Here is a 144,179-nt window from a genome sequence, read left to right as displayed (position 1 = left end):
GGAATTCTAGTATTTTGTCCGTAAAACACAAAAAAACGAGGAACGGTCATGGAAGGGCGGTGACTATGGTTCCTTAGATCAATTTGATGGCCCGAAAAAATTTTAGGCGATCCGGGTCCAGGGGGCCTGCCCACTGGGAAGGCGTGGGCTATAGCACATGAAAATATGGGAATCGGGCGGAATTCTAGTTTTTTGGCCGTGAAACGCAAAAAATTGAGGAACGGTCATGGCGGGGCGGTGACTACGGTTCCTTGGGTCTTACTTGATGGCCCGAAAAAATTTAAGGCGATCCGGTTCCGGAGGGGCCCGGCCCACAGGGAAAGCATGTGCTATAGAACACGAAAATATGGGAATCAGGCGGATTTCTAGTATTTTGCTATAAAATGCAAAATAAACGAGGAATGGTAATGGCAGGGCGGTGACTATGGTTCCTTAGGTCGTATTTGATGACCCGAAAAATTTTTAGGCGATCTGGGTCCGGGGGGCCTTGCCCACAGGGAAGGCATGGGCTATGGCACACGAAAATATGGGAATCAGGCGAAATTCTAGTTTTTTTGCCGTAAAACACAAAATAATGAGGAACGGTTATTGAAGGGTGGTGACTACGGTACCTTATGTTCAATTTGATGGCTCGAAAAAAATTTAGGTGATTCGGGTCCGGGGGGCCCTGCCCACTAGGAAGGCGTGGGCTATAGCACACGAAATATGGGAATCAGGCGGAATTCTAGTATTTTGGCCGTAAATGCAAAAATACTAGGAACTGTCATGGCGAGGTAGTGACTATGGTACCTTAGGTTCAATTTGATGGCCCTAAAATTTTTAGGCGATCCGGGTCTGGGGGGCCTTGCCCACTGGGAAGGTGTGGGCTATAGCACACAAAAATATGGGAATCAGTCGGAATTCTAGTTTTTTTTGGCGTAAAACGCAAATTAAACGAGGAACGGTCATGGCAGGGTGGTGACTATGATTACTTAGGTCGTATTCTATGGCCTGAAAATTTTTAAGGCGATCCGGGTCCGGGGGCCCGGGCCCACTTTGAAGGCGTGGGCTATAGCACACGAAAATATGGGTATTGGGCGAAATTCTAGTTCTTTGGCCGTAAAACGCAAAAAAATAAGGAACGGTCATGGCGCGGCAGTGACTATGGTTCCTTATGTCGTATTTGATGGCCCGAAAATATTTAAGGTGATTCGGGTCCGAAGGGGCCCGGCCCACTCGAAAAGCGGCACACGAAAATATGGTAATCGGGCAAAATTCTAGTTTTTTGGCCGTATAACGCAAAAACTGAAGAACGGTCATGGCAAGGGGTGACTACGGTTCCTTAGGTCGTATTTGATGGCCCGGAAAAATTTTAGGCGATTGGGGTCTGGGCCCTCTCGGAAGGCGTGGGCTGTAGCACACGAAAATTTAGGAATCGGGCGGAATTCTAGTTGTTTGGCCGTAAAACACAAAAAAATGAGGAAAGGTCATGGCGGGGCGGTGACTATGGCACCTTAGGTTCAATTTGATGGCCCGGAAAAATTTTAGGCGATCAGGGTCTGGGGGCCCTACCCACTGGGAAGGCGTGGTCTATAGCACACGAAAATATGGGAATCAGGCAGAATTTTAGTTTTTTGGCCGTAAAACGCAAACGAACGAGGAACGGTCATGGCGGGGCAGTGACTATGGTTCCTTAGGACGTATTCTATGCCCCAAAAAATGTTAAGGCGATCGGGTTTGGGGGGCCGGGCCCACTCGGAAGGCATGGGCTATAGCACACGAAAATATGAGAATAAGGCGAAATTCTATTTTTTGGTCGTAAAAGGCAAACAAAATGAGGAATGGTCATGTCGGGGCGGTAATGATGGTTCCTTAGGTCGTATTGCATGGACCGGAAAAGTTTTAGGCGATCGGGGTCCGAGGGGCCGGGGCCCACACAGAAAGCGTGGGCTATACCACACGAAAATATGGGAATCATGCGGAATTCTAGTTTTTTGGCCGTAAAACACAAAAAAAATGAGGAAAGATCATGGCGGGGCGGTGACTATGGTTCCATAGGTCCTATTTGATGGCCAGGAAAAATTTTAGGTGATCGGGGTCCGGGGTCCCTTGCCCACTAGGAAGGCGTGGGCTATAACACACGAAAATATGGGAATCTGGCGGAATTCAAGGATTTTGGCCGTAAAACGCAAAAAAACTAGGAACGGTCATGGCGGGGCGGTAACTATGGTTCCTTAGGTCGTATTTCATGGCCCGAAAATTTTTTAGGCGATTGGGGTCCGGGGGGCCCAGAACCACTAAAAAGGCGTGGGCTATAGCACACGAAAATATGGGAATCGTGCGGAATTCTAGTTTTTTGGCCGTAAAACGCAAATAAATGAGGAATGGTCATGGCAGGGCCTTGACTGTGGTACCTTAGGTCATATTCGATGGCCCAAAAATACTTTAGGGGACCGGGGTCCTGGGGGCCCGGGCCCACTCGGAAATCGTGGGCAATAGCACACGAAAATACGGGAATCGGGCAAAATTCTCATTTTTTTGGCCGTAAAACGCATAAAGATGAGGAACGGTCATGGCGATCCGGTTCCAGGGGCTGTAGCCCACGAAAATATGGGAATTGGGCGAATTCTATTTTTTGGCCGTAAACGCAAAAAAAAAAAAGGAACGGTCATGGCGGGGAGGTGACTATGCTTTCTTAGGTCGTATTTGGTAGCCCAAAATTTTTTTAGGCGATTGGGGTCCGAGGGGCCCTGCCCACTAGCAAGGCGTGGGCTATAGCACACGAATATATAGGAATCGGGCGGAATTCTAGTTTTTTTGCCATAAAATGCAAAACAACTTGGAACGGTCATGGCGGGGCGGTGACTATGGTTCCTTAGGTCCTATTTGATGGCCCGGAAAAATTTTAGGCGATCCGGGTCCGGATGGCCAGGGCCCACTCGGAAGGCATGGGCTATAGCACACAAAAATATGGGAATCAGACGAAATTCTAGTTTATTGGCCGTAAAACATAAGAAACGAGGAACAATCATGGCGGGGCGGTGAGTATGGTTCCTCAGGTCATATTTGAAGGCCCAAAAATTTTTAGGCGATCCGGGTATGGGGGGCCGGGCCCACACGGAAGGCGTGGGCTATAGCACATGAAAGTATAGGAATCGGGCGGAACTCTAGTTTTTTGGCCATAAAATGCAAGGAAACGAGGAACGGTCGTAGCGGAGCGGTGACTGTGGTACCTTAGGTCATATTTGATGGCCCGAAAAAATTTTAGGCGATCAGGGTTCGGGGGACCGGGCCCACTCAGAAGGCGTAGGCTATCGCACACGAAAATATAGGAATCTGGCAGAATTCTAGTTTTTTGGCCGTAAAACGCAAAATAACGAGGAAAGGTCATGGTGGGGCGGTGACTATGGTTCCTTAGGTCGTAGATTATGGCCCGAAAAATTTTTAGGCGATCCGGGACTGGGGGGTGGTCCCACTCGGAAGGCGTGGGCTATAGCACACGAAAATATGGGAATCGAGCGGAATTCTAGTTTGTTGGCCGCAAAACTACGAGGAACGGTCATGGTGGGGCAGTGACTATGGTTCCTTAGGTCGTATTCTATGTCCCGAAAAATTTTTAGGCGATCCGTGTCCGGGGGACTCGGGACCACTCGGGCGAAATTCTAGTTGTTTGGCCGTAAAACGCAAAACAAAAAGATGAACGGTCATGGAGGGGTGGTGACTATGGTTCCTTAGGTCGTATTTGATGGCCATGAAATATTTAAGGCAATTCGGGTCCGGAGGGGCCCGGCCCACTCGGAAGGAGGCACACGAAAATATGGTAATCGGGGGGAATTCTAGTTGTTTGGCCGTAAAATGCAAAAAACAAACAAGGAAAGGTCATGGAGGGGCGGTGACTATGGTTCCTTAGGTCGTATTAGGTGGCCCGAAAAAAGTTTAGGCGATCGGGGTCCGGGGGCCCTGCCTACTAGAAAGGCATGGGCTATAGCACATGAAAATATGGGAATCAGGCGGAATTCTAGTTTTTTGCCCGTAAAATGCAAAACAACTAGGAACGGTCATGGCAGGGTGGTAACTATGGTTACTTAGGTCGTATTTCATGGCCCATAAAATTTTTAGGCGATAGGGGTCCGGGGGGCCGGGTCCACTCAGAAGGCGTGGGCTATAGCACACGAAAATATGGGAATCGTGCGGAATTCTAGTGTTTTGGCCGTAAAAAGGAAACAAATGAGGAACGGTCATGGGGGGGCAGTGACCATAGTTCCTTAGGTCCTATTTGATGACTCGGAAAAATTTTAGGCGATCCGTGTCCGGAGGACCTTGCCCACTATGAAGGCGTGGGCTATAGCACACAAAAATATGGGAATCGGACGAAATTCAAGTGTTTTGGCCGTAAAACACACAAAAATGAGGAACGGTCATGGTGGGGCGATGACTATGGTTCCTTAGGTAGTATTTTATGGCCCGGAGAAATTTTAGGCGATCAGGGTCCGGGGGCCTGGGCCCACTCGGAAGGCATGGGCTATAGCACACGAAAATATGGGAATCGGGCAGAATTCTAGTTTTTTGGCAGTAAAACAAAAACAAATGAGTAACAGTCATGGCGGGGTGGTGACTATGGTTCCTTAGGTTGTTTTATATTGCCTGAAAAAAATTTAGGCTATCCGGGTCCGGGGGGCCCTGCCCACTGAGAAGGCGTGGGCTATAGCACACGGAAATATGGGAATCGAGAAGAATTCTAGTTTTTTGGCCGTAAAACACATAAAAATGAGGAACGATCATGGCGGGGCGGTGATTATGGTTCCTTAGGTCATATATGATGGTCCGAAAATTTTTAGGCGATCCGGGTCTGGGGGCCTGGCCCACACGGAAGGCGTGGGCTATAGCACATGAAAATATAGGAATCGGGCAGAATTCTAGTTTTTTTGCCGTAAAATGCAAGAACACGAGGAATGGTCATGGTGGGGCGGTGACTGTGGTACCTTAGGTCGTATTTGATGGCACGGAAAAATTTAAGGCGATCCGGGTCCGGGGGGCCCTGCCCACTATGAAGGCGTGGGATATAGCACACGAAAATATAGGAATTAGGCTGAATTCTAGTTTTTTGGCCGTAAAACGCAAAAAAAAGAGGAACGATCATGGCGGGGCGGTGACTATGGTTCCTTAGGTCGTATTTGATGGCCTAGAAAATATTTAGGCGATCCAGATCTTGGGGTCCGGGCACACTCGGAAGGCGTGGGCTATAGCACACGAAAATATGGGAATCAAGCGGAATTCTAATTTTTTGGCTGTAAAACACAAAAAAATGCTGAATGGTCATGGCGTGGCAGTGACTATGGTTCCTTAGGTCGTATTTGATGGCCCGAAAAAATTTAAAGCGATCCGGGTCCGGAGGGGCCTGGCCCACACGGAAGGAAGCACATGAAAATATGGTAATCGGGCAGAATTCTAGTTTTTTGGCCGTAAAACGCAAATAATCGAGGAACGGTCATGGCTGGGTGTTGACTATGGTTTCTTAGGTCGTATTTGATGGCCCGGAAAATTTTTAGGCAATCGGGGTCTGGGCCCACTCGGAAGGGGTGGGCAATAGCACACTAAAATATGAAAATCGGGAGGAATTCTAGTGTTTTGGCTGTATAATGCAATAACATGAGGAAAGGTCATGGAGGGGCGGTGACTATGGTTCCTTAGGTCGTATTTGATGGCCCAGAAAAATTTTAGGCGATCGGGGTCTGGCGGGTCTGGGCCCTCTCAGAAGAAGTGGGCTGTAGCACACGAAAATATGGGAATCGTGCGGAATTCTAGTTTTTTGGCCGTAAACGCAAAAAAACAAGGAAAGGTCATGGCGAGGCGGTGACTATGGTTCCTTAGGTCGTATTTGGTGGCCCAAAAAAATTTTAGGCGATCGGGGTCCGGGGGCCCTGTCCAATAGGAAGGCGTGGGCAATAGCACACGAAAATATGGGAATCGGGCAGAATTCAAGTTTTTAGCTGTTAAACGCAAAACAATGTAGAACGGTCATAGCAGGGTGATTCCTATAGTACCTTAGGTCATATTTGATGGCTCGAAAAAATTTTATGCGATCGGGGTCCGGGGGGCCCTGCCCACGGGGAAGGCGTGGGCTATAGCACACGAAAATATGGGAATCGGGCGGAATTCTAGTTTGTTTGGCCGTAAAATGCATAAAAACGAGGAACGGTCATGGCTGGGCGGTGACTACGGTTCCTTAGGTCGTATTCTATGGCCCGAAAATTTTTTAGGCGATCCAGGTCTGGGGGGCCGGGACCACTCGGAAGGCTTGGGCTATAGCACACGAAAATATGAGAATCCGGTGGAATTATAGTTTTTTTGCCGTAAAACGCAAACAAATGAAGAACGATCAAGGCGTGGCAATAACTATGGTTCCTTAGGTCGTATTTGATGGCCCGAAAAAGTTTTAGGCGATCGGAGTCCGGGCCCACTCGGAAGGGCTGGGCTATTATAGCACACTAAAATATGGAAATCGGGTGGAATTCTAGTTTTTTGGCAGTATAATGCAAAAACTGAGGAAAGGTCATGGCGGGTGGTGACTATGGTTCCTTTGGTCGTATTTGATGGCCAGGAAAAATTTTAGGCGATCGGGTCCGTCGGGTCTGGGCTCTTTCGAAAGGCGTGGGCTGTAGCACACAAAAATATGGGAATCGGGCGGGAATTCTAGTTTTTTGACCGTAAACGCAAAAAAACCAGGAAAGGTCATGGTGGGGCGGTGACTATGGTTCCTTAGGTCGTATTTGGTGGCCCGGAAAAATTTTAGGCGATCGGGGTCCGGGGGGCCCTGTCCACTTGGAAGGCGTGGGCTATCATAGCGGGGCGATGACTATGGTACCTTAGGTCGTATATGATGGCTCAAAAAAAGTTTAGGCGATCGATGTCCGGGGTGCCTGGGCCCACTCGGAGGCGGGGCAATAGCACACACAAATATGGGAATCGGGCGGAATTCTAGTGTTTTGGCCGTAAAACGCAAACAAACGAGGAACGTTCATGGTGGGGTAGTGACTATGGTTCCTTAGGTCGTATTTGATGTCCCTAAAATATTTAAAGCGATCCGGGTCCAGAGGGGCCCAGCCCACTCGGAAGGAGGCACACGAAAATATGTTAATTGGGCGTAAATATTATTTTTGGCTGAAAAACGAAACAAAACGAGGAAGGGTCATGACGGGGTGGTAAGTACTGTTCTTTAGGTCGTATTTGATGGCCCGAAATTGGTTTTAGACGATCCGAGTCTGGGGGCTCAGGCCCACTCGGAAGGCGTGGGCTATAGCATACGAAAATATGGGAAACAGGCGGAATTCTAGTTTTTTGGCTTTAAAACGCAAAACACTGATGTACGGTCATGGCGGGGCAGTGACGACGGTTCTTTAGGTCGTATTTGATGGCCCGAAAATTTTTTAGCCGATCCCGGTCAGGGGGCCGGGCCCACTCGAAAGGCGTGGGCTATAGCACATGAAAATATGGGAATCGGGCAGAATTCTATTTTTTTGGCCGTAAAATGCACAAAAATGAGGAACGGTCATAGCGGGGTGGTGACTATGGTTCATTAGGTCGTATTTGATGGCTCGGAAAAATTTAAGGCGATACGGGTCCGGGGGGGCCGACCTACTCGGAAGGAAGCACACGAAAATAAGGTAATCAGGCGAAATTCTAGTATTTTGGCCGTAAAACACAAAAAAATGAGTAAAGGTCATGGCGGGGTGCTTAATATGGTTCATTAGGTCGTATTTGATGGCCCAGAAAAATATTAGGCGATCGAGGTCCGGGCCCACTCGGAAGGGGTGGGCTATAGCATACTAAAAAATGGAAATCGGGCGAAATTCTATTTTTTTTGGCTTTATAACACAAAAAATGTGTAAAGGTCATGGCGGGGCGGTGACTATGGTTCCTTAGGTCGTATTTGTTGGCCCAGAAAAATTTTAGGCGATCGGGATCCGGCAGGTCTGAACCCTCTCGGAAGGCGTGGGCACAGCACACGAAAATATGGGAATCGGGCGGAATTCGAGTTTTTTGGCCGTAAACGCAAAAACATAAGTAAAGTTTATGGCGGGGCGGTGACTATGGTTCCTTAAGTAGTATTTGGTGGCCCGAAAAAATTTTAGGCGATCGGGGTCCGGGGGCTCTGTCCACTAGGAAGGCGTGGGCTATAGCACACGAAAGTATAAGAATCGGGCGGAAAACAAGTTTTTTGGCAGTAAAACACACAAAAAATGAGGAACGGTCATAGCGGGGCGATGACTATGGTACCTTAGGTCGTATTTAATGGCCTGGAAAAATTGTAGGCGATCGGGGTCCGGGGGCTCTGTCCACTAGGAAGGCAAGGGCTATAGCACACGAAAGTATAGGAATCGGGCGGAAAACAAGTTTTTTGGCAGTAAAACACACAAAAAATGAGGAACGGTCATAGCGGGGCGATGACTATGGTACCTTAGGTCGTATTTAATGGCCTGGAAAAATTTTAGGCGATCGGGGTCCGGGGGGCCTGAGCTCACTCGGAGGCATGGGCTATAGCACACAAAAATATGGGAATCGGGCGGAATTCTATTTTTTTGAGAGTAAAACGCAAACAAACGAGGAACGGTCATGGCGAGGCGGTGACTATAGTTACTTAGGTCATATTTGATGGACTGGAAAAATTTTAGGCCATCTGGGTCCGGGGTGCCCTGCCCACTGGGAAGGCGTGGGCTATAGCACACGAAAATATGTGAATCGGGCGGAATTCTAGTTTGTTTGGCCGTAAAACGCATAAAACGAGGAACTGTCATGGTGGGGTGGTGACTATGGTTCCTTATGTCATATTCTATGGCCCGAAAAATTTTAAGGCGATCCAAGTCCGGGGGCCCGGGCCCACTCGGAAGGCTTGGGCTATAGCACACGAAAATATGGGAAAAATGTGGAATTCTAGTTTTTTGGCCGTAAAATGCAAACAAACGAGGAACGGTCATGGAAGGGCGGTGACTATGGTTTCTTAGGTCGTATTTGATGGCTTGAAAAAATTTAAGGCGATCCGGGTCTGGAGGGGCCTGGCCCACTCGGAAGGGGGCAAACGAAAATTTGCTAATCTAGCGGAATTATAGTCTTTTGGCCGTAAAATGAAACAGAATGAGGAACGGTTATCGCGGGGAGGTGACTACGGTTTTTTAGGTCGTATTTGATGGCCCAAAAATATTTTAGGCGATCCGGGTCTGGGGTACGGGCCCACTCGGAAGGCGTGGGCTATTGCACACGAAAATATGGGAATCGGGCGAAATTCTAATTTTTTGGACGTAAACGCAAAAAAACAAGGAAAATTCATGGTGGGGGAGGTGACTATGCTTTCTTAGGTCGTATTTGGTGGCCATGGAAAAATTTTAGGAGATCGGGGTACGGGGGTCATAGCGGGGCGATAACTATGGTATGTTAGGTCGTATTTAATGTCCCGAAAATATTTTAGGCGATCGGGGCCCGGGGAGCCTGGGCCCACTCGGAAGGCATGGACTATAGCACATGAAAATATGGGAATCAGGCAGAATTATATTTTTTTGGCTGTAAAACGCAAAAAAACGAGGAACGGTCATGGCGGGACGGTGACTATGGTTCCGTAGGTTGTATTTGATGGCCCAAAAAAATGTTAGGCGATCCGGGTCCGGGGGGGAGGGGGTGCCCACTGTGATGGCGTGGGTTATAGCACATGAAAATATGGGAATCAGGCGGAATTCTCATTTTTTGGCCGTAAAATGCAAAAAACGAGGAACGGTCATGGCGGGGCGGTGACTATGGTACCTTAGGTCATATTTGATGGCCCGAAAAACTTTTAGGCGATTGAGGTCTGGGAGGCCCGTGCCCTCTCGGAATGTGTGGGCTATAGCACACGAAAATATGGGAAACGGGCGAAATTCTCATTTATTGGCTGTAATATGCAACCAAATGAGGAACGGTCATGGTGGGGTGGTGACTATGGTTCCTTAGGTCCTATTTGATGGCTCGAAAAAATTTTAGGCGATCCGGATCCGGGGGGCCCGGTCCCGTTCGGAAGGCGTGGGCTATAACACACGAAAATATGGGAATTAGGCAGAATTCTAGTTTTTTGGCCGTAAAATGCAAACCAATGAGGAACGGTCATAGCGGGGTGATGACTATGGTTCTTTAGGTCCTATTTGATGGCCCGGAAAAATTTTACGCAATCCGAGTCAGGGGGGACTGGCCCACTCGGAAGGCGTGGACTAAAGTACATGAAAATATGGGAATCGGGCGGAATTCTAGTTTTTTGGCCGTAAAATGCAAAAAATGAGGAACGATCATGGCGGGGTGGTGATTATGGTTCCTTAGGTCGTATTTGATGGCCCGAAAAATTTTTAGGCGATCCGGGTCTGGGGGGCCGGGACCACTCGGAAGGCGTGGGCTATAGCACACCAAAATATAGGAATCGGGCGGAATTCTAGTTTTTTGACCGTAAAACACAAGAAAACGAGGAATGGTCATGGCGAGGCGGTGACTATGGAAACTTAGGTCGTCTTTTATGGCACGGAAAAATGTTAAGCGATCGGGGTCTGGGACCACTCGGAAGGCATTGGCTATAACACACGAAAATATGGGAATCTAGCGGAATTCTAGTTTTTTTGCCGTAAAACGCAAAATAACGATGAAAGGTCATGGCGGGGCGGTGACTATTGTTCCTTAGGTCTTATTTGATGGCCCAGAAAAAAATTTTAAGCGATCCGGGTCCGGAGGGCCCGAGCCCACTCGAAAGGCGTGGACTTATAGCGCACGAAAATATGGGAATCAGGCGGAATTCTAGTTTTTTGGCCGTAAAACGCAAAAATATCAGGAACGATCATGGCATGGCGGTGACTATGGTTTCTTAGGTCGTATTTGATGGCCTAGAAAATTTTTAGGAGATACGGGTCTGGGGGGTCGGGCCCACTCGGAAGGCATGGGCTATAGCACATGAAAATATGGGAATCGGGCGGAATTATGGTTTTTTGGCCATAAAACGCAAAAAAGTGGAACGGTCATGGTGGGGTGGTGATTATGGTTCCTTAGGGTGTATTCTATGTCCCGAAAATATTTTAGGCGATCTAGGTACGGGGGGACCGGTACCACTCGGAATGCGTGGTCTATAGCACACGAAAATATGGGAATTAGGCGGAATTCTAGTTTTTTGGCCGTAAAACGCAAAATAAAAATAAAAATGAGGAACGGTCATGGTGGAGTTGTACTTATGGTTCCTTAGGTCATATTTCATGGCCCGGAAAACTTTTAGGCGATCGGGGTCCGGGGGGCCCGGGCCCACTCGGATGGCGTGGGCTATAGCATACGAAAATATGGAAATCGGGCGGAATTCTAGTTATTTGGTTGTAAAACTCAAACAAACGAGGAATGTTCATGGCGGGGCGGTGACTATGGTTCCTTAGGTTGTATTTGATGGCCCGGAAATATTTTGGGCGATCGGGTTCCGGGGGTCCGGGCGCACTCTGAAGGCGTGGGCAATTGCACACTAAAATATGGGAATCGGGCGGAATTCTAGTTTTTTGGCAGTATAACGCAAAAGAATGTGAAAAGATTATGGGGGGGTGGTGACTATGGTTCCTTAGGTCGTATTGGATAGCCCAGAATAATTTTAGGCGATCCGGGTTAGGGGGCCCTGCCCACTGGGAAGGCGTGGGCTATTGCACACGAAAATATAGGAATCGGGCAGAATTCTAGTTTTTTGGCCGTAAAACACAAAACCAACAAGGAACGGTCATGGTGGAGGGGTAACTATGGTACCTTAGGTCGAATTTGATGGCCCGAAAAAGTTTTAGGTGTTGTGGGTCCCGTGGTTCGGGCCCACTCGGAAGGCGTGGGCTATATAGCACACGAAAATATAAGAATCAGGCGGAATTCTACTTTTTGGCCATAAAACGCAAAAACACGAGGAACTGTCCTGGCAGGGTGGCGACTATGGTTCCTTAGGTGGTATTATATGGCCTGAAATATTTTTAGGCGATCGGGGTCCGGGGGGCTCTGGCCCACTCGGAAGGCATCGGCTATAGCACACGAAAATATGAAAATCGGGCAAAATTCTAGTTATTTGGCTGTAAAACGCAAACAAACGAGGAATGGTCATGGTGGGGCGGTGAATATGGTTCCTTAGGTCGTATTTGATGGCCCGAAAAAGATTTAGGTGATCGGGGTCCGGTGGTCCGGGCCTACTCTGAAGGCGTGGATAATTGCACACTAAAATATGGGAATCGGGCGGAATTCTAGTTTTTTGGCCGTATAACGCAAATGAATGAGGAAAGATTATGGCGGAGCGATAAGTATGGTTTCTTAGATCCTATTTGATGGCCCATAAATATTTTAAGCGATTCGGGTCAGGAGGGTCTGGGCCCACTCGGAAGGCATGGGCTATAACATACGAAAATATGGAAATCGGGCGGAATTCAAGTTATTTGATTGTAAAACGCAAACAAACGAGAAATGGCCATGGCGAGGTGGTGACTATGGTTCCTTAGGTCATATTTGATGGCCCGAAAAAATTTTAGGCGATCGGGTTCCGGGGGTCCCGGCGCACTCTGAAGACATGGGCAATTGCACACTAAAATATGGGAATCGAGCAGAATTCTAGTTTTTTGGTCGTATAACGCAAAAGAATGAGAAAAGATTATGGCGGGGCAGTGACTATGGTTTCTTAAGTCGTATTGGATGGCCCGGAAAAATTTTAGGTGATCCGGGTCACGGGGGCCCTGCCCACTGGGAAGGCGTGGGCTATTGCACATGAAAATATGGGAATGGGGCAGAATTCTAGTTTTTTGGCCGTAAAACGCAAAAACAACGAGGAACCGTCATGACGGAGGGGTAACTATGGTACCTTAGGTTGAATTTAATGGCCAAATTTTTTTTAGGCGATTTGGGTCCTGGGGGTCGTGCCCACTTGGAAGGCGTGGGCTATATAGCACACGAAAATATAGGAATCAGGTGGAATTCTACTTTTTGGCCATAAAATGCAAAAACACGAGTAACGGTCCTGGAAGGGCGGCGACTATGGTTCCTTAGGTCATATTATATGGCCCAGAAAAATTTTAAGCGATCGGGGTCCGGGGGACCGGGCCCACTCGGAAGGCGTTAGCTATAACACACGAAAATATGGGAATCTAGCGGAATTCTAGTTTTTTGGCCGTAAAACGCAAAATAACGAGGAAAGGTCATGGCAGGGCGATGAATATTGTTCCTTAGGTCTTATTTGATAGCCCAGAAAAATTATAGGTGATCCTGGTCCGGAGGGCCCGGGCCCACTCGGAAGGCGTGGACCTATAGCACACGAAAATATGGGAATCGGGCGGAAATCTAGTTTTTTGGCCGTAAAACGCAAAAAATGAGGAACGATCATTGCGGGACTGTGACTATGGTTTTTTAGGTCGTATTTAATGGCCTGGAAATTTTTTATGAGATCCGGGTCTGGGGGTTCGGGCCCACTCGGAAGGCGTGGGCTATAGCACACGAAAATATGGTAATCGGGTGGAATTATGGTTTTTTGGCTGTAAAACGTGAAAAAAAGTGGAACGGTCATGGTGGGGCGGTGATTATAGTTCCTTAGGTCGTATTCTATGGCACGAAAATATTTTATATGATCTGGGGGTCCCGGTACCACTCGGAATGCGTGGTCTATAGCACACGAAAATATGGGAATCAGGCAGAATTCTAGTTTTTTGGCCGTAAAACGCAAAAAACAAATGAAGAACAGTCATGGCGGGGCGGTACCTATTGTTCCTTAGGTTGTATTTCATGGCCCGAAAACCTTTTAGGCGATCGAGGTCCGGGGGGCCCGGGTCCACTCGGAAGGCATGGGCTATAAGCCTATAACACACGAAAATATGAGAATCAGGCGGAATTCTAATATTTTGGCCGTAAAATGCAAAACAAACGAGGAATGGTGATGGCGGGGCGGTGACTATGGTTCCTTAGGTCGTATTTGATGGCCCGAAAAAATTTTAGGCGATGTGGGTCTGGTGGGTCGGGCCCACTCGAAAGGCGTGGGCAATTGCACACGAAAATATGGGAATCGGGCGGAATTCTAGTTTTTTGGCAGTATAACGCAAAAACACGAGGAACGGTCCTGGAAGGGCGGCGACAATGATTCTTTAGGTCATATTATATGGCCCGAAAAATTTTTAGGCGGCGGGGTCCGGGGGGCTCGGGACCTGGCTGAATTCTAGTTTTTTGGCCGAAAATCTTAAAAAATGAGGAATGATCATGGCGGGGCAGTGACTATGGTTCCTTAGGTTGTATTTCATGGCCCGAAAAATTTTTAGGCGATCGGGTTCCGGGGGTCTGGGCGCACTCGGAAGGCGTGGGCAATTGCACACTAAAATATGGGAATCGGGCGGAATTCTAGTTTTTTGGCTGTATAACGCCAAAGACTGAGAAAAGATTATGGCGGGGCGGTGACTATGGTTCCTTAGGTCGTATTGGATGGCTCAAAAAATTTTTAGGCGATCCGAGTCAGGGGGCCCTGCCCACTGGGAAGGCATGGGCTATTGCACACGAAAATATGGGAATCGGGCATAATTCTAGTTGTTTGGCCGTAAAATGCAAAAACAACGAGGAATGGTCAGGGCGGAGGTGTAACTATGGTACCTTAGGTTTAATTTGATGGCCCGAAAATTTTTTAGGCGATCTGGGTCCGGGGGGTCGGGCCAACACGGAAGGCGTGGACTATATAGCACACGAAAATATAGGAATCGGGCGGAATTCTACTTTTTGGCCATAAAATGCAAAAACACAAGGAACAGTCCTGGCAGGGTAGCGACTATGGTTCCTTAGGTCATATTATATGGCCCGAAAAATTTTTAGGCAACCGGGGTCCGGAGGGCTCTGGCCCACTCGGAGGCGTCGGCTATAACACACAAAAATATGAAAATCGGGCGGAATTCTAGTTATTTTGTTGTAAAATGCAAACGAAGGAAGAATGGTCATGGTGGGGTGGTGAATATGGTTCCTTAGGTCGTATTTGATGGCCCAAAAAAGTTTTAGGTAATCGGGATCCAGGGGTCCGGGCCTACTCTGAAGGCGTGGGCAATTGCACACTAAAATATGTGAATCGGGCAGAATTCTAATTTTTTGGCTGTATAACGCAAACGAATGAGGAAAGATTATGGCGGGTTAATGAGTACGGTTCCTCAGGTCCTATTTGATGGACGGAAAAATTTTAAGCGATCCGGGTCAGGAGGGCCTGGGCCCACTCGGAAGGCATGGGCTATAGCATACGAACATATGGGAATCAGGCAGAATTCTAGTTTTTTTGCCCGAAAACGCAAAAATAATAAGGAAAGGTCATGGTGGGGCGGTGACTATGGTTCCTTAGGTCATATTTGGTTGACCGAAAAAATCTTAGGCGATCGGGATCCGGGGGGCCCCTACCCTCTTGGAAGGCGTGAGCTATAGCACACAAAAATATGGGAAGCGGGCAGAATTCTCGTATTTTGTTCGTAAAACGCAAAAAATGAAGAACGGTCATGGCGGGGCTGTGACTATGGTTCCTTAGGTCATAATATTTGGCCCAAAAATATTTGAGGAGATCCGGGTCCGGGGGGCCCGGGCCCACTCGGAAAGCATGGGCTATAGCACACGAAAATATGGCAATCGAGTGGAATTATAGTTTTTTGACCGTAAACTGCAAACAAACGAGGAATGGTCATGGCGGGGCGGTAACTATGGTTCCTTAGGTCGTATTTCATGGCCCGAAAAGTTTTTAGGCGATCGGGGTCCGGGGTCCGGGGCCCGGGCCCACTCGGAAGGCGTGGGCTATAGCACACGAAAGTATGGGAATCAGGTGAAATTCTATTTTTTTGCCGTAAAACGCAAAAAAATGAGGAATGGTCATGGCAGGGCAGTGACTATGGTTCCTTAGGTCGTATGGTTCCTTAGGTCGTATTTGATGGACCGAAAAATTTTAAGGCGATCCGGATCCGGAGGGGCCCGACCCACACGGAAGGCGGCACAAGAAAATATGGTAATGGGGCGGAATTCTAGTTGTTTTGGCCGTAAAACGCAAATAAACGAGGACTGTTCATGGCGGGGCGGTGACTATGGTTCCTTAGGTCGTATTTGATGGCCTGGAAAAATTTTAGGCGATCCGGGTCCGGAGGGCCAGGGCCCACTCGGAAGGCGTGGACTAGCACACGAAAATATGGGAATTGGGCGGAATTCGAGTTTTTTTACCGTAAAACGCAAAAAACAAGGAACGGTCATGGCGGGGCTGTGTCTATGGTTCCTTAGGTCGTATTTGATGGCCCGAAAAAATTTAAGGCGATCCAGATCTGGAGGGGCCCGACCCACTCGGAAGGCGGCAAAAGAAAATATGGTAATTAGGCAGAATTCTAATTATTTTGGCCGAAAAATGCAAAAAATGAGGAAAGGTCATGGCGGGGCAGTGACTATGGTTCCTTAGGTCGTATTTGACGGCCCGAAAATTTTTTAGGCGATCGGGGTCCGGGGGGCCCTGCCCACTAGGAAGGCGTGGGCTATAGCACACGAAAATGTTGTAATCGGGCAGAATTCTAGTTTTTTGGCCGTAAAACGCACAAAAACGAGGAATAGTCATGGCGGGGCGATGACTATGGAACCTTAGGTCGTATTTGATGCACCAGAAAAATTTTAGGCAATCGGGGTCCGGGGGGCCTGGGCCCACTCGGAAGGCATGGGCTATAGCACACGAAAATATGGGAATCAGGCGGAATTTTAGCTTTTTGGCCGTAAAACGCAAACAAACGAGGAACGGTCATGGCGGGGCGATGATTATGGTTCCTTAGGTCGTATTTGATGGCCCGGAAAAATTTAGGTGATCGGGGTCCGGGGGTCTGGGCCCACTCGGAAGGCGTGGGCTATTAGCACACTAAAATATGGGAATACCCCCGGACCCACTCGGAAGGCATGGGCTATAGCACACGAAAATATGGGAATCAGGCGGAATTTTAGCTTTTTGGTCGTAAAACGCAAACAAATGAGGAACGGTCATGGCGGGGCGATGATTATGGTTCCTTAGGTCGTATTGGATGTCCCGGAAACATGTTAGGCAATCGGGGTCCGGGGGGTCCGGGCCCACTGGTAATGCGTGGGCTGTAGCACACGAAAATATGGGAATCGAGCGAATTCTAGTTTTTTGTTCGTAACCGCAAAAAATGAGGAACTTTTATGGTGGGGCGGTGACTATTGTTCCTTAGGTCGTATTTGGTGGTCCAAAAAAGTTTTAGGAGATTAGAATCTGGGGGGGCCTGCCTACTAGGAAGGTGTGGGCTACAACACATGAAAATATGGGAATCGGGCAGAATTCTAGTTTTATGGCCGTAAAACGCACAAAAACGAGGAACAGTCATGGCGGGGCGATGACTATGGTACCTTAGGTCGTATTTGTTGGCCCGAAAAATTTTTAGGCGATCGAGGTCCGGGGGGTCCAGGCCCACTCGGAAGGCGTGGGCTATAGCACATGAAAATATGCGAATCGGGCGGAATTCTAGATTTTGGGCCGTCAAACGCATAAAAACGAGGAACGGTCATGGCGGGGCAGTGACTATGGTTCCTTAGGACATATTCTATGGCCCGAAAATTTTTAAGGTGATCCGGGTCCGGGGGGCCCGGGCACACTCGGAAGGCGTGGGCTATAGCACACGAAAATATGAGAATCGGGCGGAATTTTAGTTTTTTGGCCGTAAAACGCAAACAAATGAGAACCGGTCTTGGCGGGTCGGTGACTATGGTTCCTTAGGTCATATTTGATGGCCTGAAAATTTTTTGCGATCAGGGTCCGGGGGACCGGGCCCACTCGGAAGGCGTGGGCTATTAGCACACTAAAATATGGGAATCAGGCAGAATACTTATTTTTTAACTGCATAACGTAAACAAAATGAGGAAAGGTCTTGGCGGGGCGGTGACTATGGTTCCTTAGGTCGTATTTGATGGCCCGAAAAAATATTAGGCTATCGGAGTCTGGGAAGTTCTGGGCCCTCTCGGAAGGCGTGGGTTGTAGCACACAAAAATATGGGAATCGGGCGGAATTCCAGTGTTTTCGCCGTAAATGCAAAAAAATAAGGAAAGGTCATGGCGGGCGGTGACTATGGTTCTTTAGGTTGTATTTGGTGGCCCGCAAAATTTTTAGGAGATCGGGGTCCAAGGGGCCCTACCCACTTGGAAGGCGTGGGCTATAGCACACGAAAATATGGGAATCGGGCGGAATTCTAGTTCTTTGGTCGTAAAACGCATAAAAATGAGGAACGGTCATGGCGGGGCAGTGACTATGGTTCCTTAGGTCATTTTCTATGGCCCAAAATTTTTTAAGGTGATCCGGGCCCGGGCGCACTCGGAAGGCATGGACTATAGCACACGAAAATATGAGAATCAGGCGGAATTTTAGGTTTTTGGCCATAAAACGCAAACAAATGAGAAACGGTCATGGTAGGGCGGTGACTATGGTTCCTTAGGTCGTATTTGATGGCCTGAAAATTTTTTGGCGATTGGGGTCCGGGGGTCTGGGCCCACTCGGAAGGCGTGGGCTATTAGCACACTAAAATATGGGAATCTGGCGAAATTCTTGTTTTTTGGCTGTATAACGCAAATAAAATGAGGAAAGGTCTTGGCGGGGCGGTGACTATGGTTCCTTAGGTCGTATTTCATGGCCCGGAAAAATATTAGGCAATCGGAGTCCGGGGGTTTCTGGGCCCTCTCGGAAGGCGTGGGTTGTAGCACACAAAAATATGGGAATCGGGCGGAATTCAAGTTTTTTGGCCGTAAACGCAAAAAAATGAGAAAAGGTCATGGTGGGACGGTGACTATGGTTCTTTAGGTCATATTTGGTGGCCCGCAAAAAATTTAGGAGATTGGGGACCGAGGGGCCTTGCCCCTAAGAAGGCGTGGGCTATAGCACACGAAAATATTGGAATCATGTAAAATTCTAGTTCTTTGGCTGTAAAACTCAAAAAATGATGAAAGGTCATGGCGGGGCAGTGACTATGGTTCCTTAGGTCGTATTTGGTAGCCCAGAAAATTTTTAGGCGATCGGGGTCCGGGGGGACCTGCCCACTGGGATGGCGTGGGCTATAGCACACGAAAATATGGGAATCGGGCAGAATTCTAGTTTTTTGGCCGTAAAACGCACAAAAACGAGGAACGGTCATGGAGGTGCGATGACTATGGTACCTTAGGTCATATTTGATGGCTCAGAAAAATTTTAGGCAATCGGGGTCCGGGGGCCTAGGCCCACTCGGAAGGCATGGGCTATAGCACACGGAAATATGGGAATCGGGCGGATTTTTAGTTTTTTGGTCGTAAAATAGAAACAAAAGAGGAACGGTCATAGCGGGGCAGTGACTATGGTTCCTTAGGTCGTATTGTATGGCCAGAAAAATTTTAAGGCGATCCGGGCCTGGGGGCTCGGGCCCACTCGGAAGGCGTGGGCTATAGCACACAAAAATATGGGAATCGGGCAAAAGTTTGGTTTTTTGGCCGTAAAACGCAAACAAACGAGGAACGGTTATGGACGGGCGGTGACTATTGTTCTTTAGGTCGTATTTGGTGGCCCGAAAAATTTTTAGGAGATCGGGGTCCGATGGGCCCTGCCTACTAGGAAGGCGTGGGCTATAGCACAAGAAAATATGGGAATCAAGCAGAATTCTAGTATTTTGGCCGTAAAACGCACATAAATGAGGAACGGTCATGCGAGGCGATGAATATGGTACCTTAGGTCATATTTGATGGCTCGGAAAAATTTTAGGCGATCGAGGTCCGGGGGGTCCGGGCCCACTAGGAAGGCGTTGGCTATAGCACACGAAAATATGCGAATCGGGCGAAATTCTAGTTTTTTGGACGTAAAACGCACAAAAACGATGAACCGTCATGGCAGGGCAATGACTATAGTACCTTAGGTCATATGTGATGGCCCGAAAAAATTTTAGGCGATCGAGGTCCGGGGGGTCCGGGCCCACTCGGAAGGCGTTGGCTATATCACACGAAAATATGCGAATCGGGCGAAATTCTAGATTTTTGGCCGTAAAATGCATAAAAAAGAGGAACGGTCATGGAGGGGCGGTGACTATGGTTCATTAGGTCGTATTCTATGGCCTGAAAAATTTTGAGGTTATCCGGGTCCGGGGGACGGGCCCACTCGGAAGGCGTGGGCTATATCACACTAAAATATGGGAATCAGGCGAAATTTTAATTTTTTGGCCGTAAAACGCAAACAAACGAGAATCGTTCATGGAATCACGATGATTATTGTTCCTTAGGTCTTATTTGAAGGCCCGAAAAAATTTAAGCGATCGGCGTCCTGGGGTCCGGGCCCACACATAAGGCGTGGGTTATTAGCACACTAAAATATAGGAATCAAGCAGAATTCTTATTTTTTGGCTGTATAACGCAAACAAATGAGGAAAGTTCATGGCAGGGCAGTGACTATGGTTCCTTAGGTCGTATTTGATGGCCCAGAAAAATTTTAGGTGATTGGGGTCCGAGGGGTCCGGGCCCTCTCATAAGGCGTGGGCTGTAGCATGCGAAAATATGGGAATCGAGCGAAATTCTAGTTTTTTGTTCGTAAACACAAAAAACGAGGAAAGTTTATGGTGGGGTGGTGACTATGGTTCCTTAGGTCGTATTTGGTGGCCCGGAAAAATTTTAGAAGATCGGGGTCCAAGGGGCCCTGCTTACTCGGAAGGCGTGGGATATAGCACACGAAAATATGGGAATCGGGCGGAATTCTAGTTTTTTGGCCGTAAAACTCACAAAAACGAGGAACAGTCATGGCGGGGCGATGATATGGTACCTTAGGTCGTATTTGATGGTCCGAAAAAATTTTAGGTAATCGAGGTCTGGGGGGTCCGGGCCCACTCGAAAGGCGTTGGCTATAGCACACGAAAATATGCGAATCGGGCGGAATTCTAGATTTTTTGCCGTAAAACGCATGAAAATGAGGAACGGTCATGGCGGGCAGTGACTATGGTTCCTTAGGTCATATTCTATGGCTCGACAAATTTTATAGCTATCCGGGTCTGGGAGAGCCGATCCCACTCGAATGGCATGGGCTATAGCACAATAAAATAGGGGAATCGGGCGGAATTCTAGTTTTTTGGCCGTAAAACGCAAAAAACAAGGAAATGTCATGCCGCGTTCCGAGTGGATCGGGCCCCTCCAGACCTGGATCGCCTTAAATTTTTTCAGGCCATCAAATATGACCTAAGGAACCATAATCACCGCCCCGCCATGATCGTTCCTAGTTCTTTTGCTTTTTCCGGCCCAAAAACTAGAATTCCGCCCGATTCCCATATTTTCGTGTGCCGCCTTCCGAGTAGGCTGGGCCCCTCCGAACCCGGATCGCCTTAAATTTTTCCGGGCTATCAAATACGACCTAAGGAACCATAGTCACTGTTCCACCATGACCTTTCCCCATTTTTTTGCGTTTTACGGCCAAGAAACTAGAATTCCGCCCGATTCCCATATTTTCGTGTGCTATAGCCCATGCCTTCTGAGTGGGTCCGGGCCGCCCGGACTCGGATCGCCTAAATTTTTTTCGAGCCATCAAATATGACCTCAAGAACCATAGTCACTGCCTTGCCATGACCGTTCCTCATTCTTTTGCGTTTTATGGCAAAACACATAGAATTCCGCCCGATTCCCATATTTTCGTGTGCTATAGCCCACGCCTTCCGAGTGGGCCCGGGCCCCCCGGACCCTGATCGCCTAAAATGTTTCTAGGCCATCAAATATGGCCTAAGGAACCATGACCGTTGCTCATTTTTTTGCGTTTTACGGCCAAAAAACTAGCATTCAGCCCGATTACCATATTTTCATGTGATATAGCCCACGCCTTCCCAGTGGGCAGGGCCCCCCAAACCCGGATCGCCTAAAATTTTTTCGGGCCATCAAATACGATCTAAAGAACCATAGTCACCGCCTTGCCATGACCGTTTCTCATTTTATTGTGTTTTACGGCCAAAAAACTAGAATTCCGCCTGATTCTCATATTTTCGTGTGATATAGCCCACGCCTTCCCAGTGGGCAGGGCCCCCAAACTCGGATCGCCTAAAAATTTTCCGGGCCATCAAATATGACCTAAGGAACGATAGTCACTGCCCCACCATGACCTCTCCTCGTTTTTTGCATTTTACGGCCAAAAAACTAGAATTCCTCCCGATTTCCATATTTTCGTGTGCTATATAGCCCATGCCTTCCGAGTGGGCTCGGGGCCCCCGGACCATGATCGCCTAAAATTTTTCCTGGCCATCAAATACGACATAAGGAACCACAGTCACCGCCCTACCATGACCGTTCCTCGTTGTTTTGCGATTTACGGCCAAAAAACTACAATTCCGCCCGATTCCACTATTTTTGTGTGCTACAGCCCCCTCGGACCCCGGATCGCCTACAATTTTTCAGGGCCATCTAATACGACCTAAGGAACAATAGTAACTACCCCTCCATGACCGTTCCTCGTTTTGTTTTGCATTTTCCGACCAAAAAATTAGAATTCCGCCCGATTCCCATATTTTCGTGTGCTATGCCCACGCCTTCCGAGTGGGCGCGGGCCCCCGGACCTTGATCGCCTAAAAATTTCCCGGGCAATGAAATATGATCTAAGGAACCATAGTTACCGCTCCGCCATGATAGTTCCTCATTCTTTGCATTTTACGGCCAAAAAACTAGAATTCCGCCTGATTCCCATATTTTCGTGTGCTATAGCCCATGCCTTTCGAGTGGCCCGGCCCCCCCGGACTCGAATCGCCTAAAAATTTTTCGGGAAATCTATTACGATCTAAAGAACCATAGTTACCGACTCGCCATGACCGTTCCTGGTTTTTTTTGCATTTTACGGTAAAAAAACTAGAATTCCGCACAATTCCCATATTTTCGTGTGATATAGCCCACGCCTTCCCAGTGGACAGGGCCCCCCGAACCCGGATCGCCTAAAATATTTCCGGGCCATCGAATATGACCTAAGGAACCATAGTCACTGCCCCACCATGACCTCTCCTCTTTTCTTTTTGCATTTTACGACCAAAAAACTAGAATTCCGCCTGATGCCCATATTTTCGTGTGCTATAGCCCAAGCCTTCCCAGTGGGCAGGGCCCCCCGAAGCCGGATCGCCTAAAATTTTTCCGGGCCATCAAATATGACATAAGGAACCATAGTCACTGCCCTGGCATGACTTCTCCTCTTTTTTGCGTTTTACGGCCAAAAAACTAGAATTCCGCCTGATTCCCATATTTTCGTGTGCTATAGCCCACACCTTCTGAGTGGGTATGGGCCCCCAGGAACCGGATCCCCTAAAATATTTCCGCGCCATCAAATACGACCTAAGGAAACATAATCACCGCCCCGCCATGATCGTTCCTAGTTCTTTTGCTTTTTCCGGCCAAAAAACTAGAATTCCGCCTGATTCCTATATTTTCGTGTGCCGCATTCCCAGTAGGTCGGGACCCTCCGAACCCGGATCGCCTTAAATTTTTTTGGGCCATCAAATACAACCTAAGGAACCATAGTCACCATTCCACCATGACCTTTCCCCAGTTTTTTGTGTTTTACGGCCAAGAAACTAGAATTCCGCCCGATTCCCATATTTTCGTTTGCTATAGCCCATGCCTTACGAGTGGGTCCGGGCCGCCCGGACTCGGATCGCCTAAAAATTTTTCGGGCCATCAAATATGACCTAAAGAACCATATTCACCACCTTTCCATGATCGTTCCTCATTCTTTTGCATTTTACGGCAAAACACATAGAATTCCGCCCGATTCCCATATTTTCATGTGCTATAGCCCATGCCTTCCGAGTGGGCCCGTGCTCCCCGGACCCCGATCGCCTAAAATATTTCTAGGCATCAAATACGACCTAAGGAACCGTGACCGTTCCTCATTATTTTGCGTTTTACGGCCAAAAAACTAGAATTCATGCCGATTACCATATTTTCGTGTGCCGACTTCTGAGTAGGCCGGGCCCCTCAAGACCTGGATTGCCTTAAATTTTTCCGGTCCATAAAATACAACCTAAAGAACCATAGTCACCATCTTTCCATGACCGTTCCTCATTTTTTTGCATTTTACGGCCAAAAAACTAGAATTCCGCCTGTTTCCCATATTTTCATGTGATATGACCCACGCCTTCCCATTGGACAGGGCCCCCCGAACCCGGATCGCCTTTAATTTTTCCGTGCGATCAAATACCACCTAAGGAACAATAGTAATCGTCCCTCCATGACCGTTCCTCATTTTGTTTTGCATTTTCCGGTCAAAAAATTAGAATTCCGCCCGATTCCCATATTTTCGTGTGCTATGCCCACGCCTTCCGAGTGGGCGCGGGCCCCCGAACCTTGATCGCGTTAAAATTTGCCGGGCCATGAAATACGATCTAAGGAACCATAGTTACCGCTCCGCCATGATCGTTCCTCATTCTTTGCGTTTTACGGCCAAAAAACTTGAATTCCGCCTGATTCCCATATTTTCGTGTGCCATAGCCCACGCCTTTCGAGTGGGCCTGCCCCCCAGACTCGCATTGCCTAATATATTTTCGAGAAATCAAATACGATCTAAAGAACCATAGTTACCGACTCACCATGACCGTTCCTGGTTTTTTTGTTTTTTACGGCCAAAAAACTAGAATTCCGCGCGATTCCCATATTTTCGTGTGATATAGACCACGCCTTCCCAGTGGGCAGGGTCCCCCGAACCCGGATTCGCCTAAAAATTTTCCGAGCCATCAAATATGACCTAAGGAACCATAGTCACTACCCCGCCAAGACCTCTCCTCTTTTTTTTGCATTTTACGGCCAAAAAACTAGAATTCCGCCCGATTCCCATATTCTCGTTTGCTATAGCCCACGCCTTCCCAGTGGGTAGGGCCCCCCGAACCCCGATTTCCTAAAATTTTTTCGGACCATCAAATATGACATATGGAACCATAGTCACTGCCCCGCACGACTTCTCCTCTTTTTTTCATTTTACGGCCAAAAAAACTAGAATTACGCCTCATTCCCATATTTTCGTGTGCTATAGCCCACACCTTCTGAGTGGGTATGGGCCCCAGGAACCGGATCCCCTAAAATTTTTCCACGCCGTCAAATACAACCTAAGGAAACATAGTCACCGCCCCGCCATGATCGTTCCTAGTTCTTTTGCTTTTTCCGGCCAAAAAACTAGAATTCCGCCTAATTCCCATACTTTCGTATGCCGCCTTCCGAGTAGGTCGGGCCCCTCCGAACCCGGATCGCCTTAAATTTTTCCGGGCCATCAAATACAACCTAAGGAACCATAGTCACCATTCCACCATGACCTTTCCCCGTTTTTTTGCGTTTTACGGCCAAGAAACTAGAATTCCGCCCGATTCCCATATTTTCGTGTGCTATAGCCCATGCCTTCCGAGTGGGTCTGGGCCGCCCGGACTCGGATCGCCTAAAATTTTTTCGGGCCATCAAATATGACCTAAAGAACCATAGTCACTACCTGGCCATGACCGTTCCTCATTCTTTTGCGTTTTACGGCAAAACACATAGAATTCCGCCCGATTCCCATATTTTCATGTGCTATAGCCGACGCCTTCCGAGTGGGTCCGGGCCCCCTAGATCCCGATCGCCTAAAATGTTTCTAGGCTATCAAATAATACCTAAGGAACCATGACCGTTCCTCATTTTTTTGCATTTTACAGGCAAAAAACTAGAATTCAACCCGATTACCATATTTTCGTGTGCCCACCTTCTGAGTCGGCCGGCCCCCTCAAGATCCGGATTGCCTTAAATTTTTCAAGGCCATAAAATAAAACCTAAAAAATCATAATCACCGTCTTGCCATGACCCTTCCTCATTTTTTTGCATTTTAGGGACAAAAAACTAGAATTCTACCTGATTCCCATATTTTCTTGTGATATAGCCCACGCCTTCCCAGTGGGCAGGCCACCCCGAACCCGGATCGCCTAAAAGTTTTTCGGGCCATCCAATATCACCTACGGAATGATAGTCACTGCCCCGCCTTGACCTCTCCTCGTTGTTTTGCGTTTTACGGCCAAAAAACTAGAATTCCGCCCGATTCCCATATTTTCGTGTGCTATAGCCCACGCCTTCCGAGTGGGCCCGGGGCCCCCGGACCATGATCTCCTAAAATATTTTCGGGCCATCAAATACGACATAAGGAACCACAGTCACTGCCCCGCCATGACCGTTCCTCGTTGTTTTGCGTTTTACGGCCAAAAAACTACAATTCCGCCCGATTCCACTATTTTCGTGTGCTATAGCTTTCTCCTTCTGAGTGGCACGGGCCCCCCGGAACCGAATTTTCTACAATTTTTCCGGGGCATCAAATACAACCTAAGGAACAATAGTGACCGCCCCGCCATGACCGTTAGTCGTTTTGTTTTGCGTTTTCCGGCCAAAAAACTAGAATTCCGCTCGATTCCCATATTTTCGTGTGCTATGCCCATGCCTTCCGAGTGGGCGCAGGCCCCCGGACCCCAATCGCCTAAAAATTTGCCGGGCCATGAAATACGATCTAAGGAACCATAGTTACCGCTCTGCCATGATCGTTCCTCATTCTTTGCGTTTTATGGCCAAAGAACTTGAATTCCGCCAGATTCCCATATTTTCGTGTGCTATAGCCCACGCCTTTTGAGTGGGCTGGCCCCCCCAGACTCGGATCGCCTAAAATATTTTCGGAAAATCAAATACAATCTAAAGAACCATAGTCACCGCCTCTCCATGACCGTTCCTATTTGTTTTGCATTTTACGGCCAAAAAACTAGAATTCCGCGCGATTCCCATATTTTCGTATGATATAGCCCACGCCTTCCCAGTGGGCAGGGCCCCCGAACCCGGATCTCATAAAAATTTTCCGGGCCATCAAATATGACCTAAGGAACATAGTCACTGCCCCACCATGACCTCTCCTCTTTTTTTGCATTTTACAGCGAAAAAACTAGAATTCCGCCCGATTCCTATATTTTCGTGTGCTATAGCCCACGCCTTCCGAGTGGTCCCGGGACCACCGGACCTCGATCGCCTAAAATTTTCCAGGCCATCAAATACGACATAAGGAACCGTAGTCACCGCCCCGCCATGATCGTATCTCGTTGTTTTGCGTTTTACGGCCAAAAAACTAGAATTCAGCCCAATTACTATATTTTCATGTGGCGCGTTCCGAGTGGGTCGGGCCCCTCTAGACCTGGATCGCCTTAAATTTTTTGGGCCATAAAATACGACATAAGGAACCATAGTCAACGCCCCTCCATGACCGTTCCTTGTTTTTTTTGCTTTTTCCGGCCAAAATACTTAGAATTCTGCCAGATTCGCATATTTTTGTGTGTTATAGCCCACGCCTTCCGAGTGGGCACAGGCCCCCAGGAACCAGATCCCCTAAAACTTTTACGCGCCATCAAATATGACCTAAGGAACCATAGTCACCACCCCGCCATGATCGTTCCTAGTTCTTTTGCTTTTTTCGGCCAAAAAACTAGAATTCCGCCCGATTCCCATATTTTTGTGTGCCGCCTTCCGAGTAGGCCGGGCGCATCCGAACCCGGATCGCCTTAAATTTTTCTGGGCAATCAAATACAACCTAAGGAACCATAGTCACCATTCCACCATGACCTTTCCCCGTTTGTTTTGCGTTTTACGGCCAAGAAACTAGAATTCTGCCCGATTCCCATATTTTCGTGTGCTATACCCCATGCCTTCCGAGTGGGTCCGAGCCGCCCGGACTCGGATCGCCTAAAATATTTTTGGGCCATCAAATATGAACTAAAAATCATAGTCACTGCCTTGCCATGACCATTCCTCATTCTTTTGCGTTTTACGGCAAAACATATAGAATTTCGCCCGATTCCCATATTTTCATGTGCTATAGCCCATGCCTTCCGAGTGGGCCCAGGCCCCCAGAACCCCGATCGCCTAAAATGTTTCTAGGCCATCAAATACGACCTAAGGGACCATGACCGTTCCTCATTTTTTTGCGTTTTACGGCAAAAAACTAGAATTTAGCCCGATTACCATCTTTTCGTGTGCCGCCTTCTGAGTGGGCCCGGTCCCTCAAGACCTGGATTGCCTTAAATTTTTTTGTGCCATAAAATACAACCTAAAGAACCATAGTCACCATCTTGCCATGACCGTTCCTCGTTTTTTTTGCGTTTTACGGTCAAAAAACTAGAATTCCACCCGATTCACATATTTTCGTGTGATATAGCCCAAGCCTTCCCAGTGGGCTGGCCCCCCCGAACTCGGTTCGCCTAAAAATTTTTCGGGCCATCAAATATGACCTAAGGAACGATAGTCACTGCCTCGCCATGACCTCTCCTCGTGTTTTTGCGTTTTACGGCCAAAAAACTAGAATTCCTCTCGATTCCCATATTTTCGTGTGCTATAGCCCACGCCTTCCGAGTGGGCTCGGGGCCCCCGGACCATGATCGCCTAAAATTTTTCCGGGCCATCAAATACGACATAAGTAACCACAGTCACCGCCCTTCCACGACCGTTCCTCGTTGTTTTGCATGTTACGGCCAAAAAACTACAATTCCGCCCGATTCCACTATTTTCGTGTGCTATAGCCCACGCCTTCTGAGTGGGCATGGGCCCCCCCAGAACCGGATCGCCTACAATTTTTCAGGGCGATCAAATACGACCTAAGGAACAATAGTAACTGCCCCAACATGACCGTTCCTCGTTATGTTTTGCGTTTTCCGACCAAAAAATTAGAATTCCGCCCGATTCCCATATTTTCGTGTGTTATGCCCACGCCTTCCGAGTGGTCGCGGGCCCCCGGACCTTGATCGCCTAAAAATTTGCCGGGCCATGAAATATGATCTGAGGAACCATAGTTACCGCTCCGCCATGATCGTTCCTCATTCTTTGCATTTTATGGCCAAAAAACTTGAATTCTGCCTGATTGCCATATTTTCGTGTGCTATATAGCCCACGCCTTTCGAGTGGGCCGACCCCCCGGACTTGAATGGCCTAAAAAGTTTTCAAGAAAACAATTACGATCTAAAGAACCATAGTTTCCTACTCGCCATGACCGTTCCTTGTTTTTTTGTGTTTTACGGCCAAAAAAACTAGAATTTCATGCGATTCCCATATTATCGTGAGATATAGCCCACGCCTTCCCAGTGGGCAGGGCCCCCCGAACCCGGATCGTCTAAAATTTTTTTGGGCCATCAAATATGACCTAAGGAACCATAGTCACTGCCCCACCAGGACCTCTCCTCTCTTTTTTTGCGTTTTACGGCCAAAAAACTAGAATTCCGCCCGATTCCCATATTTTCGTGTGCTATAGTCCACACCTTCTGAGTGGGTATGGGCCCCCAGGAACCGGATCCCCTAAAATTTTTCTGTGCCATCAAATACGACCTAAGGAAACATAGTCACCACCCCTCCATGATCGTTCCTAGTTCTTTCGCTTTTTCCGGCCAAAAAACTAGAATTCCGCCTGATTCCCATATTTTCGTGTGCCGCATTCCGAGTAGGTCGGGCCCCTCCGAACCCGGATCACCTTAAATTTTTTCGGGCCATCAAATACTACCTAAGGAACCATAGTCACCATTCCACCATGACCTTTCCCTGTTTTATTGCGTTTTACGGCCAAGAAACTAGAATTCCACCCGATTCCCATATTTTCGTGTGCTATAGCCCATGCCTTATGAGTGGGTCCGGGCCGCCCGGATTCGGATCGCCTAAATTTTTTTCGGGCCATCTAATATGACCTAAAGAACCATAGTCACCGCCTTTCCATGACCGTTCCTCATTCTTTTGCCTTTTACGGCAAAACACATAGAATTCCGCCCGATTCCCATATTTTCAAGTGCTATAGCCAACGCCTTCCGAGTGGGCCCGGGCCCCATGGACACCGATCGCCTAAAATGTTTCTAGGCCATCAAATACGACCTAAGGAACCATGACCGTTCCTCATTTGTTTGGGTTTTACGGCCAAAAAACTAGAATTCAGCCTGATTCCCATATTTTCATGTGATATATCCCATGCCTTCCCAGTGGGAAGGGCCCCCCGAACCCGGATCGCCTAAAAAAATTTTGGGCCATCAAATACAATATAAATAACCATAGTCACCACCTCGCCATGATCGTTTCTCATTTTTTTGCGTTTTACGGTCATAAAACTAGATTTCCACCCGATTCCCATATTTCGTGTGATATAGCCCACGCCTTCCGAGTGGGCAGGGCCCCCCGAACCCGGATCACCTAAAATTTTTCCGGGCCATCATATATGACCTAAGGAACGATAGTCACTGCCCCTCCATGACCTCTCCTCGTTTTTTTGTGTTTTACGGCCAAAAAACTAGAATTTCGCCGGATTCCCATATTTTCGTGTGCTATAGCCCACGCCTTCCGAGTTGTCTCGGGGACCCCGGACCATGATCGCGTAAAAAAACTTTCCTGGCCATCAAATAGGACATAAGGAACCACAGTCACTGCCCTGCCATGACCGTTCCACGTTGTTTCGCATTTTACGGCCAAAAAACTACAATTCCGCCTGATTCCACTATTTTCGTGTGCTATAGCCCACGCCTTCTGAGTGAGCACGGGCCCCCCAGAACCGGATCGCCTATAATTTTTCTGAGCCATCAAATACGACCTAAGGAACAATAGTAACCGCCCCACCATGACCGTTCATCGTTTTATTTTGCGCTTTCTGGCCAAAAAACTAGAATTCCGCCCGATTCCCATATTTTCGTGTGCTATGCCCACGCCTTCCGAGTGGGCGAAGGCCCCTGGATCCCCATCGCCTAAAAATTTGCCGGGCAATGAAATACGATCTAAGGAACCATAGTTACTGCTCCGCCATGATCGTTCCTCATTCTTTGCGTTTTACGGCCAAAAAACTTGAATTCCGCCTGATTCCCATATTTTCGTGTGCTATAGCCCACACCTTTCGAGTGGGCCGGCCCCCCCGGACTCGGATCGCCTAAAAATTTTTTAGGCAATCAAATACGATCTAAAGAACCATAGTCACTGCCTCGCCATGACCGTTCCTATTTTTTGTTTTGCGTTTTACGGCCAATAAACTAGAATTCCGCGTGATTCTCATATTTTCGTGTGATATAGCTAACGCCTTCCCAGTGGGCAAGGCCCCCCGTACCCGGATCGCCTAAAATTTTTTCGGGCCATCAAATATGACCTTAGGAACCATATTCACTGCCCCGCCATGACCTCTACTCTTTTTTTGCGTTTTACGGCCAAAAAACTAGAATTCCCCCCGTTTCCCATATTTTCGTGTGCTATATAGCCCACGCCTTCCGAGTGGGCCTGGGGCCCCCAGACCCCGATCGCCTAAAATTTTTTGGGCCATCAAATACGACATAAGGAACCATAGTCACCGCCCCTCCATGACCGTTCCTCATTCTTTTTGATTTTTCCGACCAAAAAACTAGAATTCCGCCCGATTACCATATTTTCGTGTGTTATAGCCCACGCCTTCTGAGTGGGCACGGGCCCCCACGAACCGGATCCCCTAAAATTTTTCCGTGCCATCAAATACGATCTAAGGAACCATAGTCATCGCCCCACCATCATCGTTCCTAGTTCTTTTGCATTTTCCGGCCAAAAAACTAGAATTTCACCCGATTCCCATATTTTCGTGTGCCGCCTTCCGAGTAGGCCGGGCCCCTCCGAACCCTGATCGCCTTAAATTTTTTTGGTCCATCAAATACGACCTAAGAAACCATAATCACCTTTCCACCATGACCTTTCCTCGTTTGTTTGCGTTTTACGGCCAAGAAACTAGAATTCCGCCCGATTCCCATATTTTCATGTGCTATAGCCCATGCCTTCCGAGTGGGTCCGGGCCGCCCGGACTCGGATCGCCTAAAATATTTTCGGGCCATCAGATATGACCTAAAAAACCATAGTCACCACCTTTCCATGACTGTTCCTCATTCTTTTGCATTTTACCGCAAAACACATAGAATTCCGCCCGATTCTCATATTTTCGTGTGCTATAGCCCACGCCTTCCGAGTGGGCCCGGGGCCCCCGGACCCTGATCGCCTAAAATATTTCTAGGCCATCAAATACGACCTAAGTAACCATGACCGTTCCTCAATTTTTTGCATTTTACGGCCAACAAACTATAATTCAACCCGATTACCATATTTTTGTGTGCCGCCTTCTGAGTGGGCCGGGCCCCTCAAGACCCGGATTGCCTTAAATATTTCTGGGCAATAAAATAAAACCTAAAGAACCATAGTCACCATCTTGCCATGACCGTTCCTCATTTTTTTGCGTTTTACGGCCAAAAAACTAGAATTCCGCCTGATTCCCATATTTTCATGTGATATAGCCCACGCCTTCCTAGTGGGCAGTGCCCCCTGAACCCGTATAGCCTAAAAAAATTTCGGGCCATCAAATATGGCCCACTCAACCCGGATCACCTAAAATTTTTTCGGGCCATCAAATACGCCCCACTCAACCCGGATCGCCTAAAATTTTTTTGGGCCATCAAATACGATCTAAAGAACCATATTGACTGCCTCGCCATGACCGTTTCTCAATTTTTTCGCTTTACGGCCAAAAAACAAGAATTCTGCCCGATTCCCATATTTTCGTGTGATATAGCCCACGCCTTCCCAGTGGGCAGGGGCCCCGAACCCGTATCGCCTAAAATTTTTCCGGGCCATCAAATATGACCTAAGGAACGATACTCACTGCCCCACCATGACCTCTCCTCATTTTTTTGTGTTTTATGGCCAAAAATCTAGAATTTTGCCCGATTCCCATATTTTCGTGTGCTGTAGCCCTCGCCTTCCGAGTGGGCTCGGGGCCCCCGGACCATGATCGCCTAAAATTTTTCTGGGCCATCAAATACGACATAAGGAACCACAGTCACCGCCCCGCCATGACCGTTCCTCGTTGTTTTGCGTTTTATGGCCAAAAAACTAGAATTCAGCCCGATTACCATATTTTCGTGTGCTGCGTTCCGAATGGGTCGGGCCGCTCCAGACCTGGTTCACCTAAAAAAAATTTGGGCCATCAAATATGATATAAGGATCCATAGTCATTGCCCCTCCATGACCGTTCCTCGTTGTTTTTGCGTTTTACGGCCAAGAAATTAGAATTCCGCCCGATTCCCATATTTTCGTGTTCTATAGCCCACGCCTTCTGAGTGAGTAAGAGCCGGCCGAACCCGAATAGAATAAAAATTTTCCGGGCCATCAAATACGACCTAAGGAACCATAGTCACTGCACCGCCATGACCTCTCCTCGTTGTTTTGCGTTATACGGCCAAAAAACTAGAATTCCGCCTAATTCCTATATTTTCGTGTGCTATAGCCCACGCCTTCCGAGTGGGCACGGGCCCCCCAGTACCGGATCGCCTACAATTTTTTCGGGCCATCAAATACGACCTAAGGAACAATAGTCATTGCCCCGCCATGGCCGTTCCTCATTTTGTTTTGCGTTTTGCGGCCATAAAACTAGAATTCCGCCCGATTCCCATATTTTCGTGTGCTATGCCCACGCCATCCTAGTGGGCGCGGGCCCACGGACCACGATCGTCTAAGAATTTTCCGAGCCATGAAATACGATCTAAGGAACAATAGTTACTTCTCTGCCATGATCGATCTTTATTTTTTGCGTTTTACGGCCAAAAAACTTGAATTCATCCTGATTCCCATATTTTCGTGTGCTATAGCCCACGCCTTTCGAGTGGGTCGGCCCCCCCGGACTCGGATCGATTAAAAAATTTTCGGGCCATCAAATATGATCTAAAGAACCATATTCACCGCCTCGCCATGACCGTCCCTGGTTTTATTGCGTTCCCACATTTTCGTGTGATATAGCCCACGCCTTCCCAGTGGGCAGGGCTCCCCGAACCCGGATCACCTAAAAAATTTTCGGACCATCAAATATGACCTAAGGAACCATAGTCACTGCCCCGCCATGACCACTCCTCTTTTTTTGTGTTTTACGGCCAAAAAACTAGAAATTTGCCCGCTTACCATATTTTCGTGTGCCGCGTTCCGAGTGGGTCGGGGCCCTCCAGACCTGGATCGCCTTAAAATTTTTCGGGCCATCAAATACGACATAAGTAACCATAGTCACCTCTCCTCCATGACCGTTCCTTGTTCTTTTTTGCATTTTACGGCCAAGAAACTAGAATTCCGCACGATTCCCATATTTTTGTGTGCTCCATGCCTTTTGAGTGGGCCCGGGCCGCCGGACCCAAATAGCCTAAAATTTTTATGGGCCATCAAATACGACATAAGGAACCATAGCCACCGCCCCACCATGACTGTTCCTCGTTGTTTTGCGTTTTACGGCCAAAAAACTAGAATTCCGCCTGATTCCCATATTTTCGTGTGCTATAGCTCACGCCTTCCGAGTGGCCACGGGCCCCCAGGATTCGGATCCCCTAAAATTTTTTCGTGCCATCAAATATGAACTAAGGAACCATAGTCACTGCCCCGCCATAAACGTTCCTAGTTCTTTTGCTTTTTCCGGCAAAAAAACTATAATTCCGCCCGATTCCTATATTTTCGGGTGCTATGCCCACACATTCCGAGTGGGTACAGGTCCCCGAACCCCGATCGCCTAAAAATTTTTCGGGCCATGAAATACGATCTAAGGAACCATAGTTACAGCTCTGCCTTGATCGTTCCTCATTTTTTGCGTTTTACGGCCAAAAAACAAAAATTTCGCCCGATTCCCATATTTTCATGTGCTATAGTACACGCCTTCCGAGTGGGCCGGCCCCCCGGACTCGGATCGCCTAAAAATTTTTCGAGCCATCAAATACGACCTAAAGAACCATAGTCACCACCTCGTCATGACCGTTCCTCATTTATTTGCATTTTATGGCCAAAAATATGTAGAATTCCGCCTGATGCCCATATTTTCGTGTGCTATAGCACACGCCTTCCGTGTGGGCCCGGGCCTCCCTGACCCCGATTGCCTTAAATTTTTCCGGGCCAACGAATACGACCTAAGGAACCATAGTCACTGCCCCGCCTTGACCGTTCTTTTTGTTTTGCATTTTACGGCCAAGAAACTAGAATTCCGCCCGATTCCCATATTTTTGTGTGCTATATCCCATGCCTTCCGAGTGGGCCCGGGCCGCCCAGACTCGAATCGCCTAAAAATTTTCAGGCAATCAAATATAACCTAAAGAACCATAGTCACTGCCTTGCCATGACCATTCCTCATTTGTTTGCGTTTTACGGCCAAAAACCCAGAATTCCGCCCGATTCCCATATTTTCGTGTGCTTCCAAGTGGGCCCAGGCACCTCGGACCCCGATTGCCTAAAATTTTTCCGGACTATCAAATATGACCGAAGTAACCATATTCACTGCCCCAACCTGAGCGTTCCTCATTTTTTTGTGTTTTACGGCCAAAAAACTATAATTCAGCCCGATTAACATATTTTTGTGTGCCGCCTTCCGAGTGGGTGGGGCCCCTCCAGACCCGGATCGCCTTAAATTTTTTCGGGCCAACAAATACGACCTAAGTAACCATAGTCACCGTCCCTCGATGACCGTTCCTCGTTATTTTGCGTTTTATGGCCAAGAAACTAGAATTCCTCCCGATTCCCATATTTTCGTGTGCTATAGTCCAAGCCTTCTGAATGGGCCCGGGCCCCCCGGAACCGGATCGACTATAATTTTTTAGGGCCATCAAATATGACCTAAGGAACAATAGTCACCGCCTTGCCATGATTGTTCCTCATTTTTTTGCGTTTTCCGGCCAAAAAACTAGAATTCCGCCAAATTCTCATATTTTCGTGTGCTATGCCCACGCCTCTGAGTGGGCGCGGGCCCCGGACCCCGATCGCCTAAAAATTTTCCGAGCCATGAAATACGATCTAAGGAACCATAGTTACCTCTTCCCCATGATCGTTCCTCTTTTTTGCGTTTTACGGCCAGAAAACTAAAATTCCGCCCGATTCCTATATTTTCGGGTGCTATGCCCACACCTTCTGAGTGGGCGCAGGTTCCCGGACCCCGATCGCCTAAAAATTTTACGGGCCATGAAATACGATCTAAGGAACCATAGTTACAGCTCCGCCATGATCGTTCCTCATTTTTTGCATTTTACGGCCAAAAAACTCAAATTCCGCCCGATTCCCATATTTTCGTGTGCTATAGCACACGCCTTCCGAGTGGGCCAGCACCCCCGGACTCGGATCGCCTAAAATTTTTTTGGGCCTTCAAATACGACCTAAAGAACCATAGTCACCACCGCGTCATGACCATTCCTCATTTATTTGCATTTTATGGCCAAAAATATGTAGAATTCCGCCCGATGCCCATATTTTCATGTGCTATAGCACACGCCTTCCGTGTGGGCCCGGGCCTCCCTGACCCCGATTGCCTTAAATATTTCCAGGCCACCAAATACGACCTAAGGAACCATAGTCACCGCCCCGCCTTGACCGTTCCTTTTGTTTTGCGTTTTACGGCCAAGAAACTAGAATTCCGCCTGATTCTCATATATTCATGTGCTATAGCCCATGCCTTCCGGGTGGGTCTGGGCCGCCCTGACTTGAATCGCCTAAAAAATTTTCGGGCAATCAAATATAACCTAAAGAACCATAGTCACCGCCTTTGCATGACCATTCCTCATTTGTTTGCGTTTTACGGCCAAAAAACTAGAATTCCGCCCGATTCCCATATTTTCCTGTGCTTCCGAGTGGGCCCGGGCACCTCGGACCCCGATCGCCTAAAATTTTTATGGACCATCAAATACGACCTAAGGAACCATAGTCACCGCCCCAACATGACCGTTCCTCATTTTTTTGTGTTTTACGGCCAAAAAAATAGAATTCAGCCCGATTACCATATTTTTGTGTGCCGCCTTCCGAGTGGGTGGGGCCCCTCCAGACCCGGATCGCCTTAAATTTTTTCGGGCTAACAAATACGACCTATGTAACCATAGTCACCGTCCCTCCATGACTGTTCCTCGTTGTTTTGCGTTTTACGGCCAAGAAACTAGAATTTCGCCCGATTTTCATATTTTCGTGTGCTATAGCCCAAGCCTTCTGAATGGGCCTGGGCCCCCCGGAACCGGATCGCCTACAATTTTTTAGGGCCATCAAATACGACCTAAGGAACAATAGTCACCACCTCGCCATGACCGTTCCTTGTTTTTTTGCGTTTTCCGGCGAAAAAACTAGAATTCTGCCAAATTCTCATATTTTCGTGTGCTATGCCCACGCCACTGAGTGGGCGCGGGCCCCGGACCCCGATTGCCTAAAAATTTTCCGGGCCATGAAATACGATCTAAGGAACCATAGTCACCACTTCCCCATTATCGTTCCTCGGTTTTTGCATTTTACTGCCAAAAAACTAAAATTCCACCCGATTCCCATATTTTCGTGTGCTATAGTCCATGCCTTCTGAGTGGGCCGGCCCCTCCGGACTCGGATCGCCTAAATTTTTTTCGGTCCATCAAATACGACCTAAAGAACCATAGTCACCGCCTTGCCATGACCGTTCATGGTTTTTTTGCGTTTTACGGCCAAAAAACTAGAATTCCGCCCGATTCTGATATTTTCGTGATATATGGCCCACGCCTTCCCATTGGGCAGGGTCCCCGGACTGCGATCGCCTAAGGAACCATAATCACGGCCCCGCCATGACCTCACCTCATTGTTTTGCGTTATACGGACAAAAAACTAGAATTCCGCCCGATTCCCATATTTTCGTATAGCCCACGCCTTCTGAGTGGGCCCGGGCCCCCGGACTGCGATCGCCTAAAATTTTTACGGGCTATAAAATAATACCTAAGGAACCATAGTCCCCACTCCGCCATGACCGTTCCTTATCGTTTTGCGTTTTTACGACCAAGAAACTAGAATTCCGACCGATTCCCATATTTTCGTGTGATATATCCCACGCCTTCCCATTGGGCAAGGCCCCCCGCACCCGTATCGCCTAAAATTTTCCCGAGCCATCAAATACCACCTAAGGAACCATAGTCACTACACCTCCATGACCTCTCCTCATTTTTTTTGCTTTTTACGGCCATAAAACAAGAATTCCGCCTGATTCCCATATTTTCGTGTGCTATTGCCCACGCCTTCCGAGTGGGCCCGGGCCCCATAACCCCGATCGCCTTAAATTTTTCTAGGCCATCACATATGACCTAAGGAACCATATCACCGCTCCGCCATGACCGTTCCACATTTTTTTCCATTTTACGGCCAAGAAACTAGAATTCCGCCTTCCGAGTGGGTCCAGGCCGCCCGGACTCGGATCGCCTAAAATTTTTCCGGACCATCAAATATGACCTAAAGAACCATAGTCACCGCCTTGCCATGACCATTCCTCATTGTTTTGCATTTTACGGCCAAAAAACTATAATTTTGCCCGATTCCCATATTTTCGTGTGCTATAGCCCATGCTTTCCGAGTGGGCCCGGGCCCCTCAGACCCCGATCGCCTAAAAATTTTCCGGTCCATCAAATACGACCTAAGGAACCATAGTCACCGCCCCTCCATGTCCGTTCCTCATTTTTTTGCATTTTACGGCCAAAAAACTAGAATTCAGCCCGATTACCATATTTTCGTGTGCCGCCTTCTGAGTGGGGTCGGGCCCCTCAAGACCCGGATCGCCTTAAATTTTTTTGGGCCATCAAATATGACCTAAGGAACCATTGCCACCGCCCCGCCATGACCGTTCCTCGTTGTTTTGCATTTTTCGGCCAAAAAACTAGAATTCCGCCTGATTCCCATATTTTCGTGTGCTATGCCCACGCCGCTCCACCATGATCGTTCCTCATCTTCTGCATATTACGGCGAAAAAAATTAAAATTCCGCCCGATTCCCATATTTGCATGTGCTATAGCCCACATCTTTCGAGTGGGCCTGGCCCCCCAGACTAGGATCACCTAAAGTTTTTTTGGGCCAGAAAATAAGACCTAAAGAACCATAGTCACCTCCTCGCCATGACCGTTCCTCGTTTTTTTGCGTTTTACGGCCAAAAAACTAGAATTCTGCCTGATTATCATATTATCGTGTGCTATAGCCCATGCCTTCCGAGTGGGCAGGGCCCTCCCGACCCGGATCGCCTAAAAGTTTTCCAGACCATGAAATACGACCTAAGGAACCATAGTCATCGCCCCGCCATGAGCGTTCCTCGTTGTTTTGCGTCTTACGGCCAAGAAACTAGAATTCCGCCCGATTCCCATATTTTCGTGTGCTATAGCCCATGCCTTCCGAGTGGATCCGGGCCGCCCGAACTCGGATTGCCTAAATTTTTTTCAGGCCATCAAATATGATCTAAAGAACCGTAGTCACCGCCTTGCTATGACCATTCCTCATTGTTTTGCGTTTTACGGCCAAAAAATTAGAATTCCGCCTGATTCCCATTTTTCGTGTGCTATAGACCACGCCTTCCGAGTGGGCCCGGGCCCCTCGGATCCCTATCGCCTAAAATTTTTTCAGGCCATCAAATACGACTTAAAGAACCATAGTCACCGCCCCACCAAGACCTTTCCTCATTTGTTTGCATTTTATGACCAAAAAACTAGAATTCAGCCTGATTACCATATTTTCGTGTGCCGCCTTCCGAGTTGGCCGGGCCCCTCCAGACCTGGATTGCCTTAAATATTTCTAGACCCGCCATGATTGTTCCTCATTTTTTTGTGTTTTACGGCCAAGAAACTAGAATTCTGACCGATTCCCATATTTTCGTGTGCTATATCCCACGCACTCTGAATGGGCCCGGGCCGCCCAGACCCGAATAGCCTTAAATTTTTCTGGGCCATCAAATACGACCTAAGGAACCATAGCCACTTCCCCTCCATGACCGTTCCTCATTTTTTGCTTTTACGGCCAAAAAACTATAATTCCGCCCGATCCCCATATTTTCGGGTACTATTGCCCACGCCTTCCGAGTGGGCAAGGGCCCTCCGGAACCGGATCGCCTACAATTTTTCTGGGCTATCAAATATGACCTAAGGAACAATAGTCACCACCCCTCCATGACCGTTCCTCATTTTTTTGCGTTTTCCAACAAAAAACTAGAATTGCGCCTGATTTCCATATTTTCGTGTGATATATCATACGCCTTCTGAGTGAGCCCGGGCCGCCCGAACCCGAATAGCCATAAATTTTTATGGGCCATCAAATATGACTTAAAGAACCATAGCCACCGCCCGCCATGACCTTTCCTCGTTGTTTTACCTTTTACGGCCAAAAAAATAGAATTTCGCCCGATTCCCATATTTTCATGTGCTATAGCCCACGCCTTTCTAGTGGGCACAGGCCCCCCGGAACCGGATCGCCTACAATTTTTCAGGGCGATCAAATACGACCTAAGGAACTATAGACACCGCCCCGCCATAACCGTTCCTCTTGTTTTGCGTATTACGGACAAAAAACTAGAATTTCTCCCAATTCCCATATTTTCGTATGCTATAGCCCATGCCTTTCGAGTGGGCCGGCCCCCCCAGACTCTTATCGCCTAAAATTTTTTCGGGCCATCAAATACGACCTAAAGAACCATAGTTACTGCCTCACCATGACCGTTCCTCGTTTGTTTTGCGTTTTATGGCCAAACAACAAGAATTCCGCATGATTCTCATATGTTCGTGTGCTATAGCCCACGCCTTCCGAGGGGGCAGGTCCATCCGGACCCGGATCGCCTAAAAGTTTTCCAGTCCATGAAATACGACCTGAGGAACAATAGTCACCGCCTCGCCATGACCGTTCCTCTTTGTTTATGCGTTTTACGGCCAAAAAAATAGAATTCCGCCTGATTCCCATATTTTTGTGTGCTATAGCCCACGCCTTCCGAGTAGGCCCGGGCCCCCTGACCCCAATCGCCTAAACTTTTTCTGGGCCATCAAATTCAACCTAAAAAACCATAATCACCGCCCCGCCATGACCGTTCCTCATTGTTTTGCAGGTTACAACCAAGAAACTAGAATTACGCCTGATTCCTATATTTTCGTGTGTTTATAGCCCATGCCTTCCGAGTGGGTCGGGCCCCCTGGACTCTGATCCCCATAATTTTTTTTGGGCCATCAAATTCAACCGCAAAAACCATATTCACTGCCTCTCCATGACCGTTCCTCGTATTTTTGTATTTTACGGCCAAAAAACTAGAAATCCGCCCGATTCCCATATTTTCGTGTGCTATAGCCCAAGCCTTTCGAGTGGGCCGGGCCCCCCAGACTCGGATCGCCTAAAATCATTTTGGGCCATAAAATACAACTTAAAGAACCATCGTCACCACCTTGCCATGACCGTTCTTCATTTTTTTGCGTTTTACAGCCAAAAAACTAGAATTCCGCCCGATTCCCATATTTTTGTGTGCTATAGCCCACGCCTTCCGAGTGGGTTAGGCCCCCCGGACTCGGATGGACTAAAACTTTTTCGGGCCATCAAATACGACCTAAAGAACCATAGTCACCACCTCGTCATTACCGTTCCTCATGTTTTTGCATTTTACGGACAAAAAACTAGAATTCAATCTGATTACCATTTTTTCGTGTGCCACCTTCCGAGTGGGCACAGGCCCCCCCGGAATCGGATCGCCTACAATTCCCATATTTTTGGGTGCTATAGCCCACGCCTTCCGAGTTGGCCGGGCCCACCGTACTCGGATCGCCTAAAAAAATTTTGAGCCAGCAAAAATGACCTAAAGAACCATAGTCACCTCCCCTCCATGACCGTTCCTCATTTTTCTGCGTTTTACGGCCAAAAAATTAGAATTTCGCCCGATTCCCATATTTCGTGTCCTATAGCCCACGCCTTCCGAGTGGGCCCAGGCCCTCCGGACCCGGATCGCCTAACAATTTTCCTGGCCATCAAATAGGACCAAAGGAGCCATAGTCACCGCCCTGCCATGACCGTTCCTCATTTTTTTACGTTTTACGGCCAAAGAACTAGAATTCCACACGATTCCCATATTTTCGTGTGCTATAATACTCGCCTTCCTAGTGGGCAGGGCCTCCAGACCCTGATCGCCTAAAAATTTTTCGGGACATCAAATACGACCTAAAGCACCATAGTCACCGCGGCGCCATTACTGTTCCTCGTTATTTTTGTGTTTTACGACCAAAAAACTAGAATTCTGCCCGATTCCCATATTTTCGTGTGCTATAGCCCACGCCTACCGAATGGGCCAGGCCCCCCGGACTCGGATCACCTAAAAGTTTTTTGGGTCATCAAATATGATCTATAGAACCATAGTCACCACCTCGCCATGACCGTTCCGCGTAGTTTTGCGTTTTACGGCCAAAAAACTAGAATTCCGCTCGATTCCCATATTTTCGTGTGTTATAGCCCATGCCTTCCGAGTGGGCCCGTGCCCTCCGAACCCGGATCACCTAAAAAATTTCCGGGAAATAAAATAGGACCTAAGGAACCATAGTCACCGCCCTGCCATGACCGTTCCCCCTTTTTTGTGTTTTACGGCCAAAAAACTAGAATTTCGCTTGATTCCCAAATTTTCATGTGCTATAGCCCACGCCTTCCGAGTGGGCCCGGGCCCTCCGGACCCGGATTGCCTAAAATTTTTCCGGACTATCAAATATTACCTAAAGAACCATAGTCACTGCCCCGCCATGATCCTTCCTCATTTTTTTGTATTTTACGGCAAAAAAACAAGAATTTCACCTGATTCCCATATTTTCGTATGCTATAGCACTCGCCTTCCTAGTGGGCAGGGCCCCCAGACCCTGATCGCCTAAAAATTTTTCGGGCCATCAAATATGACCTAAAGCACCGTAGTCACTGGAGTGCCATGATCGTTCCTCGTTATTTTTGTGTTTTACGACCAAAAAACCAGAATTCTGTCCGATTCCCATATTTTCGTGTGCTATAGTCCACGCCTACCCAGTGGGCCAGGCCCCCCGGACTCGGATCGCCTAAAAGTTTTTCAGGTCATCAAATATAATATATAGAACCATAGTCACCTTCCGCCATGACCGTTCCTCGTAGTTTTGCGTTTTACGGCCAAAAAACTAGAATTCCGCTCGATTCCCATATTTTCGTGTGCTATAGCCTATGCCTACCGAGTGGGCCCGTGCCCTCCGGACCCTGATCGCCTAAAATTTTTCCGGGCAATCAAATAAGACCAAAGGAACCATAGTCACCGTCCTTCCATGACCATTACCCATTTTTTTGTGTTTTATGGCCAAAAAACTAGAATTTCGCTCGATTCCCAAATTTTCATGTGCTATAGCCCACGCCTTCCGAGTGGGCCCGGGCCCTCCGGACCTGGATCGCCTAAAATTTTTCCGGGCCATCAAATACGACCTAAAGAACCATAGTCACTGCCCACCATGACCGTTCCTCATTTTTTTGCGTTTTACGGCAAAAAAATAAGAATTCCACCTGATTCCCATATTTTCGTATGCTATAGCATTCGCCTTCCTAGTGGGCAGGGCCCCCAGACCCTGATCGCCTAAAAATTTTCTAGGCCATCAAATACGACCTAAAGCACCGTAGTCACCGCAGCGCCATGATCGTTCCTCGTTATTTTTGCGTTTTACGGCCAAAAAACTAGAATTCTCCCCGATTCCCATATTTTCGTGTGCTATAGCCCATGCCTACCGAGTGGGCTAGGCCCCCCGGACTCGGATCACCTAAAAGTTTTCCGGGTCATCAAATACGATCTATAGAACCATAGTCATCGCCCCGCCATGACCGTTCCTCATAGTTTTGCATTTTACGGCCAAAAACTAGAATTCCGCTCGATTCCCATATTTTCGTGTGCTATAGTCCATGCCATCCGAGTGGGCCCGTGCCCTCCGGACCTGAATCGCCTAAAATTTTTTCGGGCAATCAAATAAGACCTAAGGAACCATAGTCACCGCCTTTCCATGACCGTTCCCCGTTGTTTTGTGTTTTACGGCCAAAAAACTAGAATTTCGCTCGATTCCCAAATTTTCATGTGCTATAGCCCACGCCTCCCGAGTGGGCCCGGGCCCTCCGGACCCGGATCGCCTAAAATTTTTCCGGGCCATCAAATAAGACCTAAGGAACCATAGTCACCTCCCTTCCATGACCGTTCCTCATTTTTTTTGCGTTTTACGGTAAAAAAACAAGAATTCCACCTGATTCCCATATTTTTGTATGCTATAGCATTCGCCTTCCTAGTGGGCGGGGCCCCCAGACCCTGATCGCCTAAAAATTTTCTGGGCCATCAAATACGACCTAAAGCACCATAGTCACCGCGGCGCCATGACCGTTCCTCGTTATTTTTGTGTTTTACGGCTAATAAACTAGAATTCAACCCGATTCCCATATTTTCGTGTGCTATAGCCCACGCCTACCGAGTGGGCTAGGCCCCCCGGACTTGGATCGCCTAAAAGTTTTTCGGGTCATCAAATACGATCTATAGAACCATAGTCACCGCCCCGCCATGACCGTTCCTCGTAGTTTTGTGTTTTACGGCCAAAAAACTAGAATTCCGCTCGATTCCCATATTTTCGTGTGCTATAGCCCATGCCTTAAGAGTGGGCCCGTGCCCTCCGGACCCGGATCGCCTAAAAATTTTTTGGGCAATCAAATAGGACCTAAGGAACCATAGTCACTGCTCTGCCATGACCGTTCCCCTTTTTTTGTGTTTTACAGCCAAAAAACTAGAATTTTGCTCCATTCCCAAATTTTCATGTGCTAGCCCACGTCTTCCGAGTGGGCCCGGGTCCTCCAGATCCGGATCGCCTAAAATTTTTCCGGACCATCAAATACAACCTAAAGAACCATAGTCACCACCCCGCCATGACCGTTCCTCATTCTTTTGCATTTTACGGCAAAAAAACAAGAATTCCACCTGATTCCCATATTTTCGTATGCTATAGCACTCGCCTTCCTAGTGGGCAGGGCCGCCAGACCCTGATCGCCTAAAACTTTTCCGGGCCATCAAATACGACCTAAAGCACCGTAGTCACCGTGGCGCCATGACCGTTCTTCGTTATTTTTGTGTTTTACAACCAAAAAACTAGAATTCTGCCCGATTCCCATATTTTTGTGTGCTATAGCCCACGCCTACCGAGTGGGCCAGGTCCCCCGGACTCGGATCGCCTAAAACTTTTTCGGGTCATCAAATACGATCTATAGAACCATAGTCACCACCCCGCCATAACCGTTTTTTGTAGTTTTGCGTTTTACGGCCAAAAAACTAGAATTCCGCTAGATTCCCATATTTTCGTTTTATATAGCCCATGCCTTCCGAGTGGGCGCGTGCCCTCCGGACCCGGATCGCCTAAAATTTTTTAGGGCAATCAAATAGGACCTAAGGAACCATAGTCACCGCCCTGCCATGACCGTTCCCCATTTGTTTTGTGTTTTACGTCAAAAAACTAGAATTTCGCTCGATTCCCAAATTTTCATGTGCTATACCCCATGCCTTCCGAGTGGGCCCGGGCCCTCCGGACCCGGATCGCCTAAAATTTTTCTGGACCATCCAATCCGACCTAAAGAACCATAGTCACCGCCCCGCCATGACCGTTCCTTATTTTTTTTGCGTTTTACGGCAAAAAAACAAGAATTCCACCTGATTCCCATATTTTCGTGTGCTATAGCCCACGCCTTCCGAGTGGGCCCAGGCCCTCCGGACCCGGATCGACTAAAATTTTTTCGGGCCATAGAATACGACCTAAGGAACCATAGTCACCGCCCTGCCATAACTGTTCCTCGTTTTATTGCGGTTTACGGCCATCAAACTAGAATTCCGCCCGATTCTCATATTTTCGTGTGCTATATCCCACACCTTCCAAGTGGACAAGGGCCCTCCGGACCAGGATCGCCTAAAATGTTTCAGGGTCATCAAATACGACCTAAAGAACTATAGTCACCATCTCGCCATGACTGTTCCACATCGTTTTGCGATTTACGGCCAAAAAATTAAAATTCCGCCCGATTCCCATATTTTCGTGTGCTAAAGCCCATGCCTTCCGAGTGGGCCCGGGCCCCCAGACCTGAATCATCTAAAACATTTTTTGGCCATCAAATATGACCTAAGAAACCACAGACACCGCCCTGCCATGATCGTTCCTCATTTTTGATGTTTTATGGCCAAAAAACAAGAATTTTGCCCGATTCCCATATTTTCGTGTGCTATAGCCCACGCCTTCCGAGTTGGCCGGGACCCCCGTACTCGGATCGCCTAAAACATTTTTGAGCCAGCAAATACGACCTAAAGAACCATAGTCACCTCCCCTCCATGATCGTTCCTCATTTTTCTGCGTTTTACGGCCAAAAAACTAGAATTCCGCCCGATTCCCATATTTCGTGTCCTATAGCCCACGCCTTCCGAGTGGGCCCAGGCCCTCCGGACCCGGATCGCCTAAAATTTTTCCTGGCCATCAAATAGGACCTAAGGAACCATAGTCACCGCCCTGCCATGACCGTTCCTCATTTTTTTACGTTTTACGGCCAAAGAAATAGAATTTCGCCCGATTCCCATATTTTCGTGTGCTATAGCACTCGCCTTCCTAGTGGGCAAGGCCCCTAGACCCTGATCGCCTAAAAATTTTCCGAACCATCAAATACGACCTAAAACACCGTAGTCACCGCCCCGCCATGACCGTTTTTCGTAGTTTTGCATTTTACGGCCAAAAAACTAGAATTCCACTAGATTCCCATATTTTCGTGTGCTATAGCCCATGCCTTCCGAGTGGGGCCGTGCCCTCCGGACCCGGATCGCCTAAATATTTTAAGGGCAATCAAATAGGACCTAAGGAACCATAGTCACCGCCCTGCCATGATCGTTCCCCTTTTTTTGTGTTTTACGTCAAAAAACTAGAATTTCGCTCGATTCCCATATTTTCGTGTGCTAGCCCATGCCTTCCGAGTGGGCCCGTGCCCTCCGGACCCGGATCGCCTAAACTCTTTTCGGGCAATCAAATAGGACCTAAGGAACCATAGTCACCGCCCTGCCATGACCATTCCTCATTTTTTTGTGTTTTACTGCCAAATAACTAGAATTTCGCTCGATTCCCATATTTTCACGTGCTATAGCCCACGCCTTCCGAGTGCACCCAGGACCCCGGACCCGGATCGCCTAAAATTTTTCCGGGCCGAAAAATACGACCTAAAGAACCATAGTCACTGCCACGCCATGACTGTTCCTCATTTTTTAAGGTTTACGGCCAGAAAACTAGAATTTCACCCGATTCTCATATTTTCATGTGCTATAGCCCACGCCTTCCGAGTGGGCCCGGGCCCCCAGATCCGGATTGTCTAAAAATTTTCCGAGCAATCAAATATGACCTAAGGAACCATAGTCACTACCCCTCTATGACTGTTCCTCATTTTATTGCGGTTTACGGCCAAAATATTAGAATTTCGCCCGATTCCCATATTGTCGTGTGCTATAGCCCACACCTTCCGAGTAGGCCCGGGCCCTCCGGACCCGGATTGCATAAAATATTTTCGGGCCATCAAATATGACCTAAGGAACCATAGTCACCGCCCCGACATGTCCGTTCCTCGTTGTTTTGCATTTTACTACCAAAAAACTAAAATTCTGCCTGATTCCCAAATTTTCGTGTGCAATAGCCCACGCCTTCCGAGAGGGCCGGGCCTCCCAAACTCGGATCGCCTAAAATAATTCTGAGGCAGCAAATACGACCTAAAGAACCACAGTCACTACCACGCCATGACCGTTCCTAGCTATTTTGCGTTTTACGACCAAAAAACTAGAATTTCGCCCAATTCCCATATTTTCATGTGCTATAGCCCACGCCTTCCGAGTGCACCTTGGACCCCGGACCCTGATTGCCTAAAATTTTTCCGGGCCATCAAATACGACCTAAAGAACCATAGTCACCGCCCTGCCATGACTGTTCCTCGTTTTGTGCGGATTACGGCCAAAAAACTAGAATTCTGCCCGATTCTCATACTTTCGTGTGCTATATCCCACGCCTTCGGAGTGGGCCCGGGCCCCCCAGATCCGGATCGCCTAAAAACATTTCGGGTCATCAAATACGACCTAAGGAACCATAGTCACTGCCCCGCCATGTCCGTTCCTCAGTTTTTTGCGTTTTACGGCCAAAAAACTAAAATTTCGCCCGATTCCCATATTTTCGTGTGCAATAGCCCACGCCTTCCGAGTGGGCCGCGGCCCTCGGACTCGGATCGCCAAAAATAATTCCGAGCCTGCAAATGCGACCTAAAGAACCATAGTCACCACCTCGCCATGACCGTTCCTTGCTATTTTGCATTTTACGGCCAAAAAACTAGAATTCCGCCCAATTCCCATTTTTCGTGTGCCAAAGCCCACGCCTTCCGAATGGGCCCGGGCCCTCCTGACTCGGATTTCCTAAAATTTTTTATGGCAATCAAATAGGACCGAAGGAACCATAGTCACCGCCCCGCCATGCCTGTTCCTCGTTTTGTGCAGTTTACGGCCAAAAAACTTGAATTCCGCCCGATTCTCATACTTTCGTGTGCTATATCCCACGCCTTCCGAGTGGGCCCGGGCCCCCAGATCCGGATCGGCTAAAAAATTTTCGGGCCATCAAATACGACCTAAGGAACCATAATCACTGCCCCGCCATGTCCGTTCCTCGTTGTTTTGAGTTTTATGGCCAAAATACTAAAATTCCGCCCGATTCCCATATTTTCGTGTGCAATAGCCCACGCCTTCCGAGCGGGCCGGGGCCCCCGGACTCGAATCGCCTAAAATAATTCCGAGCCAGCAAATACGACATAAAGAACCATAGTCACCGACCCGCCATGACCGTTCTTCGCTATTTTGCGTTTTACGGCAAAAAAACAAGAATTCCGCCCAATTCCCATATTTTCACGTGCTATAGCCCACGCCTTCCGAGTGCACCCGGGACCCCGAACCCGGATCGCCTAAAATTTTTCCGGGCCATCAAATATGACCTAAAGAACCATAGTCACTGCCCCGCCATGACTGTTCCTCGTTTTTTAAGGTTTACGGCCAGAAAACTAGAATTTCACCCGATTCTTATATTTTCATGTGCTATAGCCCACGCCTTCCGAGTGGGCCCGGGCCCCCAGATCCGGATTGTCTAAAACTTTTTCGAGCAATCAAATATGACCTAAGGAACCATAGTCACAGCCCCGCCATGTACGTTCCTCGGTTTTTTGTGTTTTACGGCCAAAAAACTAAAATTCCGTCAGATTCCCATATTTTATTGTGCAATAGCCCACGGCTTCCGAGTGGGCCGGGGCCCCCGGACTCGGATCACCTAAAATAATTCCGAGCCAGCAAATACGACCTAAAGAACCATAGTCACCGCCGCGCCATGACCGTTCCTTGCTATTTTCCATTTTACGGCCAAAAAACTAGAATTCTGCCCAATTCCCATTTTTCGTGTGCTAAAGCCCACGCCTTCCGAATGGGCACGGGCCCTCCGGACCCGGATTTCCTAAAAAATTTTCGGGCAATCAAATAGGACCGAAGGAACCATAGTCACCGCCCCGCCATGACTGTTCCTCATTTTGTGCGGTTTACGGCCAAAAAACTAGAATTCTGCCCGATTCTCATACTTTCATGTGCTATATCCCACGCCTTCTGAGTGGGCCCGGGCCCCCAGCTCCGGATCGCCTAAAAAATTTTCGGGCAATCAAATACGACCTAAGGAATCATAGTCACCGCCCCGCCATGTCCGTTCCTCGTTTTTTTGCATTTTACGTCCAAAAAACTAAAATTCCGCCCGATTCCCATATTTTCGTGTGCAATAGCCCACGCCTTCCGAGCGGGCCGGGGCCCCCGGACTCGGATCGCCTAAATTAATTCCGAGCCAGCAAATACGACCTAAAGAACCATAGTAACCGCCTCGCCATGCCCGTTCCTTGCTATTTTGCGTTTTACGGCCAAAAAACTAGAATTCCGCCCAATTCCCATTTTTCGTGTGCTAAAGCCCACGCCTTCAGAGTGGTCCCGGGCCCTCCGGACCCGGATTTCCTGAAATTTTTTCGGGTAATCAAATAGGACCGAAGGAACCATAGTCACCGCCCTACCATGACTTATCCTCGTTTTTTGTGTTTTACGACCAAAAAACTAGAATTCTGCCCGATTCCCAAATTTTTGTATGCTATAGCCCTCGCCTTCCGAGTTGGCCCGGGCCCACGGGACCGGGATCGCCTAAAAATTTTCCGGGCCATCAAATAGGACCTAAGGAACCATAATCACTGCCCCGCCATAACCATTCCTCGTTATTTTGGGTTTTACGGCTAAAAAACTAGAATTCCGCCCGATTCCCATATTTTCGTGTGCTATAGCCTACGCCTTCCGAGTGGGCCCGGGCACCCCGGACCCGGATTGCCTAAACCTTTTTGGGGCCATCAAATAATACCTAAGGAATTACAGTCACCGCCCCGCCATGATCGTTCCTTTTTATTTTGCGTTTTACAGCCAAAAAACTAGAATTCCGTTCGATTCCTATATTTTCGTATGCTACAATTGCCCACGCCTTCCGAGTGGGCTCGGGACCCCCGGACCCAGATCGCCTAAAAATTTTTCGGGCCATCAAATACGACCTAAAGAACCATAGTCACCACCCCTCCGTGACTGTTCCTCATTTTATTGCGGTTTACGGAAAAAAAACTAGAATTCCGCCCGATTCCCATATTTTCGTGTGCTATAGCCGACACCTTCCGAGTGGGCCCGGGCCCTCCGGACCCGGATCGCATAAAATATTTTTGGGCCATCAAATATGACCTAAGGAACCATAGTCACTGCCCCAACATGTCCGTTCCTCGTTGTTTTGCGTTTTACGGCAAAAAAACTAAAATTCCGCATGATTCCCATATTTTCGTGTGCAATAGCCCACGCCTTCCGAGAGGGCTGGGCCCCCGGACTCGGATCGCCTAAAATAATTCCGAGCCAGCAAATACAACCTAAAGAACCATAGTCACCGACCCGCCATGACCGTTCTTCGCTATTTTGCGTTTTACGGCCAAAAAACAAGAATTCCCCCCAATTCCCATATTTTCACGTGCTATAGCCCACGCCTTCCGAGTGCACCCGGGACCCCGGACCCGGATCGCCTAAAATTTTTCCGGGCCATCAAATATGACCTAAAGAACCATAGTCACTGCCCCGCCATGACTGTTCCTCGTTTTTTAAGGTTTACGGCCAGAAAACTAGAATTTCACCCGATTCTCATATTTTTATGTGCTATAGCCCACGCCTTCCGAGTGGGCCCGGGCCCCCAGATCCGGATTGTCTAAAACATTTTCGAGCAATCAAATATGACTTAAGGAACCATAGTCACCGCCACGCCATGTTCGTTCCTCGGTTTTTTGTGTTTTACGGCCAAAAAACTAAAATTCCGCCAGATTCCCATATTTTGTTGTGCAATAGCCCACGCCTTCCGAGTGGGCCGGGGCCCCGGACTCGGATCACCTAAAATAATTCCGAGCCAGCAAATACGACCTAAAGAACCATAGTCACCACCGCGCCATGACCGTTCCTTGCTATTTTCCATTTTACGGCCAAAAAACTAGAATTCTGCCCAATTCCTATTTTTCGTGTGCTAAAGCCCACGCCTTCCGAATGGGCACGGGCCCTCCGGACTTGGATTTCCTAAAAATTTTCCGGGCAATCAAATAGGACCGAAGGAACCAAAGTCACCGCCCCGCCATGACTGTTCCTCATTTTGTGCGGTTTACGGCCAAAAAACTAGAATTCCGCCCGATTCTCATACTTTCATGTGCTATATCCCACGCCTTCTGAGTGGGCCCGGGCCCCCAGCTCCGGATCGCCTAAAAATTTTTCGGGCAATCAAATATGACCTAAGGAACCATAGTCACCGCCCCACCATGTCTGTTCCTCGTTGTTTTGCATTTTACGTCCAAAAAACTAAAATTCCGCCCGATTCCCATATTTTCGTGTGCAATAGCCCACGCCTTCCGAGCGGGCCGGGGCCCCCGGACTCGGATCGCCTAAAATAATTTCGAGCCAGCAAATACGACCTAAAGAACCATAGTCACCGCCTCGCCATGACCGTTCCTTGCTATTTTGCATTTTACGGCCAAAAAACTAGAATTCCACCCAATTCCCATTTTTCGTGTGCTAAAGCCCGCGCCTTCCGAGTGGGCCCGGGCCCTCCGAACCCGGATTTCCTAAAAAAATTTCAGGCAATCAAATAGGACCGAAGGAACCATATTCACCGCCCCGTCATGACTGTTCCTCGTTTTTTGTGTTTTACGACCAAAAAACTAGAATTCCGCCCGATTCCCAAATTTTTGTGTGCTATAGCCCACACCTTCCGAGTGGGCCCGGGCCCACGGGACTCGGATCGCCTAAAATTTTTCCGGGCCATCAAATAGGACCGAAGAAACCATAATCACTGCCCCGCCATGACCATTCCTCGTTATTTTGGGTTTTACGGCCAAAAAACTAGAATTCCGCCCGATTCCCATATTTTCGTGTGCTATAGCCTACGCCTTCCGAGTGGGCCCGGGCCCCCCGGACCCGGATTGCCTAAACGTTTTTAGGGCCATCAAATAATACCTAAGGAATTATAGTTACCGCCCCGCCATGACCGTTCATTTTTATTTTGCGTTTTACGGCCAAAAAACTAGAATTCCGTTAGATTCCCATATTTTTGTATGCTATAATTGCCCACACCTTCCGAGTGGGCTCGGGACCCCCTGACCCATATCGCCTAAAATTTTTCTGGGCTATCAAATACAACCTAAAGAACCATAGTCACCACCCCTCCATGACTGTTCCTCATTTTATTGCGGTTTACGGTAAAAAAAACTAGAATTCCGCCCGATTTCTATATTTTCGTGTGCATAGCCCACACCTTCCGAGTGGGCCCGGGCCCTCCGGACCCGGATCGCATAAAATATTTCCGAGCCATCAAATAGGACCTAAGGAACCATAGTCACTGCCCCGACATGTCCGTTCCTCGTTGTTTTGCGTTTTACGGCCAAAAAACTAAAATTCCGCCTGATTCCCATATTTTTGTGTGCAATAGCCCACGCCTTCCGAGAGGGCCGAGCCCCCGGACTCGGATCGCCTAAAATAATTTCGAGCCAGCAAATACGACCTAAAGAACTATAGTCACCGCCCCGCCATGACCGTTCTTCGCTATTTTGCGTTTTACGGCCAAAAAACTAGAAATCCGCCCAATTCCCATATTTTCACGTGCTATAGCCCATGCCTTCCAAGTGCACCCGGGACCCCGAACTCGGATCGCCTAAAAATTTTTCGGGCCATCAAATACGACCTAAAGAACCATAGTCACTGCCCCACCATGACTGTTCCTCGTTTTTAAGGTTTACGGCCAGAAAACTAGAATTTCACCCGATTCTCATATTTTCATGTGCTATAGCCCACGCCTTCCGAGTGGGCCCGGGCCCCCAGATCCGGATTGTCTAAAAATTTTCTGAGCAATCAAATATGACCTAAGGAACCATAGTCACTACCCCTCTATGACTGTTCCTCATTTTATTGCGGTTTACGGCCAAAATATTAGAATTCCGCCCGATTCCCATATTGTCGTGTGCTATAGCCCACACCTTCCGAGTAGGCCCGGGCCCTCCGGACCCGGATAGCATAAAATATTTCCGGGCCATCAAATATGACCTAAGGAACCATAGTCACCGCCCCGACATGTCCGTTCCTCGTTGTTTTGCATTTTACTACCAAAAAACTAAAATTCCGCCTGATTCCCAAATTTTCGTGTGCAATAGCCCACGCCTTCCGAGAGGGCCGGGCCTCCCAAACTCGGATCGCCTAAAATAATTCTGAGGCAGCAAATACGACCTAAAGAACCACAGTCACTGCCACGCCGTGACCGTTCCTAGCTATTTTGCGTTTTACGACCAAAAAACTAGAATTCCGCCCAATTCCCATATTTTCATGTGCTATAGCCCACGCCTTCCGAGTGCACCTTGGACCCCGGACCCTGATTGCCTAAAATTTTTCCGGGCCATCAAATACGACCTAAAGAACCATAGTCACCGCCCTGCCATGACTGTTCCTCGTTTTGTGCGGATTACGGCCAAAAAACTAGAATTCTGCCCGATTCTCATACTTTCGTGTGCTATATCCCACGCCTTCGGAGTGGGCCCGGGCCCCCCAGATCCGGATCGCCTAAAAATTTTTCGGGCCATCAAATACGACCTAAGGAACCATAGTCACTGCCCCGCCATGTCCGTTCCTCAGTTTTTTGCGTTTTACGGCCAAAAAACTAAAATTTTGCCCGATTCCCATATTTTCGTGTGCAATAGCCCACGCCTTCCGAGTGGGCCGCGGCCCTCGGACTCGGATCGCCTAAAATAATTCCGAGCCAGCAAATACGACCTAAAGAACCATAGTCACCGCCTCGCCATGACCGTTCCTTGCTATTTTGCATTTTACGGCCAAAAAACTAGAATTCCGCCCAATTCCCATTTTTCGTGTGCCAAAGCCCATGCCTTCCGAATGGGCCCGGGCCCTCCTGACTCGGATTTCCTAAAATTTTTCAGGGCAATCAAATAGGACCGAAGGAACCATAGTCACCGCCCCGCCATGCCTGTTCCTCGTTTTGTGCGGTTTACGGCCAAAAAACTTGAATTCCGCCCGATTCTCATACTTTCGTGTGCTATATCCCACGCCTTCCGAGTGGGCCCGGGCCCCCAGATCCGGATCGGCTAAAAAATTTTCGGGCCATCAAATACGACCTAAGGAACCATAGTCATCGCCCCGCCATGTCCGTTCCTCGTTGTTTTGAGTTTTATGGCCAAAAAACTAAAATTCCGCCCGATTCCCATATTTTCGTGTGCAATAGCCCACGCCTTCCGAGCGGGCCGGGGCCCCCGGACTCGGATCGCCTAAAATAATTCCGAGCCAGCAAATACGACCTAAAGAACCATAGTCACCGCCTCGCCATGCCCGTTCCTTGCTATTTTGCATTTTACGGCCAAAAAACTAGAATTCCGCCCGATTCCCATTTTTCGTGTGCTAAAGCCCACGCCTTCCGAGTGGTCCCGGGCCCTCCGGACCTGGATTTCCTGAAATTTTTTCGGGTAATCAAATAGGACCGAAGGAACCATAGTCACCGCCCCGCCATGACTTATCCTCGTTTTTTGTGTTTTACGACCAAAAAACTAGAATTCTGCCCGATTCCCAAATATTTGTATGCTATAGCCCTCGCCTTTCGAGTGGGCCCGGGCCCACGGGACCTGGATCGCCTAAAAATTTTCCGGGCCATCAAATAGGACCTAAGGAACCATAATCACTGCCCCGCCATGACCATTCCTCATTATTTTGGGTTTTACGGCTAAAAAACTAGAATTCCGCCCGATTCCCATATTTTCGTGTGCTATAGCCTACGCCTTCCGAGTGGGCCCGGGCACCCCGGACCCGGATTGCCTAAACTTTTTTGGGGCCATCAAATAATACCTAAGGAAATACAGTCACCGCCCCGCCATGACCGTTCCTTTTAATTTTGCGTTTTATGGCCAAAAAACTAGAATTCCGTTCGATTCCCATATTTTCGTATGCTACAATTGCCCACGCCTTCCGAGTGGGCTCGGGACCCCCGGACCCAGATCGCCTAAAAATTTTCCGGGCCATCAAATACGACCTAAAGAACCATAGTCACCACCCCTCCATGACTGTTCCTCATTTTATTGCGGTTTACGGCACAAAAACTAGAATTCCGCCCGATTCCCATATTTTCGTGTGCTATAGCCCACACCTTCCGAGTGGGCCCGGGCCCTCCGGACCCGGATCGCATAAAATATTTTCGGGCCATCAAATAGGACCTAAGGAACCATAGTCACAGCCCCGACATGTCCGTTCCTCGTTGTTTTGTGTTTTACGGCAAAAAAACTAAAATTCCGCATGATTCCCATATTTTCGTGTGCAATAGCCCACGCCTTCCGAGAGGGCCGGGCCCCCGGACTCGGATCGCCTAAAATAATTTCGAGCCAGCAAATACAACCTAAAGAACCATAGTCACCGACCCGCCATGACCGCTCTTCGCTATTTTGCGTTTTACGGCAAAAAAACAAGAATTCCGCCCAATTCCCATATTTTCACATGCTATAGCCCACGCCTTCCGAGTGCACCCGGGACCCCAGACCCGGATCGCCTAAAATTTTTCCGGGCCATCAAATATGACCTAAAGAACCATAGTCACTGCCCCGCCATGACTGTTCCTCGTTTTTTAAGGTTTACGGCCAGAAAACTAGAATTTCACCCGATTCTCATATTTTCATGTGCTATAGCCCACGCCTTCCGAGTGGGCCCGGGCCCCCAGATCCGGATTGTCTAAAACTTTTTCGAGCAATCAAATATGACCTAAGGAACCATAGTCACCGCCCTGCCATGTTCGTTCCTCGGTTTTTTGTGTTTTACGGCCAAAAAACTAAAATTCCGCCAGATTCCCATATTTTGTTGTGCAATAGCCCACGCCTTCCGAGTGGGTCGGGGCCCCCGGACTCGGATCACCTAAAATAATTCCGAGTCAGCAAATACGACCTAAAGAACCATAGTCACCGCCGCGCCATGACCGTTCCTTGCTATTTTCCATTTTACGGCCAAAAAAACTAGAATTCTGCCCAATTCCTATTTTTCGTGTGCTAAAGCCCACGCCTTCCGAATGGGCACGGGCCCTCCGGACTCGGATTTACTAAAAATTTTCCGGGCAATCAAATAGGACCGAAGGAACCATAGTCACCGCCTCGCCATGACTGTTCCTCATTTTGTGCGGTTTACGGCCAAAAAACTAGAATTCTGCCCGATTCTCATACTTTCATGTGCTATATCCCACGCCTTCTGAGTGGGCCCGGGCCCCCAGCTCCGGATCGCCTAAAAAGTTTTCGGGCAATCAAATACGACCTAAGGAACCATAGTCACCGCCCCGCCATGTCCGTTCCTCGTTGTTTTGCATTTTACGTCCAAAAAACTAAAATTCCGCCCGATTCCCATATTTTCGTGTGCAATAGCCCACGCCTTCCGAGCGGGCCGGGGCCCCCGGACTCGGATTGCCTAAAATAATTCCGAGCCAGCAAATACGACCTAAAGAACCATAGTCACCACCTCGCCATGCCCGTTCCTTGCTATTTTGCGTTTTACGACCAAAAAACTAGAATTCCGCCCAATTCCCATTTTTCGTGTGCTAAAGCCCACGCCTTCCGAGTGGTCCCGGGCCCTCCGGACCCGGATTTCCTGAAATTTTTCCGGGTAATCAAATAGGACCGAAGGAACCATAGTCACCGCCCCGCCATGACTTATCCTCGTTTTTTGTGTTTTACGACCAAAAAATTAGAATTCCGCCCGATTCCCAAATTTTTGTATGCTATAGCCCTCGCCTTCCGAGTGGGCCCGGGCCAACGGGACCCAGATCGCCTAAAAATTTTCCGGGCCATCAAATAGGACCTAAGGAGCCATAATCACTGCCCTGCCATGACCATTCCTCGTTATTTTGGGTTTTACGGCTAAAAAACTAGAATTCCGCCCGATTCCCATATTTTCGTGTGCTATAGCCTACGCCTTCCGAGTGGGCCCGGGCACCCCGGACCCGGATTGCCTAAACTTTTTTGGGGCCATCAAATAATACCTAAGGAATTACAGTCACCGCCCCGCCATGACCGTTCCTTTTTATTTTGCGTTTTACGGCCAAAAAACTAGAATTCCGTTCGATTCCCATATTTTCGTATGCTACAATTGCCCACGCCTTCCGAGTGGGCTCGGGACCCCCGGACCCAGATCGCCTAAAAATTTTTCGGGCCATCAAATACGACCTAAAGAACCATAGTCACCACCCCTCCATGACTGTTCCTCATTTTATTGCGGTTTACGGCAAAAAAACTAGAATTCCGCCCGATTCCCATATTTTCGTGTGCTATAGCCCACACCTTCCGAGTGGGCCAGGGCCCTCCGGACCCGGATCGCATAAAATATTTTCGGGCCATCAAATAGGACCTAAGGAACCATAGTCACTGCCCCAACATGTACGTTCCTCGTTGTTTTGCGTTTTACGGCAAAAAAACTAAAATTCCGCATGATTCCCATATTTTCGTGTGCAATAGCCCACGCCTTCCGAGAGGGCTGGGCCACCGGACTCGGATCGCCTAAAATAATTCCGAGCCAGCAAATACAACCTAAAGAACCATAGTCACCGACCCGCCATGACCGTTCTTCGCTATTTTGCGTTTTACGGCCAAAAAACAAGAATTCCGCCCAATTCCCATATTTTCACGTGCTATAGCCCACGCCTTCCGAGTGCACCCGGGACCCCGGACCCGGATCGCCTAAAATTTTTCCGGGCCATCAAATATGACCTAAAGAACCATAGTCACTGCCCCGCCATGACTGTTCCTCGTTTTTTAAGGTTTACGGTCAAAAAACTAGAATTTCACCCGATTCTCATATTTTCATGTGCTATAGCCCACGCCTTCCGAGTGGGCCCGGGCCCCCAGATCCGGATTGTCTAAAACTTTTTCGAGCAATCAAATATGACCTAAGGAACCATAGTCACCGCCACGCCATGTTCGTTCCTCGGTTTTTTGTGTTTTACGGCCAAAAAACTAAAATTCCGCCAGATTCCCATATTTTGTTGTGCAATAGCCCACGCCTTCCGAGTGGGCCGGGGCCTCCGGACTCGGATCACCTAAAATAATTCCGAGCCAGCAAATACGACCTAAAGAACCATAGTCACCGCCGCGCCATGACCGTTCCTTGCTATTTTCCATTTTACGGCCAAAAAACTAGAATTCTGCCCAATTCCTATTTTTCGTGTGCTAAAGCCCACGCCTTCCGAATGGGCACGGGCCCTCCGGACTTGGATTTCCTAAAAATTTTCCGGGCAATCAAATAGGACCGAAGGAACCATAGTCACCGCCCCGCCATAACTGTTCCTCATTTTGTGCGGTTTACGGCCAAAAAACTAGAATTCCGCCCGATTCTCATACTTTCATGTGCTATATCCCACGCCTTCTGAGTGGGCCCGGGCCCCCAGCTCCGGATCGCATAAAAAATTTTCGGGCAATCAAATACGACCTAAGGAACCATAGTCACCGCCCCGCCATGTCCGTTCCTCGTTGTTTTGCATTTTACGTCCAAAAAACTAAAATTCCGCCCGATACCCATATTTTCGTGTGCAATAGCCCACGCCTTCCGAGCGGGCCGGGGCCCCCGGACTCGGATCGCCTAAAATAATTCCGAGCCAGCAAATATGACCTAAAGAACCATAGTCACCGCCTCGCCATGACCGTTCCTTGCTATTTTGCATTTTACGGCCAAAAAACTAGAATTCCACCCAATTCCCATTTTTCGTGTGCTAAAGCCCACGCCTTCCGAGTGGGCCCGGGCTCTCCGGACCCGGATTTCCTAAAAAATTTTCGGGCAATCAAATAGGACCGAAGGAACCATATTCACCGCCCCGTCATGACTGTTCCTCGTTTTTTGTGTTTTACGACCAAAAAACTAGAATTCCGCCCGATTCCCAAATTTTTGTGTGCTATAGCCCACACCTTCCGAGTGGGCCCGGGCCCACCGGACTCGGATCGCCTAAAATTTTTTCGGGCTATCAAATAGGACCGAAGAAACCATAATCACCGCCCCACCATGACCATTCCTCGTTATTTTGGGTTTTACGGCCAAAAAACTAGAATTCCGCCCGATTCCCATATTTTCGTGTGCTATAGCCTACGCCTTCCGAGTGGGCCCGGGCCCCCCGGACCCGGATTGCCTAAACTTTTTTAGGGCCATCAAATAATACCTAAGGAATTATAGTTACCGCCCCGCCATGACCGTTCATTTTTATTTTGCGTTTTACGGCCAAAAAACTAGAATTCCGTTAGATTCCCATATTTTTGTATGCTATAATTGCCCACGCCTTCCGAGTGGGCTCGGGACCCCCTGACCCATATCGCCTAAAATTTTTCTGGGCCATCAAATACGACCTAAAGAACCATAGTCACCACCCCTCCATGACTGTTCCTCATTTTATTGCGGTTTACGGTAAAAAAACTAGAATTCCGCCCGATTCCCATATTTTCGTGTGCTATAGCCCACACCTTCCGAGTGGGCCCGGGCCCTCCGGACCCGGATCGCATAAAATATTTCCGAGCCATCAAATAGGACCTAAGGAACCATAGTCACTGCCCTGACATGTCCGTTCCTCGTTGTTTTGCATTTTACGGCCAAAAAACTAAAATTCCGCCTGATTCCCATATTTTTGTGTGCAATAGCCCACGCCTTCCGAGTGGGCCGGGGCCCCCGGACTCGGATCACCTAAAATAATTCCGAGCCAGCAAATACGACCTAAAGAACCATAGTCACCGCCGCGCCATGACCGTTCCGTGCTATTTTCCATTTTACGGCCAAAAAACTAGAATTCTGCCCAATTCCTATTTTTCGTGTGCTAAAGCCCACGCCTTCCGAATGGGCACGGGCCCTCCGGACTTGGATTTCCTAAAAATTTTCCGGGCAATCAAATAGGACCGAAGGAACCATAGTCACCGCCCCGCCATAACTGTTCCTCATTTTGTGCGGTTTACGGCCAAAAAACTAGAATTCCGCCCGATTCTCATACTTTCATGTGCTATATCCCACGCCTTCTGAGTGGGCCCGGGCCCCCAGCTCCGGATCGCCTAAAAAGTTTTCGGGCAATCAAATACGACCTAAGGAACCATAGTCACCGCCCCGCCATGTCCGTTCCTCGTTGTTTTGCATTTTACGTCCAAAAAACTAAAATTCCGCCTGATTCCCATATTTTCGTGTGCAATAGCCCACGCCTTCCGAGCGGGCCGGGGCCCCCGGACTCGGATTGCCTAAAATAATTCCGAGCCAGCAAATACGACCTAAAGAACCATAGTCACCGCCTCGCCATGACCGTTCCTTGCTATTTTGCATTTTACGGCCAAAAAACTAGAATTCCACCCAATTCCCATTTTTCGTGTGCTAAAGCCCACGCCTTCCGAGTGGGCCCGGGCTCTCCGGACCCGGATTTCCTAAAAAAATTTCGGGCAATCAAATAGGACCGAAGGAACCATATTCACCGCCCCGTCATGACTGTTCCTCGTTTTTTGTGTTTTACGACCAAAAAACTAGAATTCCGCCCGATTCCCAAATTTTTGTGTGCTATAGCCCACACCTTCCGAGTGGGCCCGGGCCCACCGGACTCGGATCGCCTAAAATTTTTTCGGGCCATCAAATAGGACCGAAGAAACCATAATCACCGCCCCACCATGACCATTCCTCGTTATTTTGGGTTTTACGGCCAAAAAACTAGAATTCCGCCCGATTCCCATATTTTCGTGTGCTATAGCCTACGCCTTCCGAGTGGGCCCGGGCCCCCCGGACCCGGATTGCCTAAACTTTTTTAGGGCCATCAAATAATACCTAAGGAATTATAGTTACCGCCCCGCCATGACCGTTCATTTTTATTTTGCGTTTTACGGCCAAAAAACTAGAATTCCGTTAGATTCCCATATTTTTGTATGCTATAATTGCCCACGCCTTCCGAGTGGGCTCGGGACCCCCTGACCCATATCGCCAAAATTTTTTCTGGGCCATCAAATACGACCTAAAGAACCATAGTCACCACCCCTCCATGACTGTTCCTCATTTTATTGCGGTTTACGGTAAAAAAACTAGAATTCCGCCGGATTCCCATATTTTCGTGTGCTATAGCCCACACCTTCCGAGTGGGCCCGGGCCCTCCGGACCCAGATCGCATAAAATATTTCCGAGCCATCAAATAGGACCTAAGGAACCATAGTCACTGCCCCGACATGTCCGTTCCTCGTTGTTTTGCGTTTTACGGCCAAAAAACTAAAATTCCGCCTGATTCCCATATTTTTGTGTGCAATAGCCCACGCCTTCCGAGAGGGCCGAGCCCCCGGACTCGGATCGCCTAAAATAATTTCGAGCCAGCAAATACGACCTAAAGAACTATAGCCACCGCCCCGCCATGACCGTTCTTCGCTATTTTGCGTTTTACGGCCAAAAAACTAGAAATCCGCCCAATTCCCATATTTTCACGTGCTATAGCCCATGCCTTCCAAGTGCAACCGGGACCCCGAACTCGGATCGCCTAAAATTTTTTTGGGCCATCAAATACGACCTAAAGAACCATAGTCACTGCCCCGCCATGACTGTTCCTCATTTTTTAAGGTTTACGGCCAGAAAACTAGAATTTCACCTGATTCTCATATTTTCATGTGCTATAGCCCACGCCTTCCGAGTGGGCCCGGGCCCCCAGATACGGATTGTCTAAAAATTTTTCGAGCAATCAAATATGACCTAAGGAACCATAGTCACCGCCCCGCCATGTCCGTTCCTCGTTGTTTTGCGTTTTACGGCCATCAAACTAAAATATTGCCTGATTCCCATATTTTCGTGTGCAATAGGCGATTCCCATATTTTCGTGTGCTATAGCCCACAACTTCCGAATGGGTCGGGCCCCCCGGACTCGTATCGCCTAAAATAATTCCGAGCCAGCAAATACGACCTAAAGAACCATAGTCACTGCCCCGCCATGACCGTTCCTTGCTATTTTGCATTTTACGGCCAAAAAACTAGAATTCCACCCAATTCCCATATTTTCTTGTGCTAAAGCCCACGCCTTTCGAGTGGGCCCCAGACCACGGACTTGGATCCCCTAAAATATTTTCGGGCCATCAAATAGGACCTAAGGAACCATAGTCACAGCCCCGCCAAGACCGTACATCGTTATTTTGTGTTTTACGGCCAAAAAACTAGAATTCCGCCCGATTCCCATATTTTTGTGTGCTATAGCCCACATTTTCCGAGTAGGCTCGGCCCCCCGGACCCGGATCGCCTAAAAATTTTTCGAACCATCAAATAAGACCTAAGGAACTATAATCACCTCCATGCCATGACCGTTTCTTGTTATTTTGCATTTTATGGCCAAAAAACTAGAATTCCGCCCGATTCCAATATTTTCGTGTGCTATAGCCCATGCCTTCCGGGTGGGCCCGGGACCCCCGGACCCAGATCGCCTAAATTTTTCCTGGCCATCATATACGACCTAAAGAACCATAGTCACCGCCCCGCCTTGTTCGTTCCTCATTTTTTTGCGTTTTACGGCCAAAAAACTAAAATTCCGCCTTATTCCCCTATTTTCGTGTGCAATAACCCACACCTTCCGAGTGGGCCCGTGCCCTCCGGACCCGAAAGGCCTAAAATACTTCTGGGACATCGAATAGGACCTAAGGAACCATAGTCACTACCCCGCCATGACCGTTCCTCGTTATTTTTTGTTTTACGACTAAAAAACTAGAATTCCGCTCGATTCCCATATTTTCGTGTGCTATAGCCCACGCCTTCCGAGTGAGCCCGGGACCCCCGGACCCAGATTGCCTAAAATTTTTCTAGGCCATCAAATACGACCTAAAGAACCATAGTCACCGCCCCACCATGACTGTTCCTTATTTTATTACGGTTTACGGCCAAAAAACTAGAATTCTGCCTCATTCCCATATTTTCGTGTGCTAGCCCACGCCTACCGAGTGGGCTGGGCTGCCCGAACTCGGATCGCCTAAAAGATTTTTTGGGTTATCAAATATGATCAATAGAACGATAGTCGCCGCTCCGCCATGACCATTACTCGTAGTTTTGCATTATACGGCAAAAAAACTAGAATTCCGCCCGATTCCCATATTTTCATGTGCTATAGCCCACGCCTTCCGAGTGTGCCCGGGCCCTCCGGACACTGATCGCCTAAAATTTTTCCGGGCCATCAAATAGGACCTAAGGAACCATAGACACCGCCCCACCATGATCGTTCCTCGTTTTTTTGTGTTTATGGCCAAAAAATAGAATTCCGCTCGATTCCCAAATTTTCATGTGCTATGGCCCATGCCTTCCGAGTGGGCCCGGGCACCCCGGACCCGGATCGCCTAAAAAATTTTTGGGCCATCAAACAACACCTAAGGAATAATAGTCACCGCCCCGCAATGACCGTTCCTTATTATTTTGCGTTTTACGGCCAAAAATCTAGAATTCCGCCCTATTCCCATATTATCGTGTGCTATGCCCACGCCTTCCGAGTGGGCTCGGGACCCCCGGACCCAGATCGCTTAAAATTTTCTGGGCCATCAAATACGACCTAAAGAACCATTGTCACCTCCCCGCCATGACTGTTCATCGTTTTATTGCGTTTTACGGCCAAAAAACTAGAATTTTGCCCGATTCCCATATTTATTTGTGCTATAGCCCACGCCTTCCGAGTGAACCCGGGACCCCCAGACCTAGATCGCCTAAAAAGTTTTCCGGGCCCTCAAATACGACCTAAAGAACCATAATCACCGCCTCGCCATGACCATTCCTCATTTTCTTGCTAGTTGGCCCGGGCCCCCCGACCCGGATTGCTTATAATTTTTTTGATCCATCAAATACGACCTAAGGAACCATAGTCGCCGCTCCGCCATGAGCTCTCCTCGTTTTGTTGTGTTTTACGGCCAAAAAACTAGAATTCCGTCCGATTCCCATATTTTCTTGTGCTATAGCCCATGCCTTCCGAGTGGGCCGGGCCCCCCACACTCGGACCGCCTAAAATATTTCTGGGCCATCAAATACGACCTAAAGAACCATAGTCACCGTCCCGCCATGACCGTTCCTCGCTATTTTGTGTTTTACAGCCAAAAATCTAGAATTTCGCCCAATTCCCATATTTTCGTTTGCTAGCCCACGCCTTCCGAGTGGACCCGGGCCCCCCGGACCCCGATCGCCTAAAAGTTTTTTAGGCAATAGAATACGACCTAAGGAACCATAGTCATCGCCCTGCCATGACCATTCCTCGTATTTTTGCGTTTTACGGCCAAAAAACTAATATTCCGCAAGATTTTCCATATTTTCGTGTCCTATAGCCCACACCTTCCGAGTGGGCCCCGGGCCCTCCGGACCGGGATCGCCTAAAATATTTCTGGGTCATCAAATAGGACCTAAGGAACCATATTCACCGCCCTGCCATGTCCGTTCCTTATTTTTTTGGGTTTTACGGTCAAAAAACAAAAGTTCCGCCCGATTCCCATATTTTCGTGTGCAATAGCCCACACCTTCCGAGTGGGCTGGGCCCCTCGGACTCGGATCGCTAAAAAAATTCGAGCCAGCAAATACGACCTAAAGAACCATAGTCACCACCTCACCATGACCGTTCATCTATTTTTGCGTATTATGGCAAAACAACTACAATTTCGCCTGATTCCCATATTTTTATCTGGTATAGCCCACGCCTTCCGAGTGGGCCCGGGCCCCCTGACCCCGATCGCCTAAAACTTTTCCTGGCCATGAAATACGACCTAAGGAACCATAGTTACCTCCCTTCATGACAGTTCCTCGTTCTTTTGCATTTTACAGCCAAAAAACTAGAACTCCACCCGATTCCCATATTTTCGTGTGCTATAGCTCACGCCTTCCGAGTGGGCCGAGGCCCCCCAGCCCTGGAACGCCTAAAAATTTTTCGCGCCATAGAATACGACCTAAGGAACCATAGTCACCACACTGCCATGACCGTTCCTCGTTGTTTTGCGTTTTATGGCCAAAAAACTAGAATTCCGCCTGATTCCCATATTTTCGTGTGCAATAGCCAACGCCTTCCGAGTGGGCCAGGCCCCCCGGACTCGGATCGCCCAAAAATTTTTCGGGCCATCAAATACGACCTAAAGAACCATAGTCACCGCCCTGCCATGACCGTTCCTTGTTTGTTTCATTTTACGGTCAAAAAACAAAACTTCCACCCGATTCCCATATTTTCGTGTGCAATAGCCCACGCCTTCCAAGTGGGCCGGGCCCCCCGGACTCGGATAGCCAAAAAAATAATTCCAAGCCAGCAAATACGACCTAAAGAACCATAGTCACAACCCCGCCATGACCATTCCTAATTTCTTTGCATTTTAAGGCCAAAAAACTAGAATTCCGTCTGATTCCCATATTTTCGTGTGCTATAGCCCACAACTTGCGAGTTGGCCCGGGACCCCCGGACCCGAATTGCTTATAATTTTGTCGGTCCATCAAATACGACCTAAGGAACCATAGTCACCACCCCGCCATGATCGTTCCTCGTTATTTTGTGTTTTACAGTCAAAAAATAAGAATTTTGCTCGATTCCCAAATTTTAGTGTGCTATTTCCAACGCCTTCCGAGTGGGCGAGGGCCCCCCAGACCCGGATCGCCTAAAAAAATTTTGGGCCATCAAATAAGACCTAAGGAACAATAGTCACCACCCCGCTATGACCATTCCTCGTTATTTTGCGTTTTACGGCCAAAAAACTAGAATTCCGCCCCATTCCCATATTATCGTGTGCTATAGCCCACGCCTTCCGAGTGGGCTCGGGACCCTCGGACCCAGATCGCCTAAAATTTTCCAGGCCATCAAATACGACCTACATTGTCACCACTTCGCCATGACTATTCCTCATTTTTTTGCATTTTACTTCCAAAAAACTAGAATTCCGTCTGATTCCCATATTTTCATGTGATATAGCCCACAGCTTGCGAGTTGGCCTGGGCCCCCCGGACCCGGATTGCTTATAATTTTTTCGGGCCATCAAATACGACCTAAGGAACCATAGTCACCGCTCTGCCATGAGCTCTCCTCATTTTTTTGCATTTTACGGCCAAAAAACTAGAATTCCGCCCGATTCCCATATTTTCATGTGCTATAGCCCATGCCTTCCGAGTGGGCCGGGCCCCCCGGACTCGGGTCGCCTAAAATATTTTCGGGCCATCAAATACGACCTAAAGAACCATAGTCACTGCCCCGCCATGACCGTTCCTCATTGTTTTGTGTTTTACGGCAAAAAAACTATAATTCCACTCGATTCCCAAATTTTCGTGTGCTATGGCCCACGCCTTCTGAGTGGGCGAGGGCCCCCGGACCCGGATGGCCTAAAACTTTTTCGGCCCGTCAAATAAGACCTAAGGAACAATATCACGCCCCGCTATGACCGTTCCTCGTTATTTTGTGTTTTATGGCCAAAAAACTAGAATTCCGCCCCATTCCCATATTATCGTGTGATATTGCCCACGCCTTCCGAGTGGGCTCGGGACCCCCTGACCCAGATCGCTTAAAATTTTTTTGGGCCATCAAATAGGACCTAAAAAACCATTGTCACCGCCCCGCCATGACTGTTCCTCGTTTTATTGCGGTTTACTGCCAAAAAACTAGAATTCTGCCAAATTTCCATATTTTCGTGTGCTATATAGCCCACACCTTCCGAGTGGGCCCGGACCCTCTGGACCCGGATCGCCTAATATATTTCTGGGCCATCAAATAGGACCTAAGGAACCATAGTCACTGCCCCGCCATGTCCGTTCCTTGTTGTTTTGCGTTTTATGGCCAAAAAACTAAAATTCAGCCCGATTCCCATATTTTCGTGTGCAATAGCCCACGCCTTCCGAGAGGGCCGGGCCCCCGGACTCGGATCGCCTAAAATAATTCTAAGCCACCAAATACGACCTAAAGAACCATAGTCGCCACCCCGCCATGACCATTCCTCGCTATTTTACGTTTTACGGCCAAAAAACTAGAATTCCGTCCAATTCCCATTTTTTCATGTGCTATATAGCCCATGCCTTCCGAGTGCACCCGAGACCCCGGACTCGGATCGCCTAAAATTTTTTTGGGAAATCAAATATGACCTAAAGAACCATAGTCACCACCCCGCCATGACTGTTCCTCATTTTTTGTGATTTACGGCCAATAAACTACAATTCCGCCCGATTCTCATATTTTCGGGTGCTATAGCCCATGCCTTCCGAGGGGGCCTAGGCCCACAAACCCGGATCGCCTAAAAATTTTCCGGGCCATCAAATACGACCTAAGGAACTATAATCACCACCCTGCCATGATCGTTCCTCATTTTGGGCGTTTTACGGCAAAAAAACTTGAATATTGCCCGATTCCCGAATTTTCGTGTGCTATTGCCTACGCCATCCGAGTGGGACTGGCCCCCCGGACTCGGATTGCCTAAAATTTTTTGGAGCCAGCAAATATGACCTAAAGAACCATAGTCACTGCCCCGCCATGACCGTTCCTCGTGTTTTTGCATTTTACGGCCAAAAAACTAGAATTTCGCCCGATTCCCATATTTCGTGTGCTATAGCCCACGCCTTCCGAGTAGGCCTGAGCCCTCTGAACCCAGATCGCCTAAAAGTTTTCTGAGCCATCAAATAGGACCTAAGGAACCATAGTCACCGCCCTGCCATGACCGTTCCTCGTTTTATTATGTTTTACGGCCAAAGAACTAAAATTCCGCTCGATTCCCAAATTTTCATTTGCTATAGCCCTCGCCTTCATAGTGGGCAGGGCCACCAGACCCTGATCGCCTAAAAATTTTCCGGGCCATCAAATACAACCTAAAGAACTATAGTCACCGCCCTGCCATGACCATTCCTCATTATTTTGCATTTTACGGCCAAAAAACTAGAATTCCGTCCGATTCCCATATTTTCGTGGGCTATAGCCCACAGCTAGCGAGTTGGCCCGGGCCCCCCGGACCCGGATTGCTTATAATTTTTTCGGGCCATCAAATACGACCGAAGGAACCATAGTCACTGCTCCTCCATGAGCACTCCTTGTTTTTTTGCATTTTACGGCCAAAAAACTAGAATTCCGCCCGATTTCCATATTTTCGTGTGCTATAGCCCATGCCTTCCGAGTGGGCCGGGGCCCCCGGACTCGGATCACCAAAAATAATTCCGAGCCCGAAAATATGACCTAAAGATCCAGAGTCACCGCCCCGCCATGACCGTTCCTCTTTTTTTGCGTTTTACGGCCAAAAAGCTGCAATTCCGCCCGATTCCTATATTGTCATGTGGTATAGCCCACGCCTTCCAAGTGGGCCGGGGCCTCCTGACCCCGATCGCCTAAAACTTTTCCTGGCCATGAAATACGACCTAAGGAACCACAGTTACCGCCCCACCATGACCGTTCCTCATTTGTTTTGCATTTTACGGCCAAAAAACTAGGACTCCACCCGATTCCAATATTTTCGTGTGCTATTGCCCATGCCTTCCGAGTGGGCCAGGGCCCCCTGACCTTGGATCGCCTAAAAGTTTTTCGAGCCATAGAATACGACCTAAGGAACTATAGTCACCACCCTGCCATGACCTAAGGAACCATAATCACCACCCTGCCATGATCGTTCCTCATTTTGGGCGTTCTACGGCCAAAAAACTTGAATTTCGCCCGATTCCCGTATTTTCATGTGCTATTGCCTACGCCATCCGAGTAGGTCGGGCCCCCCAGACTCGGATCGCCTAAAATTTTTCTGAGCCAGCAAATACGACCTAAAGAACCATAGTCACTGCCCCGCCATGGCCGTTCCTCGTGTTTTTGCATTTTACGGCCAAAAAACTAGAATTTCGCCCGATTCCCATATTTCGGGTGCTATAGCCCACGCCTTCCGAGTGGGCCTGAGCCCTCGGGACCCGGATCGCCTAAAGGTTTTTCGGGCCATCAAATAGGACCTAAAAAACCATAGTCACGGCCCCACCATGACCGCTCTTCGTTTTATTACGTTTTACGGCCAAAGAACTAAATTTCGCTCGATTCCCAAATTTTCGTGTGCTATAGCCTTCGCCTTCATAGTGGGCAGGGCCACCAGACCCTGATCGCCTAAAAAATTTTCGGGCCATCAAATACGACCTAAAGAACTATAGTCACCGCCCTGCCATGACCATTCCTCATTTTTTGCATTTTACGGCCAAAAAACTAGAATTCCGTCCGATTCCCATATTTTCGTGGGCTATAGCCCACAGCTTGCGAGTTGGCCCGGGCCCCCCGGACCCGAATTGCTTATAATTTTTTTGGGCCATCAAATACGACCTAAGGAACCATAGTCACTGCTCCTCTATGAGCTTTCCTTTTTTTTTTTGCATTTTACGGCCAAAAAACTAGAATTCCGCCTGATTCCCATATTTTCGTGTGCTATATAGCCCATGCCTTCCGAGTGGGCCGGGGCCCCCGGACTCGGATCGCCAAATATAATTCCGAGCTAGAAAATACGACCTAAAGAACCAGAGTCACTGCCCTGCCATGACCGTTCCTCTTTTTTTTGCGTTTTACGGGCAAAGAACTACAATTCCGCCTGATTCCTATATTGTCATGTGGTAAAGCCCACGCCTTCCAAGTGGGCCCGGGCCTCCTGACCCCGATTGCCTAAAACTTTTCCTGGCTATGAAATACGACCTAAGGAACCACAGTTACCGCCCCACCATGACCGTTCCTCATTTTTTTGCATTTTACGGCCAAAAAGCTAGAACTCCACCCGAATCCACTATTTTCGTGTGCTATTGCCCACGCCTTCCGAGTGGGCCGGCGTCCCCTGACCCTGGATCACCTAAAAGTTTTTCGAGCCAAAAAATACGACCTAAGGAACTATAGTCACCACCCTGCCATGATCGTTCCTCGTTCTTTTGCGTTTAATGGCCAAAAAACAAGAATTCCGCCCGATTCCCATATTTTCGTGTGCGATAGCTCACGCCTTCCGAGTGGGCCGGGGCCCCCGGACTCGGATCGCCAAAAATAATTCTGAGCCAGAAAATACGACCTAAAGAACCAGTGTCACCGCCCCGCCATGACCGTTCCTCTTTTTTTGCGTTTTACGGCCAAAAAACTACAATTCCGCCCGATTCCTATATTGTCATGTGGTATAGCCCACGCCTTCCAAGTGGGCCGGGGCCTCCTGACCCCGATCGCCTAAAACTTTTTCTGGCCATGAAATACGACCTAAGGAACCACAGTTACCGCCCCACCATGACCGTTCCTCATTTGTTTTGCATTTTACGGCCAAAAAACTAGAACTCCACCCGATTCCAATATTTTCGTGTACTATTGCCCATGCCTTCCGAGTGGGCCAGGGCCCCCTGACCTTGGATCGCCTAAATGTTTTTCGAGCCATAGAATACGACCTAAGGTACTATAGTCACCACCCTGCCATGACCTAAGGAACCATAATCACCACCCTGCCATGATCGTTCCTCATTTTGGGCGTTTTACGGCCAAAAAACTTGAATTTCGCCCGATTCCCGTATTTTCATGTGCTATTGCCTACGCCATCCGAGTGGGTCGGGCCCCCCAGACTCAGATCACCTAAAATTTTTCTGAGCCAGCAAATACGACCTAAAGAACCATAGTCACCGCCCTGCCATGACCGTTCCTCGTGTTTTTGCATTTTACGGCCAAAAAACTAGAATTTCGCCCAATTCCCATATTTCGGGTGCTATAGCCCACGCCTTCCGAGTGGGCCTGAGCCCTCCGGACCCGGATCGCCTAAAAGTTTTTCGGGCCATCAAATAGGACCTAAAAAACCATAGTCACGGCCCCGCCATGACCGCTCTTCGTTTTATTACGTTTTACGGCCAAAGAACTAAAATTTCGCTCGATTCCCAAATTTTCGTGTGCTATAGCCCTCGCCTTCATAGTGGGCAGGGCCACCAGACCCTGATCGCCTAAAAAATTTTCGGGCCATCAAATACGACCTAAAGAACTATAGTCACCGCCCTGCCATGACCATTCCTCATTTTTTGCATTTTACGGCCAAAAAACTAGAATTCCGTCCGATTCCCATATTTTCGTGGGCTATAGCCCACAGCTTGCGAGTTGGCCCGGGCCCCCCGAACCCGGATTGCTTATAATATTTTTGGGCCATCAAATACGACCTAAGGAACCATAGTCACTGCTCCTCCATGAGCTTTCCTTTTTTTTTTTGCATTTTATGGCCAAAAAACTAGAATTCCGCCTGATTCCCATATTTTCGTGTGCTATATAGCCCATGCCTTCCGAGTGGGCCGGGGCCCCCGGACTCGGATCGCCAAAAATAATTCCGAGCAAGAAAATACGACCTAAAGAACCAGAGTCACCGCCCCGCCATGACCGTTCCTCTTTTTTTTGCGTTTTACGGGCAAAAAACTGCAATTCCGCCTGATTCCTATATTGTCATGTGGTAAAGCCCACGCCTTCCAAGTGGGCCCGGGCCTCCTGACCCCGATCGCCTAAAACTTTTCCTGGCCATGAAATACGACCTAAGGAACCACAGTTACCGCCCCACCATGACCGTTCCTCATTTTTTTGCATTTTACGGCCAAAAAGCTAGAACTCCACCCGATTCCACTATTTTCGTGTGCTATTGCCCACGCCTTCCGAGTGGGCCGGCGTCCCCCGACCCTGGATCACCTAAAAGTTTTTCGAGCCATAAAATACGACCTAAGGAACTATAGTCACCACCCTGCCATGACCGTTCCTCGTTCTTTTGCGTTTAATGGCCAAAAAACAAGAATTCCGCCCGATTCCCATATTTTCGAGTGCGATAGCTCACGCCTTCCGAGTGGGCCGGGCCCCCCTGACTCGTATCGCCTAAAATTTTTCCAGGCCACCAAATACGACCTAAATAACCATAGTCACCGCCCCGCCATGACCATTCCTCGTTTTTTTTTGTTTTACGGTCAAAAAACAAAAATTCCGTCCGATTCCCATATTTTCGTGTGCAATAGGCCACGTCTTCTGAGTGGGCCGGGCTCCCCGGACTCGGATCGCCAAAAATAAATCCGAGCCAGCAAATATGACCTAAAGAACCATAGTCACCACCCATCCATGACCGCTCATCTTTTTTTTGTGTTTTACGGCCAAAAAGCTAGAATTCCGCCTGATTCCCATATTTTCTTGTGCTCTAGCCCACGCCTCCCGAGTGAACCCGGGACCCCCGGACCCAGATTGCCTAAAATTTTTCTAGGCCATCAAATACGACCTAAAGAACCATAGTCACCCCTGCCATGACTGTTCCTCATATTTTTGCATTTTATGGCCAAAAAACTAAAATTCCGTCCCATTCCCATATGATCGTGTGCTATAGCCCACGCCTTCCGAGTGGGCTCCCGACCCGGATCGCCTAAAATATTTCCGAGCCATCAAATAGGACCTAAGGAGCCATATTCACCGCCCTGCCATGTTCGTTCCTCGTTTTTTTTTTGCATTTTACGGTCAAAAAACAAAAATTCCCCCCTGATTCCCATATTTTCGTGTGCAATAGCCCACGCCTTCCGAGTAGTCTAGGCCCCCGGACTAGGATCGCCAAAAATAATTCCAAGCCAGCAAATACGACCTAAAGAACCATAGTCTTCGCCCCGCCATGAGCGTTCCTCATTCTTTTGCGTTTTATGGCCAAAAAACTAGAATTCCGCCCGATTCTCATATTTTCTTGTGCTATAGCCCACGCCTTCCGAGTGGGCTCGGGACCCCCGGACCCAGATCGCCTAAAATATTTTCGGGCCATCAAATACGACCTAAAGAACCATAGTCACCCCAGCCATGACTGTTCCTCATGTTTTTGCGTTTTCGGCCAAAAAACTAAAATTCCGCAAGATTTCCATATTTTCGTGTGCTATAGCCCACACCTTCCGAATGGGCCCCGGGCCCTCCGAACCCGGATCGCCTGAAATATTTCCGGGCCATCAAATACGACCTAAAGAACCATTGTCGCTGCCCCGCCATGACTGTTCCTCGTTTTATTGCAGTTTACAGCCAAAAAACTAGAATTCTGCTAGATTCCCATATTTTCGTGTGTTATAGCCCACACCTTCCGAGTGGGCCCGGGCCCTCCGGACCCGGATCGCCTAAAATATTTCCGGGCCATCAAATAGGATCTAAGGAACCATATTCACCGCCCCGCCATGTCCGTTCCTCGTTGTTTTGCGTTTTACGGCCAAAAAACTAAAAATCAGCCCGATTCCCATATTTTCGTATGCAATAGCCCACGCCTACTGAAAAGGCCGGGCCCCCGGACACGAATCACCTAAAATAATTGCGAGCCAGCAAATACGACCTAAAGAACTATAGTCACCGCCCCGCCATGAACGTTCCTCGCTATTTTACGTTTTATGGCCAAAAAACTAGAATTCCGCCCAATTCCCATATTTTCATGTGCTATAGCCCACGCCTTCCGAGTGCACCCGGGACCCCGGACTCGGATCGCCTAAAATTTTTTTGGGCCATCAAATACGACCAAAAGAAGCATAGTCACCGCCACGCCATGACCGTTCCTCGTATTTTGCGGTTTACGATGAAAAAACTAGAATTTTGCCTGATTCCCATATTTTCGGGTGCTATAGCCCATGCCTTTCGAGTGGGCCCGGGCCCCTAGACCCGGATCGCCTAAAAATTTTCCCGGCCATCAAATGTGACCTAAGGAACCATAATCACCACACTGCCATGATCGTTCCTCATTTTGGCGTTTTATGGCCAAAAAACTTGAATTCCGCCCGATTACCGTATTTTCGTGTGCTAGCCTACGCCTTCTAAGTGGGCCGGGCCCCCCGGACTCGGATCGCCTAAAATTTTTTTGAGCCAGCAAATACGACCTAAAGAACCATAGTCACTGCCCCGCCATGACCGTTGCTCGTGTTTTTGCATTTTACTGCCAAAAAACTAGAATTCCGCCCGATTCCCATATTTCGTGTGCGATAGCCCACGCCTTCCGAGTGGGCCTGGGCCATCCGGACCCGGATCGCATAAAAATTTTTTGGGCCATCAAATAGGACCTAAGGAACCATAGTCACCGCCCTGCCATGACCGTTCCTCGTTTTATTACGTTTTACGGCCAAAGAACTAAAATTCCGCTCGATTCCCAAATTTTCGTGTGCTATAGCCCTCGCCTTCCCTGTAAGCAGGGCCACCAGACCCTGATCGCCTAAAAATTTTCCGGGCCATCAAATACGACCTAAAGAACCATAGTCACCGCACAGCAATGACAATTCCTCATTGTTTTGCATTTTATGGCCAAAAAACTAGAATTCCGTCCGATTCCCATATTTTCGTGTGCTATATAGCCCACAGCTTGCGAGTTGGCCCGGCCCTCCCGTATCCGGATTGCTTATAATTTTTTCGGGCCATCAAATACGACCTAAGGAACCATAGTCACTGCTCCGCCATGAGCTCTCCTCGTTCTTTTGTGTTTTACTTCAAAAAAACTAGAATTCCGCCCAATTCCCATATTTTCGTGTGCTATAGCCCATGCCTTCCGAGTGGGCCGGCCCCCCGGACTCGGATCACCTAAAATATTTCCGGTCCATCAAATACGACCTAAAGAACCATAGTCACCTCCCCGCCATGACCGTTCCTCTATTTTGCATTTTACGGCCAAAAAACTAGAATTCCGCAAAATTTCCATATTTTCGTTTGCTATAGCCCACGCCTTTCGAGTGGGCGCGGGCCCCCCGGACCCTGATCGCCTAAAAGTTTTTCGGGCCATAGAATATGACCTAAGGAACCATAGTCATCGCCCTGCCACGACCATTCCTCGTGTTTTTGCGTTTTACGGCCAAAAAACTAAAATTCCGCAAGATTTCCATATTTTCGTGTGCTATAGCCCACACCTTCCGAGTGGGCCCCGAGCCCTCCAAACCCGGATCGCCTAAAATATTTCTTGGCCATCAAATAGGACCTAAGGAACCATATTCACCGCCCTGCCATGTCCGTTCCTCGTTTGTTTGCGTTTTACGGCCAAAAAACAAATATTCCGCCCGATTCCCATATTTTCGTGTGCAATAGCCCACGCCTTCCGAGTTGGCCGGGCCCCCCAGACTAGGATCGCCAAAAATAATTCCGAGCCACCAAATACGACCTAAAGAACCATAGTCACCGCCTCGCCATGACCGTTCATCTTTTTTTTGTGTTTTATGGCCAAAAAACTAGAATTCCACCCGATTCCCATATTTTCTTGTGCTATAGCCCACGCCTTCCGAGTGGGCCCGGGACACCCGTACCCAGATCGCCTAAAATTTTTCCAGGCCATCAAATACGACCTAAAGAACCATAGTCACCCCCGCCATGACTGTTCCTCATTTTATTGCAGTTTACGGCCAAAAAACTAGAATTCCCCCCGATTCTCATATTTTCGTGTGCTATATCCCACACCTTCCCAGTGGACCCGGGCCCTCCGGACCCGGATTGCCTAAAACTTTTTCGGGCCATCAAGTACGACCTAAGGAACCATAATTACCGCCCCTCCATGACTGTTCCTCGTTTCTTTGCATTTTACGGCCAAAAAACTAGAACTCCACCCGATTCCCATATTTTCGTGTGCTATAGCCCACGCCTTCCGAGTGGGCCGGGGCCCCCCGGCCTCGGATCACCTAAAAGTTTTTCAAGCCATAGAATATGACCTAAGGAACCATAGTCACCACCCTGCCATGACCGTTCCTCGTGTTTTGCATTTTATGGCCAAAAAAATCTAGAATTCCGCCCGATTCCCATATTTTCGTGTGCAATAGCCCATGCCTTCCGAGTGGGCCAGGCCCTCCGGACTCGGATCGCCTAAACTTTTTATGGGCCATCATATACGACCTAAAGAACCATAGTCACCGCTCCGCCATGACCGTTCCTCATTTGTTTGCCTTTTACGGTCAAAAAACAAAAATTCCGCCCCAATTCCCATATTTTCATGTGCAATAGCCCACGCCTTCCGAGTGGGCCGGGCCCCCGGTCTCAGATCGCCAAAAATAATTCCGAGCTAGCAAATACAACCTAAAGAACCATAGTCACCGCCCCGCCATGACCGTTCATCTTTTTTTTTTTTGCGTTTTACGGCCAAAAAACTAGAATTCCGCCCGATTCCCATATTTTCGTGTGCTATAGCCCACGCCTTCCGAGTGGGCCCAGGACCCCCGGACCCAGATTGCCTAAAATTTTTCCGGGACATCAAATACGACCTAAAGAACCATTGTCACCCCCGCCATGACTTTTCCTCGTGTTTTTGTGTTTTACGGCCAAAAAACTAAAATTCCGCAAGATTTCCATATTTTCGTGTGCTATAGCCCACACCTTCCGAGTGGGCCCCAGGCCCTCCGGATCCGGATCGCCTAAAATATTTCCGGGCCATCAAATAGGACCTAAGGAACCATATTCACCGCCCTGCCATGTCCGTTCCTCGTTTTTTGCATTTTACGGTCAAGAAATAAAAATTCTGCCCAATTCCCATATTTTCCGAGTGGGCCGTGCCCCCCGGACTAGGATCGCAAAAAATAATTTCGAGCCAGCAAATACGACCTAAAGAACCAAAGTCTCTCCCCCGCCATGACTGTTCCTCATGTTTTTGCGTTTTACGGCCAAAAAACTAGAATTCCGCCTGATTCCCAAATTTTCGTGTGCTATAGCCCACGCCTTCCGAGGGGGGCCCGGGACCCCCGGACCCAAATCGCTTAAAAAATTTTCTGGCCATCAAATACGACCTAAAGAACCATAGTCACCCCTGCCATGACTGTTCCTTATTTTATTGCGGTTTACGGCCAATAAACTAGAATTCCGGCCGATTCCCATATTTTCGTGTGTTATATCCCACAACTTCCAAGTGGACCCGGGCCCTCCGGACCCGGATCGCCTAATATTTTTTCGGGCCATCAAATACGATCTAAAGAACCATAGTCACCGCCCCGCCATAATCGTTCCTCATTTTTTGCGTTTTACGGCCAAAAAACTAGAATTCCGCCCGATTCCCATATTTTCGTCTGCTATAGCCCACACCTTCCGAGTGGGCCAGGGCCCTCCGAACCGGATTGCCTAAAACTTTCCGGGCCATCAAATAGGACCTAAGGAACTTTAGTCACCGCCCTTCCATGACCGTTCCTTATTTGTTTACGTTTTATGGCCAAAGAACTAGAATTCCGCCCGATTCCCATATTTTCGTGTGCTATAACCCTCGCCTTCTTAGTGGGCAGGGCCCCCAGACCCTGATCGCCTAAAAATTTTTCGGGCCATCAAATACGACCTAAAGAACCAAAGTCACCACCCCGCCATGACCATTCCTCATTGTTTTGCATTTTACGGCCAAAAAACTAGAATTTCATCCGATTCCCATATTTTCGTGTGCTATAGCCCACGACTTGCGAGTTGGCCCGGGCCCCCCGGACCCGAATTGCTTATAATTTTTTAGGGCCATCAAATACGACCAAAGGAAACATAGTCACCGCTCCGCCATGAGTGCTCCTCATTTTTTTTCATTTTACCCCCAAAAAACTAGAATTCTGCCCGATTTCCATATTTTCTTGTGCGCCCAAGCCTTCCGAGTGTGCCGGGGCCCCCGGACTGGAATCTCCTAAAATTCTTTCGGGCCATCAAATACGACCTAAGGAACCATAGTCACTGCCCCGTCATGATTGTTCCTCGTATTTTGCGTATTTCGGCCAAAAAACTAGAATTTCGCCGGATTCCCATATTTTCGTGTGCTATAACCCACGCCTTCCAAGTGGTCCCGGGACCCCGATCGCCTAAAATTTTTTTGGGCCATCAAATACGACCTAAGGAGCCATAGCCACCGCCCTGCATGATCGTTCCTCATTTTTTTGCATTTTTCGGCCAAAAAACTAGAATTTCGCCCGATTCACATATTTTCGTGTGCTATATAGCTCACACCTACGATTGGGCCGGGCCCCCCGGAATCGGATCGCCTAAAATTTTTTTAGGCAATTAAATATGACCTAAGGAACCATAGTCACCGCCCTGCCATGATCATTCCCCATTTTTTGCATTTTTCGGCCAAAAAACTAAAATTTCGCCCGATTCCCATATTTTCGTGTGCTATCGCCCACGCTTTCCTAGTGGTCCCTGGACCCCCGGACTCCGATCTCCTAAAATTTTTCCGGGTCATCAAATACGACCTAAGGAACCATAGTTACCGCCCCGCCATGATCGTTCCACATTTTTTGCATTTTACGGCCAAAGAACTAGAATCCGCCCGATTCCCATATTTTCTTGTGCTATAGCCCACGCCCTTCGAGTGGGCCGGGGCCCCCGGACTCGGATCGCCAAAATTTTTTCTGGGCCATTAAATATGACCTAAGGAACGATAGTCACCGCCTCGCCATGATCGTTCCTCATTTTTTGCATTTTGCGGCCAAAAAACTAGAATTCCCACCGATTCCCATATTTTCGTGTGCTATACCCACGCCTTCCAAGTGGTCCCGGGACCCCCCGGACCCCGATCTCCTAAAAACTTTCCCGGCCATCAAATACGACCTAACGAATAATAATCACAGCCCCGCCATGATCGTTCCTCATTTTTTGCGTTTTTCGGCCAAAGAACTAGAATTTCGCCTGATTCCCATATTTTCATGGGCTATAGACCACGCCTTCCGAATGGGTCGTGCTCCCAGGACCCTGATCGCCTAAAATTTTTCTGGGCCATCAAATATGACCTAAGGAACCATAGTCACCGCCGCGCCCTGAACGTTCCTCATTTGTTGCATTTTTCGGCCAAAGAACTAGAATTCAGCCCGATTCCCATATTTTCGGGTGCCGCCTTCCGAGTGGGCCGGGCCCATCCGGACCCGTATCACCTTAAATTTTTCTGAGCCATCAAATACGACCTAAGGAACCATAGTCACCTCCCCGCCATGATCATTCCTCATTTTTTTGCTTTTTTCGGCAAAAAAGCTAGAATTCCGCCTGATTCCCATATTTTCGTGTGCTATAGCCCACGCCTTCCGAGTGGGCCGGGCCCCCCGGACTTGGATCGCCTAAAGTTTTTCCGAGCCATCAAATACGACCTAGAGAACCATAGTCACTGCCTTGCTATGACCATTCCTAGTTGTTTCTGCATTTTTCGGCCAAAAACCTAGAATTTCGCCCGATTTCCATATTTTCGTGTGCTAGCCCACGCCTTCCAAGTGGTACCGGGATCCCTGGACTCGGATCGGCTAAAATTTTTCCAGGCCATTAAATACGACCTAAGTAACCATAGTCACCGCCCCGCCATGATCGTTCCTCACTTTTTGCATTTTACAGCCAAAAAACTAGAAATCCGCCCGATTCCCATATTTTCGTGTGCTATAGCCCACGCCTTCCAAGTGGTCTCGGTACCCCCGAAACCCGATCTCCTAAAAAATTTCCGGGCCATCAATTATGACCTAAGGAACTATAGTCACCGCCTCGCCATAATCGTTCCTCATTTTTTGCGTTTTTCGGCCAAAAAGTTGAATTCCGCGCGATTCCCATATTTTCATGTGCTATCCCACGCCTTCCGAGTTGTCCCGGCCCCCCGGACCCCGATCGCCTAAAATTTTTCCGGGCCATCAAATACGACCTAAGGAACCATAGTCACTGCCCCTCCATGATCGTTCCTTATTTGTTGCATTTTTCATCTAAAAAACTAGAATTCCGCCCGATTACCATATTTTCGTGTGCTATAGCTCACACCTTCCGAGTGGGTCGGCCCCCCCGGACTCGGATCGCCTAAAATGTTTTCGAGCCATCAAATACGACCTAAGGAGCCATAGTCACCGCCCTGCCATGATCTTTCCTCAGTTTTGCATTTTTCGGCCAAAAAATTAGAATTCCGCCCGATTCCCATATGTTCGTGTGTTATAGCCCACGCCTTCCCAATGGGTAGGGCCCCACGGAGCCGGATTGCCTAAAAATTTTTCGGGCCATCAAATACGATCTAAGGAACCATAGTCACTGCCCCGACTAATATATATTCGTGTGCTATAGCCCACACTTTCCATGTGGTCCCGGGACCCCCGAACCCTGATCGCCTAAAATTTTACGGGCCATAAAATATGACCTAAAGAACCATAGCCACCTCCTCGCAATGACCTTTCCTCAATATTTGCATTTTACCGCGAAAAAACTAGAATTCCGCGTGATTCCCATATTTTCGTGTGCTATAGCCCTCGCCTTCCAAGTGGTCTCGGGACCCCCGGACTCGGATCGCCTAAAAATTTTCCGACCCATTAAATACGACCTAAGGAACCATAGTCACCACCCCGCCATTATCGTTCCTCACTTTTTGCATTTTACGGCCAAAAAACTAGAATTCCACCCTATTCTCATATTGTCGTGTGCTATGGCCTATGCCTTCCAAGTGGTCCCGGGACCCCCGTACCCCGATCTCCTAAATTTTTTTTGGGCCATCAAATACGACCTTAGGAACCATAGTCACTGCCCCGCCATGATCGTTCCTTATTATTTATGTTTTTCGGCCAAAAAACTTGAATTCCTCACGATTCCCATATTTTCGTGTGCTAGCCCACGCCTTCCTAGTGGTCCCGGCCCATCCGGACTGTGATCGCCTAAAAATTTTTCCGGGCCATCAAATACGACCTAAGGAACCATAATCAATGCCCCGTCATGATCGTACCTCAATTTTTGCATTTTTCGGCCAAAAAACTAGAAATCCGCCCGATTCCCATATTTTCGTGTGCTATAGCCCCCGCTTTCCAAGTGGTCCCGGGACCCCCGGACCCCGTTCGCCTAAATTTTTTCGGGCCATAAACTACGACCTAAAGAACCATAGTCACCGTCCCGCCATGATCGTTCCTCATTTTTTGTGTTTTTCGGCCAAAAAACTAGAATTATACCTAATTCCAATATTATCGTGTGGCCATCCCAGTGGGTAGGGCTCCCCGGAGCCGGATCGCCTAAAATTTTTTCGGGCCATCAAATATGACCTAAGGAACCATAGTCACCGCCCCGCCATGATCATTCCTCACGTTTTGCATTTTAAGGCCTAAAAACTAGAATTTCGCCTGATTCCCATATTTTCGTGTGCTATAACCCACGCCTTCCAAGTGGTCCTGGGACCCTCGAACCCCGATCTCCTAAAAAATTTTCGGGCCATCAAATACAACCTAAGGAACCATAGTCACCACCCCGCCATGATTGTTCCTCATACTTTGTATTTTTCGGCAAAAAAACTTGAATTTCGCGCGATTCCCATATTTTCGTGTGCTATAGCCCACGCCTTCCAAGTGGCCCCGGGACCCCGGACCCCGATCGCCTAATATTTTTCTGGTAAATCAAATACGACCTAAGGAACCATAGTCACCTCCCCACCATGATCGTTCCTCATTTTATGCATTTTTCGACAAAAAGAATAGAATTTTGCCCGATTCCCATATTTTCGCGTGCGCCCATGCCTTCCGAGTGGGCCGGGCCACCCGTACTGGGATCGCCTAAAAAAATTTTGGGCCGTCAAATACGACCTAAGGAACCATAGTCACCGCCCCGCCATGATTATTCCTTAGTTTTTACGATTTTCGGCCATAAAACTAGAATTCCGCGTGATTCCCATATTTTCATGTGCAATAGCCCACGCCTTCCGAGTGGGCTGGGCCCCTTGACTCGGATCGCCTAAAATTTTTTCGGGCCATCAAATATGACCTAGGGAACCATAGTCACCGCCCCGCCATGATCGTTCCTCATTTTTTGCTTTTTTCGAAAAACAAACTAGAATTCCGCCTGATTCCCATATTTTCGTGTGCTATAGCCCACACCTTCCAAGTGGTCCCGGGACCCTCGGACCCCGATCGCATAAATTTTTTCTGGGCCATCGAATACGAGCTAAGGAACCATCGTCACCACCCCGCCATGATCATTCCTCATTTTTTGCGTTTTTCGGCCAAACAATTAGAATTCCGCCTGATTCCCATATTTTCGTGTGCTATAGCCTACGCCTTCCCAATAGGTAGGGCCCCACGGAGCCGGATTGCCTAAAATTTTTCCGGTCCATCAAATACGACCTAAGGAACCATAGTCACCGCCCCGACATGACCTTTCCTCATTTTTTGCATTTTACGGCCAAAAAACTAGAATTCTGCCCGATTCCCCTATTTTCGGGTGCTATAGCCCACGTCTTCCGAGTGGTCACGGGCTCCCCGTACCCCGATCGCCTAAAATTTTTCCGGGCCCACAAATACGACCTAAAGAACCATTTTCACCGCCCCGCCGTGATTGTTCCTTATTTTTTATGTTTTTTGTCCAATAAACTAGAATTGCGCCCGATTCCCATATTTTCGTGTGCTGCCCACGCCTTCCGAGAGGTCCCAGGCCCCCCGAACCCCAATCACCTAAAATTTTTCCGGTCCATCAAATACGACCTAAGGAACCATAGTCACCTCCCCGCCATGATCGTTCCTCAATTTTTGCGTTTTTCGGCAAAAAAACTAGAATTTCGCGTGATTCCAATATTTTCGTGTGCTATAGCCCACGCCTTCCAAGTGGTTCCGGGACCGCTGAACCCCGATCTCCTAAAAAAATTTTTGGCCATCAAATACGACCTAAGGAACCATAGTCACCGCACCTCCATGATCGTTCCTCACTTTTTGCATTGTACGGCCAAAAATTTAGAATTCAGCCCGATTCCCATATTTTCGTGTGCTATAGCCCACGCCTTCCGAGTGGGCCGGGATCCCTGACTCGTATCGCGTAAAAAATTTTCGGGGCATCAAATACGACTTTGGGAACCATAGTCACCGCCCCCCATGATCGTTCCTCATTTTTGCATTTTTCGACCAAAAAACTACAATTCCGCCTGATTCCCATATTTTCGTGTGCTACCCACGCCTTTCGAGTGGGCCGGGACCCCGGAGCCAGATCGCCTAAAATTTTCAGGGCCATAAAATATGACCTAAAGAACCATAGTCACTGCCCCGCCATGATCGTTCCTCATTTTTTATGTTTTTCGGCCAAAAAACTAAAATTCCGCCAGATTCCCATATTTTCGTGTGCTACAGCCTACGCCTTCCGAGGGGGCGGACCCCGATCGCCTAAAAATTTTCCGGTCCATCAAATACGACCTAAGGAACCATAGTCACCGCCCCTCCATGATCGTTCCTCATTTATTGCATTTTTCGGCCAAAAAACTAGTATTCCGTCCGATTCCCATATTTTCATGTGCTATAGCCCACGTCTTCCGGGCCTAAAATACGACCTATAGAACCATAGTCACTGCCCCCTCCATGAGCATTCCTCGGTTTTTCTGCGTTTTACGGCCAAAAAACTAGATTTTCGCCTGATTCCCATATTTTCGTGTGATATAGACCACGCCTTCCGAGTGGTCCCTGGCCCCCCGACCCCGATCGCCTAAAAAGTTTTCGAGCCGTCAAATACGATCTAGGGTACCATAGTCACCGTTCCTCCATGATCGTTCCTCATGTTTGGCATTTTTTGGCAAAAAAACTAGAATTCCGCCCGATTCCCATATTTTCGTGTGCAATAGCCCACGCCTTCCAAGTAGTCCCGGGACCCCCGGAATCGGATCGCCTAAAATTTTACCGGGCCATTAAATACGACCTAAGGAACCATAGTCACCGCCCCGCCATGATCATTCCACACTTTTTGCATTTTACGGCCAAAAAGTAGAATTCCGCCCGATTCCCATATTTTCATGTGCTATAGCCCACGCTTCCGAGTGGGCCGGGCCCCTTGACTCGGATCGCCTAAAATTTTTTGGGCCATCAAATACAACCTAGGGAACCATATTCACCACCCCGCCATGACCGTTCCTCATTTTTTGCATTTTTAGGCCAAAAGACTAGAGTTCCGCCAGATTCCCATATTTTTGCGTGCTATAACCCACGCCTTCCAAGTGGTCGCGGGACACCCGGACCCCGATCGCCTAAAATTTTTCGGGCCATAAAATACGACCTAAAGAACATAGTCACCGCCCCACCATAATCGTTCCTCATATTTTGCGTTTTTCGGCCAAAAACTAGAATTTCACCTGATTCCAATATTTTCATGTGCTATAGCCTATACCTTCCGAGTTGGCCAGGACCCCGGAGCCGGATCGCCTAAAATTTTTCGGGCCATAAAATACGACCTAAAGAACCATAGTCACCGCCCCGCCATGACCGTTCCTCATTTTTTGCATTTTTCGGCCAAACAACTAGAATTCCGCCAGATTCTCATATTTTCGTGTGCTATAGCCCACGCCTTCCAAGTGGTCCCGGGACCCCCGGACCTCGATAGCCTAAAAGTTTTATAGGCAATCAAATACGACCTAAGGAACTATAGTCACCGCCCCGCCATGATCGTTCCTCAGTTTTTGCATTTTACGGCCAAAAAACTAGAATTCCGCCTGATTCCCATATTTTCGTGTGCGCCCACGACTTCCTAGTGGGCCGGGCCTCTGGACTGGGATTGCATAAAATTTATTCGGGCCATCAAATACGACCTAAGGAACCATAGTCACCTCCCAGCCATGATCGTTCCTCATTTTTTACATTTTTTGGCCAAAAAAAAAAAGAATTCCGCCAGATTCCCATATTTTCATGTGTGTGCCCAAGCCTTCCGAGTGGGCCGGGGCCCCCGGACTGGGATCGCCTAAAAAATTATCAGGCCATCAAATACGACCTAAGTAACCATAGTCACCATCCCATTGTGATCGTTCATCATTTTTTCCGTTTTACGGCCATAAAACTAGAAATCCGCCCGATTCCCATATTTTCGTGTGTTATAGCCCACGTCTTCCGAGTGGGCAGGGCCCCGTGGACTCATTTCGCCTAAAATTTTTTCGGGCCATCAAATACGTCCTATAGAACCATAGTCACCGCCCTGCCATGACCATTCCTCGGTTTCTCTATGTTTTATGGCCAAAAAACTAGATTTCCGCATGATTCCCATATTTTCGTGTGCTATAGACCACGCCTTCTGAGTGGTCCCTGGCACCCCAGCTCCCGATCGCCTAAAATATTTCCTGGCCATCAAATACAACCTAAGGAACCATAGTCACCGCCTTGCCATGATCGTTCCTCATTGTTTGTGTTTTTCAGCCAAAAAACTAGAATTCCGCCCGATTACCATATTTTCGTGTGCTATAGCCCACGCCTTCCAAGTAGTCCCGGGTCCCCTGGACTCGGATCGCCTAAAATTTTACCGAGCCATTAAATACGACCTAAGGAACCATAGTCACCGCCCCTCCATGATCGTTCCTCAATTTTTGCATTGTACGGCCAAAAAACTAGAATTCCGCCCGATTCCCATATTTTCGTGTGCTATAGCCCACGCCTTCCGAGTGGGTCGGGCCCCCTGACTCGTATCGCCTAAAAAATTTTCGGGACATCAAATATTACTTAGGGAACAATAGTCACCGCCCCGCCATGATAGTTCCTCATTTTTGCATTTTTCGACCAAAAAACTACAATTCCTCCTGATTCCCATATTTTCGTGTGCTACAGCCCACGCCTTTCGAGTGGGCCGGGACCCCGGAGCCAGATCGCCTTTAATTTTTCGGGCCATAAAATATGACCTAAAGAACCATAGTCACCGTCCCGCCATGATCGTTCCTGATTTTTTGCGTTTTTCAGCCAAAAAACTAGAATTTTGCTTTATTCCAATATTATAGTGTGCTATAGCCCAAGCCTTCCGAGAGGGCCGAGACCCCGGAGCCGGATCGCCTAAAATTTTTTCGGGCCATCAAATACGACCTAAGTAACCATACTCACCTCCCCGCCATGACCTTTTATCATTTTTTGCATTTTATGGCCAAAAAACTAAAATTCCGCCCTATTCCCATATTTTCGTGTGCTAAAGCCAACGTCTTCCGAGTGGGCTGGGCCCCCTGGACTCTGATCGCCTAAAATTATTTCGGGCCATCAAATACAACCTATAGAACCATAGTCACCGCCCCGCCATGACCGTTCCACATTTTTTGTGTTTTTCGGCGAAAAAACTAGAATTCCGCCCGATTCCCATATTTTCGTGTGCTATAACCCATGCCTTCAGAGTGGGCCGGGACCCCCGGACTCGGATCGTCAAAAATTTACCGGGCCATTAAATACGACCTAAGGAACCATAGTCACCGCCCTGCCATGATCGTTCCTCACTTTTTGCATTTTACGGCCAAAAAACTAGAATTCCGCTCGATTCCCATATTTTCGTGTGCTATAGCCCACGCCTTCAGATACGACCTAAGGAAACATAGTCACCTCTCCGCCATGATCGTTCCTCATTTTTTGCGTTTTTCGACCAAAAAACTTGAATTCCGCGCGATTCCCATATTTTCGTGTGCAATAGCCCACGCCTTCCAAGTAGTCCAGGGACCCCCGAAATCCGATCGCCTAAAATTTTACCGGGCCATTAAATACGACCTAAGGAACCATAGTCACCGCCCCACCATGATCGTTCCACACTTTTTGCATTTTACGGCCAAAAACTAGAATTCTGCCCGATTCCCATATTTTCATGTGCTATAGCCCACGCCTTCCGAGTGGGCCGGGCCCCTTGACTCGGATCGCCTAAAATTTTTCGGGCCATCAAATACAACCTAGGGAACCATATTCACCACCCCGCCATGATCGTTCCTCATTTTTTGCATTTTTAGGCCAAAAGACTAGAATTCCGCCAGATTCCCATATTTTCGCGTGCTATAACCCACGCCTTCCAAGTGGTCGCGGGACACCCGGACCCCGATCGCCTAAAATTTTTTGGGCCATAAAATACGACCTAAAGAACATAGTCACCGCCCCACCGTAATCGTTCCTCATTTTTTGCGTTTTTCGGCCAAAAAACTAGAATTTCGCCTGATTCCAATATTTTCATGTGCTATAGCCTATACCTTCCGAGTTGGCCAGGACCCCGGAGCCGGATCGCCTAAAATTTTTGGGCTATAAAATACGACCTAAAGAACCATAGTCACCGCCCCGCCATGACCGTTCCTCATTTTTTGCATTTTTCGGCCAAACAACTAGAATTCTGCCAGATTCCCATATTTTCGTGTGCTATAGCCCACGCCTTCCAAGTGGTCCCGGGACCCCCGGACCCCGATAGCCTAAAAGTTTTATAGGCAATCAAATACTACCTAAAGAACTATAGTCACCGCCCCGCCATGATCGTTCCTCAGTTTTTGCATTTTACGGCCAAAAAACTAGAATTCCGCCTGATTCCCATATTTTCGTGTGCGCCCACGACTTCCTAGTGGGTCGGGCCTCTGGATTGGGATTGCATAAAATTTATTCGGGCCATCAAATACGACCTAAGGAACCATAGTCACCTCCCAGCCATGATCGTTCCTCATTTTTTACATTTTTTGGCCAAAAAAAAAGAATTCCGCCAGATTCCCATATTTTCATGTGCTTGCGCCCAAGCCTTCCGAGTGGGCCGGGGCCCCCGGACTGGGATCGCCTAAAAAATTATCAGGCCATCAAATACGACCTAAGTAACCATAGTCACCATCCCGTTGTGATCGTTCCTCATTTTTTCTGTTTTACGGCCATAAAACTAGAAATCCGCCCGATTCCCATATTTTCGTGTGTTATAGCCCACGTCTTCCGAGTGGGCAGGGCCCCCTGGACTCATTTCGCCTAAAATTTTTCCGGGCCATCAAATACGTCCTATAGAACCATAGTCACCGCCCCGCCATGACCATTCCTCGGTTTCTCTATGTTTTACGGCCAAAAACCTAGATATCCGCATGATTCTCATATTTTCGTGTGCTATAGACCACGCCTTCCGAGTGGTCCCTGGCCTCCCAGCTCCCGATCGCCTAAAATATTTTCGGGCCATCAAATACGACCTAAGGAACCATAGTCACCACCTTGCCATGATCGTTCCTCATTGTTTGTGTTTTTCAGCCAAAAAACTAGAATTCCGCCCGATTACCATATTTTCGTGTGCTATAGCCCACGCCTTCCAAGTAGTCCCGGGACCCCTGGACTCGGATCGCCTAAAATTTTACCGGGCCATTAAATACGACCTAAGGAACCATAGTCACCGCCCCTCCATGATCGTTCCTCAATTTTTGCATTGTACGGCCAAAAAACTAGAATTCCGCCCGATTCCCATATTTTCGTGTGCTATAGCCCACGCCTTCCGAATGGGTCGGGCCCCCTGACTCGTATCGCCTAAAAAATTTTCGGGCCATCAAATACGACTTAGGGAACAATAGTCACCGCCCCGCCATGATCGTTCCTCATTTTTGCATTTTTCGACCAAAAAACTACAATTCCTCCTGATTCCCATATTTTCGTGTGCTACAGCCCACGCCTTTCGAGTGGGCCGGGACCCCGGAGCCAGATCGCCTTAAATTTTCCGGGCCATAAAATATGACCTAAAGAACCATAGTCACCGTCCCGCCATGATCGTTCCTGAATTTTTGCGTTTTTCGGCCAAAAAACTAGAATTTTGCTTTATTCCAATATTATAGTGTGCTACAGCCCAAATTTTTTGGGCTATAAAATACGACCTAAAGAACCATAGTCACCGCCCCGCCATGACCGTTCCTCATTTTTTGCATTTTTCGGCCAAACAACTAGAATTCCGCCAGATTCCCATATTTTCGTGTGCTATAGCCCACGCCTTCCAAGTGGTCCCGGGACCCCCGGACCCCGATAGCCTAAAAGTTTTATAGGCAATCAAATACGACCTAAGGAAGTATAGTCACCGCCCCGCCATGATCGTTCCTCAGGTTTTGCATTTTACGGCCAAAAAACTAGAATTCCGCCTGATTCCCATATTTTCGTGTGCGCCCACGACTTCCTAGTGGGTCGGGCCTCTGGACTGGGATTGCATAAAATTTATTCGGGCCATCAAATACAACCTAAGGAACCATAGTCACCTCCCAGCCATGATCGTTCCACATTTTTTACGTTTTTCGGCCAAAAAAAAAAGAATTCCGCCAGATTCCCATATTTTCATGTGCTTGCGCCCAAGCCTTCCGAGTGGGCCGGGGCCCCCTGACTGGGATCGCCTAAAAAATTTTCAGGCCTTCAAATACGACCTAAGTAACCATAGTCACCATCCCATCATGATCGTTCCTCATTTTTTCCGTTTTACGGCCATAAAACTAGAAATCCGCCCGATTCCTATATTTTCGTGTGTTATAGCCCACGTCTTCCGAGTGGGCAGGGCCCCCTGGACTCATATCGCCTAAATTTTTTTCGGGCCATCAAATACGTCCTATAGAACCATAGTCACCGCCCCTCCATGACCATTCCTCAGTTTCTCTACGTTTTACGGCCAAAAAACTAGATTTCCGCAAGATTCCCATATTTTCGTGTGCTATAGACCACGCCTTCCGAGTGGTCCCTGGCCCCCCAGCCCCCGATCGCCTAAAATATTTCCGGCCCATCAAATATGACCTAAGGAAGCATAGTCACCACCTTGCCATGATCGTTCCTCATTGTTTGTGTTTTTCAGCCAAAAAACTAGAATTCCGCCCGATTACCATATTTTCGTGTGCTATAGCCCACGCCTTCCAAGTAGTCCCGGGACCCCTGGACTCGGATCGCCTAAAATTTTACCGGGCCATTAAATACGACCTAAGGAACCATAGTCACCGCCCCTCCATGATCGTTCCTCACTTTTTGCATTGTACGGCCAAAAAACTTGAATTCCGCACGATTCCCATATTTTCGTGTGCTATAGCCCACGCCTTCCGAGTGGGTCAGGCCCCCTGACTCGTATCGCCTAAAAACTTTTTGGGCCATCAAATACGACTTAGGGAACAATAGTCACCGCCCCGCCATGATCGTTCCTCATTTTTGCATTTTTCGACCAAAAAATTACAATTCCTCCTGATTCCCATATTTTCGTGTGCTACAGCCCACGCCTTTCGAGTGGGCCGGGACCCCGGAGCCAGATCGCCTTAAATTTTCCGGGCCATAAAATATGACCTAAAGAACCATAGTCACCGTCCCGCCATGATCGTTCCTGATTTTTTGCATTTTTCGGCAAAAAAACTAGAATTTTGCTTTATTCCAATATTATAGTGTGCTATAGCCCAAGCCTTCCGAGAGGGCCGAGACCCCGGAGCCGGATCGCCTAAAATTTTTCCGGGCCATCAAATACGACCTAAGTAACCATACTCACCTCCCCGCCATGACCTTTTATCATTTTTTGCATTTTATGGCCAAAAAACTAAAATTCCGCCCTATTCCCATATTTTCGTGTGCTAAAGCCAACGTCTTCCGAGTGGGCTGGGCCCCCTGGACTCTGATCGCCTAAAATTATTTCGGGCCATCAAATACAACCTATAGAACCATAGTTACCGCCCCGCCATGACCGTTCCACATTTTTTGCGTTTTTCGGCGAAAAAACTAGAATTCCGCCCGATTCCCATATTTTCGTGTGCTATAGCCCATGCCTTCAGAGTGGGCCGGGACCCCCGGACTCGGATCGTCAAAAATTTACCGGGCCATTAAATACGACCTAAGGAACCATAGTCACCGCCCTGCCATGATCGTTCCTCACTTTTTGCATTTTACGGCCAAAAAACTAGAATTCCGCTCGATTTCCATATTTTCGTGTGCTATAGCCCACGCCTTCAGATACGACCTAAGGAAACATAGTCACCTCTCCGCCATGATCGTTCCTCATTGTTTGCGATTTTCGACCAAAAAATTTGAATTCCGCGCGATTCCCATATTTTTGTGTGCAATAGCCCACGCCTTCCAAGTAGTCCCGGGACCCCCGGAATCGGATCGCCTAAAATTTTACCGGGCCATTAAATACGACCTAAGGAACCATAGTCACCGCCCCACCATGATCGTTCCACACTTTTTGCATTTTACGGCCAAAAACTAGAATTCCGCCCGATTCCCATATTTTAATGTGCTATAGCCCACGCCTTCCGAGTGGGCCGGGCCCCTTGACTCAGATTGCCTAAAATTTTTCGGGCCATCAAATACAATCTAGGGAACCATATTCACCGCCCCGCCATGATCGTTCCTCATTTTTTGCACTTTTAGGCCAAAAGACTAGAATTCCGCCAGATTCCCATATTTTCGCGTGCTATAACCCACGCCTTCCAAGTGGTCGCGGGACACCCGGACCCCGATCGCCTAAAATTTTTTGGGCCATAAAATACGACCTAAAGAACATAGTCACCGCCCCACCATAATAGTTCCTCATTTTTTGCGTTTTTCGGCCAAAAAACTAGAATTTCGCCTGATTCCAATATTTTCATGTGCTATAGCCTATACCTTCCGAGTTGGCCAGGACCCCGGAGCCGGATCGCCTAAAATGTTTCGGGCCATAAAATACGACCTAAAGAACCATAGTCACCGCCCCGCCATGACCGTTCCTCATTTTTTGCATTTTTCGGCCAAACAACTAGAATTCCGCCAGATTCCCATATTTTCTGTGCTATAGCCCACGCCTTCCAAGTGGTCCCGGGACCCCCGGACCCCGATAGCCTAAAAGTTTTATAGGCAATCAAATATGACCTAAGGAACTATAGTCACCTCCCCGCCATGATCGTTCCTCAGTTTTTGCATTTTACGGCCAAAAAACTAGAATTCCGCCTGATTCCCATATTTTCGTGTGCGCCCACGACTTCCTAGTGGGTCGGGCCTCTGGACTGGGATTGCATAAAATTTATTCGGGCCATCAAATACGACCTAAGGAACCATAGTCACCTACCAGCCATGATCGTTCCTCATTTTTTACGTTTTTTGGCCAAAAAAAAAGAATTCCGCCAGATTCCCATATTTTCATGTGCTTGCGCCCAAGCCTTCCGAGTGGGCCGGGGCCCCCTGACTGGGATCGCCTAAAAAGTTTTCAGGCCATCAAATACGACCTAAGTAACCATAGTCACCATCCTGTCGTGATCGTTCCTCATTTTTTCGTTTTACGGCCATAAAACTAGAAATCCGCCCGATTCCCATATTTTCGTGTGTTATAGCCCACGTCTTCCGAGTGGGCAGGGCCCCCTGGACTCATTTCGCCTAAAAATTTTCCGGGCCATCAAATACGTCCTATAGAACCATAGTCACCGCCCCGCCATGACCATTCCTCGGTTTCTCTATGTTTTACGGCCAAAAAACTAGATTTCCGCATGATTCCCATATTTTCGTGTGCTATAGACCATGCCTTCCGAGTGGTCCCTGGCCCCCCAGCTCCCGATCGCCTAAAATATTTCCGGGCCATCAAATACGACCTAAGGAACCATAGTCACCGCCTTGCCATGATCATTCCTCATTGTTTGTGTTTTTCAGCCAAAAAACTAGAATTCCGCCCGATTACCATATTTTCGTGTGCTATAGCCCACGCCTTCCAAGTAGTCCCGGGACCCCTGGACTCGGATCGCCTAAAATTTTACCGGGCCATTAAATACGACCTAAGAACCATAGTCACTGCCCCTCCATGATCGTTCCTCAATTTTTGCATTGTACGGCCAAAAAACTAGAATTCCGCCCGATTCCCATATTTTCGTGTGCTATAGCCCACGCCTTCCGAGTGGGTCGGGCCCCCTGACTCGTATCGCCTAAAAAATTTTCGGGCCATCAAATACGACTTAGGGAACAATAGTCACCGCCCCGCCATGATCGTTCTTCATTTTTGCATTTTTCGACCAAAAAATTACAATTCCTCCTGATTCCCATATTTTTGTGTGCTACAGCCCACGCCTTTCGAGTGGGCCGGGACCCCGGAGCCAGATCGCCTTAAATTTTCCGGGCCATAAAATATGACCTAAAGAACCATAGTCACCGTCCCGCCATGATCGTTCTTGATTTTTTGCGTTTTTCGGCCAAAAAACTAGAATTTTGCTTTATTCCAATATTATAGTGTGCTATAGCCCAAGCCTTCCGAGAGGACCGAGACCCTAGAGCCGGATCGCCTAAAATTTTTCCGGGCCATCAAATACGACCTAAGTAACCATACTCACCTCCCCGCCATGACCTTTTATCATTTTTTGCATTTTATGGCCAAAAAACTAAAATTCCGCCCTATTCCCATATTTTCGTGTGCTAAAGCCAACGTCTTCCGAGTGGGCTGGGCCTCCTGGACTCTGATCGCCTAAAATTATTTTGGGCCATCAAATACAACCTATAGAACCATAGTCACCGCCCCGCCATGACCGTTCCACATTTTTTGCGTTTTTCGGCGAAAACACTAGAATTCCGCCCGATTCCCATATTTTCGTGTGCTATAGCCCATGCCTTCAGAGTGGGCCGGGACCCCCGGACTCGGATCGTCAAAAATTTATCGGGCCATTAAATACGACCTAAGGAACCATAGTCACCGCCCTGCCATGATCGTTCCTCACTTTTTGCATTTTACGGCCAAAAAACTTGAATTCCGCGCGATTCCCATATTTTCGTGTGCAATAGCCCACGCCTTCCAAGTAGTCCCGGGACCCCCGGAATCGGATCGCCTAAAATTTTACCGGGCCGTTAAATACGACCTAAGGAACCATAGTCACCGCCCCACCATGATCGTTCCACACTTTTTGCATTTTACGGCCAAAAACTAGAATTCTGCCCGATTCCCATATTTTCATGTGCTATAGCCCACGCCTTCCGAGTGGGCCGGGCCCCTTGACTCGGATCGCCTAAAATTTTTCTGGCCATCAAATACAACCTAGGGAACCATATTCACCACCCCGCCATGATCGTTCCTCATTTTTTGGATTTTTAGGCCAAAAGACTAGAATTCCGCCAGATTCCCATATTTTCGCGTGCTATAACCCACGCCTTCCAAGTGGTCGCGGGACACCCGGACCCCGATCGCCTAAAATTTTTTGGGCCATAAAATACGACCTAAAGAACATAGTCACCGCCCCACCATAATCGTTCCTCATTTTTTGCGTTTTTTGGCCAAAAAACTAGAATTTCGCCTGATTCCAATATTTTCATGTGCTATAGCCTATACCTTCCGAGTTGGCCAGGACCCCGGAGCCGGATCGCCTAAAATTTTTTGGGCTATAAAATACGACCTAAAGAACCATAGTCACCGCCCCGCCATGACCGTTCCTCATTTTTTGCATTTTTCGGCCAAACAACTAGAATTCCGCCAGATTCCCATATTTTCGTGTGCTATAGCCCACGCCTTCCAAGTGGTCCCGGGACCCCCGGACCCCGATAGCCTAAAAGTTTTATAGGCAATCAAATACGACCTAAGGAACTATAGTCACCGCCACGCCATGATCGTTCCTCAGTTTTTGCATTTTACGGCCAAAAAACTAGAATTCCGCCTGATTCCCATATTTTCGTGTGCGCCCACGACTTCCTAGTGGGTCGGGCCTCTGGACTGGGATTGCATAAAATTTATTCGGGCCATCAAATATGACCTAAGGAACCATAGTCACCTCCCAGCCATGATCGTTCCTCATTTTTTACGTTTTTCGGCCAAAAAAAAAGAATTCCGCCAGATTTCCATATTTTCATGTGCTTGCGCCCAAGCCTTCCGAGTGGGCCGGGGCCCCCTGACTGGGATCGCCTAAAAACTTTTCAGGCCATCAAATACGACCTAAGTAACCATAGTCACTATCCCATCGTGATCGTTCCTCATTTTTTCCGTTTTACGGCCATAAAACTAGAAATCCGCCCGATTCCCATATTTTCGTGTGGGCAGGGCCCCCTGGACTCATATCGCCTAAAATTTTTTCGGGCCATCAAATACGTCCTATAGAACCATAGACACCGCCCCTCCATGACCATTCCTCGATTTCTCTACGTTTTACGACCAAAAAACTAGATTTCCGCATGATTCCCATATTTTCGTGTGCTATAGACCACGCCTTCCGAGTGGTCCCTGGCCCCCCAGCCCCCGATCGCCTAAAATATTTTCGGGCCATCAAATATGACCTAAGGAAGCATAGTCACCACCTTGCCATGATCGTTCCTCATTGTTTGTGTTTTTCAGCAAAAAAACTAGAATTCCGCCCGATTACCATATTTTCGTGTGCTATAGCCCACGCCTTCCAAGTAGTCCCGGGACCCCTGGACTCGGATCGCCTAAAATTTTACCGGGCCATTAAATACGACCTAAGGAACCATAGTCACCGCCCCTCCATGATCGTTCCTCACTTTTTGCATTGTACGGCCAAAAAACTAGAATTCCGCCCGATTCCCATATTTTCATGTGCTATAGCCCACGCCTTCCGAGTGGGTCGGGCCCCCTGACTCGTATCGCCTAAAAAATTTTCGGGCCATCAAATACGACTTAGGGAACAATAGTCACCGCCCCGCCATGATCGTTCCTCATTTTTGTATTTTTCGACCAAAAAACTACAATTCCTCCTGATTCCCATATTTTCGTGTGCTACAGCCCACGCCTTTCGAGTGGGCCGGGACCCCGGAGCCAGATCGCCTTAAATTTTTCGGGCCATAAAATATGACCTAAAGAACCATAGTCACCGTCCCGCCATGATCGTTCCTGATTTTTTGCGTTTTTCGGCCAAAAAACTAGAATTTTGCTTTATTCCAATATTATAGTGTGCTATAGCCCAAGCCTTCCGAGAGGGCCGAGACCCCGGAGCCGGATCGCCTAAAATGTTTTCGGGCCATCAAATATGACCTAAGTAACCATACTCACCTCCCCGCCATGACCTTTTATCATTTTTTGCATTTTATGGCCAAAAAACTAAAATTTTGCCCTATTCCCATATTTTCGTGCGCTAAAGCCAACGTGTTCCGAGTGGGCTGGGCCCCCTGGACTCTGATCGCCTAAAATTATTTCGGGCCATCAAATACAACCTATAGAACCATAGTCACCGCCCCGCCATGAACGTTCCATATTTTTTGCGTTTTTCGGTGAAAAAACTAGAATTCCGCCCGATTCCCATATTTTCGTGTGCTATAGCCCATGCCTTCAGAGTGGGCCGGGACCCCCGGACTCGGATCGCCAAAAATTTACCGGTCCATTAAATACGACCTAAGGAACCATAGTCACCGCCCTGCCATGATCGTTCCTCACTTTTTGCATTTTACGGCCAAAAAACTAGAATTCCGCTCGATTCCCATATTTTCGTGTGCTATAGCCCATACCTTCAGATACGACCTAAGGAAACATAGTCACCTCTCGGCCATGATCGTTCCTCATTGTTTGCGTTTTTCGACCAAAAAACTTGAATTCCGCGCGATTCCCATATTTTCGTATGCAATAGCCCACGCCTTCCAAGTAGTCCCGGGACCCCCGGAATCGGATCGCCTAAAATTTTACCGGGCCATTAAATACGACCTAAGGAAACATAGTCACCGCCCCACCATGATCGTTCCACACTTTTTGCATTTTACGGCCAAAAACTAGAATTCCGCCCGATTCCCATATTTTCATGTGCTATAGCCCATGCCTTCCGAGTGGGCCGGGCCCCTTGACTCGGATCAACTAAAATTTTTTGGGCCATCAAATACAACCTAGGGAACCATATTCACTGCCCCGCCATGATCGTTCCTCATTTTTTGCATTTTTAGGCCAAAAGACTAGAATTCCGCCAGATTCCCATATTTTCGGATGCTATAACCCACGCCTTCCAAGTGGTCGCGGGACACCCGGACCCCGATCGCCTAAAATTTTTTGGGCCATAAAATACGACCTAAAGAACATAGTCACCTCCCCACCATAATCGTTCCTCATTTTTTGCGTTTTTCGGCCAAAAAACTAGAATTTCGCCTGATTCCAATATTTTCATGTGCTATAGCCTATACCTTCCGAGTTGGCCAGGACCCCGGAGCCGGATCGCCTAAAATGTTTCGGGCCATAAAATACGACCTAAAGAACCATAGTCACTGCCCCGCCATGACCGTTCCTCATTTTTTGCATTTTTCGGCCAAACAACTAGAATTCCGCCAGATTTCCATATTTTCGTGTGCTATAGCCCACGCCTTCCGAGTGGGTCGGGCCCCCTGACTCGTATCGCCTAAAAAATTTTCGGGCCATCAAATATGACTTAGGGAACAATAGTCACCGCCCCGCCATGATCGTTCCTCATTTTTGCATTTTTCGACCAAAAAACTACAAATCCTCCTTATTCCCATATATTCGTGTGCTACAGCCCACGCCTTTCGAGTGGGCCGGGACCCCGGAGCCAGATCGCCTTAAATTTTTTGGGCCATAAAATATGACCTAAAGAACCATAGACACCGTCCCGCCATGATCGTTCCTGATTTTTTGCGTTTTTCGGCCAAAAAACTAGAATTTTGCTTTATTCGAATATTATAGTGTGCTATAGCCCAAGCTTTCCGAGAGGGCCGAGACCCCGGAGCCGGATCGCCTAAAATTTTTTCGGGCCATCAAATATGACCTAAGTAACCATACTCACCTCCCCGCCATGACCTTTTATCATTTTTTGCATTTTATGGCCAAAAAACTAAAATTTTGCCCTATTCCCATATTTTCGTGTGCTAAAGCCAACGTCTTCCGAGTGGGCTGGGCCCCCTGGACTCTGATCGCCTAAAATTATTTCGGGCCATCAAATACAACCTATAGAACCATAGTCACTGCCCCGCCATGACCGTTCCATATTTTTTTGCGTTTTTCGGTGAAAAAACTAGAATTCCGCCCGATTCCCATATTTTCGTGTGCTATAGCCCATGCCTTCAGAGTGGGCCGGGACCCCCGGACTCGGATCGCCAAAAATTTAATGGTCCATTAAATACGACCTAAGGAACCATAGTCACCGCCCTGCCATGATCGTTCCTCACTTTTTGCATTTTACGGCCAAAAAACTAGAATTCCGCTCGATTCCCATATTTTCGTGTGCTATAGCCCACGCCTTCAGATACGACCTAAGGAAACATAGTCACCTCTCCTCCATGATCGTTCCTCATTGTTTGCATTTTTCGACCAAAAAACTTGAATTCCGCGCGATTCCCATATTTTCGTGTGCAATAATAGCCCACGCCTTCCAAGTAGTCCCGGGACCCCGGGAATCGGATCGCCTAAAATTTTACCGGGCCATTAAATACGACCTAAGGAAACATAGTCACCGCCCCACCATGATCGTTCCACACTTTTTGCATTTTACGGCCAAAAACTAGAATTCCGCCTGATTCCCATATTTTCATGTGCTATAGCCCATGCCTTCCGAGTGGGCCGGGCCCCTTGACTCGGATCACCTAAAATTTTTCGGGCCATCAAATACAACCTAGGGAACCATATTCACCGCCCCGCCATTATCGTTCCTCATTTTTTGCATTTTTAGGCCAAAAGACTAGAATTCCGCTAGATTCCCATATTTTCGCGTGCTATAACCCACGCCTTCCAAGTGGTCGCGGGACACCCGGACCCCGATCGCCTAAAATTTTTTGGGCCATAAAATACGACCTAAAGAACATAGTCACCGCCCCACCATAATCGTTCCTCATTTTTTGCGTTTTTCGGCCAAAAAACTAGAATTTCGCCTGATTCCAATATTTTCATGTGCTATAGCCTATACCTTCCGAGTTGGCCAGGACCCTGGAGCCGGATCGCCTAAAATGTTTCGGGCCATAAAATACGACCTAAAGAACCATAGTCACCGCCCCGCCATGACCGTTCCTCATTTTTTGCATTTTTCGGCCAAACAACTAGAATTCCGCCAGATTCCCATATTTTCGTGTGCTATAGCCCACGCCTTCCAAGTGGTCCCGTGACCCCCAGACCCCGATAGCCTAAAAGTTATATAGGCAATCAAATACGACCTAAGGAACTATAGTCACCGCCCCGCCATGATCGTTCCTCAGTTTTTGCATTTTACGGCCAAAAAACTAGAATTCCGCCTGATTCCCATATTTTCGTGTGCGCCCACGACTTCCTAGTGGGTTGGTCCTCTGGACTGGGATTGCATAAAATTTATTCGGGCCATCAAATACGACCTAAGGAACCATAGTCACCTCCCAGCCATGATCGTTCCTCATTTTTTACGTTTTTCGGCCAAAACAAAAGAATTCCGCCAGATTCCCATATTTTTATGTGCTTGCGCCCAAGCCTTCCGAGTGGGCCGGGGCCCCCTGACTGGGATCGCCTAAAAAATTTTCAGGCCATCAAATACGACCTAAGTAACAATAGTCACCATCCCGTCATGATCGTTCCTCATTTTTTCCGTTTTACGGCCATAAAACTAGAAATCCGCCTGATTCCCATATTTTCGTGTGTTATAGCCCGCGTCTTCCGAGTGGGCAGGGCCCCCTGGACTCATATCGCCTAAAATTTTTCCGGGCCATCAAATACGTCCTATAGAACCATAGTCACCGCCCCTCCATGACCATTCCTCGGTTTCTCTACGTTTTACGGCCAAAAAACTAGATTTCCGCATGATTCCCATATTTTTGTGTGCTATAGACCACGCCTTCCGAGTGGTCCCTGGCCCCCCAGCCCCCGATCGCCTAAAATATTTCCGGGCCATCAAATATGACCTAAGGAAGCATAGTCACCGCCTTGCCATGATCGTTCCTTATTGTTTGTGTTTTTCAGCCAAAAAACTAGAATTCCGCCCAATTACCATATTTTCGTGTGCTATAGCCCACGCTTTCCAAGTAGTCCTGGGACCCCTGGACTCGGATCGCCTAAAATTTTACCGGGCCATTAAATACGACCTAAGGAACCATAGTCACCGCCCCTCCATGATCGTTCCTCACTTTTTGCATTGTACGGCCAAAAAACTAGAATTCCGCCCGATTCCCATATTTTCGTGTGCTATAGCCCACGCCTTCCGAGTGGGTCGGGCCCCCTGACTCGTATCGCCTAAAAAATTTTCGGGCCATCAAATACATTTAGGGAACAATAGTCACCGCCCCGCCATGATCGTTCCTCATTTTTGCATTTTTTGACCAAAAAACTACAATTCCTCCTGATTCCCATATTTTCGTGTGCTACAGCCCACGCCTTTCAAGTGGGCCGGGACCCCGGAGCCAGATCGCCTTAAATTTTCCGGGCCATAAAATATAACCTAAAGAACCATAGTCACCGTCCCGCCATGATCGTTCCTGATCTTTTTGCGTTTTTCGGCCAAAAAACTAGAATTTTGCTTTATTCCAATATTATAGTGTGCTATAGCCCAAGCCTTCCGAGAGGGCCGAGACCCCGGAGCCGGATCGCCTAAAATTTTTCCGGGCCATCAAATACGACCTAAGTAACCATACTCACCTCCTCGCCATGACCTTTCATCATTTTTTGCATTTTATGGCCAAAAAACTAAAATTCCGCCCTATTCCCATATTTTCGTGTGCTAAAGCGAACGTCTTCCGAGTGGGCTGGGCCCCCTGGACTCTAATCGCCTAAAATTATTTCGGGCCATCAAATACAACCTATAGAACCATAGTCACCGCCCCGCCATGACCGTTCCTCATTTTTTGCGTTTTTCGGAAAAAAACTAGAATTCCGCCCGATTCTCATATTTTCGTGTGCTATAGCCCATGCCTTCAGAGTGGGCCGGGACCCCGGGACTCGGATCGCCAAAAATTTACCGGGCCATTAAATACGACCTAAGGAACCATAGTCACCGCCCTGCCATGATCGTTCCTCACTTTTTGCATTTTACGGCCAAAAAACTAGAATTCCGCTCCATTCCCATATTTTCGTGTGCTATAGCCCACGCCTTCAGATACGACCTAAGGAAACATAGTCACCTCTCCGCCATGATCATTCCTCATTTTTTGCGTTTTTCGACCAAAAAACTTGAATTCCGCGCGATTTCCATATTTTTGTGTGCTACAGCCCATGCCTTCCGAGTGGTCCCGGGCCCCCCAGACAAATTTTTTCGGTCCATGAAATACGACCTAAGGAACCATAGTCACCGCCCCTCTATAATCGTTCCACATTTTTTGCGTTTTTCGGCCAAAAAACTAGAATTCCGCCCGATTCCTATATTCTCGTGTGCTATAGCCCACGCCTTCCAAGTAGTCCCGGGACCCCCGGACCCCGACAGCCTAAAATTTTTTCTAGGCCATCAAATACGACCTAAGGAACTATAGTCACCGCCCCGCCATGACCTTTCCTCATTTTTTGCATTTTATGGCCAAAAAACTAGAATTCCGCCCGATTCCCATATTTTCGTGTGTGCCCAAGCCTTCCGAGTGGGCCGGGCCCCCTAGATTGGGATCGCCTAAAAAATTTTTGGGACTTCAAATACGACCTAAGGAATAATAGTCACCGCCCTGTCATGATAGTTCCTCATATTTTTCGTTTTTCGGCCATAAAACTAGAATTCCGCCCGATTTCCATATTTTCGTGTGCTATAGCCCACGCCTTCCGAGTGGGCTGGGCCCCCTAGACTCGGATCGCCTAAAAAAATTTTGGACCATCAGATACGACCTATAGATCCATAGTCACCTCCCCGCCATGACCATTCTTCGATTTTTCTGCGTTTTACGGCCAAAAAACTAGATTTCCTCCTGATTCCCATATTTTCGTGTGCTATAGACCGCGCCTTCCGAGTGGTCCCTGGCCCCCCGAACCCCGATCGCCTAAAATATTTTCGGGCCATCAAATAAGACCTAAGGAACCATAGTCTCCGCCCCGCCATGATCGTTCCTCATTTTTTTGCATTTTTCAGCCAAAAAACTAGAATACCACCCGATTCCCATATTTTTGTGTGCTATAGCCCACGCCTTCCAAGTAGTCACGGGACCCCCGGACTCGGATCGCCTAAAATTTTACCGGGAAATAAAATATTACCTAAGGAACCATAGTCACCGCCCCATCGTGATCGTTCCTCATTTTTTCCATTTTCGGCCATAAAACTAGAATTCTGCCCGATTCCTATATTTTCATGTGCTATAGCCCACGTCTTCCGAGTGGGCTGGGCCCCCTGGACTCGGATCGCCTAAAATTTTTCTAGGCCATCAGATATGAACTATAGAAACATAGTCACAGCCCCGCCATGACCATTCCTCAGTTTTTCTGCGTTTTACGACCAAAAAACTAGATTTCCGCCTGATTCCCATATTTTCGTATGCTATAGACCACGCCTTCCGAGTGGTCCCTGGCCCTCCGGACCCCGATCGCCTAAAATTTTTTTGGGCCATCAAATACGACCTAAGGAACCATAGTCACCGCCCCTCCATGATCGTTCCTCATTTATTTGCGTTTTTCGGCCAAAAAACTAGAATTTTGCCTGATTCCCATATTTTCGTGTGCTATAGTCCACGCCTTCCGAGTGGGCCGGGCCCCCTGACTCGGATCGCCTAAAATTTTTTCGGGCCATCAAATATGACCTAGGGAACCATAGTCACCGCCCCGCCATGATTGTTCCTCATTTTTTGCATTTTAGGCCAAAAACTAGAATTCCGCCTGATTCCCATATTTTTGTATGTTATAGCCCATGCCTTCCAAGTGGTCCCGGGACCCCCGGACCCCGATCGCCTAAAATTTTTCGGGCCATAAAATAGGACCTAAAGAACCATAGTCACCGCCCCTCCATGATTATTCCTCATTTTTTGTATTTTTCGGCCAAAAAACTAGAATTTCGCCCGATTCCAATATTTTCGTGTGCTATAGCCCACGCCTTTCGAGTGGGCCGGGACCCCGGAGCCGAATTGCCTAAAATTTTTCCGGGCCATCAAATACAACCTAAGTAATCATACTCACCTCCCCTCCATGATATTTCATCATATTTTGCATTTTATGGCCAAAAAACTAAAATTCCGCCCGATTCTCATATTTTCGTTTGCATAGCCCACGTCTTCCGAGTGGGCTGGGCCCCCTGGACTCGGATCGCCTAAAATTTTTTTGGGTTATCAAATACGACCTATAGAACCATAGTCATCGCCACGCCATGACCATTCCTCGGGTTTTTTACGTTTTAAGGCCAAAAAACTAGATTTCCGCCTAATTACAATATTTTCGTGTGCTATAGATCACGCCTTCCGAGTGGTCCATGCCCCCCGGACCCTGATCGCCTAAAAATTTTTTGGGCTATCAAATATGACCTGAGGAACCATAGTCACCACCCCGCCATGATCGTTCCTCATTATTTTGCGTTTTTCAGCCAATAAACTAAAATTCCGCCCAATTCACATATTTTCGTGTGCTATAGCCCACGCCATCAAATGTGACCTAGAGAACCATAGTCACTGCCCTGCCATGACCATTCCTAATTTTCACTGCGTTGTTTGGCAAAAAAACTAGAATTCCGCCCAATTCCCATATTTTCGTGTGCTATAGCCCACGCCTTCCAAGTAGTCCCGGGACCCCCGGACTCGGATCGCCTAAAATTTACCGGGCCATTAAATACGACCTAAGGAACCATAGTCACCGCCCCGCCATGATCGTTCCTCACTTTTTGCATTTTACGGCCAAAAAACTAGAATTCCGCCTGATTCCCATATTTTCGTGTGCGCCCAAGCCTTCCGAGTGGGACGGGCCCCCAGACTGGGATCGCTTCAAAAATTTTTGGGCCATCAAATACGACCTAAGGAACCTTAGTCGCCACCCCGTCGTGATCGTTCCTCATTTTTTCCGTTTTTCGGCCATAAAACTAGAATTTTGCCCGATTCCCATATTTTCATGTGCTATAGCCCACGTCTTCCGAGTGGGCTAGGCCCCCTAGACTCGGATCGCCTAAAATTATTCCGGGCCATCAAATACGACCTATAGAACCATAGTCACCGCCCCCACCATTCCTCGATGTTTCTGCATTTTACGGCCAAAAAACTAGATTTCTGCCTGATTCCCATATTTTCGTATGCTATAGACCGTGCCTTCCGAGTGGTTCCTGGCCCCCCGGACCCCGATCGCCTAAAATATTTGCGGGCCATCAAATACGACCTAACGAACCATAGTCACAGCCCCACCAGTTCCTCATTTTTTGCATTTTTCGGCCAAAAAACTAGAATTCCGCCCGATTCCCATATTTTCGTGTGCTATAGCCCACATCTTCCGAGTGGTCACGGGCCCCCAGACCCCGATCGCCTAATATTTTTCCGGGCCCTCAAATATGAACTAAGGAACCATAGTCACCGCCCCGCCATGATTGTTCCCCACTTTTTGCATTTTACGGTCAAAAAACTAGAATTCCGCCCGATTCCCATATTTTCGTGTGCTATAGCCCACGCCTTCCGAGTGGGCCGGGCCCCCTGACTCGGATCGCCTAAAAATTTTTTAGGCCATCAAATACGACCTAGGGAACCATAGTCACCGCCCCACCATGATCGTTCCTCATTTTTTGCATTTATCTGCCAAAAAATTTAGAATTCTACCTGATTCCCATATTTTCGTGTGCTATAGCCCACGCCTTCCAAGTGTTCCCGGGACCCCGGACCCTGATCGCCTAAAATTTTCTGGGCCATAAAATACGACCTATAGAACCATAGTCATCGCCCCGCCATGATCTTTCCTCATTTTTTGCGTTTTTCGGCTAAAAAAACTAGAATTTCGTTTGATTCCAATATTTTCGTGTGCTATAGCCCACGCCTTCCGAGTGTGCCGGGACACCGGAGCCGGATAGCATAAAATTTTTTCGGGCCAACAAATACGACCTAAGTAACCATACTCACCTCCCCGCCATGACGTTTCATTCGTTTTTGCATTTTCTAGCCAAAAAACTAAAATTCTGCCCGATTCCCATATTTTCGTGTGCCATAGCTCACATCTTCCAAGTGGGCTGGGCCCCCTAGACTTGGATCGCCTAAAATTTTTTTGGGCCATCAAATATGACCTATAGAACCATATTCACCACCCCGCCATGACCATTCCTCGGTTTTTCTGCGTTTTACGGCCAAAAAATTTGATTTCCGCCTAATTCGCATATTTTCGTGTGCTATAGACCATGCCTTCCGAGTGATCCCTGGCCCCCCAGACCCCGATCACCTAAAAAATTTTCGGGCGATCAAATACGACCTATGGAACCATAGTCACCACCTCGTCATGATCGTTCCTCATTTTTTGCATTTTTCGGCCAAAAAACTAGAATTCCGCCCGATTCCCATATTTTCGTGTGCTATAGCCCACGCCTTCAGAGTGGGCCGGGCCCCTCGGACTCGGAACGCCTAAAAATTTTTTGGGCCATCAAATACGACCTAGAGAACCATAGTCACCGCCCTGCCATGACCATTCCTCATTTGTACTGCGTTGTTTGGCCAAAAAACTAGAATTTCGCCCAATTCCCATATTTTCGTGTGCTATAGCACACTACTTTCAAGTAGTCCCGAGACCCCCGGACTCGGATTGCCTAAAATTTACCGGGCCATTAAATACGACCTAAGGAACCATAGTCACCGACCCTCCATGATCGTTCCTCACTTTTTGCATTTTACGGCCAAATAACTAGAATTTCGCCCTATTCCCATATTTTCGTGTGCTAAAGCCCACGCCTTCCAAGTGGTCCCGGGACCCCTGAACCTCGATCTCTTAAAAAACGTTTGGGCCATCCGATATGACCTAAGGAAACATAGTCACCTCCCCTCCATGATCGTTCCTCATTTTTTGCGTTTTGCGACGAAAAGACTTGAATTTCGCGCGATTCCCATATTTTCGTGTGCTACAGCCCACGTCTTCCGAGTGGTCCCGGGCCCCCCGGACAAATTTTTTTGGTCCATCAAATACGACCTAAGGAACCATAGTCACCGCACCTCCATGATCGTTACTAATTTTTTTTGTTTTTCGGCCAAAAAACTAGAATTCCACCCGATTCCCATATTTTCGTGTGCGCCCACGCCTTACGAGTGGGTCGGGCCCCCCGTACTGGTATCACCTAAAATTTTATCGGTCTATCAAATATGACCTAAGGAACCATAGTCATCGCCCCGTCGTGAACGTTTCTCATTTTTTCCATTTTTCGGCCATAAAACTAGAATTCCGCCCGATTCCCATATTTTCATGTGCTATAGCCCACGCCTTCCGAGTGGGCCAGGCCCCCTTGACTCGAATTGCCTAAAAGTTTTTAGGGCCATTAAATATGACCTATCGAACCATAGTCACCGCCCCGCCGTGATCGCTCCTCATATTTTGCATTCTTCGGCCAAAAAACTAGAATTCCGCCTGATTCCCATGTTTTTGTGTGCCCACGCTTTCCAAGTGGTCCCGGGACCCCCGAACCCCGATCTCTTAAAAATTTTCGGGCCATCAAATACAACCTAAGGAACCATAGTCACCGCCCCGCCATGATCATTCCTCATTTTTGCGTTTTTCGGCCAAACAAATTGAATTCCGCACGATTCCCATATTTTCGTGTGCTATAGCCCACGCCTTCCGAGTGGTCCCGCCCCCCCGGACCCCGATCGCCTAAAATTTTTTTGATCCATCAAATATGAGCTAAGGAACCATAGTCACCGCCCCGCCATGATCGTTCCTCATTACTTGCATTTTTCGGCCAAAAAACTAGAATTCTGCCTAATTCCCATATATTCGTGTGCTATAGCCCACGCCTTCCAAGTGGTCCCGAGACCCGCGGACCCCGATCACCTAAATATTTTTTGGGTTATCGAATACGACCTAAGGAGCCATAGTCACCGCCCCACCATGATCATTCCTCATTTATTGCATTTTTCGGCAGAAAATTTAGAATTCTACCTGATTCCCATATTTTCGTATGGTATAGCCCACGCCTTCCCAATGGGTAGGGCCCCACGGAGCCAATTGCCTAAAGTTTTTCCGGACCATCAAATACTTTCTAAGGAACCATAGTCACCGCACCGACATGACCTTTCCTCATATTTTGTGTTTTACGACCAAAAAACTAGAATTCTGCCCGATTCTCATATTTTCGTGTGCTATAGCCCACACCTTCCAAGTGGTCTCGAGACCCCCGAACCCTGATCTCCTAAAAACATTTCGGGCCATCAAATACGACCTAAGGAACCATAGTCACCGCCCCGCCATGATCGTTCCTCATTTTTTGTGTTTTTCGGCTAAAAAACTTGAATTCCGCGTGATTCCCATATTTTCGTGTGCTATAGTCCACGTCTTCCGAGTTGTCACATGCCCCCCGGACCCCGATCGCCTAAAATTTTTTTGGGCCCTCAAATACAACCTAAGGAACCATAGTCACCTCCCCGCCATGATCATTCCTCATTTTTTGTGTTTTTTGGCTAAAAAACTTGAATTCCGCGCGATTCCCATATTTTCGTGTGCTATAGCCCACGTCTTCCGAGTTGTCACGGGCCACCCGGACCCCGATCGCCTAAAATTTTTTCGGGCCCTCAAATACAACCTAAGGAACCATAGTCACCACTCTTCCACGATCGTTCCTCATTTTTTACCTTTTTTGGCCAAAAAACTAGAATTGTGCCCGATTCCCATAGTTTTGTGTACTATAGCCCACGCCTTCCGAGTGGTCCCGGGCCCCCAGACCCCAATCGCCTAAAATTTTTCCGATCCATCAATTACGACCTAAGAACCTTAGTCACCTCCACGCCATGATCGTTCCTCATTTTTTGCATTTTTCGGCCAAAAAACTAGAATTCCGCCCGATTCCTATATTTTCGTGTGCGCCCACGCCTTCCGAGTGGGCCGGGCCCCCGGACTGGGATCGCCTAAAAATTTTTCGGGCAATCAAATACGACCTAAGGAACCATAGTCACCACCCCGCCATGATCGTTCCTCATTTTTTTCATTTTTCGGCCAAAATACTAGAATCTGCCTGATTCCCATATTTTCGTGTGCGCCCACGCCTTCCAAGCGGACCGGGCCCCCCGGACTGTGATTGCTTAAAATTTTTTCGGGCCATCTAATATGACCTAAGGAACCATAGTCACCGCCTCGCCATGATCGTTCCTCATTTTTTTAAATTTTTCGGCCAAAAAACTAAAATTGCGCCCGATTCCCATATTTTCGTGTTCTATAGCCCATGCCTTCCGAGTGGCCCCGGGCCCCCCGCACCCCAATCGCCTATAATTTTTCCGGTCCTTCAAATATGACCTAAGGAACCATAGTCACCGCCCCGCCATGATCTTTCCTCATTTTTTGCATTTTTCGGCCAAAAAACTAGAATTTCGCCCGATTCCCATATTTTCGTGTGCTATAGCCCACGCCTTCAAAGTGGTCCCGGGACCCCCGGACCCCGATAGCCTAAAATTTTTCCTGGACATCAAATATGACCTAAGGAACCATAGTCACCGCCCCGACATGACCTTTCCTCATTTTTTTTGTTTTACGTCCAAAAGACTAGAATTTTGCCCGATTCCTATATTTTCGTGTGCTATAGCCCACACCCGCCAAGTGGTCCCGGGACCCCTGAACCCCGATCTCCTAAAAAATTTTCGTGCCATCAAATACGATCTAAGGAACCATAGTCACCGCCCCGCCATGATCGTTCCTCATTTTTTGCGTTTTTCGGCCAAAAAACATGAATTCCGCGCGATTCCCATATTTTCGTGTGCTATAGCCCACGTCTTCCTTGTTTTCACGGGCCCCCGGACCCCGATCGCCTAAAATTTTTCCGGGCCCTCAAATACGACCTAAGGAACCATAGTCACCGCCCCGCCATGATCGTTCCTCATTTTTTACATTTTTCGGCCAAAAAACTAAAATTGCGCCCGATTCCCATATTTTCGTGTTCTATAGCCCACGCCTTCCGAGTGGCCCCGGTCACCCCGCACCCCAATCACCTATAATTTTTCCGGTCCTTCAAATATGACCTAAGGAACCATAGTCACCGCCCCGCCATGATAGTTCCTCATTTTTTGCGTTTTTCGGCCAAAAAACTAGAATTTTGCCCGTTTCTAGTATTTTCGTGTGCGCCCATGCCTTCCGAGTGGGCCAGGCCCCCCGGACTGGGATCGCCTAAAAAGTTTTCGGGCCATCAAGTACGACCTAAGGAACCATAGTCACCGCCCCGCCATGATCGTTCCTCATTGTTTACGTTTTTCGGCCAAAAAACTAGAATTTCGCCCGATTCCCTTATTTTCGTGTGCTATAGCCCACGCCTTCCGAGTGGGCCGGGCCCCCTGACTAGGATCGCCTAAAAATTTTTCGGGCCATCAAATACGACCTAGGGAAACATAGTCACCACCCCGCCATGATCGTTCCTCATATTTTGCATTTTTCAGCCAAAAAACTAGAATTTCGCCTTATTCCCGTATTTTCGTGTGTTATAGCCCATGCCTTCAAAGTGGTCCCGGGACCCCCGGACCCCGATAGCCTAAAATTTTTCTGGGCCATCAAATACGACCTAAGGAACCATAGTCACCGCCCCGACATGACCTTTCCTCATTTTTTGTGTTTTACGGCCAAAAGACTAGAATTCTGCCCGATTCCTATATTTCGTGTGCTATAGCCCACACCTGCCAAGTGGTCCCGAGATCCCTAAACCCCGATCTCCTAATAAAATTTTGTGCCATCAAATACGACCTAAGAAACCATAGTCACCGCCCCGCCATGATCGTTCCTCATTTTTTGCATTTTTTGGCCAAAAGACTTGAATTCCGCATGATTCCCATATTTTCGTGTGCTATAGCCCACGCCTTCCAAGTGGTCCCTGGACCCCCGGACCCCGATCACCTAAAATTTTTCCGGGCCATCGAATATGACCTAAGGAACCATAGTCACCGCCCCGCCATGATCATTCCTCATTTTTTGGGTATTTCGGCCAAAAAACTAGAATTCTGCCCAATTCTCATATTTTCGTATCTATAGCCCACGCCTTCCAAGTGGTCCCGAGACCCCCCGAACCCCGATCTCCTAAAAATATTTCGGGCCATCAAATACGACCTAAGGAACCATAGTCACCGCCCCGCCATGATTTTTCCCCATTTTTTGCATTTTTCGGCTAAAAAACTTTAATTCCGCGTGATTCCCATATTTTCGTTTGCTATAGCTCACGTCTTCCGAGTTGTCACGGGCCCCCCGGACCCCAATCGCCTAAAATTTTTCCGGGCCATCAAATACAACCTAAGGAACCATAGCCACCTCCCCGCCATGATCGTTCCTCATATTTTGCATTTTTCGGCCAAAAAACTAATATCCACCTGATTCCCATATTTTTGTGTGCGCCCACGCCTTCCGAGTGGATCGGGCTCCCCGGACTGTGATCGCCTAAAATTTTTTGGGGCCATCAAATACGACCTTAGGAACCAGATTCACCGCCCCGCCATGATCGTTCCTCATTGTTTACATTTTTCGGCGAAAAAACTAGAATTCCGCCCAATTCCCATATTTTCGTGTGCTATAGCCCACGCCTTCCGAGTGGACCGGGCCCCCTGACTCGGATCGCCTAAAATTTTTTCGGGCAATCAAATACGACCTAGGGAAACATAGTCACCGCCCCGCCATGATCGTTACTCATTTTATGCATTTTTCAGCCAAAAAACTAGAATTTTGCCCGATTCCCTTATTTTCGTGTGCTATAGCCCAAGCCTTCCGAGTGGGCCGAGCCCCCTGACTCGGATCGCCTAAAATTTTTTCGGGCCATCAAATACGACCTAGGGAAACATAGTCACCGCCCCGCCATGATCGTTCCTCATTTTTTGCATTTTCGGCCAAAAAACTAGAATTTCGCCCGATTCCCATATTTTCGTGTGCTATGCCCACGCCTTCAAAGTGGTCCCGGGACCCCCGGACCCCGATAGACTAAAATTTTTCCTGGACATCAAATACGACCTAAGGAACCATAGTCACCGCCCCGCCATGAACTTTCCTCATTTTTTGCATTTTATGACCAAAAAACTAAAATTCCGTGTGATTCCCATATTTTCTTATGCTATAGCCCATGCCTTCCAAGTGGTCCCGCGACCCCCGAACCCCGATCACCTAAAAATTTTCGGGCCATAAAATACGACCTAAAGAACCATAGTCACCGCCCCGCCATGATCGTTACTCATTTTTTGTGTAGGGCTGCCCGGAGCTGGATAGCCTAAAATTTTTCCGCGCCTTCAAATATGACCTAAGTAACCATACTCACCTCCCCGCCATGCCTTTCCTTATTCTTTACATTTTATGGCCAAAAAACTAAAATTCTGAGTGGGCCGGGCCCCCTGGACTCGGATCACCTAAAATTCTTTCGGGCCATTAAATACGACCTAGCGAACCATATTCACCGCCCCTCTATGACCATTCCTCGTTATTTCTGCGTTTTACGGCCAAAAAACTAGAATTCCGCCTGATTCCCATATTTTCGTGTGCTATAGACCACGCCTTCCGAGTGGTCCCTGGCCCCCCGGACCCCGATCGCCTAAAATTTTTCTGGGCCATCAAACACGACCTAAGGAACCATAGTCACCACCCCGCCATGACCATTCCTCATTTTTTGCATTTTTCGGTCAAAAAACTAGAATTTCGCCCGATTCCCATATTTTCGTGTGCTATAGCCCACACTTTCTGAGTGGGCCGGGGCCCCCGGACTCGGATCGCCTAAAATTTTTCCGGGCCATCAAATACGACCTAGAGAACCATAGTCACCGCCCTACCATTACCATTCCTCATTTTTTTCTGCGTTTTTCGGCCAAAATATTAGAATTTCGCCCGATTCCCATATTTTCGTGTTCTATAGCCCACGCCTTCCAAGTGGTCTCGGGACCTCCGGACTCGGATCGCCTAAAATTTTTCCGGTCCATTAAATACGACCTAAGGAACCATAGTCACCGCCCCGCCATGATCGTTCCTCACTTTGTGCATTTTACGGCCCAAAAAACGAGAATTCCTCCCGATTCCCATATTTTCGTGTGCTATAGCCCACGCCTTCCTAGTGGTCCCGGGACCCCAGAACCCCGATCTCCTAAAATTTTTTCGAGCCATCAAATACAACCTAAGGAACCATAGTCACCGCCCCTTCATGATCGTTCCACATATTTTGTGTTTTTCGGCCAAAAAACTAGAATTTCGCCCGTTTCCCATATTTTCGTGTGCGCCCACGCCTTTTGAGTGGCTCGGGCCCCCCGGACTGGGATCGCCTAAAAACTTTTCGGGCCATCAAATACGACCTAAGGAACCGTAGACACCGCCCCGCCATGATCGTTCCTCATTGTTTACGTTTTTCGGCCAAAAAACTAGAATTCCGCCCGATTCCCATATTTTCGTGTGCCCACGCCTTCTGAGTGGGTCGGTCCCCCCTGACTCGGATCGCCTAATATTTTTTCGGGCCATCAAATAGGACCTAGGGAACCATAGTCACCGCCCCGCCATGATCGTTCCTCCTTTTTTACATTTTTCGGCAAAAAAACTAGAATTTTGCCCGATTCCCATATTTTCGTGAGCTATAGCCCCCATCTTCAAAGTGGTCCCGGGACCCCCGGACCCCGATAGCCTAAAATTTTTCCTGGACATCAAATACGACCTAAGGAACCATAGTCACCGCCCCGCCATGACCTTTCCTCATTTGTGCATTTTATGACCAAAAAACTAAAATTGCGCCCGATTCCCATATTTTCGTGTGCTATAGCCCACGCCTTTCGAGTGGTCCCGGGCCCCCCGCACGCATATTGCCTATAATTTTTCCGGTCCTTCAAATATGACCTAACGAACCATAGTCACCGCCCTGCCATGATCGTTCCTCATTTTTTGTATTTTTCGGCCAAAACACATAGAATTCCGCCCGATTCCCATATTTTCGTGTGCGCCCATGCCTTCCGAGTGGGCCGGGGCCCCCGGACTGGGATCGCCTAAAATTTTTTCGGGCAATCCAATACGACCTAAGGAACCATAGTCACCGTCCTGCCATGATCGTTCCTCATTTTTTTAATGTTTTTCGGCCAAAAAACTAGAATTTTGCCCGATTCCCATATTTTCGTGTGCTATAGCCCACGCCTTCCGAGTGGGCCGGGCCCCCTGACTCGGATTGCCTAAAAAATTTTCGGGCCAACAAATACGACCTAGGGAACCATAGTCACCGCCCCGCCATGATCGTTCCTCCTTTTTTAATTTTTTCGGCCAAAAAAATAGAATTTCGCCTGATTCCCATATATTCGTGTGCTATAGCCCACACCTTCCATGAGGTCCCTGGACCCCCGGACCCCGATCACCTAAAAATTTTCTGGGCCATCGAATACGACCAAAGGAACCATAGTCACTGCCCCACCAAGATCATTCCTCATTTTTTGGGTTTTTCGGCAAAAAAATTAGAATTCCGCCAGATTACCATATTTTCTTGTGCTATAGCCCACGCCTTCCCAATGGGTAGGGCCCCACGGAGACAATTTCCTAAAATATTTTCGGGCCATCAAATACGACCTAAGAAACCATAGTCACCGCCCCTACATGACCTTTCCTCATTTTTTGTGTTTTACGGCCAAAAAATTAGAATTCTGCCCGATTCTCATATTTTCATGTGCTATAGCCCACTCCTTCCAAGTGGTCCTGGGACCCCCGGACCCTTGATGGCCTAAATTTTTTCAGGCCATAAAATATGACCTAAGGAACCATAGTCCCCGCCCTGCCGTAATCGTTCCTCATTGTTTACGTTTTTCGGCCAAAAACCTAGAATTCCGCCTGATTCCCATATTTTCGTGTGCAATATCCCACACATTTTGAGTGGGCCGGCCCCCTGACTCGGATTGCCTAAAATTTTTTGGGCCTTCAAATACGACCTAAGGAACCATAGTCACCACCCCGCCATGATCGTTCCTCATTGTTTGCATTTTACGGCCAAAGTAACTAGAATTCCGCCTGATTCCCATATTTTCGTGTGCAATATCCCACGCCTTCCGAGTGGGCCGGTCCCCCCTGACTCGGATTGCCTAAAATTTTTTCGGGCCATCAAATACGACCTAGGAAATGATAGTCACCGCCCCGCCATGATCGTTCCTCCTTTTTTATATTTTTCGGCAAAAAAACTAGAATTTTGCCCGATTCCCATATTTTCGTGTGCTATAGCCCCCGTCTTCAAAGTGGTCCCGGGACCCCCGGACCCTGATAGCCTAAAATTTTTCCTGGACATCAAATACGACCTAAGGAACCATAGTCACCGCCCCGCCATGACCTTTCCTCATTTGTGCATTTTATGACAAAAAAAACTAAAATTGCGCCCGATTCCCATATTTTCGTGTGCTATAGCCCACGCCTTTCGAGTGGTCCCGGGCCCCCCGCACGCATATTGCCTATAATTTTTCCGGTCCTTCAAATATGACCTAACGAACCATAGTCACCGCCCTGCCATGATCGTTCCTCGTTTTTTGTATTTTTCGGCCAAAACACATAGAATTCCGCCCGATTCCCATATTTTCGTGTGCGCCCACGCCTTCCGAGTGGGCCGGGGCCCCCGGACTGGGATCGCCTAAAATTTTTCGAGCAATCCAATACGACCTAAGGAACCATAGTCACTGCCCTGCCATGATCGTTCCTCGTTTTTTTTATGTTTTTCGGCCAAAAAACTAGAATTCTGCCTGATTCCTATATTTTCGTGTGTTATAGCCCACGCCTTCCGAGTGGGCCGGGCCCCCTGACTCGGATTGCCTAAAAAATTTCCGGGCCATCAAATACGACCTAGGGAACCATAGTCACCGCCCCGCCATGATCGTTCCTCTTTTTGTAATTTTTTCGGCCAAAAAAATAGAATTTCGCCTGATTCCCATATATTTGTATGCTATAGCCCACGCCTTCCATGAGGTCCCTGGACCCCCGGACCCCGATCACCTAAATATTTTCTGGGCCATCGAATACGACCAAAGGAACCATAGTCACCGCCCCACCAAGATCATTCCTCATTTTTTGGGTTTTTCGGCAAAAAAATTAGAATTCCGCCAGATTACCATATTTTCTTGTGCTATAGCCCACGCCTTCCCAATGGGTAGGGCCCCACGGAGACGATTTCCTAAAATATTTTCGGGCCATCAAATACGACCTAAGAAACCATAGTCACCGCCCCGACATGACCTTTCCTCATTTTTTGTGTTTTACGGCCAAAAAACTAGAATTCTGCCCGATTCTCATATTTTCATGTGCTATAGCCCACTCCTTCCAAGTGGTCCCGGGACCCCCGGACCCTTGATGGCCTAAATTTTTTCGGGCCATAAAATACGACCCAAGGAACCATAGTCCCCGCCCTGCCGTAATCGTTCCTCATTGTTTACGTTTTTCGGCCAAAAACCTAGAATTCCGCCCGATTCCCATATTTTCATGTGCAATATCCCACACTTTCCGAGGGGGCCGGCCCCCTGACTCGGATCGCCTAAAATTTTTCGGGCCATCAAATACGACCTAAGGAACCATAGTCACCCCCCCGCCATGATCGTTCCTCATTGTTTGCATTTTACGGCCAGAATAACTAGAATTCCACCCGATTCCCATATTTTCGTGTGCAATATCCCACGCCTTCCGAGGGGTCCGGGCCCCCTGACTCGGATTGCCTAAAAAATTTTCGGGCCATCAAATACGACCTAGGGAACCATAGTCACCTCCCCGCCATGATCGTTCCTCATTTTTTGCATTTTTCGGCAAAAAAACTTGAATTCCGCGCGATTCCCATTTTTTCGTGTGCTATAGCCCATGTTTTCTGAGTTGTCACGGGCCCCCGGACCCGTGATCGCCTAAAATTTTTCGGGCCATCAGATACGACCTTATAAACCATAGTCACCGCCCCGCCATGATCGTTCCTCATTGTTTACATTTTTCGTCCAAAAAACTAGAATTCCGCCCGATTCCCATATTTTCGTGTGCTATAGCCCACGCCTTACGAGTGGGCCGGGCCCCCTGACTCGGATCACCTAAAAAAGTTTCGGGCCATCAAATACGACCTAGGGAAACATAGTCACCGCCCCGCCATGATCGTTCCTCATTTTATGCATTTTTCAGCCAAAAAACTAGAATTTCGCCGGATTCCGATATTTTCGTGTGCTATAGCCCACGCCTTCAAAGTGGTCCCGGAACCCCCGGACCCCGATAGCCTAAAATTTTTCCTGGACATCAAATACGACCTAAGGAACCATAGTCACCGCCCCGCCATGACCTTTCCTCATTTTTTGCATTTTATGACCAAAAAACTAAAATTCCGCGTGATTCTTATATTTTCTTGTGCTATAGCCCATGCCTTCCAGGTGGTCCCGCGACCCCCAAACCCCGATCACCTAAAATTTTCCGGGCCATAAAATACGACCTAAAGAACCATAGTCACCACTCCTCCATGATCGTTGCTCATTTTTTGCGTTTTTCGGCCAAAAAACTAGAATTTCGCCTGATTCCAATATTTTTGTGTGTTATAGCTCACGCCTTCCCAGTGGGTTGGGCCGCCCAGAGCCGGATCGCCTAAAATTTTTCCGCGCCATCAAGTATGACCTAAGTTACCAGACTCACCTCCCTGCCATGACCTTTCCTTTTATTTTTTGCATTTTATGGCCAAAAAACTAAAATTCCGCCCGATTCCCATATTTTCGTGTGCTATAGCCCACGTCTTCCGAGTGGGCCAGGCCCCCTGGACTCGGATCAACTAAAATTCTTCCGGGCCATCAAATACGACCTAGAAAACCATAGTCACCGCCCCTCCATGACCATTCCTCATTTTTTCTGTGTTTTACGGCTAAAAAACTAGAATTCCGCCTCATTCCCATATTTTCGTGTGCTATAGACCACGCCTTCCGAGTGGTCCCTGGCCCCCGGACCCCGATCGCCTAAAATTTTTCCGGGCCATCAAATATGACCTAAGGAACCATAGTCACCGCCCCGCCATGATCGTTCCTCAGTTTTTGCTTTTTTCGGCCAAAAAACTAGAATTCCGCCCGATTCCCATATTTTCGTGTGCTATAGCCCACACCTTCCGAGTGGGCCGCCCCCCCGGACTAGGATCGCCTAAAATTTTTTCAGGCCATCAAATACGACCTAGAGAACCATAGTCACCGCCCCGCCATGATTGTTCCTCATTTTTTGCATTTTTCGGCCAAAAAATAGAATTTCGCCCGATTCCGATATTTTCGTGTGCTATAGCCCACACCTTCAAAGTGGTCCCGGGACCCCCGGACCCCGATAGCCTAAAATTTTTCCTGGACATCAAATACGACCTAAGGAACCATAGTCACCGCCCCGCCATGACCTTTCCTCATTTTTTGCAATTTATGACCAAAAAACTAAAATTCCGCGTGATTCCCATATTTTCTTGTGCTATAGCCCATGCCTTCTAAGTGGTCCCGCGACCCCCGAACCCCGATCACCTAAAATTTTTCGGTCCATAAAATACGACCTAAAGAACCATAGTCACCGCCCCGCCATGATCGTTCCTCATTTTTTGCGTTTTTCGGCCAAAAAACTAGAATTTCGCTTGATTCCAATATTTTCGTGTGTTATAGCCCACGCCTTCCCAGTGGGTAGGGCCGCCCGGAGCCGGATTGCCTTAAATTTTTTTGCGCCATCAAATTTGACCTAAGTTACCATACTCACCTCCCCGCCATGACCTTTCCTTATTTTTTGCATTTTGATTCCCATATTTTTGTGTGCTATAGCCCACATCTTTCGAGTGGGCCGGGCCCCCTGGACTCGGATCACCTAAAATTCTTTCGGGCCATCAAATACGACCTAGAGAACCATAGTCACCGCCCCGCCATGACCATTCCTCATTTTTTCTGTGTTTTACGGCCAAAAAACTAGAATTCCGCCTGATTCCCATATTTTTGTGTGCTATAGACCACGCCTTCCGAATGGTCCCTAGCCCCCCGGTCCCCGATCACCTAAAAATTTTCGGTGCCATCAAATACGACCTAAGGAACCATAGTCACCACCCCGCCATGATCGTTCCTCATTTTTTGCATTTTTCGGCCAAAAAACTAGAATTCTGCCCGATTCCCATATTTTCGTGTGCTAGAGCCCACACCTTCCGAGTGGGCCGCCCCCGGACTCGGATTGCCTAAAAATTTTCCGAGCCATCAAATACGACCTAGAGAACCATAGTCACCGCCCTGCCATGACCATTCCTCATTGTTTTCGTATTTTCGGCCAAAAAATTAGAATTTCGCCTGATTCCCATATTTTCGTGTGCTATAGCCCACGCCTTCCAAGTGGTCCAGGTACCCCCGGACTCGGATCGCCAAAAATTTTTCCGGTCCATTAAATACGACCTAAGGAACCATAGTCACAGCCCCGCCATGATCGTTCCTCACTTTTTGCATTTTACGGCCAAAAAACCTAGAATTCCTCCCGATTCCCATATTTTCGTGTGCTGTAGCCTACGCCTTCCAAGTGGTCCCGGGACCCCCGAACCCCGATCTCCTAAAATTTTTCGGGCCATCAAATACGACCTAAAGAACCATAGTCACCTCCCCGTTGTGTTTGTTCCTCATTTTTTCCATTTTTGGGCCATAAAACTAGAATTCTGCCCGATTCCCATATTTTCATGTGCTATAGCCCACGCCTTCCGAGTGGGCCGGGCCCCCAGGACTCGAATAGCCTAAAAGTTTTTCTGGCCATCAAATATGACATAAGGAACCATAGTCCCCGCCCCGCCGTGATCATTCCTCATTGTTTACGTTTTTCGGCCAAAAACCCAGAATCCCGCCCGATTCCCATATTTTCGTGTGCAATATCCCACGCATTCCGAGGGGGCTGGGACCCCTGACTCGGATCGCCTAAAAAATTTTTGGGCCATCAAATACGACCTAGGGAACCATAGTCACCTCCCCACCATGATCGTTCCTCATTTTTTGCATTTTTCGGCAAAAAAACTTGAATTCCGCGCGATTCCCATTTTTTCGTGTGCTATAGCCCATGTTTTCTGAGTTGTCACGGGCCCCCGGACCCGTGATCGCCTAAAAATTTTTCGGGCCATCAGATACGACCTTATAAACCATAGTCACCGCCCCGCCATGATCGTTCCTCATTGTTTACATTTTTCGTCCAAAAAACTAGAATTCCGCCCGATTCCCATATTTTCGTGTGCTATAGCCCACGCCTTACGAGTGGGCCGGGCCCCCTGACTCGGATCACCTAAAAAAGTTTCGGGCCATCAAATACGACCTAGGGAAACATAGTCACCGCCCCGCCATGATCGTTCCTCATTTTATGCATTTTTCAGCCAAAAAACTAGAATTTCGCCGGATTCCGATATTTTCGTGTGCTATAGCCCACGCCTTCAAAGTGGTCCCGGAACCCCCGGACCCCGATAGCCTAAAATTTTTCCTGGACATCAAATACGACCTAAGGAACCATAGTCACCGCCCCGCCATGACCTTTCCTCATTTTTTGCATTTTATGACCAAAAAACTAAAATTCCGCGTGATTCTTATATTTTCTTGTGCTATAGCCCATGCCTTCCAGGTGGTCCCGCGACCCCCAAACCCCGATCACCTAAAATTTTCCGGGCCATAAAATACGACCTAAAGAACCATAGTCACCACTCCTCCATGATCGTTACTCATTTTTTGCGTTTTTCGGCCAAAAAACTAGAATTTCGCCTGATTCCAATATTTTTGTGTGTTATAGCTCACGCCTTCCCAGTGGGTTGGGCCGCCCAGAGCCGGATCGCCTAAAATTTTTCCGCGCCATCAAGTATGACCTAAGTTACCAGACTCACCTCCCTGCCATGACCTTTCCTTTTATTTTTTGCATTTTATGGCCAAAAAACTAAAATTCCGCCCGATTCCCATATTTTCGTGTGCTATAGCCCACGTCTTCCGAGTGGGCCAGGCCCCCTGGACTCGGATCAACTAAAATTCTTCCGGGCCATCAAATACGACCTAGAGAACCATAGTCACCGCCCCTCCATGACCATTCCTCATTTTTTCTGTGTTTTACGGCTAAAAAACTAGAATTCCGCCTCATTCCCATATTTTCGTGTGCTATAGACCACGCCTTCCGAGTGGTCCCTGGCCCCCGGACCCCGATCGCCTAAAATTTTTCCGGGCCATCAAATATGACCTAAGGAACCATAGTCACCGCCCCGCCATGATCGTTCCTCAGTTTTTGCTTTTTTCGGCCAAAAAACTAGAATTCCGCCCGATTCCCATATTTTCGTGTGCTATAGCCCACACCTTCCGAGTGGGCCGCCCCCCCGGACTAGGATCGCCTAAAATTTTTTCAGGCCATCAAATACGACCTAGAGAACCATAGTCACCGCCCCGCCATGATTGTTCCTCATTTTTTGTATTTTTCGGCCAAAAAATAGAATTTCGCCCGATTCCGATATTTTCGTGTGCTATAGCCCACACCTTCAAAATGGTCCCGGGACCCCCGGACCCCGATAGCCTAAAATTTTTCCTGGACATCAAATACGACCTAAGGAACCATAGTCACCGCCCCGCCATGACCTTTCCTCATTTTTTGCAATTTATGACCAAAAAACTAAAATTTCGCGTGATTCCCATATTTTCTTGTGCTATAGCCCATGCCTTCTAAGTGGTCCCGCGACCCCCGAACCCCGATCACCTAAAATTTTTCGGTCCATAAAATACGACCTAAAGAACCATAGTCACCGCCCCGCCATGATCGTTCCTCATTTTTTGCGTTTTTCGGCCAAAAAACTAGAATTTCGCTTGATTCCAATATTTTCGTGTGTTATAGCCCACGCCTTCCCAGTGGGTAGGGCCGCCCGGAGCCGGATTGCCTTAAATTTTTTTGCGCCATCAAATTTGACCTAAGTTACCATACTCACCTCCCCGCCATGACCTTTCCTTATTTTTTGCATTTTGATTCCCATATTTTTGTGTGCTATAGCCCACATCTTTCGAGTGGGCCGGGCCCCCTGGACTCGGATCACCTAAAATTCTTTCGGGCCATCAAATACGACCTAGAGAACCATAGTCACCGCCCCGCCATGACCATTCCTCATTTTTTCTGTGTTTTACGGCCAAAAAACTAGAATTCCGCCTGATTCCCATATTTTTGTGTGCTATAGACCACGCCTTCCGAATGGTCACTAGCCCCCCGGTCCCCGATCACCTAAAAATTTTCGGTGCCATCAAATACGACCTAAGGAACCATAGTCACCACCCCGCCATGATCGTTCCTCATTTTTTGCATTTTTCGGCCAAAAAACTAGAATTCTGCCCGATTCCCATATTTTCGTGTGCTAGAGCCCACACCTTCCGAGTGGGCCGCCCCCGGACTCGGATTGCCTAAAAATTTTCCGGGCCATCAAATACGACCTAGAGAACCATAGTCACCGCCCTGCCATGACCATTCCTCATTGTTTTCGTATTTTCGGCCAAAAAATTAGAATTTCGCCTGATTCCCATATTTTCGTGTGCTATAGCCCACGCCTTCCAAGTGGTCCAGGTACCCCCGGACTCGGATCGCCAAAAATTTTTCCGGTCCATTAAATACGACCTAAGGAACCATAGTCACAGCCCCGCCATGATCGTTCCTCACTTTTTGCATTTTACGGCCAAAACACCTAGAATTCCTCCCGATTCCCATATTTTCGTGTGCTGTAGCCTACGCCTTCCAAGTGGTCCCGGGACCCCCGAACCCCGATCTCCTAAAATTTTTCGGGCCATCAAATACGACCTAAAGAACCATAGTCACCTCCCCGTTGTGTTTGTTCCTCATTTTTTCCATTTTTGGGCCATAAAACTAGAATTCTGCCCGATTCCCATATTTTCATGTGCTATAGCCCACGCCTTCCGAGTGGGCCGGGCCCCCAGGACTCGAATAGCCTAAAAGTTTTTCTGGCCATCAAATATGACATAAGGAACCATAGTCCCCGCCCCGCCGTGATCATTCCTCATTGTTTACGTTTTTCGGCCAAAAACCCAGAATCCCGCCCGATTCCCATATTTTCGTGTGCAATATCCCACGCATTCCGAGGGGGCTGGGACCCCTGACTCGGATCGCCTAAAAATTTTTTGGGCCATCACATACGACCTAGGGAACCATAGTCACCGCCCCACCATGATCGTTCTTCAGTTTTTGCATTTTTTGGCGAAAAAACTAGAATTTTGCCCGATTCCCATATTTTCGTGTGCTATTGCCCACGCCTTCCAAGTGGTCCCCGGACCCCCGGACCCTTGATGGCCAAAATTTTTTTGGGCCATAAAATATGACCTAAGGAACCATAGTCCCCGCCGCACCGTGATCGTTCCTCATTGTTTACGTTTTTCGGCCAAAAACCTAGAATTCCGCTCGATTCCCATATTTTCGTGTGCAATATCCCACACCTTCCGAGGGGGCCGGGCCCCTGACTCGGATCGCCTAAAATTTTTCCGGGCCATCAAATACGACGTAAGGAACCATAGTCACCACCCCGCCATGATCGTTCCTCATTGTTTGCATTTTACGGCCAAAATAACTAGAATTCCGCCCGATTCCATATTTTCATGTGCAATATCCCATGCCTTCCGAGGGGGCCGGGCCCCCTGACTCGGATCGCCTAAAAATTTTACGGGCCATCAAATACGATCTAGGGAACTATAGTCACCGCCCCGCCATGATCGTTCCTCATTTTTTGCATTTTTCGGCCAAAAAACTAGAATTTCGCCCGTTTTCCATATTTTCGTGTGCTATAGCCAACGCCTTCCAAGTGGTCCCGTGACCCCCAGACCTTGATCGCCTAAACTTTTCCGGGCTATAAAATACAACCTAAAGAACCATAGTCACCGCCCTACTATGATCGTTCCTCATTTTGTGCGATTTTCAGCCAAAAAACTAGAATTTTGCGTGATTCCAATATTTTCGTCTGCTATAGCCCGCGCCTTTCAGTGGGTAGGGCCCCTCGGAATCGGATCGCCTAAAATTTTTCCAGGCCATCAAATACGACATAAGGAACCTTAGTCACCACCCCGCCATGATCGTTCCTCATTGTTTGCATTTTACGGCCAAAATAACTAGAATTCCACTCGATTCCCATATTTTCGTGTGCTATAGCCCACGCCTTCCAAGTGGTCACGGGACCCCCGATCTCCAAAAAAGTTTTCGGGCCGTCAAATACGACCTAAGGAACCATAGTCACCGCCCCTCCATGATCGTTCCACATTTTTTGCGTTTTTCGGCCACAAAACTAGAATTCTGCCCGATTCCCATATTTTCGTGTGCGCCCACTCCTTCCGAGTGGGCCGGGCCCCCCGGACTGGGATCGCCTAAAAGATTTTCGGGGCATCAAATATGACCTAAGGAACCATAGTAACCTCCCCGTCATGATCGTTCCTCATTTTTTTCATTTTTCGGCCATAAAACTAGAATTCCGCCCTATTCCCATATTTTCGTGTGCTATAGCCCACGCCTTCCGAGTGGACCGGCCCCCAGACTAGGATAGCTTAAAAGTTTTTCGGACCATCAAATACGGCCTAAGGAACCATAGTCCGCGCCCCGCCATGATCGTTCCTCATTGTTTACATTTTTCGGCTAAAAACCTAGAGTTCCGCCCGATTCCCATATATTCGTGTGCAATAGCCCACGCCTTCCGAGGGGGCAGGGCTCCTTGACTAGGATCGCCTAAAAAAATTTTGGGCCATCAAATACGACCTAGGGAACCATAGTCACCGCCCCGCCATGATTGTTCCTCTTTTTTTGCATTTTTCGGCCAAAAAACTAGAATTTCGCCCGATTCCCATATTTTCGTGTGCTATAGCCCACGCCTTCCAAGTGGTCCCGGGACCCCCGGACCCTTGATGGCCTAAATTTTTCCGGGCCATAAAATACGACCTAAGGAACCATAGTCCCCGCCTCGCCATGATCGTTCCTCATTGTTTACGTTTTTTGGCCAAAAACCTAGAATTCCGCCCGATTCCCATATTTTCGTGTGCAATATCCCACACCTTCCGAGGGGACCGGGCCCCCTGACTCGGATCGCCTAAAATTTTTTCAGGCCATCAAATATGACCTAAGGAACCATAGTCACCACCCCGCCATGATCGTTCCTCATTGTTTGCATTTTACGGCCAAAATAACTAGAATTCCGCCCGATTCTCATATTTTTGTGTGCAATATCCCACGCCTTCCGAGGGGGCCGGGCCCCCTGACTCGGATCACCTAAAAATTTTTTGGGCCATCAAATACGATCTAGGGAACCATAGTCACCGCCCCGCCATGATCGTTCCTCATTTTCTGCATTTTTCGGCCAAAAAACTAGAATTTCGCCCGTTTTCCATATTTTCGTATGCTATAGCCCACGCCTTCCAAGTGGTCCCGGGACCCCCGCACCCTGATCGCCTAAATTTTTCCGGGCCATAAAATACAACCTAAAGAACCATAGTCACCGCCCTGCTCTGATCGTTCCTCATTTTGTGTGATTTTCGGCCAAAAAACTAGAATTTTGCGTGATTCCAATATTTTCGTCTGCTATAGCCCGCGCCTTTCAGTGGGTAGGGACCCTCGGAATCGGATAGCCTAAAATTTTTCCAGGACATCAAATACGACATAAGGAACCTTAGTCACCACCCTGCCATGATCGTTCCTCATTGTTTGCATTTTACGGCCAAAATAACTAGAATTCCACTCGATTCCCATATTTTCGTGTGCTATAGCCCACGCCTTCCAAGTGGTTCCGGGACCCCCGATCTCCAAAAAAATTTTCGGGCCATCAAATACGTCCTAAGGAACCATAGTCACCGCCCCTCCATGATCGTTCAACATTTTTTGCGTTTTTCGGCCAAAAAACTAGAATTCTGCCCGATTCCTATATTTTCGTGTGCTATACCCCACTCCTTCCAAGTGGTCCTGGGACCCCCGCACCCCGATCTCCTAAAATTTTATCGGGCCATCAAATACGGCCTAAGGAACCATAGTCACTGCCCCTCCATGATCGTTTCACATTTGTTGCATTTTTCGGCCACAAAACTAGAATTCCGCCCGATTTCCATATTTTCGTGTGCGCCCACTCCTTCCGAGTGGGCCGGGCCCCCCGGACTGGGATCGCCTAAAAAGTTTTTGGGCCATCAAATATGACCTAAGGAACCATAGTCACCTCCCCGTCGTGATCGTTCCTCATTTTTTCCATTTTTCGGCCATAAAACTAGAATTCCGCCCTATTCCCTTATTTTCGTGTGCTATAGCCCACGCCTTCCGAGTGGACCGGCCCCCCGGACTCGGATAGCTTAAAAGTTTTTCGGGCCATCAAATACGACCAAAGGAACCATAGTCCACGCCCCGCCATGATCGTTCCTCATTGTTTACGTTTTTCGGCCAAAAACCTAGAATTCCGCCCGATTCCCATATATTCGTGTGCAATAGCCCACACCTTCCGAGGGGGCCGGGCTCCTTGACTAGGATCGCCTAAAAAAATTTCGGGCCATCAAATACGACCTAGGGAACCATAGTCACCGCCCCCGCCATGATCGTTCCTCTTTTTTTGCGTTTTTCGGCCAAAAAACTAGAATTTCGCCCGATTCCCATATTTTCATGTGCTATAGCCCACGCCCTCCAAGTGGTCACGGGACCCCCGGACCCTGATCGACTAAATTTTACAGGGCCATAAAATACGACCTAAGGAACCATAGTCACCACCCCTCCATGATCGTTCTACATATTTGGCGTTTTTCGGCCAAAAACCTAGAATTCCGCCCGTTTTCCAGATTTTTGTGTGCGCCCACGCCTTCCGAGTGGGCCGGGCCCCCCGGACTGGGATCGCCTAAAATTTTTTGGGCCATCAAATACGACCTAAGGAACCATAGTCACCTCCCCGTCGTGATTGTTCCTCATTTTTTCCATTTTTCGGCCATAAAACTAGAATTTTGCCCGATTCTCATATTTTCGTCTGCTATAGCCCATGCCTTCCCAATGGGTCGGGCCCCCAGGACTCGGATAGCCTAAAAGTTTTTCTGGCCATCAAATATGACATAAGAAACCATAGTCCCCGCCCCGCCGTGATCGTTCCTCATTGTTTACGTTTTTCGGCCAAAAACCTAGAATTCCGCCCGATTCCCATATTTTCGTGTGCAATATCCCACGCATTCCGAGGGGGCCGGGACCCCTTACTCGGATCGCCTAAAATATTTTTGGGCCATCACATATGACCTAGGGAACCATACTCACCGCCCCGCCATGATCGTTCTTCAGTTTTTGCATTTTTCGGCGAAAAAACTAGAATTTTGCCCGATTCCCATATTTTCATGTGCTATAGCCCACGCCTTCCAAGTAGTCCCGGGACCCCCGGACCCTTGATGGCCTAAATTTTTTCGGGCCATAAAATACGACCTAAGGAACCATAGTCCCCGCCCCGCCGTGATCGTTCCTCATTGTTTACGTTTTTCGGCCAAAAACCTAGAATTCCGCCCGATTCCCATATTTTCGTGTGCAATATCCCACACCTTCCGAGGGGGCCGGCCCCCTGACTCGGATCGCCTAAAATTTTTCCGGGCCATCAAATACGACCTAAGGAACCATAGTCACCACCCCGCCATGATCGTTCCTCATTGTTTGCATTTTACGGCCAAAATAACTAGAATTCCACCTGATTCCCATATATTCATGTGCAATAGCCCACGCCTTCCGAGGGGGCCGGGCTCCTTGACTAGGATCGCCTAAAAACATTTTGGGCCATCAAATACGACCTAGGGAACCATAGTCACCGCCCCGCCATGATCGTTCCTCTTTTTTTGTATTTTTCGGCCAAAAAACTAGAATTTCGCCCGATTCCCATATTTTCGTGTGCTATAGCCCACGCCCTCCAAGTGGTCCCGGGACCCCCGGACCCTGATCGCCTAAATTTTTACCGGGCCATAAAATATGACCTAAAGAACCATATTCATCGCCCTGCTGTGATCGTTCCTCATTTTTTGCATTTTTCGGCCAAAAAACTAGAATTTTGCCTGATTCCAATATTTTCGTGTGCTATAGCCCGCGCCTTCCCAGTGGGTAGGGCCCCCCGGAACCGGATCGCCTAAAATTTTTCTAGGCCATCAAATAAGACCTAAGGAACCATAGTTACCACCCCGTCATGATCGTTCCTCATTTTTTGCATTTTTTGGCCAAAAAACTAGATTTCCGCCCGATTCCTATATTTTCGTGTGCTATAGACCACGCCTTCCGAGTGGACAGGGCCCCCCGGACTCAGATTGTCTAAATGTTTTTCGGGCCATCAAATATGACCTAAGGAACCATAGTCACCGCCCAGCCGTGATCGCTCCTTATGTTTTTCATTTTTCGACACAAAAACTAGAATTTTGCCCGATTCCCATATTTTCTGGTGCGCCCACGCCTTCCGAGTGGGCCGGGGCCCCTGGATTGGGATCGCCTAAATTTTTTTCGAGCCATCAAATATGACCTCAGTAACCATAGTCACCTCCCCGTCGTGATCGTTCCTCATTTTTTGCATTTTTCGGCCAAAGAACTAGAATTTCGCCCGATTCCCATATTTTCGTGTGCTAAAGCCCACGCCCTCCAAGTGGTCCCGGGACCCCCGGACCCTGATCGCCTAAATTTTAACGGGCCATAAAATATGACCTAAGGAACAATAGTCACCGCCTTGCTATGATCGTTACTCATTTTTTGCGTTTTTCGGCCAAAAAACTAGAATTTTGCCTGATTCCAATATTTTCGTGTGCTATAGCCCGCTCCTTCCCAGTGGGTAGGTCCCCCCGGAACCGGATCGCCTAAATTTTTTTTGAGCCATCAAATATGACCTAGGGAACTATAGTCACCGCCCCGCCATGATCGTTCCTCATTTTTTGCATTTTTCGGCCAAAAAACTAGAATTTCGCCTGATTCCCATATTTTCGTGTGCTATAGCCCACGCCTTCCAAGTGGTCCCCGGACCCCCGGACCCAGATCGCCTAAATTTTTCCGGGCCATAATATACGACCTAAGGAACCATAGTCACCTCCCCGGTGCGATCGTTCCTCATTTTTTCCATTTTTCGACCATAAAACTAGAATTCTGCCTGATTCCCATATTTTTGTATGCTATAGACCATGCCTTCCGAGTGGACCGGGCCCCCCGGACTCGGATAGCCTAAAAGTTTTTCGGGCCATCAAATATGACCTTAGGAACCATAGTCACTACCCCGCCGTGATCGTTCCTCATTGTTTACGTTTTTCGGCCAAAAACCTAGAATTCCGCCCGATTCCCTTATTTTCGTGTGCAATAGCCCACGCCTTCCGAGGGGGCCGGGACCCCTGACTCGGATCGCTTAAAATTTTTTCAGGCCATCAAATACGACCTAGGGAACCATAGTCACCGCCCCGCCATGATCATTCCTCATTAATTGCATTTTTCAGCCAAAAAACTAAAATTTCGCCCGATTCCCATATTTTCATGTGCTATAGCCCACGCCTTCCAGGTGTTCTCGGGACCCCCGGACCCTGATCGCCTAAATTTTTCCGGGCTATAAAATACGACCTAACGAACCATAGTCACCGTCCTGCTATGATCATTCCTCATGTTTTGCGTTTTTCGGCTAAAAAACTAGAATTTTGCGTGATTCAAATATTTTCGTGTGCTATAGCCTGCGCCTTCCCAGTGTGTAGGGCCCCCCGGTACCGGATTGCCTAAAATTTTTCCAGGCCATCAAATACAACCTAAGGAACCTTAGTCACCACCCCGTCATGATCGTTCCTAATTTTTTGTGTTTTTCGGCCAAAAAACTAGAATTCCGCCCGATTCCCATATTTGCGTGTGCTATAGCCCACGCCTTCCGAGTACCCCTGGACTCGGATAGCCTAAAAGTTTTTCTGGCCATCAAATATGACATAAGGAACTGTAGTCCCCGCCCCGCCGTGATCGTTCCTCATTGTTTACGTTTTTCAGCCAAAAACCTAGAATTCCGCCCGATTCCCATATTTTCGTGTGCTATAGCCCACGCCTTCCGAGTGGGCCGCGCCCCTCAGACTCAGATTGCCTAAATATTTTTCAGGCCATCAAATATGACCTAAAGCACACGAAAATATGGGAATCAGGCGGAATTCTAGGTTTTTGGCTGTAAAATGCAAAAAATGAGGAAAGGTCATGGCGGGGCGGTGACTATGGTTCCTTAGGTCGTATTCGATGGCCTGGAAAATTTTTAGGCGATGCGGCTCTGGGAGGCCCTATCCACTGGGAAGGCGAGGGCTATAGCACACGGAAATATGGGAATCACGCGATATTCTAGTTTTTTGGCCGAAAAACGCAAAAAATGAGGAACGATCACGGCGGGGCAGTGACTATGGTTCCTTAGGTCATAGTTGATGGCCCGGAAAAATTTTAGAAGATCGGGGTCTGGGGGTCCCGAGACTATATGGATGACGCGGGCAATAGCACACGAAAATATGGGAATCGGGCGAAATTATAGTTTTTTGGCCGTAAAATACAAAAAATGAGGAACGGTCATAGCGGGGCGGTGACTATGGTTCCATAGGTCATATTTCATGACCCGGAAAAATTTTAGGAGACCCGGCTCCGTGGGGCCCTAACCACTAGGAAGGCATGGGCTATAGCACACGAAAATATGGGAATCAGGCGAAACTCTAGTTTTTTGGCCGAAAAATGAAAAAAATGAGTAACGATCATGGAGGGGCAGTGACTATGGTTCCTTAGGTTGTATTTAATGGAACGGAATAATTTTAGGCGATCCGAGTCCGGGGGGTCCGGCCCACTCGGAAGGCGTTGGCTATAGCACACGAAAATATGGGAATCGGGCGGAATTCTAGTTTGTTTGGCCGAAAAACACAAAAAATGAGGAAGTATCATGGAAGGGAGGTGACTATGGTTCCTTATGTCATATTTGATGGCCTGGAAAAATTTTAGGCGATCGGGGTCTAGGGGTCCCGAGACCACTTGGAAGGCTTGGGCCTGCACACGAAAATATGAGAATCTGGCGGAATTTTAGTTTTTTAGCCGAAAAATGCAAAAAATGAGGAACGATCATGGCGGGGTGGAGACTATGGTTCCTTATGTCGTATTTGATGGCCCGAAAAAGTTTTAGGCGATCGGGGTACGGGGGTCCCGGGACCACTTGGAAGGCGTGGGCTACCACACAAAAATTTGGGAATCGGGCGGAATTTTAGTTTTTTCGCCGAAAAATGCAAAAAATGAGGAACGATCATGGCGGGGCGGTGACTATGGTTCCTTAGGTCGTATTTGATGGCCCGAAAAAATTTTAGGCGATCAGGGTCCGGGTGTCCCGGAACACTTGGAAGCCGTGGGCTATAGCACACGAAAATATGGGAATCAGGCGGAATTCTAGGTTTTTTGCCGTAAAATGCAAAAAATGAGGAAAGGTCATGGCGGAGTGGTGACTATGGTTCCTTAGGTCATATTTGATGGCCTAGAAAATTTTTAGGCGATCCGGCTCCGGGAGGCCCTATCCACTGGGAAGGCGAGGGCTATAGCACACGAAAATATGGGAATCACGCGATATTCTAGTTTTTTGGCCGAAAAATGCAAAAAATGAGGAACGATCACAGCGGGGCAGTGACTATGGTTCCTTAGGTCATATTTGATGGCCCGAAAAAATTTTAGAAGATCGGGGTCCCGGGACTATATAGATGACGCGGGCAATAGCACACGAAAATATGGGAATCGGGCAGAATTATAGTTTTTTGGCCGTAAAATACAAAAAATGAGGAACGGTCATAGCGGGGCAGTGACTATGGTTCCATGGGTCATATTTCATGGCCCGAAAAAATTTTAGGACCCGGCTCCTGGTGGCCCTACCCACTGGGAAGGCGTGGGCTATCGCACACGAAAATATGGGAATCAGGCGAAACTCTAGTTTTTTGGCTGAAAAACGAAAAAAATGAGTAACGATCATGATGGGGGAGTGACTATGGTTCCTTAGGTTGTATTTAATGACCTGGAATAATTTTAGGCGATCCGAGTCCGGGGGGTCCGGCCCACTCGGAAGGCGTTGGCTAAAGCACACGAAAAATGGGAATCGGGCGGAATTCTAGTTTGTTTGGCCGAAAAACACAAAAAATGAGGAAGTATCATGGAAGGGCGGTGACTATGGTTCCTTATGTCATATTTGATGGCCTGGAAAAATTTTAGGCAATCGGGGTCTAGGGGTCCCGAGACCACTTGGAAGGCTTGGGCCAGCACACGAAAATATGGGAATCTGGCGGAATTTTAGTTTTTTGGCCGAAAAACGCAAAAAATGAGGAACGATCATGGCGGGGCGGTGACTATGGTTCATTATGTCGTATTTGATGGCCCGGAAAAATTTTAGGCGATCGGGGTCCGGGGGTCCCGGGACCACTTGGAAGGTGTGAGCTACCACACGAAAATATGGGAATCGGGCGGAATTCTAGGTTTTTGGCCGTAAAATGCAAAAAATTAGGAAAGGTCATGGCGGGGCGGTGACTATGGTTCCTTAGGTCGTATTTGATGGCCTGGAAAATTTTTAGGCAATCCGGCTCCTAGAGGCCCTGTCCACTGGGAAGGCGAGGGCTGTAGCACACGAAAATATGGGAATCACACGATATTCTACTTTTTTGGCCAAAAAATGCAAAACATGAGGATCGATCACGGCGGGGCGGTGACTATGGTTCCTTAGGTCGTATTTGATGGCCCGGAAAAATTTTAGGATATCGGGGTCCAGAGGTCCCTGGACCACTTGGATGACGCGGGCAATAGCATACGAAAATATGGGAATTGGGCGAAATTCTAGTTTTTTGGTCGTAAAATGCAAAAAATGAGGAACTATCATGGCGGGGAGGTGACTATTGTTCCTTAGATCGTATTCGATTGCCCTGAATTTTTTTTTTGCGATCGGGGTCCGGGGGTCCCGGGTCCACTTGGAAGGCGTGGGCTATAGCACACGAAAATATGGGAATCTAGTGGAATTCTAGTTTTTTGGCAGGTAAAACAACGGGGAACGATCATGGCAGGACGGTGACTATGGTTCTTTAGGTCGTATTTGAGGGCCTGGAAAATTTTTTGGCGATCCGAGCCCGAAGGGCCCGGCCCACTTGGAAGGCATGGGCTATAGCACACGAAAATATGGGAATCGGGTGGAATTCTACCTTTTTGGACATAAAATGAAAAAAATGAGGAAAGATCATGGCGGGGCGGTGACTATGGTACCTTAGGTCGTATTTGCTGGCCTGGAAAAATTTAAGGCGATCCGGCTCCGGGAGGCCCTACCCATTGGGAAGGCGTGGGCTATATAGCACACGAAAATAAGGAAAACCGGCAAAATTCTAGTTTTTTGGCCGAAAAATGCAAAATATGAGGAACGATCACGGCGGGGCGGTAATTATGGTTCCTTAGGACGTATTTGATGGCCCAAAAAATTTTTAGGAGATCGGTGTCCGGGGATCCCGGGACCACTTGGAAGGCGCGGGCTATAGCACACAAAAATATGGGAATCGGACGGAAATCTAGTTTTTTGGCCGTAAAATGCAAAAAATGAGGAACGATCATGGCGGGGCGGTGACTATGGTTCCTTAGGTCATTGGTGATGGCCCAGACAAATTTTAGGCGATCGGGGTCTGGGGGTTCCGGGACCACTTGGAAGGCGTGGGTTATAGCACACGAAAATATGGGAAATTAGGCGAAATTCTAGTTTTTTGGCCGTAAAACGCAAAAAAATGAGGAACGGTCATGGCAGAGCGGTGACTATGGTTCTCTAGGGCGTATTTGATTGCCCAAAAATTTTTTAGGCAATCCGCTTCCGGGGGGCCCTACCCACTAGGAAGGCTTGGGCTATAGCACACGAAAATATGGGAATCGGGCGGAATCCTATTTTTTGGCCGAAAACACAAAAATGAGGAAGGATCATGGCGGGGCAGTGACTATGGTTCCTTATGTCGTATTGTATGCCCAGGAAAATATTTAGGCGATCGGGGTCCGGGGTTTCAGGGACCACTTGGAAGGCGTGGGCTATTGCGCACGAAAATATGGGAATTGGGAGGAATTCTAGTTTTTTGGCCGTAAAATGCAAAAAATGAGGAATGATCATGGCGGGGAGGTGACTATGGTTCCTTAGGTTGTATTTGATGGCCCGGACAAATTTTAGGCGATCGGGGTCCGGGGATCCCGGGACCACTAAGAAGGCGCGGGCTATAGCACACGAAAATATGGGAATCGGGCGGAAATCTAGTTTTTTGGCCGTAAAATGCAAAAAATGAGGAACGATCATGGCAGGGCGGTGACTATGGTTCCTTAGGTCGTATGTGATGGCCCTGACAAATTTTAGGCGATCCAAGTTCGGGGGACCCGGCCCACTCGGAAGGCGTGGGCTATAGCACACGAAAATATGGGAATCGGGCGAAATTCTAGTTTTTTGGCCGAAAAATGCAAAATATGAGGAACGATCATGGCGAGGCGGTGACTATGGTTCCCTATGTCGTATTGGATGCCCCAAAAAATTTTTAGGCAATCGGGGTCCGGCGGTCCTGGGACCACTTGGAAGGCGTGGGCTATAGCACACGAAAATATGGGAATCGGGCGCAATTCTAGTTTTTTGGCCGTAAAATGCAAAATATGAGGAACGATCATGGCGGGGCGGTGACTATGGTTCCTTAGGTCGTATTTGATGGGTCGAAAAAATATTAGGCGATCCGAGCCCGAAGGACCCGGCCCACTCGGAAGGCGTGGGCTAAGCACATGAAAATATGGGGATCGGGCAGAATTCTAGGTGTTTGGCCGTAAAATGCAAAAAATGAGGAAAGGTCATGGAGGGGCAGTGATTATGGTTCCTTAAGTCGTATTTGATGGCCCGGAAAATTTTTAGGCGATCCGGCTCCTTGGGGCCCTACCCATGGGGAAGGCGTGGGCTATTATAGCACACGAAAATATGGTAATCGGGCGGAATTCTAGTGTTTTGGCTGAAAAATGCACAAAAAGAGGAACGATCATGGTGGGGCATTGATTATGGTTCCTTAAGTCGTATTTGATGGCCCGAAAAAATTTTAGGCGACCGGGGTCCGAGGTTCCCGGGAACACTTGGAAGGCGTGGGCTATAGCACACGAAAATATGGGAATCGGGCAAAATTCTAATTTGTTTGGCCGTAAAACGCAAACAATGTGGAAAGGTCTTGGCGGGGCGATGAATATGGTTCCTTAGGTCTTATTTGATTGGCCAAAATAAATTTAGGCGATCCGAGTCCAGGGGCCCCGGCCCACTCGGAAGGCGTGGGCTATAGCACACAAAAATATGGGAATCGGGCAGAATTCTAGTTGTTTGGCCGAAACACACAAAAAATTAGGAACGATCATGGCAGGGCGGTGACTATGGTTCCTTAGGTCGTATTTGATAGCCCGGAAAAATTTTTGGAGATCGGGGTCCAGGGGTCCCTGGACCACTTGGAAGACGCGGGCAATAGCACACGAAAATATGGGAAACAGGCGAAATTCTTTTTTTTGCCATAAAATGCAAAATATGAGGAACGATCATGGCGGGGTGGTGACTATGGTTCCTTAGGTCATATTTGATGGCCCGAAAAAATTTTAGGTGATCGGGGTCCGGGGGTCCCGGGTCCACTTGGAAGGCGTGGGCTATAGCACACGAAAATATGAAAATTTGGTGGAATTCTAGTTTTTTGGCCATAAAACCCAAAACAACGAGGAACGGTCATGGCAGGGAGGTGACTATGGTTCTTAAGTCGTATTTGATGGCCTGCAAAAATTTTAGGTTATCCGAGCTTGGAGGGTCCGGCCCACTCGGAAGGCGTGGGCTATAACACACGAAAATATGGGAATCGGGTGGAATTCTAGCTTTTTGGCCGAAAAATTCAAAAAATGAGAAAAGGTCATGGCGGGGCGGTGACTATGGTTCCTTAGGTAGTATTTGATAGCCCGGAAAAATTTTAGGCGATCCTGCTCCAGGGGCCCCTACCCTTTGGGAAGACGTGAGCTATATAGCACACGAAAATATGGGAAACAGGCAAAATTCTAGTTTTTTGGCCGAAAAAACGTAAAATATGAGGAACGATCACGGCGGGGCGGTGACTATGGTTCCTTAGGACGTATTTGATGGCCCGAAAAAATTTTAGGACATCGGGGTCCGGGGGTCCCGGGACCACTTGGAAGGCGCGGGCTATAGCACACGAAAATATGGGAATCGGGCGAAATTCTAGTTTTTTGGCCATAAAATGCAAAAAATGAGGAACGATCATGGCGGGGCGGTGACTATGGTTACTTAGGTCGTATTTGATGGCCCGGAAAAATTTTAGACGATCGGGGTCCGGGGGTCCCGGGACCACTTGGAAGGCGTGGGCTATAGCACATGAAAACATGGGAATCAAGCGAAATTCTAGTTTTTTGGCCGTAAAACTCAAAAAAGGAGGAACGGACATGGCAGGGCTATGACTATGGTTCTCTAGGTTGTATTTGATGGCCCGAAAAAATATTAGGCGATCCGGTTCTGGGGGGGCCTACCGACTAGGAAGGCGTGGGCTATAACACTCGAAAATATAGGAATCGAGCGGAATTCTATTTTTTTGGCCGAAAAATGCAAAATTGAGGAACGATTATGGCGGGGCGGTGCCTATGGTTCGTTATGTCGTATTGGATGCCCCAAAAATTTTTTAGGCTATCGGGGTATGGGGGTCCCGGGACCACTTGGAAGGCGTGGGCTATAGCACACAAAAATATGGGAATCGGGCGAAATTTTAGTTTTTTGGCCGTAAAACGCAAACAATGTTGAAATGTCTTGGCGGGGCGATGACTATGGTTCCTTAGGTCTTATTTGATAGGCCGAAAAATATTAGGCGATCCAAGTCCGGGGTGCCCGGCCCACTCGGAAGGCATGGGCTATAGCACACGATAATATGGGAATCGGGCGGAATTCTAGTTGTTTGGCCGAAAAACGCAAAATATGAGGAACGATCATAGCGGGGCGGTGACTATGGTTCCTTAGGTCGTATTTGATGGCCCAGAAAAATTTTAGGCGATCGGGGACCGGGGGTCCCGAGACCACTTGGAAGGCGTGGGCTATAGCAAACGATAATATGGGAATCAAGCAGAATTCTAGTTTTTTGGCCATAAAATGTAAAAAATGAGGAAAGGTCATGGCAGTGCGGTGACTATGGTTCCTTAGGTAGTATTTGATGGACTGGAAATCTTTTAGGCGATCCGGCTCCGGGGAGCCCTTCCAACTGGGAAGGCGTTGGCTATAGCACACGAAAATATGGGAATCAGGCGAAATTCTAGTTTTTTGGCTGTAAAATGCAAAAACTGAGGAACGATCATGGCTGGGTGGTGACTATGGTTCCTTAGGTCGTATTTGATGGCCTGGACAAATTTTAGGCGATCGGGGCCCTGGGGTCCCGGGACCACTTGGAAGGCGTGGGCTATAGTACACGAAAATATAAGAATCAGGCGGAATTCTAGTTTTTCAGCCCTAAAATGCAAAAACTGAGGAACGATCATGGCTGGGCGGTGACTATGGTTCCTTAGGTCATATTATATGGACCGAAAAGGTTTTATGCGATCGGGGTCCGGGGATCCCGGGACCACTGGGAAGGCGTGGGCTATAACACACGAAAAAATGGTAATCGGGTGGACTTCTAGCTTTTTGGCCGTACAATGCAAAAAATGATAAAAGGTCAGGGCGGGGCAGTGACTATGGTTCCTTAGGTCGTATTTGATGGCCCGGAAAAATTTTAGGCAATCCTGCTCCAGGGGGTCCTACCCATTGGGAAGACGTGAGCTATACAACACACGAAAATATGGGAAACAGGCAAAATTCTAGTTTTTTGGCCGAAAAAATGGAAAATATGAGGAACGACCACGGCGGGGCGGTGACTATGGTTCCTTAGGACGTATTTGATGGCCCGAAAAAATTTTAGGACATCGGGGTCCGGGGGTCCCGGGACCACTTGGAAGGCGCGGGCTATAGCACACGAAAATATGGGAATCGAGCGGAATTCTAGTTTTTTGGCCGTAAAATGCAATAAATGAGGAACGATCATGGCGGGGCGGTGACTATGGTTACTTAGGTCGTATTTGATGGCCCGGAAAAATTTTAGACGATCGGGGTCCGGGGGTCCCGGGACCACTTGGAAGGCGTGGGCTATAGCACATGAAAACATGGGAATCAAGCGAAATTCTAGTTTTTTGGCCGTAAAACTCAAAAAAGGAGGAACGGACATGGCAGGGCTATGACTATGGTTCTCTAGGTTGTATTTGATGGCCCGGAAAAATATTAGGCGATCCGGTTCTGGGGGGGCCTACCGACTAGGAAGGCGTGGGCTATAACACTCGAAAATATAGGAATCGAGCGGAATTCTATTTTTTTGGCCGAAAAATGCAAAATTGAGGAACGATTATGGCGGGGCGGTGCCTATGGTTCATTATGTCGTATTGGATGCCCCAGAAAATTTTTAGGCTATCGGGGTACGGGGGTCCCGGGACCACTTGGACGGCGTGGGCTATAGCACACAAAAATATGGGAATCGGGCGAAATTTTAGTTTTTTGGCCGTAAAACGCAAACAATGTTGAAATGTCTTGGCGGGGCGATGACTATGGTTCCTTAGGTCTTATTTGATAGGCCGAAAAATATTAGGCGATCCGAGTCCGGGGTGCCCGGCCCACTCGGAAGGCGTGGGCTATAGCACACGGTAATATGGGAATCGGGCGGAATTCTAGTTGTTTGGCCGAAAAACGCAAAATATTAGGAACGATCATAGCGGGGCGGTGACTATGGTTCCTTAGGTCGTATTTGATGGCCCAGAAAAATTTTAGGCGATCGGGGACCGGGGGTCCCGAGACCACTTGCAAGGCGTGGGCTATAGCAAACGATAATATGGGAATCAAGCAGAATTCTAGTTTTTTGGCCGTAAAATGTAAAAAATGAGGAAAGGTCATGGCAGTGCGGTGACTATGGTTCCTTAGGTAGTATTTGATGGACTGGAAATCTTTTAGGCGATCCGGCTCCGGGGGGCCCTTCCAACTGGGAAGGCGTTGGCTATAGCACACGAAAATATGGGAATCAGGCGAAATTCTAGTTTTTTGGCTGTAAAATGCAAAAACTGAGGAACGATCATGGCTGGGTGGTGACTATGGTTCCTTAGGTCGTATTTGATGGCCCAGACAAATTTTAGGCGATCGGGGCCCTGGGGTCCCGGGACCACTTGGAAGGCGTGGGCTATAGTACACGAAAATATAAGAATCAGGCGGAATTCTAGTTTTTCAGCCCTAAAATGCAAAAACTGAGGAACGATCATGGCTGGGCGGTGACTATGGTTCCTTAGGTCATATTATATGGACCGAAAAGGTTTTATGCGATCGGGGTCCGGGGATCGCGGGACCACTGGGAAGGCGTGGGCTATAACATACGAAAAAATGGTAATCGGGTGGACTTCTAGCTTTTTGGCCGTACAATGCAAAAAATGATAAAAGGTCAGGGCGGGGTAGTGACTATGGTTCCTTAGGTCGTATTTGATGGCCCGGAAAAATTTTAGGCAATCCTGCTCCAGGGGGTCCTACCCATTGGGAAGACGTGAGCTATACAGCACACGAAAATATGGGAAACAGGCAAAATTCTAGTTTTTTGGCCGAAAAAATGGAAAATATGAGGAACGACCACGGCGGGGCGGTGACTATGGTTCCTTAGGACGTATTTGATGGCCCGAAAAAATTTTAGGACATCGGGGTCCGGGGGTCCCAGGACCACTTGGAAGGCGCGGGCTATAGCACACGAAAATATGGGAATCGAGCGGAATTCTAGTTTTTTGGCCGTAAAATGCAATAAATGAGGAACGATCATGGCGGGGCGGTGACTATGGTTACTTAGGTCGTATTTGATGGCCCGGAAAAATTTTAGGCGATCGGGGTCCGGGGGTCCCGGGACCACTTGGAAGGCGTGGGCTATAGCACATGAAAACATGGGAATCAAGCGAAATTCTAGTTTTTTGGCCGTAAAACTCAAAAAAGGAGGAACGGACATGGCAGGGCTATGACTATGGTTCTCTAGGTTGTATTTGATGGCCTGGAAAAATATTAGGCGATCCGGTTCCGGGGGGGCCTACCGACTAAGAAGGCGTGGGCTATAGCACTCGAAAATATAGGAATCGAGCGGAATTCTATTTTTTTGGCCGAAAAATGCAAAATTGAGGAACGATTATGGCGGGGCGGTGCCTATGGTTCATTATGTCATATTGGATGCCCCAGAAAATTTTTAGGCTATCGGGGTACGGGGGTCCCGGGACCACTTGGACGGCGTGGGCTATAGCACACAAAAATATGGGAATCGGGCGAAATTTTAGTTTTTTGGCCGTAAAACGCAAACAATGTTGAAATGTCTTGGCGGGGCGATGACTATGGTTCCTTAGGTCTTATTTGATAGGCCGAAAAATATTAGGCGATCCGAGTCCGGGGTGCCCGGCCCACTCGGAAGGCGTGAGCTATAGCACACGATAATATGGGAATCAGGCGGAATTCTAGTTGTTTGGCCGAAAAACGCAAAATATTAGGAACGATCATAGCGGGGCGGTGACTATGGTTCCTTAGGTCGTATTTGATGGCCCAGAAAAATTTTAGGCGATCGGGGACCGGGGGTCCCGAGACCACTTGGAAGGCGTGGGCTATAGCAAACGATAATATGGGAATCAAGCAGAATTCTAGTTTTTTGGCCGTAAAATGTAAAAAATGAGGAAAGGTCATGGCAGTGCGGTGACTATGGTTCCTTAGGTAGTATTTGATGGACTGGAAATCTTTTAGGCGATCCGGCTCCGGGGGGCCAACTGGGAAGGCGTTGGCAATAGCACACGAAAATATGGGAATCAGGCGAAATTCTAGTTTTTTGGCTGTAAAATGCAAAAACTGAGGAACGATCATGGCTGGGTGGTGACTATGGTTCCTTAGGTCGTATTTGATGGCCCAGACAAATTTTAGGCGATCGGGGCCCTGGGGTCCCGGGACCACTTGGAAGGCGTGGGCTATAGTACACGAAAATATAAGAATCGGGCGAAATTCTAGTTTTTCAGCCCTAAAATGCAAAAACTGAGGAACGATCATGGCTGGGCGGTGACTATGGTTCCTTAGGTCGTATTATATGGACCGAAAAAGTTTTATGCGATCGGGGTCCGGGGATCCCGGGACCACTGGGAAGGCGTGGGCTATAACACACGAAAAAATGGTAATCGGGTGGACTTCTAGCTTTTTAGCCGTACAATGCAAAAAATGATGAAAGGTCAGGGCGGGGCAGTGACTATGGTTCCTTAGGTCGTATTTGATGGCCCGGAAAAATTTTAGGCAATCCTGCTCCAGGGGGCCCTACCCATTGGGAAGACGTGAGCTATACAACACACGAAAATATGGGAAACAGGCAAAATTCTAGTTTTTTGGCCGAAAAAATGGAAAATATGAGGAACGACCACGGCGGGGCGGTGACTATGGTTCCTTAGGACGTATTTGATGGCCCGAAAAAATTTAGGACATCGGGGTCCGGGGGTCCCGGGACCACTTGGAAGGTGCGGGCTATAGCACACGAAAATATGGGAATCGAGCGGAATTCTAGTTTATTGGCCGTAAAATGCAAAAAATGAGGAACGATCATGGCGGGGCGGTGACTATGGTTACTTAGGTCGTATTTGATGGCCCGAAAAAATTTTAGGCGATCGGTGTCCGGGGGTCCCGGGACCACTTGGAAGGCGTGGACTATAGCACATGAAAACATGGGGATCAAGCGAAATTCTAGTTTTTTGGCCGTAAAACTCAAAAAAGGAGGAACGGACATGGCAGGGCGGTGACTATGGTTCTCTAGGTTGTATTTGATGGCCTAGAAAAATATTAGGCGATCCGGTTCCGGGGGGGCCTACCGACTAAGAAGGCGTGGGCTATAGCACTCGAAAATATAGGAATCGAGCGGAATTCTGTTTTTTTGGCCGAAAAATGCAAAATTGAGGAACGATTATGGCGGGGCGGTGCCTATGGTTCGTTATGTCGTATTGGATGCCCCAGAAAATTTTTAGGCTATCGGGGTACGGGGGTCCCGGGACCACTTGAAAGGCGTGGGTTATAGCACACAAAAATATGGGAATCGGGCGAAATTCTAGTTTTTTGGCCGTAAAACACAAATAATGTGGAAATGTCTTGGCGGGGCGATGACTATGGTTCCTTAGGTCTTATTTGATAGGCCGAAAAAAATATTAGGCGATCCGGCTCCGGGGGGCCCTACCAACTGGGAAGGCGTTGGCTATAGCACACGAAAATATGGGAATCAGGCGAAATTCTAGTTTTTTGGCTGTAAAATGCAAAAACTAAGGAATGATCATGGCTGGGTGGTGACTATGGTTCCTTAGGTCGTATTTGATGGCCTGGACAAATTTTAGGCGATCGGGGTCCTGTGGTCCCGGGACCACTTAGAAGGCGTGGGCTATAGTACACGAAAATATGGGAATCAGGTGGAATTCTAGTTTTTCAGCCGTAAAATTCAAAAACTGAGGAACGATCATGGTTGGGCTGTGACTATGGTTCCTTAGGTCATATTATATGGACCGAAAATTTTTTATGCGATCGAGGTCCGGGGGTCCCGGGACCACTGGGAAGGCGTGGGCTATAACACACGAAAAAATGGGAATCGGGTGGACTTCTAGCTTTTTTGCCGTACAATGCAAAAAATTATGAAAGGTCATGGCGGGGCGGTGACTATGGTTCCTTAGGTCGTATTTGATGGCACGAAAAAATTTTAGGCAATCCTGCTCCAGTGGGCCCTACCCATTGGGAAGACGTGAGCTATATTGCACACGAAAATATGGGAAACAGGCAAAATGCAAGTTTTTTTGGCCGAAAAAACGAAAAATATGAGGAACGATCACGGCGGGGCGGCGACTCTGGTTCCTTAGGACGTATTTGATGGCCCAAAAAATTTTTAGGACATCGGGGTCCGGGAGTCCTGGGACCACTTGGAAGGCGCGGGCTATAGCACACGAAAATATGGGAATCGGGCAGAATTCTAGTTTTTTGGCCGTAAAATGCAAAAAATGAGGAACTATCATGGCGGGGCAGTGACTATGGTTATTTAGGTCGTATTTGATGGCCCGAAAAAATTTTAGGCGATCGGGGTCCGGGGTTCCCGGCACCTCTTGGAAGGCGTGGGCTATAGCACATGAAAACATGGGAATCAAGCGAAATTCTAGTTTTTTGGCCGTAAAACTCAAAAAAGGAGGAATGGACATGGCAGGGCGGTGACTATGGTTCTCTAGGTTGTATTTGATGGCCTGAAAAAATATTAGGCGATCCGGTTCCGGGGGGGCCTACCGACTAGGAAGGCGTGGGCTATTGAACTCAAAAATATAGGAATCGAGCGGAATTCTATTTTTTTGGCCGAAAAACGCAAAATTGAGGAATGATTATGGCGGGGCGGTGACTATGGTTCGTTATGTCGTATCGGATGCCCCAGAAAATTTTTAGGTTATCGGGGTATGGGGGTCCCGGGACCACTTGGAAGGCGTGGGCTATAGCATACGAAAATATGGGAATCGGGCAAAATTCTAGTTTTTTGGCCGTATAATGCAAACAATGTGGAAAGGTCTTGGCAGGGCGATGACTATGGTTCCTTAGGTCTTATTTGATAGGCTGAAAAAATATTCGGCGATCCGAGTCCGGGGGGCCCGGCCCACTCGGAAGGCGTGGGCTATAGCACACGATAATATGGGAATCGGGCGGAATTCTAGTTGTTTGGCCGAAAAACACAAAATATTAGGAACGATCATAGCAGGGCGGTGACTATGGTTCCTTAGGTCGTATTTGATGGCCCAGAAAAATTTTAGGCGATCGGGGACCGGGGGTCCCGAGACCACTTGGAAGGCGTGGGCTATAGCAAACGATAATATGGGAATCAAGCGGAATTCTAGTTTTTTGGCCGTAAAATGTGAAAAATGAGGAAAGGTCATGGAAGTGCGGTGACTATGGTTCCTTAAGTAGTATTTGATGGACTGGAAATCTTTTAGGCGATCCGGCTCCGGGGGGCCTTACCAACTGGGAAAGCGTTGGCTATAGCACACGAAAATATGGGAATCAGGCGAAATTCTAGTTTTTTGGTTGTAAAATGCAAAAACTGAGGAACGATCATGGCTGGGTGGTGACTATGGTTCCTTAGGTCGTATTTGATGGCCTGGACAAATTTTAGGCGATCGGGGTCCTGGGGTCCCGGGACTACTTGGAAGGCGTGGGCTATAGCACACGAAAATATGGGAATCGGGCGGAATTCTAGTTTTTTAGCCATAAAATGCAAAACCTGAGGAACGATCATGGCTAGGCGGTGACTAAGGTTCCTTAGGTAGTATTATATGGACCGAAAAATTTTTAGGAGATCGGGGTCCGGGGGTCCCGGGACCATTGGTAAGGTGTGGGCTATAACACACGAAAAAATGGGAATCGGGTGGACTTCTAGCTTTTTGGCCGTACAATGCAAAAAATGATGAAAGGTCATAGCAGGGTGGTGACTATGGTTCCTTAGGTCGTATTTGATGGCCCAGAAAAATTTTAGGCGATCGGGGACCGGGGGTCCCGAGACCACTTGGAAGACGTGGGCTATAGCAAACGATAATATGGGAATCAAGCGGAATTCTAGATTTTTGGCCGTAATGTAAAAAATGAGAAAAGGTCATGGCAGTGCGGTGACTATGGTTCCTTAGGTAGTATTTGATGGACTGGAAATCTTTTAGGTGATCCGGCTCCGGGGGGCCCTACCAACTGGGAAGGCGTTGGCTATAGCACACGAAAATATGGGAATCAGGCGAAATTCTTATTTTTTGGCTGTAAAATGCAAAAACTGAGGAACGATCGTGGCTGGGTGGTGACTATGGTTCCTTAGGTCGTATATGATGGCCCGGACAAATTTTAGGCGATCGGGGTCCTGGGGTCCCGGGACCACTTGGAACGCGTGGGCTATAGCACACGAAAATATGGGAATCGGGCGGAATTCTAGTTTTTTAGCCTTAATATGCAAACACTGAGGAACGATCATGGCTGGGCGGTGACTATGGTTCCTTAGGTCGTATTATATGGACCGAAAAATTTGTAGGCGATCGGGGTCCGGGGGTCCCGGGACCACTAGGAAGTCGTGGGCTATAGCACACGAAAAAATGGGAATCGGGTGGACTTCTAGCTTTTTGGCCATACAATGCAAAAAATGATGAAAGGTCATGGCGGGGCGGTGACTATGGTTCCTTAGGTCATATTTGATGGCCCGAAAAAATTTCAGGTGATCCGGCTCCTGGAGGCCCTACCCATTGGGAAGGCGTGGGCTATATAGCACATGAAAATATGGGAAACAAGCTAAATTCTAGTTTTTTGGCCGAAAAATGCAAAAAATGAGGAACGATCACGGCGGGGCGATGACTATGGTTCCT

This window comes from Nicotiana tomentosiformis, chromosome 1 (genome assembly GCF_000390325.3).
Source record: "Nicotiana tomentosiformis chromosome 1, ASM39032v3, whole genome shotgun sequence".
Taxonomy (NCBI): domain Eukaryota; kingdom Viridiplantae; phylum Streptophyta; class Magnoliopsida; order Solanales; family Solanaceae; genus Nicotiana; species Nicotiana tomentosiformis.
This window is presented reverse-complemented; position numbering follows the sequence as displayed.